Source organism: Trichomycterus rosablanca, chromosome 11, assembly GCF_030014385.1.
Source record: "Trichomycterus rosablanca isolate fTriRos1 chromosome 11, fTriRos1.hap1, whole genome shotgun sequence".
In the NCBI taxonomy this organism is placed as follows: Eukaryota; Metazoa; Chordata; class Actinopteri; order Siluriformes; family Trichomycteridae; genus Trichomycterus; species Trichomycterus rosablanca.
In genome coordinates, this window is record NC_085998.1 from 16518130 (window position 1) to 16662308 (window position 144179).

Below are 144179 nucleotides of genomic sequence, written 5' to 3' on the forward strand. Positions count from 1 at the left end.
ATATGACGTGCTAGAAAACTCGAGCGCCGAGTTGCTCCCGAGCCGGCAAATCATAGCGCCGACCAGTCGCCGAGCGAAAATCAGGGCAAAAATCGTGTAGTGTGAACCAGGCATCACGCAGCAACGTATCGGATGTTTAGTATCGGAGCCTCGTTTGCGAGTACGAGTACAAGTTAATGAGGGCGGTATCGGGCCAATACCCGATACCAGTATCGGTACTCATGCATCTCTAATTAAAACGTTGGTACGACGCTGGGAAAAATGCATCAGGTGACCATGTAGAAAAGTGATGTAATTTGTTTTTGAAATTCTTAATAGAGAGAAAAAAGTGTGGAAACTTTTTGAAGAACCCTCGTAAATGTTTTATGTCTTATGTTAATTAAGGAATTTGAGGATTATTTCATTATTATCTTGGGTGAAAGTTTATTTTAATGCATTGAGCCTATGTAGTCTTTGTCTTTCACTGTTAATAATAATAATAATACATTTAATTTGTAACGCACTTTACATTTGTGTACAAATCTGTTGTACTTTGGGCATTCGTTCAGGATGTGCTTTATGGTGATGGGTGTCTGCCATTCTTTGCAAAGTCTGGGGTCTTCTCCAAGTATTAAGTGTTGGTGTGTCAATCTGGAATGGTCTATTCTACATCTAGTGTAGATAACATTGGAATTCAAAAAAAATCTAACACCTCTTGCATTCATGCAATGTTTTGATAAGACGAGAGTCTCTTAGAAGTTTCCCGAATATATTCCCATTCAGAAATCCCTGGAAAGTCAGGGTCAAGTTGCTGGTAAGATATGAAGTGTTTCTAGCATCTATAATGGGTAAACATTGCTCTTTGAGTTTTGTTTTTCTTTCTCTAAAACAGACTGTCTCGCCAGGGGGGCCCATGAGACATGCAAAGCAATTAAACTTTCAGCCTGCAAATTCATCTGCTCTTCAGTGAGTTATCTAGTTTATTTTTGTGTCAGGTCCCAATAGACTGTATCTTGTGTTTAACATCCAAATCAGTATAGATGCAAGATAATAATCGTGAACCCTTTTAAATTACATGGATTTCTACATTAATTACTTGGAACATATGGTCTGAGCTTCCTCCAAGTAGTAATTTTCTGTCTAAACTAATTACACATTGGTTAATAAATATTTACATATTTTTCCATTTATTGATTTTTGGGATTTAATTATCGGCTTTAATATGTCTAAACCAAAACACATTTGCATGTGTTAAAATTACATTTTATGCAAAACATACTATGACCAATTGCAATTTAAACAATTCAGGTTTTGGACCATGCTAAAGGACCCAACTGTGGCAAATTGACAATGGTGGGGCTTGAACCAATAATCTTCCATATATTCGTCCAGTACCCTAACTATTAAGCTACCACTGCCCTACACAAACACACAATTTTTATTTGTTTTGTGTTTATTTGTTTTATTTGTGTCTTGAATCAACATCTTGTCATCCAATTTGAAATAAGCTTTGAGTGGTAATGAACTGCTACCCTAACTTTTTTAATTACAATTTTTACTGTAATTGTAAATTAATTGTTTTCCCAAAGCAGCTCTAAACAATGACACTCCCTCAGCCATGTTTAACAGTTGTTAAGCCAAGTTTTAGATTTTCTTCATTTCTCCCAAAGATGTAGGTCAGGGGTCGGCAACCTTTTTTGTACTCGGTGCCGAATTAAAAAAAATTCATTTAAGATGAAGTACTAAGTGTGCCATGGGATCAGTGATGGCATAGTTACCTTTAAAAAGTAACTTAGTTACTTTATTGATTACTTGATTTTAAAAGTAACTAAGTTAGATTACAAGTTACTTTATTAGTTACATTCAGCAGCTGCCGTAATGCAACTGGAGCTGCGTAGGCGATTGAAGCGGAATAAGAAACAAGAAAGACGCGGAAAACTGAGTCCTCTGTTCACAAGTGTAAGTAAGATAAATAAAATAAACTTTTTAGAGACAAATAAATAACAAAAAGACGATTTTGGCGAGTGGGGTTTGTAATGAGTCTGTAACTATGGTGTAGTACGTAGCGGTGTTGTGTGCATACTGCACACTTCTGTACTAAAAGTATGTACTTCTTTACCGGCCGAGTAGTGCATACTTCCTCCAATCTAGTGCATACTCTGTAAGTATGCAATTCCGGAAGCAGCTCGTGACTTAATTGTCGCATAGGCCAGACGTTACTCTCCGAGACGCAAAAATAGTAACGCACAGTAACTTGGATAAGTAACTTTAATCTGATTACTGGATTGGAAATAGTAACGCGTTAGATTACTTGTTACTGAAAAATGTGGTCAGATTAGAGTAAGTTACTGACATCAGTGCATGAGATACATCAGTCATATAACACAAACTGTAGCTATGTATGTGACACCAATCAATTAATCAGTTAATTAACACAGCCCGACTAACCTTTTGATTAACCTTAACTAGCATAAATTATTCAACCTTAATTGGCCATAGGTGGAGGTGGTGGAGGCAGTTTATGGTTAAAAAATGGGTAATTTATGGTTAAAGTTAATCAAGGTGTCGGGAGTGAGCATATGGTGTTAAGACGGATCCAACTAATGAGGCGCAGCCCTGAGCATTCAATATATTTTTTTACTCTTACCAATCAGCGTGCCAGGCAAGGTCAGGTCAGCTTGTAGTATTCAGTTTAGACAGAAGTATGGCATCCAATGCATATGTCATAAACGTACATGCTGTAAAAAGTGATTAGATATGTTTCCTTTGCAACACTGTCTATTTTAAAAAGTGTGACAAAGAATGCACCCTTGCGTGACTTTTTTTTGTGCATGGTCGTTCTATAGTGTGTTGTTTATTCTCACCTTAAAAGATCTGTTTGTTAAGAAGGCAGATATAAAATTTGAGTCGACCCCTAAGACCTAAGTCACCGAACTCTGTCATATGCTTTCTTCAATTAGAAAAACACGATTACTGCATGTTCATTTCTGAGAAAAGCATCTCGAATGAAGGTTTGAAGTCTGACCAGATTGTGTATTGTACTTCTGCCTTTTCAGAACCCGCTTTAGGTTTCCCAGAAAACATTAACATGACTCTGATCATTTTATTCTGTAGAATTTTGCATGTTTTGTATGTTCATGTGTGTTTTCTCCCACCTCCCAAAACATGCTAGTAGGTTGATTGTTTACTAATACGGTATGTGTGTGAGGGATACCTTGCGATGGATTGCTATTCTGTCCAGGGTGGTGACCAGTGTTCCTAACATGAGCTCTGGACCTACTGTGACTATTTTTATTATTACTAAAAATAATTATTAAATATATGCTAATAGACATTTAAATTAAAAAATATATTAGATATTTACATTTAAATTTAAACCTGTGTGTGTGTAATTAGTGCATTAACAGCTACTATAGTTCACTAAACTGGGCGGCACGATGGCTTAGTGTGTAGCACTGTTGCCTCACAGCAAGAAGGTCCTGAGTTCGATCCCCAGGTGGGGCGGTCCGGGTCCTTTCTGTGTGGAGTTTGCATGTTCTCCCCGTGTCCGCGTGGGTTTCCTCCGGGTGCTCTGGTTTCCTTCCACAAACAAAAAACAAAAAATGTTCCTCCAAAAACATGCCACCAGGCTAATTGGAAACACTGAATTGTCCTATAGATACCTACCCGCTAGATGCACAAACCAGTGCATTGTAGTGCCGGTTTCAAGCCCGGATAAAATAAGGAGGGTTGTGTCATGAAGGGCATCCGGCGTAAAAACTGTGCCAAACTGAGCCGACCCCGCAACCGAACGGGACAAAGGCCGAGGAAGAAGAATAGTTCACTAAACTCAAAACCACATATCACTATGCAGCATAATGTCTAATAAAGGCATCAGGAATTGTATTATTACTGTCTGACATGCAGTTCTACAGTAGAATGTAGGTTAAAAGATCTATACACAAGCAATGGTATGCACATGTAGTTATTGTTTAGCCATGACATTTATAATGTACTGAACACTTCTTTGTTATGTTGTCAGCATGTTATTTTTTCTGATTTAGGTAATCACTTTTTATCAAGCTCAGGGTCGAGGTGGATCTAAGACATACAATGTAAACACTGAGCACAATACAGAAATGCACATTCGGCATGATGCTAGTTCCTCACAGGAAATAAGCTAGACATGAATTCACCTATTGACACTTTTGGAATGTAAAAGGAAACCACAATACTATGATAAAACCCATATGGGTGCACACAGTAACCAAAGGTCAAGCCCCACACCCTATATCAAAAAACACCAATGCTACTTACAGAACCCCCATGCTGTCCCTCTTTTTGTTTTATCTGGAATGTCTTTGAAAGTTTTAGTCACATGCCAGATTACAGCCAGGCGCCTAGAGTAGATCTGCTGTCCCAGGGGAGTGATTTGCTCTTTGTGATGACCAGTGTTAACCAACACTGGCCTATTGACTGCAAGTCCACAGTAAAGCCATTGACAGCGTAGGTTTAGTGTGGCAGCTATTGGTAGATGGCTGACCCCTAGTGGACACTCTGGGGAATGCCAAAATACACTCACAAACCGAAAAGGTAGTAAATATGTATAAGAATCCAAGGTCACTGTCTAATATTAATTAATTAAATTACATATTATTTAAAGTGTAACTCATTTAGATGTAACTAAGTGATTTTGCTGGATTTAAAACAGAACAATTTAATGTCTAACATTTGTGTGTATTTGAGTGATAGATTTTATATATTTAAGCTGTTTATTGATTGTCTATTTTTCATAAAGTGTAAAGTATTCCTCATATTAGGTCAGCACTATATAGCATAGGGTGGCATTGTGACATACCAGGTAGTTGGTTGCCACACAGCAAAGGTCCTGGTGATCGGGGTTGAAATTGAGTATGTGATTCCCTGCAGTGGTTTGCCAGGCAGCCCAAGTTGTATTCCTACTAGGGATGCATCAATACCATTTTTTCCCAACCGAGTACGAGTACAAGTACATGTATTTTAGTACTCGCCGATACCGATACCGATACCTATTTAGAATGATGCAATCTGGAGCATTATGGAATAGTGTAGTATTTAGTGTAAAATAGTGCAGTGGAACTGTTGCTTGGGTTGCCATCACTAATTGTAAAAAAAAAAAAAAAACACCGCACAGACATCATTGAGAAAGCTTCTGACAAGCTCATTAATAAACGCACGTAATTAACGTTGTGCACATCATACATGCGATGCGATTCTGCTGATTGAAATATTTACTTTAAAAGGATAATACAGTCCGATCCCATCTGAGCCGATTCTATCAGCACATACATTCGTGGTTCACCTCGGTAAATCGTAAACGACTCTGAGTCGGCTCCCGCTCTGTGGTAATAACCAGTATAATTAAGCCTGAGCTTTATAATGTAAGCGAGTCACACACAATGTTCTGTAGTATTTGGTGTTTATTTACAACCGCAACATTCATTATAACAGTAAACACGGAGAGATGACTGAGAAAAGAAGCTTAAAATGAGTCGACTCCTGAATCACTTGTATCGACACTGTGAACAGAGTATTGAACCGGTTATCTTCGCTGTTAGCTCTATTTTGAAGGGTTTTTTTTTTTCAAACGGAACTAAATAACATTAAACGTGCGTGTGAGCGTGGTCAGTGAGAATAATTCAATCTGTCTCCCGTGGGTGAAAAATGAATTGCTTTAGTTTTAGAAGTAAAAAAATCTCGCAATGTCGCGCCCCCCGGTCAGGCACTCGCGCCCCACAGGTTGAAAATCCCTGCGTTAACGCAGCAACGTGCACTAGGTAGGCTACACGGTATCGGATGTTTAGTATCGGAACCTCGTTTGCGAGTACGAGTTAATGAGCGCGGTATCGGGAAAATACCCGATACTAGTATCGGCACTCATGCATCTCTAATTCCTACTATTATTATTGTGTGTGTGTGTGTGTGTGTGTTTAGACACAAAAGTCACAAATATAGAGATTTTAATCATATCAGTTAATACCCACATATGTGTAGTATGGCTTTTATCTGATGGTGTAGTAAATTTCTTTCTTTTCTTTTTTTTCATTTCAATCATTTCAAAAATTTAACCTTTTTGTTCCTTTGACCCCCTTTGTAACGACATGCGGTCGCTTTAACTTCAGTGGGCGTGGCTTTGGAGCTTGAGCAGGTGCTTCTGCCCCCCGTTGCCCCCCTTCGAGGCGAGTAGCCCCGCCCCTCAGTGGGACCGCAGCCGGCTGCGCTTTGAGTCGGAGCTGCTTCAGCCGTGTCAACAAAGTACCAGCTTGCCGCACCAACCTCTGTGTTTGTGTGTGTGAGAAAGGAACAATGGATACTTGTGCTTACCCCTGATCGGATTTATAAACTAGAACAGGACTTTTTCTTCCATTAGCGGTGAGTTCTGTGTGTATTTATGTTCAGCAGGAATGAGAATGAATGTAAGCGGAGCGCTCGGTGAAGGAGCGCTGTGTGTGTGTGAGCTCTGCGCTGAGTAGAGTGTGTTTAACGCGGACCACATCATGGGAAAATGTAAATCGGTGTACATAATATTTCTGATTTTTACAACTTTTCTGATAGAACGACTTGTTTATGGTAAATTTGCTTTGATTTCTTTGTATGAATCTAATGCAGAAATATTCTGGAGGCAGTCATTCTTAGAGTGCGCTCCGAATCGCATACTAACATACTACACAGTATGTATAGGCGCTATTGGTACTCTATTGGTATAGTGGACTACTTATACTACTTGGAAAAGTAGTATGCTGTGTAAGACGCATCCTCGGTTTCGTACCAGTTCGGTTTAAATGTGCCAGTCTGCAGTCACTACTGTCGATGTTAAACATTATAGAAACGTCTTGGTTTTGTTTAAGGTTTGACAAGTTGGTTTAAACCTGAATGACCTGCCAAAACAAACAAAGCAAAGCGCCCTGCTGTATACAATTAAGCATTGTATTCCTAACAACAAACAGGCTAACATATAGAAGCATTAATGAAGTAATAAAACTTAAAATAATATTTAAACGGCGCATGCGCTGATTATTTGCTCTTTAGCTATTTTGCTCTCTAAACCAGTTACCTGAGCTTTTTAAAACTTAGCCTAGGCTAATTCTCAAGCTCCTCACCTCACTGACTCGACCACTGAGAATCTTCAGTCGGTCTGACTCTCCTTTAAACGCTTAGCCCGGTCACTCAGGGTCATTGACCGCGATATAAAAATACTCCTTATGTTAACTTTACACACTTTGTACTCTTTTAAAAGAATAAAGTGAAATAAATCGTGTGCTACACGCGTTAAAGTTTTCTTTTTGCTCTGAGGTAAACTTGCTGTATAGCTGAATGCCGACAAACTTGTTCGTTTTGCCCGGTAACCCGCGAAATGAATCATCGCGAGATTTGATTGGCTCGCGCAAGCAGTATAGCACTCAAAGCTAAACGAGAAGATTTCATTCACTTGTATTATCTGTTAAAGCTCATTAAATTACTGTGATTACCAAGAAAAAAGAACAGAAACCTACATAGTCAAACTGAAAATGCAAAACTAAAGCAGTTATTAAGTAAACATTTGTTTGTGTAGCACCTTTCTTGTATAAAGTGCTTCACAACAATACAAATGTAAAATTCACTCACAAAACTGTACATTTACAAAGGCTGATATATACAGATGTGTCTTAAGTGTTCATTTATTTATTAAGATTTTAACGTCATGTTTTTCACACATTGGTTACATTCATAACAGAAACAGTCATACAATTTAGTATCTCCAATTCACCTCACTTGCATGTCTGTGGACTGTGGGAGGAAACCAGAGCTTCCGGAGGAAACCCACACAGACACGGGGAGAACATGCAAACTCCACACAAAGCCCCAACTAGGGATCGCACCCAGGACCTTCTTGCTCTGACGCGACAGTGCTACCCCACTGAGCCACCGTGTCGCCCGAAGTGTTTGTTTAAACAGTATTTTAGATCCAGTGAGTCTAAAATCTAAGGGGACAGTCTTGGTACAGTTAAGAAGCATTTAGGCCAAACATCTTTTTGCAGGGAATTACAAATGAACAGTTTCAAAGTACAGAGCTTGGGGTTCAAATCTAGACAAAGTGGTGCATTATGGGGCAGAGCTGCCATACTACATGTACAAACATCTTTGTTTACACTGGTCTGCACATTGTAGGAAAGTTAGCATTATGAACTCCTATTTAAAAGGGATCTTTCGTAATAATGGTTTATGGTTTAATGGTTTCATAATAATAAAGTTAAAACATCCTCTATCAGGGGGGGGGGGGGGGGGGGGCAGTGGGGGCCAGTGCCCCTGTGACAACCAGCTTGGCCCCCCCTACGGCCCCCCTAGGAATACAGTATATGTGACTCAAATTGAATATGAAAAAGAAAAGGACTGAATAAATGACATTTAAGCAGAGCAAATACCTTAAATGGTGATTCTTTGTTGATCTGTTTACATCAAACTCAAGAAAATGTTGAATTCTATTGAATATCGACTGTTTCCTCTTAATGCCCACAATGCACATTTGGGCAGGAAGTAATTGGCCCCTCTAACATAGCCTCTGGCCCCTGCCTGCCCCCCCACCTCACATGGTCTAGAACCGCCACTGTCCTCTATGTGGAAAACTTGCATATAGAGGGTTAAAACATGACAATTAAGTACACATAACACACTCAATGATTTCCATATAGCATAATTTATTTCTATTTAAATGCCTTAGCTAAACAGTAAATATAGATTAAAACATGCTAAAGTAAGTTCCCTGTAGAGCATGTGACTGTGACTTATTAAAAGACAATCAGCAAAACATTGAATTTGCAGGGATCATTACATTCTTAATTAATGACCAATTAACCTCCACTTCTGTATAATGAATCTTTTTAAACAGGAACATTTGAAAGGAAGAATTCTGTGGTTAAATATATTAGCAATGTAACTCTGTGTTATATGAAGCATGGATAGCACCAATCCTAGAGAAGGTGTAAAGAAACAGTGAATCCAAGACCATATAAAATGCCTCCATTGGATGCTAACATGGGTGCTTAATAAATGTCTTTATGTAAAACAGACACGATTATGTCTGTTCTTGTGTAGGTCTAAATGAATAAAATGTTGTCCTGGTTCATTACACTTTACTGACTTTACTGGTTTTGTGGCATCTGTTTATAATGAAACCAACCTAAATACTTCAGTGACACATAATTACAGATTCTTTCCTCTAGAAAAATAGTCTCTTCTCAGCTAGCAGTACAGGAACGTGTTAAAATTGTCTGTGATACTTATTCACTCACTACAGATGTGATAAAGAGATTATTTTGAATACAAAACCTGAAGTTTTTTTTAATAATGGATATGATCAATTGCTTAAAAGCAGTAAGCAAATATATACTCATGCATTCTGACATTCTGAAAAAAATTGGCATAACTATGACAACCCTGGTATACAAATTGTCAGGTTGAAAGAAAGTTGTCATTTAATCTTGATTGTTTACATTCTCCATCTAAAAAAACCATTTCTACACGTTCTTATCATAACCAAATGCTTGTAAAGACTTCTATTAGAGCCTTATTGCAAACACGCATACACAACCTTTGCTCTGCCCCGAGTTTGCATGTGTTTAAATAAGACATTTGCCTTTACAGCGACTGTATTTGACTAGTATTAAAAACAGTGGCTTCCTTTCTTATGTATGAAAGTGCAAAGATTAGCAGTTTAGTACAGGGTTTTGATCTAATGTTTACTCTTTAATCTTGGACTTTGGTGTCCAATCAAGCATCTCTTGCTCCTTACTTTTTGACTCTGGTAACAACTAAATCTGTGGCATTTTTCAGATGCTTTTGCTCTAGACAGGCATTCTGTTGAGGCTTCTACACCAGGTCTTTCCTGTCTGTTGACTGATGCCTGCCCATGATAAACAGGAAGTAGCAGAGCAGCTGTGCAAATGCATCATAAAGCCACCTGTCTGCAGACTGCAAATTGTGGACAGCGAAGTCCTTTAGTGCATCTCTCCCTTCTACCCCTTTTAGTGGCTTTTCTGCTGAAGATGGGGGAGGGTCTGGTATTCCCACTTCCTAATACCAATGCTAAGCTAATGTTAGCTAGAAATTCACACCTTAAGCATTGCTTGATAATTAGTCAGCACCACTGTGACAATTACATCAGTCAACACAAGATTAGTTTAGAAATTACCAAGAGGTGAGCCTGAACTTCCTCATGTCTTCTTTTGTGTTGTCTTCTGAAGCTCAACTGATAAAATCCCCCCCAGTGTACTCGTACACTGGTTTCCCATCCCCCTACTTTACCCCAGCTTTGTGTGTTTGTCTGTGTCCAGTTCATTGTGAGAGATAGTGCCCTCTCGGGGTGGTGTGTTTGGTGATACCTTACAACTCCTCTAGACACAGCCACCAACTGTGGCCACAAACTGGAAAGACAGGCAGAGGTAGCTCTTCCTCCAGCAACACGCACACACCCGCCCACACGAGTGTCGGTTACACATTGTGTTATCTCAAATTCACATCCTAAGCTATCACAGGAGAGACTCTGATTTGCCTACCCGCCCTCTCCTAAATACAGGGGCTCGGCACAATATGCAAATGACCTGGCAGAAGGGCAAACAACCAAAGCAAAGGGCGTGCAATGATCCTTACCATGAACCTAAATAGGTCTTAACGTGCAGGCGCATTCAGAGGCCAGAACCTGAAAACAAACTCTCCAATGCTGTATGGGTAAACCTTTGAAAACCTCTTGTTTTGCTACCACTAGGCTCTTCAACTGGTAACAGATCCATTTTGCTTGTAGCAGGAGCTAACTTTTGTAGTCACTGATCCTCACACACATAAACAGGAATTCTAATTTGCTACTACTGGACATTTAGACCACCAGGTTCACCAAAAATATTTGTATTTATCATACTATCGCAATAATAAATTAACAAACCCACAGCAGCAACTGCATCTGGAACTTGTCAGCAGGTTTATAGACAGAGGGCATATTTGCATGTTTTAGGCTTCTGTAAAATCAGTATTGCTAAAACCAATTTTGTGCTTCTGGTTAACTATAATAGGTGTCTGGTGATTGTGCGTGTAAACTGCTGGCCTAAAAAAGTGTGTAAGTGTGTGTGTGTGTTTATAAAGTGTGGTTCACAGTACGGCACCAGAGCCAGGCCTGAATGAGGGCATTGAGAAAGGCAACAAGAGTGTTTGACAGTTGCTCAGCCTAATCCCTCTGTAGCTGATAAGCAGTGGCTAAACAAACGTAGCTCGAGCAACACTGGAGTTGAAGATAAGAGGCACACACACACACTGCAACACACTCACCCATGATCGGTCTTATCACCCTCTAGTACGTAGGAACACAGCTGAGTCCACAAACTTTTGGCAGAAAACATTTGTTCATCGTGTATGTTTTTGTTTGTATATTGTGTGTTTTAGGTAGCACCTTAGCATGAGTGCAAGACACACGGTGTGTGAGAGTGAGAGAAAGAGAGAGAAAACTTGGGCCAGCTACCATTAAAGTCTAATGTATCAATTACAGCTCATTCAGCAGGAATGCCAGCACTTTTCAGTGCAGTTTGTCCTCGCTCTCTGCAGTGTTGTCCTGGTGCAAATTACACATTACATCCCGGTGTTTCATATGCCAATAGTATTTCACCGTCCTTACCATTTTTGCAAAGTATCAGAATGCTGAGGTTCTGTTAAAAGTGCTACATTTACTTAGTAAGGAAGTAAGAAAGAAGAGAAAAATCATGTTAGTTACCAGCACTAATTAAACCCACAGTATCCACACACTGTACACATGTATACACTGATCAGCCATAACATTAAAACCACCTCCTTGTTTCTACACTCACTGTCCATTGTATCAGCTCCACCTACCACATAGAAGCACTTTGTGGTTTCTCTACATACCTTTTTAGCCTGCTTTCACCCTGTTCTTCAATGGTCGGGACCCCCACAGGACCACCGCAGAGCAGGTATTATTTAGGTAGTGGATCATTCTCAGCACTGCAGTGACAATGACATGGTGGTGGTGTTTTAGTGTGTGTTGTGCTGGCATGAGTGGATCAGACACAGCAGCGCTGCTGGAGTTTTTAAATATTGTGTCCACTCACTGTCCACTCTATTAGACCACCTTGTAGATGTAAAGTCTGAGACGATCGCTCTTTTATTGCTTCATTAGTTGTCACAGGACGCTGCCCACAGGGTGCTGTTGGCTGGATAATTTTGGTTGGTGGACTATTCTCAGTCCAGCAGTGACAGTGAGGTGTTTAAAAACTCCATCAGCATTGCTGTGTCTTATCCACTCATACCAGCACAATACTCACTAACACACCACCACCATGTCAGTGTCACTGCAGTGCTGAAAATGACCCACCACCCAAATAATACCTGCTCTGTAGTGGTCCTGGGAGAGTCCTGACCATTGAAGAACAGCATGAAAGGGGGCTAACAAAGCATGCAGAGAAACAGATGGACAACAGTCAGTAATTGTAGAAGTACAAAGTGCTTCTATGTGGTAAGTGGAGCTGATTAAATGGACAGTGAGTGTAGAAATAAGGAGGTGGTTTTAATGTTATGGCTGATCGGTGTAATAGGGTCTTGAGTTTGCTAACAGTAACATGGGTGGGACAGATTGGTTTTGTTTCTTTGGTATTAATGAGATTGACACTAGCCAGTCTTGACGTTGATTAATGATGTTGATTGAGCTCCAGTTTGAAATGAAACGGTAGCAGGCTTTGCATGTCTCAGACTGACAGGCCTTCGGCTGATTAAGTGTATCTTGTTAGCTCTAGTGGTCAAACGGTTTAAAATCCAAACAGAATCAGTAGGGTTTAGAATTGTTTGTCTGTATGCTTTTCTTTTATTGTAGTCATTATTTTAATCATCCTTTCTTTTTTAGGATGAAAGTAAAATATTGATAACTGAACATTTTCTTTGTGACTATCACAGATCAATCCAAATTCCAGCACTTGGGTCATGAGCTTAAATGTATTTGAGCTAAACAAATTATTATGCCTGTTAAACAAAAATGCACCAGTCATAAACTGTACCTCTTGAGGTATATGGCACCACTGGGTAAACCCTATTAAAACAAACAGACATTACAACTAGAGATGTACCGATCGGGGGGGGGGGGTAGGTTTAGCAGTAAATAAAATAAATAAACTTAAAAAGAGCCTCACAGTGAAGATAAACCGGAGCAGCGCGCGCGCGTGTGTGTGCGTGTGTGTGTGTGTGTGTGTGTGTGTGTGTGTGTGTGTGTGTGTGTGTTTGTGCCTTTAGAAGAGACGCTTTGTTCACAGTATCGCTATAAGTGATTCATTGATTCATGAGTTGATTCGTTTTATGTGAAGCGTAAGTTTCTCTTCTCGGTTATCTCTCCGTGTTTACTGTTATTAATTAAATGTCGTGGGTTTTAAATAAACACCAACTACTTCAGAACTAACAACTACTACTTACATTAAAAAGCTTAATTAAACTGCTATTACCACAGATCTGTAACCGAGTCAGACTCGTTCCGTCTAAGGAGCTAAAAGTTTTCTGATCCTAAAAGTTCAGCAGATGATCCTGAACTAACGAATTTGCTAATGAATAAACTTTTGCCTCTGATTGGCTCTGTAACGTTTTCTGTTCTCATCTACATCACAAGTAAGAACCGGTTACGATTTACCAAAGTGAACCAGGAGTTTATATAACGTGCTGATAGAATCGACTCAGATGTGACCGGGTTGAATTATCTTTTTAAAGTAAATATTACGATCAGCAAAATTACATCGTATGTATGATGCACAACGTTAATGATGTTATTTTAGGTCATGAAGAGCTTTCACTGTGGTTTCTGTACGATGGTTGATGAATGGTGATGTGGCGCTTCGTAGCTCAAAGTCTGGATCAATCCACTGAGCTGTTAACTTAACATGGTCTTTATATATCACACGATCGGATCGGCTACTCTTAGGAAATATCGGCCGATCACCGATAGCATATTTTGATTAAAAATCGGCCGATACCGATTCGTAGCCGATCGATCGTCCCATCTCTACTTACAACCCCTCTTTCCTGTTTTCATAATTATACTTACATGCCTCACCATCACTCTTCCAGGTTGGTAGCTATTATGTAATAGAGCTTAGGAAACTAAGCTAGTTGGAAGGAATTGGCAGCAACCACACTGGGGGGAAATGGTTAAAAAGAGTATCCGAAAAGTGTTCTTCAAGAAGCTGGCCTTTGAGGGACCTACACACACTTCAGCTCAAATCAGCAGACTCAAACCAGTATGTATTACTCAACGATCACACCCTGATGTTTTTTTAAGCATTAACCACATAGACACACCAGCATTAACGCTCACGCAACCTCCCACACTCCCACACGTTGTCAGATGGTTAAAAGCAGGAATAAGCCTTTGTTATTTTGTGCACCAAAATGCTACAACCAGATGCCAAATGTCATAAGGTGTGTGTCTTTGTTTGCAAGGGAAAGTTTAATTGCTGACTTGTTTTGCTTGTTTGTTTAGATTCAGGACAGGCTGGCTTAGCAGATCTATATTTTAATGCAATTTTTTCTGTTGCTTTGAAGTTTTAACTGTTTAACGGTTCACTCGTTATACAAAGCAGCACAAAGGTGGCACTCAGCATGGATTAAATACTCATAAGACCCGTAGGTATGTGTGAGTAACTAAGTAAGCGATGCCTTGTTCTGTGATGGACTAGTACCATGTAGGGCAGTTGTAATCCAGCGGGTAAGGTACTGGACTATTAATTAAAATGGTCCTAGCCCCACTACTGCCAGGTTGCCACTGTTGGACCCTTGAGCAAGGCCCTTAACCCTTAATTTTTTAGACAAGTTACTGTCACAGTACTGTAAGTAACTTTGGATTAAAGCGTCTGCTAAATGCCAAAAATGTAAATGTCTTAGGAGTTTTCTCACTTTGCCCAGAGTTTTTTTTAATAGGATGGGCTCCAATCCCACCACAACCCTGATCTGGACGAAGGGCTATTAAAGAATTAGTAAATGAAAAGGTAGATTGGCTATGTTAAACTGCCACTAGTTGTTACTGTAAAAGAGTGCATACATACATACATTACGAGTTCCTTCCAGTGTGTTTCCAGCATGAGCTTTGGCGTCAGCTTTGGTTTTGACCCAAAACAAGATGATTCAGTTACTGAAAATAAAGAATTACTCCTCAATAATTGCACTACCCATAATGCCTCATATTGCCTTCTTACTTTATTGAGCTAACTTTAATTAGTGCACATTGCCAGGTCTTAACCATAAGCTCCTATCTTTTAGTCATGCCACTAGAGTGTGGTCATAGAGACGCTCAGCATGTGTGAACCACCAACAGCTATTTATCTCACACACACACACACACACACACACACACACACACTTTCCTCCAAAGTACATACTTCCCCCATTCATGATTCTTTTCCTCTTCTCTGTCTTAGGCAGACAGACTATTAGGTTGTAATTGGGGCATTTGAGTGTGTGTGTGTGTGTGTGTGTGTGGCAGGGACTACGTAAACCCCGGCTCTGGCAGAGTGCAGGGAGCGGCAATTAGCAAAATTAGCAAACCACAGGCAGCACCAGAGCTCTGATTAGCAATGGCTCTTGAACCGTTAATGCGAGAGACCACCATGTCATGTGCACCTCCAAGACTCGGGGAAGTAGAAGAGAGAGGGAGGAGGACGAGGATGAGGAGGAAAAAGCTATTACCAGCTATTACCTCTTTGTGAGGTATGCGGTTTCATTGGGCAGGTCAATGCTTACAGTCAGCCATGATTGGATGGCATTGCTTGTGTAATGGGGGGAGACAGGAATGCCATCTCTGCCACCTAGGTAGCTTTCAGGTGTTATTGGAGCTCAAACCCATGGTCAGCGGTTGATGAGGTGAGCTTTTTGGTGTTGTGTCAGTCAGAAGCATATTATCTTATGTAATGCTGATAGAACTCATTGCCATAAAGTCTGTTCCCTCTGTGTTTATCCAAAATGTATATACAATCGTCTTCACATTCACTCTCAAGACCCAACCCTCACCCACAAAGGCCAATATGCAGCTCTCAGTCATGTCTGGAGAGAGGAAGAGGGAGAAAGAACTATTCTGGAACAGACTGTAATTACCCGCGCATTAGTTAACTGTTCTGAAAGAGGCAGCTGGAGGCTGGCGGCATGCAGCTGAGGATGCTGTTAAACTTGAGGGGAGAAAGGAGCTTGCACATGGTGCACTCTCTCTCTCCGTCTTTCTCTCTCTCAGAGCAAATTCATCACCCGTTTACTGCCCGTTGGCACGGCCCACCTCACATCCTCCAGCTGGGCATGATCATAACTTATCGCCACCGCATGATAATAATACTAATACTTTAATTAAATACAGGATGTTTATAGAGCCCGATGATCTTTATATCAGACGTTCTTAATTTTAATTTTTATAAATGAGGTACAAAATTAAATAAATGTGAGTGTAAACAAATGGATAAATGTGTGCAAAGTGTTCTCACCTTGTACCCAGTGTTTCTTGGATAGACATTGGACCTACGATGACAAGACTAATGATCTAGTGATAGTGATCAGGCTGATTTAGCTACTGAAGATGAATAAATTCAAGTGACAATTTAATTTACCATTGATAGCTATAGTACTAAAATACTCCTCTAATACTGTACTAATTTAATAATTTACTGTATGGCCCAATTTATGTGGACATCTGACCTTGCACTTGTTGGACATCTATTAAAAACATTATTTAAAAGTTTTATGCTTTGGGTGTCTGGAAATTTGTGAGTAAAATATTTGTGAGGTCAGGCACTGACATTGGACCTTGCAAAGGCCTTGCTCGCGATCACCAAATTCATCCCAAGGAGTTCAGTAGGGTTGAAGTAAAAGCTCCTGCTCAAGGCACTTGGAGCTATTTAATTTCACTGATTTCAAACTATGTTTGATGGTAATTATCACCCCAACCATGTCAACACACATTTATGATGTACAGTTGGCTCAGCAGTTAAGGTACTGGACTGCTAATGAAAAAGTTGAGACCATTGGTGGACCCATAGCAATTCCCCTAACCTTCAGTTGCTTGGATTGTATCCTGGATCATTTGTGATACACTTTGAAAGAAAACATTTGCCGAGTGTCCTAATGTGAATGTATTTCTGGCTGTTGTACATTAGAGAGTTCGTTTTGGAATGCAGCAATTTAAGCCTATTACTAATCACCTAATGTAGAGGCCAAAAACATCATGTTATTTCACATGCAGCCTTTTGACTTTTCTTACAGATGCATACAGTGGTGGTTAAAAATGAAGCAACAAGATAGTATAATATTGATTACAGAAAAAGTTAAATCCACAATTCTGTTTCATTGTACTTTATGGTCATATGATGATGTGGCATTACTATTGGTAGCTAATTCATTTATTGATAACCTAATCATCGTCTACAGTTTAACCGTTAACGTAGCTTTATTTAATACTTTTAAAACCTCTACATGTAGCTAACATCAGCCCCGGTTCTGGACTGCTTTGCTTGGGGGGGCAGTAAAACCTAATGAGGGGGCATGTTGATAGTCATGTTTTTGAAGCCAGAAATATATTCAAGGCTTGATTTGTGCATGAATGATGACAGCCAAGCTATTGATACTGGCTTAAAGTGATGTATGAGGTACAGTGTATCACAAAAGTGAGTACACCCCTCACATTTCTGCAAATATTTCATTATATCTTTTCATGGGACAACACTATAGACATGAAACTTGGATATAACTTAGAGTAGTCAGTGTACAGCTTGTATAGCAGTGTAGATTTACTGTCTTCTGAAAATAACTCAACACACAGCCATTAATGTCTAAATGGCTGGCAACATAAGTGAGTACACCCCACAGTGAACATGTCCAAATTGTGCCCAAATGTGTCGTTGTCCCTCCCTGGTGTCATGTGTCAAGGTCCCAGGTGTAAATGGGGAGCAGGGCTGTTAAATTTGGTGTTTTGGGTACAATTCTCTCATACTGGCCACTGGATATTCAACATGGCACCTCATGGCAAAGAACTCTCTGAGGATGTAAGAAATAGAATTGTTGCTCTCCACAAAGATGGCCTGGGCTATAAGAAGATTGCTAACACCCTGAAACTGAGCTACAGCATGGTGGCCAAGGTCATACAGCGGTTTTCCAGGACAGGTTCCACTCGGAACAGGCTTCGCCAGGGTCGACCAAAGAAGTTGAGTCCACGTGTTCGGCGTCATATCCAGAGGTTGGCTTTAAAAAATAGACACATGAGTGCTGCCAGCATTGCTGCAGAGGTTGAAGACGTGGGAGGTCAGCCTGTCAGTGCTCAGACCATACGCCGCACACTGCATCAACTCGGTCTGCATGGTCGTCATCCCAGAAGGAAGCTGACGCACAAGAAAGCCCGCAAACAGTTTGCTGAAGACAAGCAGTCCAAGAACATGGATTACTGGAATGCCCTGTGGTCTGACGAGACCAAGATAAACTCGTTTGGCTCAGATGGTGTCCAGCATGTGTGGCGGCGCCCTGGTGAGAAGTACCAAGACAACTGTATCTTGCCTACAGTCAAGCATGGTGGTGGTAGCATCATGGTCTTGGGCTGCATGAGTGTTGCTGGCACTGGGGAGCTGCAGTTCATTGAGGGAAACATGAATTCCAACATGTACAGTGACATTCTGAAACAGAGCATGATCCCCTCCCTTCGAAAACTGGGCCTCGTGGCAGTTTTCCAACAGGATAACGACCCCAAACACAACCTCCAAGATGACAACTGCCTTGCTGAGGAAGCTGAAGGTAAAGGTGATGGACTAAACCCAATTGAGCACCTGTGGCGCATCCTCAAGTGGAAGGTGGAGGAGTTCAAGGTGTCTAACATCCACCAGCTCCGTGATGTCATCATGGAGGAGTGGAAGAGGATTCCAGTAGCAACCTGTGCAGCTCTGGTGAATTCCATGCCCAGGAGGGTTAAGGCAGTGCTGGATAATAATGGTGGTCACACAAAATATTGACACTTTGGGCACAATTTGGACATGTTCACTGTGGGGTGTACTCACTTATGTTGCCAGCCATTTAGACATGAATGGCTGTGTGTTGAGTTATTTTCAGAAGACAGTAAATCTACACTGCTATACAAGTTGTACACTGACTACTCTAAGTTATATCCAAGTTTTAGTTCTATAGTGTTGTCCCATGAAAAGATATAATACAATATTTGCAGAAATGTGAGGGGTGTACTCACTTTTGTGATACACTGTAAATAAATAAAAATGCATGTTTTCGAACTTAAACTTAAAACCCAATGATTAAAAAATACATGTTGATTATGTAAATGGAGAAAAAAGATTATCTAATTGTATTTCATTTTAATACGCCCCCTTAATTAAATTGCCATTACTAATAGAACAACTCTATTTCTTGAAAGGCTTTAATACAAATTTAAGTCAAAGCTGACAAATGTACCTACACACAGACTGAGAATATTCAAACGTGGAAATAGGAATGAGTGAGAATATTTATATTATTGGGAAATTAAAATATAAAGAAAACAAAAGAATACTAATTCTGTAAAAAAAAAGTGTTTACCAGTATACCTGCCTCTCGCTCACACTAACAGAACATATACTGCCGAACTGAACTGTTTGGGGCAGTCTGCCGATTTTTATATAACTCAAAGAGCCAATCAGGAATAAGCAAGGAAATATCTTCACACTGTAAAACAAAATGCATTTTTGTGATTGGTTCAGAGATCATTTTAAAAATAGCCGTTGCTTGCATTGTGCTTGGGGGGGCAAAGACACAATTTGGGGGGGCAATGCCCCCCTCAGCCCCCCCCCTAGCGCCGGCCCTGGCTAACATACAGTAAAGTAGCACATTAGTGTAAATTTAAATACCAGGATCAGTGGCTGTTTAACATTCAGTACCATTTAAATAGCATTTTATTGCACAGTACACTCGGGTACACATTCAAATCCAGAACCATCTCAGCTGTACCTAATGTGCTATACACGGGTTTTATTAAAATAGTTCACTTAAGGTGAGGCTATGATGACATTCTGCACCAGATGCTGAGAGCAAATAAACCACGGTAACTGTAAACTATGGTAGTAGCAACAACAGGACAATTTTCAGTTTGTCCCACTGCAGATCGTGCAGTGTGTAATTTTCTGTATTACTGTTTATGGTTCATGTTTTTTTTAACGAAACCACTTTAAAACATGTATTGTTGTTGGGTTTTGAATATGGCGCATATATTATCTCACTTCACTTGTGATTAGGAGTTTTAGATGTGATGTTTAAAGCTTTGCACATAGGTCATTGTGTTACCTTTATACGAGGGTTCTTCAAAAAGTTTCCACACTTTTTTTAAACTGTATTTATTAAGAATTTCAAAAACAAATGACACCACTTTTCTACATAGTCACCTTCCCATGCATTTTTCCCAGCGTCGTACCAATTTCTTAATGCCATCAGCAAAATGTTTTTGGTTGAGCGTGTAGCCACTGATGCACCGCTGCTTTCACATCATCATCACATGAAAATCTTCTTTCCCTTAAAGCTTCTTTGAGCGGTCCAAAAAGGTGGAAATCAGATGTTGCTAAATCCGGATTCTAAGCTCTCTCTCAGTCTCTCAGACACGACCAATTACTACTCCTCCCACCATCACCATTTCCAACCGAAAATATAAAAGTTGGAAACTTTTTCAAGATTTTTTGTATTAAACCTTATGACCAAAGTGATTCATATTATTTGTTGAAAAATGACAATACACACATCCACACATGCAGTGTTTGTTCTCCATCTGGTCAAAGTCAAGTCAAATCAAGTCCTGTTTATTTATAAAGCACCTTCAAAGACATCGAGTGTCATCCAAGGTGCTGTACGATAAAATCAGAATAATGATAAAATAAATTAATTACATAAAATAGTAATAAAAGACATACAGCAGAATAAATATACAGTGTATCACAAAAGTGAGTACACCCCTCACATTTCTGCAAATATTTCATTATATCTTTTCATGGGACAACACTATAGACATGAAACTTGGATATAACTTAGAGTAGTCAGTGTACAGCTTGTATAGCAGTGTAGATTTACTGTCTTCTGAAAATAACTCAACACACAGCCATTAATGTCTAAATAGCTGGCAACATAAGTGAGTACACCCCACAGTGAACATGTCCAAATTGTGCCCAAATGTGTCGTTGTCCCTCCCTGGTGTCATGTGTCAAGGTCCCAGGTGTAAATGGGGAGCAGGGCTGTTAAATTTGGTGTTTTGGGTACAATTCTCTCATACTGGCCACTGGATATTCAACATGGCACCTCATGGCAAAGAACTCTCTGAGGATGTGAGAAATAGAATTGTTGCTCTCCACAAAGATGGCCTGGGCTATAAGAAGATTGCTAACACCCTGAAACTGAGCTACAGCATGGTGGCCAAGGTCATACAGCGGTTTTCCAGGACAGGTTCCACTCGGAACAGGCTTCGCCATGGTCGACCAAAGAAGTTGAGTCCACGTGTTCGGCGTCATATCCAGAGGTTGGCTTTAAAAAATAGACACATGAATGCTGCCAGCATTGCTGCAGAGGTTGAAGACGTGGGAGGTCAGCCTGTCAGTGCTCAGACCATACGCCGCTCACTGCATCAACTCGGTCTGCATGGTCGTCATCCCAGAAGGAAGCTAACGCACAAGAAAGCCCGCAAACAGTTTGCTGAAGACAAGCAGTCCAAGAACATGGATTACGGGAATGCCCTGTGGTCTGACGAGACCAAGATAAACTTGTTTGGCTCAGATGGTGTCCAGCATGTGTGGCGGCGCCCTGATGAGAAGTACCAAGACAACTGTATCTTGCCTACAGTCAAGCATGGTGGTGGTAGCATCATGGTCTTGGGCTGCATGAGTGTTGCTGGCACTGGGGAGCTGCAGTTCATTGAGGGAAACATGAATTCCAACATGTACTGTGACATTCTGAAACAGAGCATGATCCCCTCCCTTCGAAAACTGGGCCTCATGGCAGTTTTCCAACAGGATAACGACCCCAAACACAACCTCCAAGATGACAACTGCCTTGCTGAGGAAGCTGAAGGTAAAGGTGATGGACTAAACCCAATTGAGCACCTGTGGCGCATCCTCAAGTGGAAGGTGGAGGAGTTCAAGGTGTCTAACATCCACCAGCTCCGTGATGTCATCATGGAGGAGTGGAAGAGGATTCCAGTAGCAACCTGTGTAGCTCTGGTGAATTCCATGCCCAGGAGGGTTAAGGCAGTGCTGGATAATAATGGTGGTCACACAAAATATTGACACTTTGGGCACAATTTGGACATGTTCACTGTGGGGTGTACTCACTTATGTTGCCAGCCATTTAGACATGAATGGCTGTGTGTTGAGTTATTTTCAGAAGACAGTAAATCTACACTGCTATACAAGCTGTACACTGACTACTCTAAGTTATATCCAAGTTTTATTTCTATAGTGTTGTCCCATGAAAAGATATAATAAAATATTTGCAGAAATGTGAGGGGTGTACTCACTTTTGTGATACACTGTATAAGTATATGAAAATTAACCTAGGCTAAAACCCAAACGCCTGTTAATAAATAGGTCTTTAGGTTGGATTTAAAACTGTCAGTTGTGGGGGGCATCTTAATAAAAAGTGGCAAGCTGTTCCATAACAAAGGTGTCATACTAATAATCATTCCCTGCTTATGAATTAAATGCATAATAGTTCCATATTCCACTCTAGTTCTATTTTTCTTGGATGCATCTGGTTGTAGAGGTGCATCCCCGGGTCATAAACATTTGCTGTGGTGCATGCGAAGTCAGCTTTCATCACAACACTGGCGCTCTGTATATGTCGCTAATCTCTGTGATGTCTGCAGCTCCACTATTTCAAATATGTACTGACATTTTGTCAGTCAGTGGTCATCTGGATGACATCAACATCCATAATTTGAAATCAGCGTTACTGTGTGTTGGTGTGCGCTGTCCGTCAGTGCATCGTCTTCGTTCGGATCCCCAGCAAGAGTCAATTCTTGTGGACAAAGAATTCTAAGATGTTCCTGATCTGAGGGAGAAACGTTGTTTTAGTGTAATATAGGAGGAAAGAACAAAACGGGACTGCAGAAAGAGCTGCTGGTGAATACGAACAACAAAAGGGATGGGAAAAAACAATAAGCAAGAGTAAAAGATGGATGATTGTGATCTGTGTGATTCAGGCTTTTTTGAAGAGTAGACCTCCCTACGTTTTGCTTTGTCCTCTGCCAGACAGGTACACGGGGTACGTGGGTTTCTCTTTTGGTCCTTTTGATTGTGGTTTTTGACCACTTTTGCCTGATTGTCTCTAAGGCTTTTTGCCATTTGTGTGCAATTTAGTCATTATGTGTAGTAATGTAATGCTAATCTTTAGCCAGTAGAGTGCATCAGGAGTGTGAAAGTCAAGCAACATCTGAGGTTTGTGTGTGTGTGTGGTGTGAAAAAAGCAAAATACTGTAGGTGGATGAGATGGGCTCTGGGCTGTAATGGTTCCCCTGCTGTCTGCTGTGGCTCTTTAATGGAGCTGGATTCAGGCCTAGGCTGTAATGATGAAGCACACACATCCTGCCTCTGAGCAACACACACACACACACACACACCACTATGATTTTTTTCCCATCCTTTAAGTGTAAACAATCTTTAAAGGAAATACTTTGATGTTTCCTAACTTAATGTCTGTTTACTGCATCTGTAGCATATGTGATTAACATAAACGATAATGAGGCTGGACGGTGACGCAGTGGGTAGTGCTGTCGCCTCACAGCAAGAAGAGCCTGGGTTCCATTCCCCACCCGTGCGGCCGGGATCCACACAGGCACAATTGTCTAAGTGGGATGTTTGAGCGGGTCCCTTATTGCTGCTGCATTTATATTTGAGGTTGGTAAATCAGACGGGATGTGTGATAGTCTGTGGGTCTTCATGGTCAGGGTGAGGGGTCTGTAGCAGCAAAGGAAGTTACAATAAGGGAAGTAATATGACTAAATTGTGCAAGGGAGCAAAATGCACAAATAGAATAAAGATATGTTATTAATCACTTGATGTTAACGTTCTAGAACGGATCTGCTATAAATTAGCTGCTGGAACATGGGTGCCACTGTTTACAATCAAGATGAACTGAAGTTCTTATTATAGCACGTCCATAAATAATAATAATAATTTTTCATTCAGGCAAAAGATCACTGTGTTTTTAAGGCCATGTGCTGTAATGCCATGTGAGGAATCACGCAGAGTTCAGCTGGTACTGCTGACTGGATGATCTGATCAGAATCAGAATCACATTTATTGGCAAGTATGTGGATACACATAAGGAAAATAAACACAAAAATATACAAACTGTGAGACTTCATACAGGCAATATATAGAAAATGTATGGACATGTGCATGTATGTATGTACAGTATTCAGTGACCAATGTATGTACAGTATGTACCAGTGGCGATTTCTCTAAGACTGCAAGGGAAGCTCAGCTTCCCCTAAAATGTCCAAAATTAAATGGTCAAATATGTACAGTTGTGTTAACATTTCATTGACTACAAATGCGTTAGAACACGTTCATCTCGAAGACGAGTTCGTTCAGAATCAGCTACTTATCACAAATCGACTCGATTTCCTTAACTTAACTCATACATTCCCGTAGCGTCAATGCATTTGCCCACAGAAGCCGAGCGTCTCTTCACTTCTGTGGGACTGCGTTGAGGTTTTTTTTTTAATGCTCCGAAACTCGCCGGTCATTGGATAAATGCCTCGATTTTGTCCCGCCCCCGGACGCTGAGCGTCTCTGGGCGTGAATGGGGCTGTGGGCGGGTCTGGACGCTGAGCTTCTGCAAGATGATTGGAGGATCAGTGGAAAGGCTGAATCCCGTTTTGATTGACAGCTCGTTTGAGCGCTACACCGTCACTTCTCAAACTCAAACTCAAAAGAAGCTTTATTGGCATGACAAATAGGGACATTCGTATTGCCAAAGCAATACACTTTATTAGTCACTTAATCACTAGGAGCTTCAGTCCCATCGCGGATTTTGCGAGTGAAGTCGAAAGACAAACTGCTGCAACCCATTTCAGGCCATTTTCTTTAAAAGGAACAGAGGGCAGCATTTATGTGTAAAGAAATTGACACATTTTATGATGTAAGCCGACAATGAGCTTCCCCTCTTTGAAAGACCAGCAGCCGCCACTGGTATGTACGTATAAGCAGAGGTACACAATATATGATGATCCCATTTAAAACACTAAAATGATTAGACTGACCTAAGTGAGGAGGTCATTTAGCTTTTTAAAATGTTTTTTTTTTTTTTAACAAGTGCCCATAGTCTACGATTGTAAGAAGTCGTTTTCAATCTGTGATATTGTTTTGAATTCCCGTTCCTTTTCCATCTTCAAATAAAATATCATACAGGGCATATTGATGGACGTAGATAGGAAAATGTGTGTGTGTGTGTGTGTGTGTGCACTTAATGTGCATATCTCCTCACATCTCACTAAACAAACCAGTCAGGCCGGGTCAACCATGTTCTTTACCCTACCATCCTCACAGGTGTGTGTAGTCCCGAGGCTCAAATACCTACCTCGCGGACTTACAGACGTCTCTAGTTCTGCGCAGTAATCATGCAGACATCCTCCCACACGGTCAGATATACACACACACACACACACACACACCAAGCGATTTCCAGGTAAGCACAGGCAGATAGATGAATTACGCTAGATAGCAGCCTTCACACCGCTCTGCTTCTTTTAACAAGCTGATAGGCAAATCTGTTTCTAGTTAAAGATTAACGGCTCTCTAGGGCACCCTGCCTGTTATCTGCTCAGCAGGCCAGGCCACACCGGAGCCACCAGGGATTACAGTGGCTCTCTCTCTGTGTGTGTGTGTGTGTGCATCTCACAAAACAGTCAAGACAGTGGATAGCTGTTGGAGTAGTAATATGTTATTTTTGGCTGTTGCGCCCTACTCATCTTTTGTTCTCTGACCTCTTGCTAATAAAGTTTAATAAAGTGCCTACTGTGGTTGGTAAAGGGTTCAGTTTCATCAAACACAGTAAAATAAAGTCTATGCTACAGGCCAATTTCCTGTAAAATGCAGACAGCGCCCTCTGCTGGAACAAAGGGTGTACTCAGAGACGAACACCTACTCTTTATTATGTAGTAGACATGTAAAATATATATACAGTATATACTGTATATCATTATGTTGCATATATAATAGCATTCACTGCTTGCACTCTTTTTTTTGTCATTTTTTGTCACATTTAACTTTAAATTGTTTTTATTTTTTACTTATATTTTAAGCTTCTATTTCAATTTTATATTTATATATATATATATATACATTTGTTTTATTTTTTTCCAGTTTCACTGCCAGTTATACTGTATATGACTATGTGATTTTATTTGGTTTACTGCATGGATTGGACCCACTTTCCTCTTTAGATTGGTTCTGAACCTTTTTGTCAGCTGCCCAACATTGCTGAAATACCATTGTGTAGTACTAATAGGACTCAAGTACATAAATGCCAGCAACGTCTCCATTGTTGACCACTGACCACAGTTTAAGAACCCCTGCCCTATAGAAAACATCACTGCCAGTAAACACAAAGTTAACCTGATCCTTTTGATGGAACATTTTATCCTGATTTTAGTGGTCTTGTTCAGGATTGCACTGCCTCCATTTACAGAGCAGGAAGGGTCACTAAATGGCTTAGGGCAGATATCCAAAGCCTCATATTACTACCAGTGGTGTTGTTACTATTTTAACATACCTTGAGCCCATTGATCCTTCTTTCAATTCTGTTTTTATTCTTCCTCTTTTGAGACTGTAGTTTTTAGGTTTATGTGATAAATACGGAAGAGACGACTGGACTGCTTAATCCAGCATATCTTATTAATAGCTATACGTTTTAATAGGGCCTTACAATCTGTTTGGTACATAGTACGTAAGGAGAGTCTGTTTTTGTTGATTGTGCTGTTGCTAGTGGAGTCAGTGTTGTTGTTTTTGAACAGTAACTTTAACCAATTAGAAATGAAGTACCTTGCCAGTTATAGTGTGATTATTTTATACACAAAACTTACATACAGACAAATGTATAACCTGTGGTCTAGGCATTCTGAATTTATTTCCGGTGGCTCGGCGAAGCAATTCTGAGGAACCGTAAACCAGGTTTTATTGAACAACAGAAAGGTTCCTGAATTCACCAGTGTGGTACAATTACAATGGATGCATTACTTGAGAGGATAAAAGAGGTGTTTTTTTCCCTGGTGATCACAGCAGCATGTAGTTTTATTGTTTTATTACTGTTTCTGCTCCAGCACCTTTATCTGGGCCAGGAACATCTTGGTATCTGAGTTAGATATGGTGTAGACAGATGATGATGTGAGCCTTGTGTTTTTAAACCATTCATTCATATAAAACAAAACCTTCAGATATATGTTGAAGATGTGATAAGTGATTATGGGAAATACACCATGGTCTGTAAGGATGTACAGTTTGAAAGCAGAAAGCCCATTGGTTTGTTGTGTTATATTTTACTTTGATTAATCAAATCATTCTATGATCCATACATATTTCTTACATCTCCAGTATCACTGCATACATCTGTGTCTTTCGAAGTTCCTATTGCTGGAAGATTTGCACTCTATGAATGACTGGACCACAGGACTTTCCTTAAAATAAAACTGCCTTTTTATGCAGTGAATCAGTTCTTAGCCTTATCTAAAATGTCAATATTCTCAGTGAACCTACTGCCGTTTGGTATAAAACACTAAGCCACTGCATCATGCCTCAACATGAGTCACTGTGATCTAGATTTAAAGGCCGTGTTATTGTTTTTATTGGCGGTGGTGTTCAGTAGTCGTTGATGAGAAGACAGTTTAAGTGTTGGTCTACCTGCTGGCAGCTGAAAAGGTGCTTTGTGTTTGTGTGTAGTAGATACAGGCCACAAAGCCCAGTGTTGTTCTCGAGATGGCCACCGCCTCGAGCTTTATCTCTGCGGGTGGTGAGTTGCTCCCCCTCGCTTCCTCTCGCTCGGTCTCTGACGGTTTCTGTCTCTTCATGCTTCGCTCCCTCGGTACGAGAGAAAGCTGTGAGCAGAGGATGAGGAAATGAGTAAAAGAAACAAGTCATTCTAGCCGGTGATGATGATAGCAGTGAGGGGGAGGAAAGACAAATACTTCAATTAAACTCATTTATTCCAGATTTTTTTTCCCTCTGCCACAATTACAAATTACATTTAATATTACCCAAAATAAAGTGATACTGTGGTATAGAGCTGGAAAAGAGAGTGCAGGGAGGGTGTAGAGTGACAGGAGTGATTTGCTGTAGAAGGATATCTAGAAAGTTTACAAGACAAGTACTGAAGCCTGCTATGTTTTATGGCTTGGAGACGGTGGCACTGACAAAAATACAGTAGAGGGAGCTGGAGGTGGCAGAGATGAAGACGCTGAGATACTCGTACAAGTGACAAGCATGGACAAGATTAGGAACACATTTATCAGAATGATGGCGAGACAAAGTTAGGGAGGCAAGATTGAGATGGTTTGGGCATTGACCGTGGAGGTGCTAGCTGAGTTGCCACTGTAGGCTTTTGAACAAGGTCATTAATCCTCATTGATTGGATCATTCCAATTGTAAGTCACGTTGGATGAAAGTGTCCGCTAATTGCTGTAAATGTAATTGACTGTGGACAGTGTTTTCAGTGTTCCATGAGAATCTAATTTCCTACAGATCTTTTTTTATCGAGGTGTTTCTTGGATTACACTTGACCATGCAGCAAATTACTAAGCATTAGGTGCCAGCTTGGATCTTTCTCCTAACCTTGGCACTGGTCTACAATCTTTTTTCTCACTCTCACATTTACTCCTCACATATGCAAAAGTAGTGGACTGTATTACTAAATGTTCTGTGTCTGAAGATTCCGCTACTCGAGCCAAATTTCAACCTAATGATCCTTAAAAGCTGAGGAAGTAGCTCTGTTTAATCAGAAGATAAAAACTACAGAAGTAAAAAAAGAAGTTAATATTGTGTCAGTGCTGTTTTTCAAAGCTACAAAAGGAGATTATTCTGATTAGAAACACTGACTGATGCCTGTTTCCACACAAACAGCAGTGTGATTTACAGCTTAGCTGACTGGTTAGCATTAGCAATAACTGGCTAGCATTAGCAATAATAAAAGAGAGTTTTTGATCCTTAATCCTCCACTTTGTATCTGTTAATGTCGCAGTAAAAGAATATACAGTCGACCCTTGAGTTACGAACGGTTTACCATACGAACATTTTGGGTTACGAACGATCTTTTTCAACTTAACGTACGAACAAATTTCCGATTACGAACCGAAATTCGCGAAACAAGTGACGTCACGAACAAGTTGACTCCGACCGTCTCTCTCTCTCTCTCTCTATATATATATATATATATATATATAGTTTTCTTTATATTTTGTAAAATTCAATAATAAAATGTCCCCAGAGAAGGTGCAGAGAAAGCGCAGTTTTTTGTTGTTGTATAATTACTCCTGCCAGTAGCTGTCACTGTGTATCAGACAGAGGGGACAATGAGTAAGAGAGAAGAAGGAAGTTTTTCTTTCGTGAAATTACACCTACAAAATACAACACTATTGAAATAAAGAAGGAAATAATAGAGAAATATGAGAGTTATTGTTGTTTCTGGTAGATACAAAGTATTATGGTGTATGGTACAGCACACGTACTGTACTGAAATGTGATGTGTGTTTATGTACAGTACTACTGTGTATTGTTGTTTATTATTGTTTATTACAGAAATGTCTATTCTATCATTTAAGATTTAATGGCAAATATACAAAAAAGAGCATTTAAGACATTAGAAGAGTTAGGTAAGGGGGGGGGTTTGGGAGGTCTGGCACAGATTAATTCTATTTACATTATTTGTTACGGGAAAAATAGGTTTAACTAACAAACATTTTGACTTAAGAACAGCCCTTCGGAACCAATTAAATTTGTAAGTCAAGGGTCCACTGCATCTTCCATCTATCCTTACTGTCCAACTTTGTTCTGGGTCTCGAGATTCCACTACTAGAGCCAAATTTTTTGCCTTATGCCCTTTAAAAGCTGCTAAAGTAACTCTGTTTAATCAGAAGATAAAATACTAAAAGTAAATAAAAAAAAGAAGTTAATATTGTGTCAGTGCTGTTTTTCAAAGCTACAAAAGGAGATTATTCTGATTAGAAACACTGACTGATGCCTGTTTCCACACAAACAGCAGTGTGATTTACAGCTCAGCTAAGCTCACTCAGCTAACTGGCTAGCATTAGCAATAATAAAAGAGAGTTTTTGATCCCTAATCCTCCACTTTGTACCTGTTAAAGTCACAGTAAAAGTAAATATGTTTATCTTAAATCTTCCATCTATCCTGTCAGTCCAACTATATTAAAAAATAACAGTATTTTAACTGAAGTTTCATTATATCCTGTATAACACACTCCCTAGTAATATATCTTTGGAGCTATGCTAACTCCCTTTATAGTTACAATCAAGCTTTTCTCCTTATTTTTAGTAATATGTTCTTATGTTTATTTTTAAGAAACGGAATGTGATTCAATTATTAGGTGTTGTATGATTGCTGTATGATTGTTATATTGTGTAGTGTAAGAGAAGGAATATGATTCAATGATTAGGTGTTGTATGATTGTATGATTGCTGTATGATTGTTATATTGTGTAGTGTAAGAGAAGGAATATGATTCAATGATTAGGTGTTGTATGATTGTATGATTGCTGTATGATTGTTATATTGTGTAGTGTAAGAGAAGGAATATGATTCAATGATTAGGTGTTGTATGATTGTATGATTGCTGTATGATTGTTATATTGTGTAGTGTAAGAGAAGCAATATGATTCAATGATTAGGTGTTGTACTATGATTGTATGATTGCTGTATGATTGTTATATTGTGTAGTGTAAGAGAAGGAATATGATTCAATGATTAGGTGTTGTACTATGATTGTATGATTGCTGTATGATTGTTATATTGTGTAGTGTAAGAGAAGGAATATGATTCAATGATTAGGTGTTGTATGATTGTATGATTGCTGTATGATAGTTAAATATATATATATATAATCAGAGGTCCAAATATTTTTAACGTTTTTGTCGTGTGTACCTCTCTGTGATCAGAGGAAGATTTGGGTAGGTGTGTATTTTAAGCTGTACAACTATTTTGGGGTGTAGTATTTTTATTCACTGTCCTATGATATGATATGATGTGATGCGGTGGTTCATTCCAGGTGGTGGAATGAACTTTTTCTGTCTGTTGCAACAGCTAAATCTCTTGCCTATATTTTCCTTTTTGCAGATTTTTGCTCTTATACTGTGGTCTACTTAAATTTATTGAGGAAGCACTTCTGTAAGTCGCTTCGGATAAGAACGTGTGAAGTGCTGTAAATTCAAATGTAAACAGGATCTATATGGTGGGGTTTATTTCAGAACTTTTCCTGTGTGTTTGAACAGTGGAGTCTCTCGCCTTCTTCAGAAGATGACTAAAGACCAACCACTTCTCTAAGTTCTTTGTTAATACTTTGGTTTTTTTTTATCAATCCAATTTTTACCCAACTGCATTATGCTTCTTCTCTACTGGTGCTGACCCCCGCTCCGAATGAGGAGAGCAAACTGACACATGCCCCCTTCGACACATCGATACGATGTATTAGAAATCCCAGCTCTGGTGTGCTAGTGTATTTTACTGCTGCGCCACCTGAGCAGCTTACCTATATTTTTCTAACAGTTTTAGAGAGTTGTGTGGAGTAGATGACTTGTACATCTACTTGTACTAGAATAAGAGATGTTTACTTAGAGGGAGCATTATGGATTAAATCATCTGCTCAGTAATCTATTAATGTAAATATATGATACTGTTGGCTTTAGGTTGGTAGATAATTGGGAAAGTATATAATTACATTTATGTACTGTAGTATGTGACCAGGCCCTGTTACTTATATTATTTTTCTACTATATTTTAATATTTTTTGTCATATTTGTTGTTAACGTTTTTCCCCTACTAGTATTTCTTTCTGCTTTATCACCTACACCCACAATAAATGTTTAGTTGCTTGTTTGTGCATAATTTATAGCCTGAGTCAGTTTTTATCTGTGTGTATGTTTTGGGGCGGGGGGGTGGATCTGGAACAGGGAACATACTGCTACTAGTGTAAAGAGAAGGAGGTTGTTGCAGGGCAAGGCCTTAATAGTGCAGGCCAGAACAAGCCTTTACCACTGCCTTGGGCTATATCTCTACACACACACACACACACACACACACACACACAAACACACAGATCTGAAGTGGAGGGGAAAATCCTGTGACCCTATCCCCCACTTCAAACAGTTGAAGAAAGAATGGGTCAGCCGGAATTACCATGGCTGTGAGGTAGAAGAGGCAGCTCTCCCTCACTTGCATACTGGTCCCCGCCTCCCCTCGGCTGCCCCTGGCAGTGGGAGCATGCCTCTGTTATCTCCGACAGGCTGAGGAATTATAGGTTGAGAGGGGAAGAGGAGGAGGGGGAGGAAGGGGAGGTCATGTGCCATTGCAGCAGCTGCTAGGTTGAGAGAATTTTGGTTTTCACTGGGCGAGAGAGAGAGAGAGAGAGAGAGTGAGAGAGAAGTGGGAGGGTGAGCGAGCAAGTGAGTGAGTAAGTGAGATAGGCAGTGTGTGGTGTGCTTTGTTAGATAAGCTCCGAACTGTCTTCGTGAGAGCAGCGTATTTGTGAGAGAGCGAGAAGGAAGAGAAAAAGACGGCAGGAGGAAGATGGTGATTCCCTCGGCCGCTCAGGCGAGCGAGGTATGCTGGAGGATGCAGCGATGGGTGACGGAGACAGTGCCGGTCCTTTGTGCAGTAAGCAGACGCCGCTTTTCTCTTCACAGTAGGGAGGGGGGGTAACTGAACAGCCGGTGTGTGTGTGTGTGTGTATGTGTGAATTCCGGTTTGGTGTGTGTGTGAGAGAAGTGGCAGGGAAATTGAGTGTAACTAGAGTAGTAGATTTTGCTGGTTCTGAAGTAAATTCTACCCAAGTTCCTCTTTTAGTTTGTCAAGCTAATTGTCCACTCTGTAAAAAGTTTGTTCACAGTCGTATGTGTGTGTATAATGATTCAAGAGGTTTCGGGTTATTTTCGTAAATTACCAGCATAGATGAGAGTGTGGTTTGGTTTTGTGTCATGTGATCACGTCAGTGGCTCTTCCCCAAGCTCCTGTGTGATGTGATTGAACCAGGGACATTTAAATGACTGTCTAATGTGTTGGGTTGTATTACGAGTCTTAGACTTATTTGAGAATGTGTGTTTGTTGTTCTGCACCCTGCTCCCACTATAGCTAAATTATATGACTAAAAGTATATAGACACCTAATCATGAGCGTGTTGGACATCCCAATACCAATACCATAGGCTTGAGTATAGATTACCCCCCTCATTCCCCAGCTTTCATTCCATCTGTCTGTGGGAATTTGTGTCTATTCGGTCAGAAGAGCTTTTGTGGGGCTAGGAACTGTTAATAAAAGGACTGGCGTCCGATCAACGTTCCAATTCATCCCTAAATTGTTGGGGTCGAGTTCAAGACTCTGAGCAGGCCACTGGATTCCATCCACATCAAATAGGCAAACGTTGTCTACATTCCTTGCTGTGTGCACTGGAGCAGTCATGCTAAAATAGGAAGGAGCTTTATAATTGGAACAGACCATATAATTGATTTCATATATTTATTTTCTATGGGTGTGGCTCTATAAAGAGGGGTGTACTTGATTAGGACTGGACATGTCTGTGTGACATGTTAACCTTGTATCAACATGGGCTTCTTCTGGGTTCTTAGGTTTCATTCAGCCTCCCAAAAGCATGCTGGTGGGTGGAATTGGCTACTCTGGCTGCCAAGTGTGTAGAATTGTCTACCTCTGGCGCTAGGAAAGTCAATGTGTTTGATGAACAAACAAAAGAGATGTTCACTTTTAATGTTTGACCTGTAAACAATGCTCTTTTGGGGCTTATAGTGGATGTGTTGTGGTCGCACTTTAGACTTTGCTGCTTGTTGGATCTCCAATATTATCAATAGCCATCAATCTGGGAGGATAAGTGCTATCATGTGCTTTTCTTAACACGTGTGTAGCCAGACAACTGCTTCTTTAAAAGCTGGGACAAACTGTGTCACAATAATAGATTTTATTATTTATCCAGCTGCTTATGATGTTACCTTAAACAGAAGTCGGGGTGTTCTGGAGAAACACTATCCATTTGGTCACCAGTGGTCAGAATTGAGTCAACAGCACTTAAATGATTTATTTCTTTTGGCTGCTCCAGTTAGGGGATTGGCACCAAGCGTGCACCGATATGTGTCCCCCAATGGCTGGTTCCTGTAAGACCATGTGCCTTCTGTATTATTGTAAAAAGGTATATTGTTATCATATTACTATATGCAGCGGTAACAGACGTCCGACTGTGTTCTGTTGCGTTACAGTAGTGCGCTGGTGACATTATTAATTTAATTAATATGCTATGAGTTTCAGCTGGAGTGCACTGGGTAGTAGAGGCTGTCCTGTCGAAATCACAAAAATGTGACATTTAGGTTGTGAACACACACACACTGCCTGAGTGACCTCACACCTTTCCGCCTGTTTCACCCTCTCAGGTTCCAGTCCTCGCTCTCGGCCCCCAGCTCGGCCTGGCTTCAGACCTGTCTGATTCAGTACTCGTACAGAGTCATGCATTACTATCTGGAAATTAAGCATCTCTCATCCAGGCTTCTTGACCAGACAGCAGAGGCTGCAATTACAGCAGTCTTGGTCAAGAGCAGAGCTGAGATTCTAACTCGAAAGCTCAAGATCTTAGTGGTGGTCGACTAGCACATTAGATCACTGCGCCACCCAAATGCACCCCTCTCATTACCTTTAAGCATTTATGCACTTCTCTCATTACTCTCTTTAAGCACATTTTTTGACAAGTCTGATGTGGCGTAGAGCCCTGACCTCAACCCCACTGAACACCTATGGGATGAATTGAAATGTCAATCAGGAGCTCAACAGTGTCTGACCTCAAAGCTATTTTGACTGAACCGAAATCTTGTGGAATGCCTTCTCAGGGTATGGAATGGAATTTCCAACAAGCTAATGTCCCGGTGTCCACATACTTTAAACCATAGAGTATTAAAGCATAAGTGCATGTTTGCCTGTATCATAGTGTATAAATGGGGATTCCACCGTCAGTGTCAGCATGGTGTCTCCTTTCACTGTGGGACACAGAGGACTCGTAAATCCCTCTAGCTAAAGTGAGGTGTACTGTAACTCAAATAATGCCAGCAAATAAATAGAAGTGGGTGTGTACATAAAAAATTAAAGGCCTTTAAACTCGTATAACCACTATTTTACATATACTGTATAATTGTCACATTCTAGGTTGTGTCAATCTGACTTGGAACTTTTCCAAATATGAAACGGTTTTCAATGCTCACAGGTATGACTAAATGCTGAATAAATAAAAAAAACTACACTTATTACACTTTACGGAAATACTAGAGATGTTTGATTGGGTCACAATCAGGACACTGACTGAGCCGCTTAAGTACATTAAAGTTTTTTACCAGTTTAAGTTTACTTGGTTTGTAACCAAGCAATGCAGTTTTCCTTGACTTGTGCTCAGCACCATTTATTTTCCGATAAATCATAACCAGATTATGTCCTGTCACTAAAATGCGTCCACATAACTTGATGCTACCACCACAAAAAATCACATACCATGTGGAATTCAAGCCAAAAGTCCTGCTTTAGCTACTTCATAACAAACTCTAGATGTATGAAAGTCTAGATTAGAAGGTTGGATGGATGGCCTGACCTAGGTATGTGACATTAGTTTCTTCATCTTTTTTAGGATGTACAAAAATTTTGAAGTAGGTCTGAGGTGGTCTTGTGTCCTTCAGATGTGAGTCTTTTTCTAATTGAGATTCCCGACTCATTTCCTTGTAAGTCTCTACCTGCATGAGCCATTTATCCTTGTAAAGTGTCCAGTGTCCCGTGTTGTTTGACATCCAATAGAGTGAGTTGGCAAGACGATGTGTTGCTTTAAATATTAGATAGTTGAACTGAGAAGATGATGATGCGTGCATTCATACACACTTGACAATCTCCCCTCACAGGATGGGCTATAACTGACCTTGGGCCTAACCTTTGAACTACTCCCTTCACCCCAGCTGTCAGTGGCATTTACTATGTGTGTGTCTATTCTGAAAAGCACAATTGGTTTGTGTGTGATTTTCACCCCGCGGGGCTATTAGTTTAAATACATGACTCAACAGCTGCCGAGTGACTGAATGTGTCACGGCCCACCGAAAAACCAACCTCGCTTCCAAGCCTGAAACCAAACTAAACAAACCCTTTCCTGTTTCTCATTGTCGCCTCATTTCTCTCTTGCAGGCATGAGCCATGAGCCAAAGTCGCCCTCGCTAGGCATGATCTCCACGGCGACACGCACCACGGCGACGGTCAACCCCCTCACGCCGTCGCCCCTCAATGGCTCTGTCGTAGCCAATGGCAGCCCCGCAGCCCAATCTGCTCACTCAGGATTTGCCGCAGCCCTTCGCAAGCTGGCCAAGCAGGCCGAAGAACCTCGAGGTAAGGGCCCGGTCTGTCTAAGTAAACTTTCATCTTCGGACTTGGTCTTTAGTTTGTCCAAAAATGATGGGGTGTTATGCTGCGTAGGTGTAACTGCTAATGGTCTTTAAATGGAATTGCGTCAAAAATGAATTAAGAGCCGTTCCCCTGGGAGGCCAGGCCACTGTCAGTGACCCACTTAAAGTAAAGCGCTGTGGAATTTACTGTGAAATATCGTCAGCTAAGGAATCGGCTTCTAATGTGGCATCTTGGCACCGCACATCACATTGTTGGCATGGTGCTTTGCCAGTGCAGCTATTATTAGGATATTAGGGATTAAAACAGAATGTACGTTCCAGTTTGTTTAATTCCTTCGGTGATGTTGCTTACATTCTAATAGATTCAGAACAAACCTCACAGTGTTAAGTGGTTTGTGTGTGTCCACATGTAGAAGAGACTATTGTTCTGTTATTGCTGCAGTAGAGGAAGGCTGCATGCTGGTGATAAATAAGGCTTTTGGGCTTATGAGTCGAACAATACAACAGCAAAGTATTCACCATGCCATCTGGGTGGCACGATGGCTCGGTGGGCAGCACTGTCGCCTCACAGCAAGAAGGTCCCGGGTTTAATTCCCAGGTGGAGCAGTCCGGGTCCGGGTTTTCCCTGTGTCTGCGTGGTTTTCCTTTGGAAGTTCTGGTTTCCTCCCACACTCCTAAGACATGCAATTGAGGAAAATTGGAGTGTTTGACATTAACGACTTGAACTGATTAATATTGTGTAACCAGTAACTACCTGTCCTATCATTAATGTAACCAAATTGTGTAAAACAGAGGTGCCCAACCACCGGGCGGTCTGCGGGTCATTTATTACCGGGCCACAGAAAGAATAAATAATTAGAGACTGCTACATCAGCCATGAAAACACTGCTTTTATTTCCAACACATGGGTGTTTATCGTCTCATATCAACCCCCAGGTGGAAGCAGCGTCTCGTTGCAGCAAAAAAAAAAAAGCTCATTTGTGAGTAGTATAGTCATTCTATTTTAAGTCCCTCTGTCCCCGCCGGTCCGCCGGTTGGGAAGCGCTGGTGTAAAACATTCTGTTAAAACCCTAATAAATAAATAACACTATCATCTGATCTTTATATATGCCATAGCTATTTGTAGCTGGGAGTCCAAGAGAGTATAACTGACCTTGTTGAGTGGGAGGGTCGAAATTCTTGCATTTGAATGGGGGAGCTAAAAACTGACCATTAATGTGACTGCTTTCCTTTATTTACAGCATTTAGCAGTTATTTTTATCCAAACTGTAATTACTAGGGATGTCCCGATCCGATCTTGGCCGATCAAGGCATTTTTTAACTGATCGGAATCGGCTTTACTAAACCCGATCGTAATCACGATCTTTAGTTTTACATCAGCATGTCCGCTGTGTGGAAATAGTTTGAATTGGAAAGTGAAACAAGTCCCACAGTGAAGTGTAATGTCTGCACTGTGAGCGTTTCACGAGGCGGTGGGAGCAGAGCTGCGTTCATTACTGTAGAATTTTACTGTTTATATGTTGTGTGAGTCAAGGATCATTTTTAGGTTATCACTGCATTAAACAGATTTTTTTTTTCTTCGAATGTAAAGTTTAAAGTAAAACTGTAATTATCTCACTCATTTTGATTGATTTTGTAAAAATACAAAACATTAAGCCAATAGCTTGGATGCAGCATTTTTCCCTTCAGCACTGCAGAGCTATTTAGTTAATAAACATATACACTGGATTATTTTTTTTATTTTTTATTTTTTTATTTTATTTTATTTTTTACCCCTTTTTCTCCCCTTTTTAGCGCATCCAATTGTTCAATTAGCATCGTGCTTCCTCTCTGTCTATGCCGAACCCTGCCCTGACGGAGGTGATTGAAGCTAACCCGTATCCCCTCCGAAACACGAGCAGCAGCCAGATGCATCTTTGCCACCCACACATCGACGAGTTTGGCGCCACCTAACGTTGCATGCGGAGAGACACACCCTAAGGGCACCCTCTCCCATCTCTGTGTAAGCGCCTCCAATCAGCCGGCAGAGAACGCAATCGCATTCTGACAGAGAGAGACCCACATCCGGTTCTTTGTCCCACCCCCCACATGAGCAACCGGCCAATCGTTGCTCATATAGCCACTCAGCTTCGAACCGGTAAAGCAAGGCTGGATTCGATACCACGCTTCTCAGAATCCAGCCCTGGTTGCAGCGCGTTTCTTTTTACCGCTGCGCCACCTGAGCGGCTACACTGGATTAATTTGAATAACTGTAATGTACTTGAAGTGTGCACTGTGTGAACAGTATTATCCAGTTCTTATCTACACAATATCTAGAAAATACAAGTATCGGTTTGAGACTCGGTATCGGATCGGGGTCAAAATTAAAGATCGGAATCGGTATCGGTATCGGTACAAAAAAACGTGATCGGGACATCCCTAGTAATTACATCCAATGCAAGCAATTAGGGGTTGAGGGCTTTGCTTAGAGGCACTACAGCTTGGCAGAGGTGGAGATTAAACCAGCGACCTACTGATCACTAGTCTAGTGTCTTAACCACTGAGCTACCACTGCCCTATGTGATGTTGGATGATCAAAAACGTACTTAAGGGTGATTAAGTATACATAAGTGATTGACTATGTTTGGGACAAAACAGGGTTTTATAATATTTCAGTAGAAATTTAAGACACTTAATATAAATACAAACACTTCAAAGCTGGTGGGCTTTTTGTGTTGCGGCACTTTTGTGAGATAAACAAAAAGGACGAAAAGGAGCCAGTCCCTGGCATCATTCCAGCTGCTCCTCACTACCATCACATAACATCAGGCGCAGTGAGAGAAGTCTGTTTGTTTTCATAAACACAAGACACACAACGTACCCAGGTATGCGCATAGACCTGCAGTAGGTGTTCCAGAGAAAGATACTGAGTGACGAATATGTGTGGATTACAGACTCGTCTATGGGTAGTCCTGCCGGCATCTCTGATGTACCGCAGACCTACCCCCATGCCTCCTAGAGTGCGTTCCCTTGAGTGAGCTCAGTCACAGCATGGCTCCAAAGACCCCCAGCGAGAGGAAGAAAGGGAGGGAGATCTGGCTCCGGCTCCCCGCCGAGCGAGGCTGGCGCTGGTGTGGTTGATTTTAGCCCAGGCCAGTCGGCTCCAGTCCCCACACAGAAGGACCAAGTGCCGCAGCCAGCCATCCGTGCAGCCTGATAGATTGCAGATTTGTTTATAACCACATAAGATACACTTGTCTGGTTTGGATGCGCATTCAAGTCCAACACAATTTTCTGTTCTCTAGTGATTCACCCTACTGAGCAGAGTTGAACCTCCTGCTCTAGCCAGCCACCCCTGAATCTCTGTGCTTAATCAGTCATTCTCTCTCTCCTCTCTCACTCCGTCTGGAGCCGGCTCTCACCGCTTTGATTTATTACTCCCTGAAGAGAGCGCACAACCTCAATCTTTTACAAATCCACCCTCGAAGACACTCGCACTCCCACTGTTCCTTTCCTCCTCTCTCGCTGCACGGTGTACGCGCTCGTACACACACTGCTCGAAACAAAACATACCCCTCTCTTTACGGAGCCTCTCCATCTTCCTTTCTCTTTCTTTTACATTCTCTGTGAGCGGCTCGTCTCGTTCTTCTTTCTTGCTATTTTGGCTTGCCACCTCTCTTACTCTGCTTTTCCGCGGGTGGGTGGTGTGTAAAAACAGACCGCAGGGGAAAGACACACACTATGATTAAGCTCTGTTAAAAAACACCGCGGGAAGTCTCCGGCCAGCACAGCGGCTGCTGAAATAACCTGACTTGCTGGCGTACGGGTGGGCGATAGGACTATATGATGTCATGATGGCGATAACTCATGTCACGAATCGCTAGCTCGAGTACCAGAATTACCTAAAACTAGCCTATTTGTGGCATGACAGTGGCTTATAGTGAATGATGTAACTGTTTCCATGACCTGAATATTTTACTTTATTATTTATTAGATGCAGTGTTCTCTAAATAAAAGCAATAGTAGCTTAGTGGTTAAGGTACTGGACCAGTAATCAAAAGGTTACCGGTTCAAGACCCACCACTGCCAGGTTGCCACTGTTGGGCCCTTGAGCAAGACCCTTAATCCTAAATTGCTTAGATTGTATACTGTCACAGCTGGAAGTCGCTTTGGATAAAAGCATCTGCCAAATGCCGAAAATGTAAATGCAGTGACATAATTATGGATGTTTTAGTGTATTGGTAAAAAATAAAGGTTAGTTTAGTTGCTATCTATTATTTAAGGTCTTAATAACCAAATGATTGGAGCTCATCATATTACAACAATTCACCTGTTTACATCAATGCTTGGCATCAGATCAGAATAAATCATATCCTGATAGAATAGATTGCCTGTATTTGTCATATATACATATACACGTGTACAGTACAATGGAATTCTTTTACCACATTTCCCAGCTTGTTTGGACGCTGGGGTCAGAGTGCAGGGTCAGCCATTGTATGACGCCCCTGGAACCTAGAGGGTTAAGGGTCTTGCTCAAGGCCCCAACAGTGGCTACATGGCAGAGCTGGGATTCAAACTCTCGATCTTACAATTGATAGTCCAAAGGTCTAACCACTAGGCTACCACAATATATAATACCACAATGGTATATATAATACCACAATGCCCCAAACACAAAAGAGAGACAAAGAGTATACATACCTGGAGCTGTTAAAGACACCCTCACCCAAGAAAACACAGTAGCAGTCCTAAACTTCTTGGCAGTAACAATATATATATATATATATATATGGACAAATAGAAACAAAAAATAATATAAAGAACTAAACATAACACAGATCATGCCATAAATGACACAATCATGTATATTAAGTGTGAATGTAATGTAAATAATGTTATTTCCTAGAGGCAAAATGAGGGATTTCTACTGTGATGCAATGTTACCCTTCCAAGTGTATTTATAACGAATGACAAGGGCTGGCCAGCCTCTACACCAGCTACATATTATCTGTAACATATTAAATGAACATACAGTGGATGTGTAATGTTATAAACATTTTTATCAATAGTTCCCACACCTCAGTTTGAGTAGAAATCAAATCAAGAAAGCACTAACGTTAAGAAGCTACAATTCTAAAGGTTGTCGGTTACAACCACACAGGCTCATACGTACCCAAACACACAGACGCACATAAGCAGGATCAGTACCGTAACCCCGCCCCCCACAGTGCCTGGCAGCCATTAGCCTTTTTAGCATACGCTGTTATCTCCCAGCATATGCAGTGCATCCTGGCCTTAGCGTGCCCTGGCCTCCTGCCGCGCATGTGTGTTTGCGTGCGGTGTAGTCTTAACACACTCCAGTCGATTCAAGCTCAGCAGCCTGCTTCACTCCCACACAGGCTCCCTACTGAGTGCTGAGACCTGAACACAAACAGAAGTTCAGGCTTTGATGAAATACTAAATCACTCCGCTGTGTGATAAAGGGATAATGAGCAATTATGAATTACGCGTAGCGAACTGGGCTGCGTTTCTATTCAGCTGGAAAGCTTTATGTGTCAGATTACATAAACTGTACTTTCACTGCTTTCGAGGGATTCGCGAAACCCCCTTTTTTAATTATTTTTAATCAGATTGATACGACTCGGGTACTGACCAAGGTCAGATTTTATCATCTTATGATTTTACACGTCGCTGTAATCCTGCTTATGTCCTTCAAAGCCCCAAAGGGTTCAGGGTTCAGCTTTGGCATATCTTGCTGATCTCTTAAAGCAATATAGCCCATACTGAGCAGTTTGTTTATCAGATTTAGGGTATCTGTGGATCCCATCAAACTCCTGCAAATAGTTTTTCTTATAATGTCAAAATTTGTGTTCAAAATGACTGTGTAAGTAAATATAACTGTGATTAGCTTTAGTCCTGCTTATGTCATTTAAAGCCCCAAAGGGTTCAGCTTTGGTGTATCTTGCTGATCTCGTAAAGCAATATAGCTCATATTAAGCACTCTGTTTATCAGATGCAACATATCTGTGAATCACATTAAATCAATTACAGATAAACTCCTGCAAATTGTTTTTCTTATATTGTCCTTAAACTTTGGAAAACTGTTCCAGTCAATGTTATTTTTTTTATTTTTTTATTTTTTTTTTTTAAGGCTCCAACATTTGTGTTGAAAATGACTGTGTAAGTGAGTATGACACTGTTTAGATTTAGTCCTGCTCATGTCTTTTAAAGTCCCAAAGGGTTTAGGGTTTAGCTTTGGCGTATCTTGCTGATCTCTTAAAGCAATATAGCCCATATTGAGCACTTTGTTCCTCAGATTCAACATATCTGTGAATCCCATTAAATCAATCACAGATGAACTCCTGAAAACTGTTCCAGTCAATGTTATTTTTTTATTTATTCATTTTTAAGGCCACAAAATTTGTGTTCAAAATGACTATGTAAGTGAATATAACACTAATTAGCTTTAGTCCTGCTTATGTCCTTTAAAGCCCCAAGGGTTCATCTTTGGCGTATCTTTCTGATCTTATAAAGCAATATAGCCCATATTAAGCACTCTGTTTATCAGATGCAATGTAACCGTGATTAGCTTGAGCATCAAAATGCAACCCGTACCTCTCCAGATATGCTGCTACACCAGAACTGATGTTGGACCTGTCGACTTGTATATTGCAAGTTCTGTCAGAATCGCAATATGAAGCAATATAATCGCAATACGCTATTTTTGCCCTCATCATGTCTCCTCAATGCAGTCCTGTCAACATTCGGCAGAAAGCCAACAACAGCAACACATCATTACTGACATGATTTATTTTTTATTAGCATGTATTAAGCAAATGCTCAAACCTCGAAGTTCCTTTAGCTAACAAAACTAAATGTGCCATTTAATTTTTGCACATGTAACACTGTGCATTCGAACGTGCAGACGTTTGTTTCCTGCCGAGCACGTCTTCAATCAACAAATCATGGGGTGTCTAAACTTTTGCATACTACTGTCTACATATTCCGTGATGTTGTTAGGTAGAGCTCCATAATTTAATTCATATCTGTTTCGGTAAGGAGGAGGTAATTAATGTTTTGGTGCCTTTTTCCAGAAGCTAGGTAAGAGAGGAGAGAAAGATGAGCTAGAACAGAGGGATGAGTGCAGGAGGAGGGTTGTGTTGCCCCGAGGGCAGCCTCGTTTTTGTGTGGCCACAGTAGACATGAGGAGTGCAGCCAAGTGGCACTGACCTCTTCCATCTGGAGCAGGAAAAGAACAGCCTGCGCTGAGCGAACACAAAAACCTTCTGCACGGTACACGCTGGGATTTTCTGAGCTAATTCAGTGATGAGAAATGATACAGATTTTTATAATATTTAAGTATTCAAAAGCATAATTACCTTAATGACGAGGAATTAGACAAGCCATCTATGTTTGATTCATGGCTAAGATGCAGGTTTGAAGCTCAAAGGCGCTATCAGCTGCCCGGGCGTCTACACAGACATGATTGGCAATGTTCTGGGTGTGTCTGGGCGAAGCCCTGCAATGGATTGGCTTCTTATCGTGGGTTTTCCTGTCTTGCGCCCAGTGTTTCCCACTGGAACCAGACCTGTGATGACCCTGACCAGGATGAAACAGTTAATTTAAATTAAATAAGAACATTTTACTTGAGGTAAAGTGTAACCTGAGCTACCTCAGCCTGCATGCTGAAGGGCTGTGTCTCAAACTGCCTTCTATTTACCAAGTAAGTGTGCTTAAGGTGGTAACCTTAGCATTATTAGAAACATAATTAAGCACGCTGTTAATAATTTTCTGGGACACAACAGGTCATGTCTGCTGTATCTGCAGACTAGTATAGCAAATAAGGATTTCTGCCGCGTTGGGTTTAACCTTATGGAACTTTGACCCAGTTTGCCACTGACCTTTTCAAAGCACCTCCAATGAGATGAACTGTTTGATATGACGCAGTAAAAGCGACTCAGGCAATACAAACAACTCAACGTGAACAAAGCTTAGCGTGACAACGACCGAGGAATTCCATTAGTGGAGAGAACATATGACCAGTAATAATTAAGAGAGCTTAAGTGTTCCAGTGTCATTCTTTTAGTACATTAGACCAAGTTAAGCTTTTTTTTTTAATAAGCGTTGTAGACTCTCTCGGAAAAGCTGTTTTCTCAGCATTCCGAGCTGTAACACAAGTTTAAAAGTGAAACAGTTAAAACAGGAAAATACACCTAAACATAGATGTCTGTGGAGCTTTCAGAGTGAATTTGACGGTTGTTCCACACAAATGCAGATTCGTCTCATATTTGCACTTGATGCTGGTTTACTGCACCGGTCAATCAAAGTGCTGAACAAAGTGGCAGTTTGCGCCGAGACCCGCGGTGAGCGAATTGCAAAACGCTTCTCATGTAAATGCACCCTAAGCTAATTGTGTAATACAAAAAAGAAAAGGAAGGCAGTTCCCCTCAGTGTCTCGAGGAACTGCCCACAAGGTGTGTGTCCATATCTAGCACTTTTGCTTGTGTTCTTTCTGCTGGTAAGAAGTTATGTGCTGTTTCACTTTGCAAAGCTCGACGACTGTAATGCAAACACAGATAAACTTCACAGGCTGACGTGAGTTTAGCAGACAGATAAAAAACACGGATATAGACGCAAATGAGGGCAAACATTGGTCTCTGATTCCGCAGAACACCCGCATTGTCTTCGGCTCCTCGTTTAAAAACATGCCGTCACACCTTTCAGTGTGGACTTTCCCAAAAGCAAACACATGACTCCATGTACACACAGTACATGTGCACATAGACACACACTGATTGTGTGTGCGTGTGTGTGTGAGTGATTCAGATTAGCAGGCCTTTGTGTGGCGTTGGCAGTCCATGACCAGAGAGAGCATATGGAAGCAGGCTTGTTCGAGAGCCGCTATGCACACCAGGTGTGAAATGGCCTGTTTAATTAAGTGCTGATGTTGTTCTAATGCAGGCCCGAGTTCTTAAAGAGCAGGAGGGGAGGGTGTGTGTGTGTGTGTGTGTGTGTGTGTGTGTGTGTGTGTGTGTGTGTGTGTGTGTGTGTGTGTGTGTGTGTGAGCGGGCAGAGGCTGGCCGGTCATGTGTGTAGGCAGTTTGAGAGAGAGGCTGGGTTAATGGGGGAGCTCACAGAGAGCAGAGCAACACATTAATCAAACCGGCGCGGACAGTCGGCTCCTTAAAATCTCTCTGGCCTCCTGTATGTGTCCACTTGCACTTTCACCTCACCGCATCTTTTTTCTTAGGGTTGCACTATCAGATTTAGATGTTTTTGCTTTTGTTTTTATTTTGGCTGATCTGCGTTATCATTCAGAATGATTATTGTTAGCCGGAATTTGGAAATGTTGCCAGGACGCATCATTTTAGCTTTGTGTTTGATGTCATTTGCAAATTAATTCGGTTTTTTTCTGCTTCTGTAACACAGTCTAATGTTCTAAAATGTAGGTGTTAGGTTACTATACATGTAAAAGAAGTGTAAGGAGTGGAAAGTACACTGACCAGGCATGACATTATGACCACTGACTGGTGAAGTGAATAACATTGATTATCTCTTCATCACGGCACCTGTTAGTGGGTGGGATATATTAGGCAGCAAGGGACATTTTATCCCCAAAGTTGATGTGTTAGAAGCAGGACAAATGGGCAAGCGTAAGGATTTGAGCGAGTTTGACAAGGGCCAAATTGTGATGGCTAGACGACTGGGTCAGAGCATCTCCAAAACTGCAGCTCTTGTGGGGTGTTCCCGGTCTGCAGTGGTCAGTATCTATCAAAAGTGGTCCAAGGAAGGAATGCTGGTTCTAATAGAAAGGTGTCAGAATACACAGTGCATCACAGTTTGTTGCGAATGGGGCAGCAAAAGGGGGACCAACACAATATTAGGAAGGTGGTCATAATGTTTTGCCTAATCAGTGTATATATTTAAATTTTTTATTTAACTTTGCCAAAATGTACAATTCCCTTAAGTATTTTATTTATATTTGATGTATTATTAAAATAGAAATGTTGACAACATGTAATGAAATGCTTCAATCAGTAGTCTAGTCGTGATTTTTTTATTTTTTATTTAATGATTAAAAAGTGTCTTAAAGCTGAGAAACCAAAGAAATTCTTACAGTTATTTATTTCTCTAGGGAATTTTTAGGATTTTTTTTCTCTAATATTATTTTTATAATTTTAAATAATAATAATAATAATTTCTATTATTATTTTATTTATAATAATAATAATAATAATAATATTATAATTAATTATAATTATAATAATTATATAATTATTACTATAATTATAATAATAATTATTAGATTTATGAACATTTAATAATAATAATAATGAAATTAAGTAAATAATCAGCCAATATCACCCTGGTCTTGGTCAGTTTTTATTAATCCCTTCTGTATATCTTACTGATCTCCTTAAGTAGTATAGCCCTTCATTTGAGCACTTTATTTAGCCCAGACCTGTTGTTTGTTAATACCTAGGATCACAATCAAGGTGCATTTCCACCTTACCCTTTTTTTTAAATAAAGGCTAAAATAATTTCATATACAGCCCTCTGGAGCTGTACAGCACCAATACTAGAGTCTTGTGTTTAAGTCTGAGCTTTGTTTCCTGTCTGTGAAGGCAGTACTTTGGTTTTTCTTCACATCTACAAAACATACCACTCTGTGTATTGTCTAGTCCAGTTTTGTTTTAAAGTAAGTGTGGGATGTTTTGTCCTGGATATGAGCCAGCTTTGCACCTACAGATCCCGGTATAGGATAGGATTATGAATGAATTAATGAATAATCACAATTATTATATGAGGTAATACAATGTATGTAATGAATTAATGTGTATGCTATGCCCTTTGATGGATTGGTACCCTATACAGAGTGTATTTCTGCCTGGTGTCCAGTTTTTACTGGTTAGATTCTAAACCATTCCACCCTTATCTGGATAAAGTGGTCAAATGGACAAAGTGAATCTTGAATTCTCAATATTCTCCTCTCTGTTCTCTGATCGTGCTCTGTTTTCCTTCCGAAACAAACACCATATTCGTGGCATTTCAAACCAGCCTTGGTGTCCTCGTACTGCAGGAAGCACAGACACCCAGTATGGGCAATGCTTCCTCAGTGAGCAGCTTGCAGGGACATGCCACAGCGAATAGATTTGAATCCTATTAGCATATCATAAACTGACACCAGTTTGCAGAGGTTCAGATGGCGTGCGTGTCATTGAGAGGCCCATCTGCCCGGATGACGTTCGGGACGACAGCCATTCAGGCGCGGACCTCCAGGAATTCGGCCCGGCTGTGGGCAGCGGGAGCTTTGTTTGCCACCGCGTGTATGCGTGGTACGGTTCAAAGCGAAGATGAGGAAATAAAAACCCCACTAGGGAGAGTGTTTACTCCCCTACCTTCCCCCCCTGCCAGGAGGGATGCTGTAACACAGGGTCTGGCTGCTGTACAATGGAGGGGGTGAGCGGCACTGCTTAAGGGAAACCAGAGCGAGAAATGAGATGAAGGAATAACAAAAGCAAAGGCATGGAGAATATTTCACATCTCACAAGTCTGCTCTCCTGATATTACTGAATTATTCACAAAGCTCTGCCCTGCTGCAGAAAAAACTGAGTGTCAGTGATGTAAATACAGAAGCTTGTGATAGAGGCTAGGTTCTTGACTCTCGGAGAGCCCGCTGGAAGCAGATTTGTTGTTGAAAATGAGTAGATCACGATCTCTCTCTGAAATAGCTGCATTGCATCATTAAAAGAAGAGAAAACTGGACTGAGCTTCTCTAGACCTGTTTTCATCGCACGGTATCCTTTAGTACACTGTGGTCCGCATCCAAATCCAGAACGATCCGTAACGTACCTGATGTGCTGCTGTCTGTATCCTATTGCACAAGCATACTTGTGAAAGTAGATGGAGTTTGCTCAAGGTGAGGCTGTGATCCATGGTTACCTTAGCAGTTGTGACAATAGGATGGTTTTTGGCTGTACTGTAGCCCTGCTAAAATTTGCAGCAAAAGTTTAGGTAAGGCCCTTCCCTGCTCCAGCATGACTAAGCCCCTAGTTTAAAGAAACTCCAGTGACCTGCACAGAGCCCTGACCTCAGCCCCATTGAACAGCTCTGGAATAAACTGGAATTTTAATCGAGTCTTTCTTGACCAACATCAGTGCCCAGCTATACAAATTCTCTTTTGACTGGATGAGCATGTTAATATAGATGAAAAGCTCACATAGAGGTCACTCTATTTTAATACCATGCGTTTTTGCATTGGGATGTCCAAGCTCATACTCAGGTGTCCAAATACTTTTGGCCATGTAGTGTATGCTTCCAACTTTACAACTTCATCTTCCAGCATGGTAAACAAGGTCCATAAACAAATGGATCAACAGGTCTGGCGTGAAGGAACTCCAGTGGTCTGCACAAAGCCCTGAGCTCAATCCCCAATGAACAACTTAGGGATGAATAAGAATGTTGACTGCTCTAGGACATCCAGCATCAGCGCCTGACTCTAGAAATGGAATTAAACGGGCACAAGGTCCCACAGCCAGGCTGGAAAATGTTTGTGGAAAGCCTCTCCAGACGTGTGGAGGCTGTTGTAACTGTTGAATAGTGCATGTGGATTTGAAATGGAATGTCCAGCAAGCTCATGGTCAGGTGACCAGGTTCTCCAGGCTCTTCACTCTTCGATCACACTACATGGGCGGCACAGTGGGTAGAACTGTTGCCTCACAGCAAGAAGGTCCTGGGTACCAATCCCAGGTGGGGCGGTCCAGGTCCTTTCTGTGTGAAGCTTGCAGGTTCTGACTGTGTCTGTGTGGGTTTCCTACGGGAGCTCCGGTTTCCTCCCACAGTCCAATGACATGCAAGTGAGGTGCCATTTATGGCTTGGTAAACAACATGAGATGCTTATTTTCCTATTTTGCTACGCCTAGTCTAGGTGTTGTAAATGATCTTGTTTAAACAAAGTCATGGTGCTTCGTATAGTCATTTTACATCATCCTCTGCCATCCCCCAACCGAAGGATTTTGGACTGACCCCTCCAACGCTTCTATCTTGACCGTCTTTGATCACAGCATCACCTAATAAGCCCCAAACCAAAATCCTTTACGATACACATATTTGTCCACATCAGCAAAATCAGGCCAAGTATCACACACTATAAAGCTAGCTTCAGCTGTCCCACCCCGCCTCAGTGTGATGGCTGTGTTAAACCCCTCTGTGCTCTGAGTGGGTATTGATTGCCTGAGAGAAGCAGGACAGACTAATGGCTGGCGGGGAGTATGCTACTAATTGCTGCTGTGCAGACACGACACACTTCCTTTCTGTCTCACTTTTCAACATGCTGTCACCACCTTTTACCCCCCTCACCCCCGTCTTTACTCGCTTCGTCTTCGGGCCAGTGGTGAGGCTGATTTGCTTGTTCCTAACAAGCAGAGTTCTCTAAAAATAAATTGAACACTAAATATGATTAAAATAATCAAACATTTTTCTGTTCTATATGAATCTTGTGGCCTTTTTGTGATTGTGGCTGATATTTTTTCTTAAAATGTTCTTGCAGGGCAGGAAATGTGTGATAGTGGCTCAGATTGTATTAGACTGTATTATTACAGTAGGCTTAGGGTGTTGAGGTAGGCAATTTAGGAATGGGGCTGAACTGCTGCTCCTTGCTGGTGACCGACATGTATTAGGTTCGCACAGACTATTCAGTTTTGGTTTTGGTTCAGATTTGGCAACAATAGTAGAAAGCATGATCAGGTTGCACACTTAGTCTATTACTTAAGCCCATCACCACTGAGATCCGGGTTCTAATCTCAGCAGGTGCTATTGGCCGATCAGTTACCTTCACAGATATAATTGATTGGATTGGTGCATTATCCAGATTATGTTTTCAGATACAGTATATGGACAGATGTATTGGGACACCCCTATTCTATTTATGCTAACGGGTGTAATAAATCAGTAATATAAAGGAAAATATATGCTTCCACTTTAGGACAGGCCTTGTACACAAAGCAAGCTCTAATAATACACGAAGAAAAGGTTGCTGTAAAGAGTCCTAACCTCAACCCCACTGAACAGCTTTGGAATGACCTGGAACATCAATTAAGGCTTTCTTGACCAAAATCAGTGCCAGTCATACAAATGCTCTTTTGACTGTATGGGCACAAATTCCCACTGACATTTTTTGGATGTCCAACAAGCTCATGGTTTGGTGTCCAAATACTTTTGGCCATGTAGTATAGTACCAGCTTACTTGCAACTATTAAACACTGACCAGTTCACCTAAAATGTTCAGTGGGTTTATGGCTACTGATAGTGGACAAGTGGTCAAATGATTGTTTTAGTATTGAGCCTGATGTGTTTGGCTCGGTGCCTTTAATGAATATCAGGTAAATTATACTTATATTATAATTATATTATAATTTTATGACGAATCAGCAGAACATCTAAGAATGTAAAGGTTCTATAATTGGGTCTTCGAATAAGGATTTATCCTGTTAAAGGATTTAAAAAGTCATTATATAATTGTAAAATTAAAGAAATGACCTGGATCAACGCCAAAGCCATTGTTGGCAAACAGAACATGAAGGTGTACGTCTGTGGTTCTCTACGTTCAGATTAGCAACAGGTTGAATTCCTCCCATACATCTTTAATGATGGCTTTTAGTCAGCAGCAGCTCTGTAATTACTGCATCCAGAAGCCTCGCAAATGCCACCTCTTTTCTCCCACCCCCTTTTCACCTCCCCTGTCTTTGACTGGCTTTGTCATTTACTTGGAAAGTCCTTCATCAGAAATGTCAGCTCTTAATGGCCTTCCAGATAGAGCACTTTTGTGTATTGTAATACTGCTCTCTACTGGAAAGCCATAAAGCTAGTCTAATGCATTACAGTCAGCAGATACGTGTGTGTGTGTGTGTGTGTGTGTAGAGGTGGGGGGGCTAAACTAGACTGACCTCTGTGTGATCTTTTCAGCTATAACAACAAGATGTTGAAGTATGTCTGTGGGAATTTGTGTTCGAAAGAGTATTTGTATTGTTGGACAAGATCAAGAAAGTCTCAACTGATGTTCCAGTTCATTCCAGAGCTGTTCAGTAGGGCTGAGGTTTGGGCTCTGTGCAGGCCACCAGAGTTTCTGTATGTCTTTATAGACCTTGCATTGTGTAGATGACCAGCCCCAAACTGATGCTGCAAATATACAAGGGAGGGCATGACTGGCACTGTAATCATTCTGTTAGGAATTTGGAGAAATTTAGTGAAATTAGAATAGAATGCTTTTATTTGTCATATATACATATACAGGTGTACAGTACAATGCAATTCTTACTTCATGTATCTCAGCTTGTTTGGAAGCTGGGGTCAGAGCGCAGGGTCCGCCATTGTATGACGCCCCTGGAGCAAACAGTGGCTGCATGGCAGAGCTGGGATTCAAACTCTCAACCTTTCAATTGATAGTTCAAAGCTCTACCCACTAGGCTACCACTGTCCCATGTAAATACTACCAGTGTTGAATTTATATAATTACAGACGTATTAGGGTGGCACAAACAGAGGAGTCTATACAAGGAAGAATAATGGACTTTATTGTTCAGTTCTCTGTTTGTTTGTGCTGTGGTTCACGCAACACTGACTGAATACATCTGTGCATGGATCTGTGCACAACTCCCCACACGATTGCAGGTACATGTTCACACAGTTATAATAGAGCCTTCAATTAGTGAGACCAATCTAATCCCATCTTGCTGTCCAATTCCATGTAGATGCCATAGATTCACATACTACGCTGGTAGGTTAAGACATGCAGGACATATGGGACTATTTCAAAGGATCGAGTCCAGTTTAGTCCTTTATCGGCCAAACGAAGCTAAGACTAATCACGCTTCACTGTTTGAGAACTTTAAAAGTAGAACCTTGCCGTCAGGGTGTAAAGAGTATCTTCTGTTTAATTTGTTTAATGTGTTCATTAACATAGATGAACCTATGCTGTGAGAATGCTGTGAGTTATACGATTGGTTATAAGCACTAATCCATTAGAGTTATTTTTTATTATCATTAATTGCATTTGGAAGATGGTAAAAGAAGTGCAAACGAGTGTCCCAGGTGTGTCGACATGTAGGGTTTAATAAAAATTCCTGTTTATTTAGATTATTTTACCAGTCAAAAGAACATGAAGAGCATTTACATTTAAAAACTCATAAATTTAAGTGTATGGAAGTTTGCACTGACCAGATTCTTTAAAACAGTCTGACGGCAGATGCCAATCTTGGCATCCGTTTAATGCCACCTGGGATGTTTTTTCTCTACAGCCTTGAAGATGTCTCCACATATGCTGAGCACTTGGTTGCTTATCATCTGTTCCAAGTGAAAGTGGCTTGTTGGTCAAATAGTGTACTAGCTTACCAACTTTTTTTGTATATTTGTGCTCAAAATACTTGAAAGTATGTTCAAAGAGCAGTCCACTGCGTGAGCACCTCTAGAAGGATCTGATAGCTGTTAAAATTCCAATTTTGCACCTCAGCAGTTTGTTGATTAGGAAACTCTGGGTCTGGATGAGTCAGTACCTAGTCTGAAATAGATTTAAGCCTCACAGCCCAAGTATTAAATTGCTAATAAGTTAATAAGGGAACACCAGGCATCAAACAATCCAATCAAATTCACTAGAGGGTCTGGAGTATGTGGATAACTGTGTACATTTATTTTTTTATTACTAACCTTCACTGATTTCAATTATTCTTAATTACTTACATCCTCGAGCGGCACAGTGGCTCGGTGGGTAGCACTGTCGCCTCACAGCAAGAAGGTCCTGGGTTTGATTCCCAGGTAGAGTGGTCTGGGTCCTGTATGCGTTGTTCGCCTGTGGACTGGCGACCTGTCTAAGGTGTTTTCTACCTTTCGTCCAGTGAATTGGACCCACTGTAACCCTATATACAGTAGAATGAAGCGGTGATAAAACACACAATGAATAAATGTATAACTCAACAATGCCTCAGCTTCAGTTCATATAGTTGATGATCCCTCGTATGATTCATCTAATAAAAGCAGATTGTCTAGGTTTTGTTGCAGCAATGCTCTCCCACACCAGCACACTACCACCACCACCACCACAATGATAATCGTAAAGAAATGGTTTTTGCTTTTTTCCAGACACAATATATCAATACATCAATAAAAGAACATACAATTCTTATTTACTTGTCCATAAAGCATCATCTTTAAAATTTCTGGAATCATCCAGGTGCTTTGGTGAAAATCAGATGAGTTTGTCTTGGTTAATAAGACTTTCCTTTTTGATCGAAAAGCAGAGGTAGCTCAGCGGTTAAGATACTGGACTAGTAATCCCAAGGTTGTTGGTTCAAGCCCCACCACAGCAAAGTTTCCACTGGCCCCTAAACAAGGCTCTTAACCTTCAATTGTTTAAAAGTCATAACATCCTAGTCTAGTCTAGTCTCTCAGGGCAGTTGTAGCCTAGCAGGTAAGGTACTGGACTAGTAATCGAAAGGTTGCTGGTTCAAGCCCCACCAATGCCAGGTTGCCACTGTTGGGCCCTTAAGCAAGGACCTTAATCCTCAATTGCTGCTTTGACAATATACTGTCACAGTACTGAAAAAGTGTCTGCTTAATGGCAAAAATGTAAATGTTTTGTATTATGGAGTTATAACCAAAACAATCTATTGCAGCCCCCCCTACCCCCCCAAACAAAACCAATCATGCCCGCTGACATTCTAACTCTGATCTCAGCTGTGGTTGGCTAGACTAATACCCTCAGCACCATCTGAGCGCTATTTCATTATGTGTCATGTCATGTTTCCTTAATGATCTAAAGGGGCAATTACTTTCTCACACCACTGTATGTTTGTTTCTTGAAATCTGATTTGGATAATGAATCAAGGGCAGATGTGTTGATACACATTCTTCTTTAGGTGTTGAAACTTTTTCAGGGTTGATCTTATGTGTGTGTGTGTGTGTCAGTGTACAAAAGCTGTGTGTAGGTGTGCATATGGCAGCATTGTGAATATGTGGTTTCCTGTGTGTTTTATCACTTTTCCAAGCTGCAGTGATCACATGCCACAGACCTTCACAAATATCAGTGCTTGTTTTTCATTAACTCTCTTGATCTGACTACATTGTTAAATATATCTATGAAAAACGCATTTACTCATCAAATTTTCTTACCCATCTTTACTGTTCTCTTCGCAGGTTCATCTATCAGTAGCGAATCCTCCCCTGTCTCATCTCCAGCCACCAACCAGAGTTCTCCAGTGAGCACGCCCAAGCGGGGACCGCTGGGCCAAGTGATAGTGCCACCTGGAGGTCATAGTGTTCCCAGCACCCCACCTGTAGTAACCATTGCCCCCACTAAAACGGTCAACGGTCTGTGGAGGAGTGAGAGCCGCCCAGTGAGAGAGGTAATTTTTTTTGTTTCATATGGCACATATGTTGTAGATGGGGCCCTTACAGCATAAAATTATCCCCAATAATCCAGAGGTATAAGCACATACTTCCAGCCTGATAGCTAACATGGTAACAGTGCTACTAATTCTTCCTATTCCATGACACATACACAGGCATAGCAGTCTAAAGCACTAGCTTACCGCTGCTGAGGTCCCAAGCTCTCCTGTTTGAATCTCATCTCTGCTATCAGCCAGCTACACAGACATGATTGGCTATGTCTGAGGGTGAGAGAGTCAAAGGGATTTCTCTCCATACGCAATACTGATCCCTATCCCTGATCCCACCTACTTCAGGTATGTGTGTCAGAGAGGGGTCAAGAGTTTGGTACAGTCCACCTCGGTCAGGGTAGAGGGTTGCAAAAGTAGAGACAAAATAAAACTGGGAATTGGATACGACCAGATTGGGAGATAAAAGATAAAAATACATAAATAGATTTTTAGCCAGTGTTATTGTTAAGTGATAATTAACATCTGGATTATTTAGTTTATTATTATCTAGCATTATTTAGAAGGAGATGTAGGGCTATAGGCAGAATAGGAGGTCCAGATGTTTTACTGTATCCAGTGATTAAATGTCTTCACATTTACACACAGTGCACATTTGTTGGGGAATTGGGAGCTCTAACATCATGCCAGGGTAAAGTGTATGTGACATATGGACATGTGCCAAAAGGCCACAGAGTAGACGGCTTTTACAACAGCCAACATCTGTGCCCTCTTTCCGTGCCCAGCAGTCAAGTTCATCCCTATTTTCTTTTTCCTCTCTCACACCATGTAAGAAAGGTGTGCTCACTTTGATAAAGGATTATTGCTATCTGTTAATCCTTCTTATCTTCATCCGCTGGCTAGCAGGAGCTTACTGGTTGTGATGGCCACAGCCATGGCCATTGGGCTTCCCTCAGCTTGTCTTGTTTGTGACCTTTGGCCTCTCTGACCAGGGCTTTTAGCTTTGTTTCAGGATGTCAGAGGGCAGCTGAACTCTTCTCACTGCTGGGAAATAAAAGGCAAGTTAAAAGGTAGAGATTTTTTCAAACAGGCTACATGAAGCCACCTACTGAGTGGACGAAGCCTGCACACCACGATACTTTTGTAGTTTAGGGTTTTTACTTGCTTGTTATCAAGCCAATCTAACCTAGTTGAAGGGGGCGGCTAGCATGTGCTTCCTCTGAGACCTGTAATGCCAGACGACTGCTTACAAATTGTCATGGAACATGAGTGCACCTAGAACTGTGCTAGAAAGTGGCCTGTTCATTTTTAAATGATAGACTTATTGATGAAGAACAAATGCAATCCCTTCTACTCGGACACCAGAGACAAGCATCTAGATCAGGGGTGTCAAACTCACAGCTCGCGGGCCAGATCCGGCCCGCCACGTCATTTTATGTGGCCCGCGAGAGCTTAAACGACGATTGTTGTGATGGTTCGAGTCACACTTACAATTTAATGGGACACCTGCGCCTTTAAGCGGCAACCAGTGGCATCGTAGTCATGGCAACTAACTTTGACCTTCGCTAAGAAGCCATGTGACTTTTACGGCAAAAGAACGCGGGTAGTGATGTAAACAATAATAATAAATATAAATAATTATCTTGCAATATAATACCAAAGCATCGTCTGTAAGTAGTGGCGTTTATATTCTCAGTTGTTTGTAAATGTTTAGTGAGTATATCACAGCGTTTTAGTTACAAATTTACCGTAATTAAATACAATTGTTACCGTTACTATAGCAATTAGTATCTTTACACAAAATGCTAACTCGTTAGCGCTATTTTACGTTTGGTTAAATCTCATATTGTACCAGATGTAACACTTGACTACAGCTGTGTGCTTTTACTGTATTAAGTTCTTTATTGTTTTTATTGCTTGTATTTTTACTTCATTCTGGTGCACACAGCTAGGAAGCAAATAAAACTGACTGTATTCTGAAGAGAGCTGTCTGTCTGTCTGTCTGTCTGTCCAGCTGAGCAAGGGGGATAAACTATTAGTGAGGGCAGAACAATTGTCTTAAAATACACTGTAAAATCCTACATTAACTGCATCTCTCAAAATGCATGCTGATTTTGTGACCTGCAAAGTGACACATCCCGCCAGTAGATGATGTTAAGAAATATTTATACATGATCCTAAAATGAAGATAAGTACGAAAATTAAGCAGAAGGAGGAAATTTAATGAAAATGAAAACAAATTTGTGCTTCAGGAAAAGAAAACGGTGCGTCTCTTGTGTTATGAGGCTGTGTCTGTGGTAAAGGAGGACAATATAAATGCAGAATTTAGCCTCCAAGAAAAACAACAGACTGCAATCACAGCAGAATACGTTACAATCGGCCCTTTGAGGGCCACAATAATGCAGATGTGGCCCTCGGTGAAAATGAGTTTGACACCCCTGATCTAGATGCTCTCTGACTCCCGGGAGGAAATGGCTTTGGTATCGCTGGGGCTCGAACAAAAGGGGAAAACTTTACTGCTGTAACCCTTACAAACAAGTTTTATTTGTTAATTATACCAGCATTTTGGCCATAATTGAATATATTGTGGCTACATTGCTATGGTCCAGTTTGTGTGCACATAGGTAGTGGTTTTGCTGTTATACAGTATACCCTACTGCTATATAATCTGTATGCACTTTAACACTGCCAAGCTTTAACCAGAAGTAGCGCTCAGTCTTTAAGGCTCTGGCTGAATACACATACATTAGTGTTTTACTTCTTGTGGCTTATGGCTAATATCTATTGTCAGTAACACTTGCACACTCTGAAGCCCCTGGGGTCCAGGGTCAGCCAGGTTGACGCAGCAGTGCCAGTTTAGGTCAGTGCCTGTGTATCAGCCCCAGCAGACCTTCATTCAGCCAAGCCCCCGCCCCCTTTCCATCCTGAACAAAAAGAGCTCTGTTCGCTCTTCACTCTTAATCAGCTCAGAGTGAGAAGGTTACGCCATCGTTTTGAGATGGAACCCCTCTCCACGCCTCCCCCCGGCGAATGTCCTATTCCCCCCGAAGCTGTCAATCCAATTAAAGCCTAAGCTGGGGCGGCTGGACTCTGACCTGTCTTGCATAAGCAGACGAAGAAAAAAAAAAAATAGAAGCTGGAGGCTGGACCCATCGCTATTTTGTTGCATTGATAGCAGCAGACAGTGTGTCTGACGGGCTAACTGTGCCTGCCTTCCACCCGATAATTCAATTGCATTCTGGGTAGATCTGTACGTTATTGTTTTTTCAGCAGTGCCAGAATTGCTCTGTGAGTATTTTAGAAATAATAGAAGATACTGAATCTGCACTGGTGAGAAGATTTGCTTTCAACAAGAGGGCGTCGCTCTGTCGCCACAGCTTGTAATTGCTTCCTAATTGGCAATTCGGATTTATCGCTCCATCTGAGTGACGCCAGCGAATGCCATTCTGATGCATGGAGTTCCCCGACCCCCGCCGCATAGGGAGGGCAAAGGAGCGGGCGTTCACTTAGCATATAATGCACTGTGTGTGTCTGGAGTATGCAGATGCTTCTTTGTAAATGGAGAGCGCATTCTACTGTGAGTTTATAGGTCAGGGAAAGGTAAGGGTCACAGACACCACTTGTTTTTCCTACAGCAGGAAGAACGCCACACGCACACACACACAGTCGATTATCATTCATTCATTATTAAAGAATTGGTATGTTGTTAAGCAATCGAGATTTCTTGCAAATTGCTGTTGCTTCAAAAGTCCTTCATCAGACCCTCAACAAAGCCTGGGAATTCAACGACATGCTAATTTTCTCAAAAGTATTTGAACCATCTGAAGTGTGTTGCGTTCAAAATGCATTTCAGCACATAAATAAACCATCAGGTTCTCTAGCAGACTGGCAGAATAAAAAAGACACCTGCCTTGCCCACCCCTGCTTAATGATAAAAATGTATCTTAATTATAAAATGTATTCAACCAGTAAATCAGTAAATATATGAGTGGGTTTTACCATTTGCCAGTGAATTTCAGTGGCTACGGTGGGGGTTGTACCTTCGCTGAAAAGTCGTCTCTTGTTTTGCCCGAGTGGCTGGCAGACAAAAGACACAAAAGCTGAACAGAGCCAGGCAGCAGGCAGGCCGCAGGCCCTGAAAACAACACACTCCTCTTTCATTTTTAATGTGGGTAGACCCACCTCACACCTGCCACCCCTGTGAGAAACACACAAACCACATTGTGATGTTGCATTGTAACTGAATAGCCAGCAGAGGGCACAAAGGTCAATGTGCCAGTCTCAGAAAACGATCTCATCAGCAAATTCAAAAAGGAATTCACTTTTAGATAAGTCTGCAGGTTTAAAGCTGCAGTGTGTAATGAAATATGGATATACAGTGGTTTAGTCAGATGTTGGGCAACATTTAGCCTGCCAGAATAGCTTGGGCATGGATTCTGAATGTCTCTGGAATATTACTGGATGGATGGAACACCATTTTTTCAAAAGACATTCTCTTAACTGGTGTTTTGATGATGGTGGTGGCAAGCACTTAATTGGGTTAGGATCTTTAGACTGTAAAGACAAGAGCACATCATTTTTTATATACATTAAACCATTCAATAAGCCCTAATGTCCTGTCCTTTGTCAAAGGGTCTTTGTTAGTTTAGAAGTAACCAACTCCATCAGGATGCAAAGGTTGTGTTATATTAATAAAAAGGTCAGTCAGAAGGAAAACGGGACAGGAGTAAATGATCCAACAGCATAACACTGATGACCCCCTTGTTGTAGGGGTTAAGCATTCAGGCCTGTATTTTTTTGGTGTACACACATGGACAGAAGCTCCTGCCATCTATGCTACAATACTACACCAATACTGACCTATATTTCACTGTATTTTCACAAGTGACTAAAGGCAGCTTTCATTTATTTATTTATTAGGATTGTAACGTCATGGTTTACACACTTGGGTTACATTCATGACAGAAACGGTAGATACTCGTTACAGAAGATTCATTAGTTGACAGGTTTAATGTCAAACACAGTCATGGACAAGTTGGTATCTCCAATTTACCTACTTGCATGTCTTTGGACTGCGGGAGGAAACCAGAGCTCCCGGAGAAAACCCACACAGACACGGGGAGAGCATGCAAACTCTGGAGCCTGGACCGCCCCACCTAGGGATCAAACCCTCTAAATGACTGTCAACAAGGCAGGAACACCATTGTAGTTTATTTTCCCTTTTTTTCCCACTGCTTTATCCTGGTCAGGATGGGGTGGGTCCGGCTTCCCTGGAATCACTAGGTGCAGTGCTATCAGAGGCCCTGGACAGGATGCAAATCTGTCATGAGCCTTGACCACCTCCGCTCCAGACATAGTCAATCATGTCTGTATGTAGACGCCTGTTCGGCTGGGTATGTAAAGCCTGGATTCCACTGTACCACATAGATACCCTGCAATGACACAATGTTAAACATTTTCAAGTCAATTTTTATTAAGTTACATCTTGCAGCTTTTGCAATTTGCGCTTGCAATTTTTTCTGTCTACATATTTTATATTTCTGCTTGGAGACAGAAGTTCTGAGGTCTTTACAATCTCCGAACAACAGACAATTGCCTCGCAGCACAGAATCAAGCATGGCCATCTTAATGAGGCAAATTAAAAAGCCATTAAGACTTTATTCACTGTTAACTTTTCGCAACAGGAAGTGATCGAACGCAGAGCATCGAATCATCATCTTCCCTCGACCGTGCGCAGAACAGCTGTCATGTGAAAATAGAAACAGACACCCTGTCATTGTTCATGGTGTGAGAACACCCAGACCGATGATCCAAACTGGCCCTGAGGAGAGCCGTCCATTTAACTCACATCAACATTTAGAAAAGAAGCACAGATCCCCCCCCCCCCTTCCTCCTCAGAGCTCCCGTAATTCTGCTTTATGGCCTTCATAGAGCCGAGACCGCTGCGGCTAAATGTCAGCAGCCGAGCCACAAATAAAGAAAAGCAGTGGTGCTAATGTACGGGTGTGTGCCCCTCCAGACTGTCTGATCCCTACAGTCAATAATTCCAGTTAGGAGGGTGTTCGGGAGGCGGGTTGGGATACGTTGGAGGGCTCGGAGATGCCGCCCGCTCTGTGATTTTGACTCCTTTTCACATATCTGAAGCACTTTTCTGCCTGGCTACACATTGCCAAATGGCTCCCTCCCTCCCATCCCCACGAGCGCTTACAAAGCCATTAGCAGAATGGGGTGCTCATGAGAGGCAGGGGGAGGTCAGGGGGCACATGTGGGAGACGTACAGAGGCGGTCGTGCTGCTAAGTGGAGTGTGGTAAACAACACGGAGCAAGGGGGTGTTAGAAAGAAAAAGAGACTGACAGGAAGGAAGTATGAGCACTGGAGGCATTTAATATTACATGCGACCGGGGTTGAGTGCTGACGGGTCATTGGCTGGGACAGGAGCGCAGAGGTAATGGTGCTCTAAATGCGCTTTTCTCCAGAGAGAGGCTGCCTGATGACGTCTACAGATTCCCTGAGGGATTAAGAGGCTGGATATTTGCTCATCGGCTCTGAAATCGGCCGTCCTTTCAACTTACAGTCTGTGGATCCTTACTTGGCACGCCCTGATTTTACCAAGCGAAGGGCGTCTCTCTGTCAACAAGAATACTGCTTAAGAGAAATGCGATCAACCGAATGCAAAACTTGATGTAGCTTAGGCTAGGTGGCCAAAGCGTGATGCATGTGGGGAGCGAAGGCTGCCCCGTGAGGTCCAATCCAACAGATGAGCTTCTGCAGCTCAAATTGCTAAAGACATTAATGCTGGTTCTGATAGAAAGGTGTCAGAATACACAGTGCATCACAGTTTGTTGCGTATGGGGCTGCATAGCCGCAGACCAGTCAGGGTGCCCATGCTGACCCCTGTCCACCGCCGAAAGCACCAACAATGGGCACGTGAGCATCAGAACTGGACCAAGGAGCAATAGGTTCAGGAACGGTTTGAGGAGCACAACAACGAGTTTGAGGTGTTGATTTGGCCTCCAAATTCCCGAGATCTCAATCCAATCGAGCATCTGTGGGATGTGCTGGACGAACAAGTCCGATCCATAGAGGCCCCACCTCGGAACTTACAGGAGTTAAAGGATCTGCTGCTAACATCTTGGTGCCAGACACCACAGCACACCTTCAGGGGTCTAGTGGAGTCCATGCTTCGTCGGGTCAGGGCTGTTTTACATTTACATTTAAATTTTCAGCATTTAGCAGATGCTTTTATCCAAAGCGCCTTACAGTAATGTGACAGTATACAGTCTAAGTAATTGAGGGTTAAGGGCCTTGCTCAAGGGCCCAACAGTGGCAACCTAGCAGTGGTGGGGCTTGAACCAGTGACCTTTCGAGTACTAGTCCTGTACCTTAAATACAAGGCTACAACTGCCCTTTGGCAACAAAAGGGGGACCAACACAATATTAGAAATGTGGTCATAATGTTATGCATGATTGGCGTATGTTCAAACTTACTTGCTACGTTTGCTATCAAGCAAACATTGCCTAAAATTTGTCTTAATATTTATTAATCTATGCAGTTTTAGTAGCCACTTAATCCTGGACTGCGTCACAGTACGTCTGGAGCTTATCCTTTAACCATTGAATTCACTTGTATCCTGACCAGCACAAGCAGCACTCCTTGTTCATTTTAGTTGATTACAGGTATTGAATCTCTTTAAAAGTCTTAACCAAATAAAAGCATTGTTAGTAGAGCTAGAACTGCATGCTGCACTGATGTGCTCTATCAGAAACATGATGACTCTTGGAAAATGACGTCAGCCGTCCAAGAGAGAACCACATAAGCCTTAAATCCCCTTTTTAAAGGATTTAGGCAGTGACTTTATCTGGTGGCCCTTATGTTCAGTTAAGGTTCATCCATTGTGATTCTCATTAAATTCTCATCACTGTTGTGTATATAAATATCTTTATCTTGAAGAGTGCCAGTCATAATATTTTTCACAAGGTGCCAGTCAGGAAAGTGCCTTGGGAGAACATGTTCTTGCAGTGTGTGTTTGTGTACACTTGTATTATTCCCAACAGTAACTTAATTCCTCTCTCTCTCTCCTCCACAGTCGGAGTCGGGCCCTCGTGGGGTCAGTAGAGAACGATTGGGTCCTGAGGCTCAGGAAAAGGGTGGGCCCTCAATTCCACCCCACCTTCTAGGCAATCCGTACGCATTTGGCCTGACCCCTGGATCTGTCATGCAGGACTCACGCTTTCAGGCTCTAAAGTGAGTATGATTGTCTCTTAGAGTGACCACTTGGAAAATTCCCACTGTAACAAACTAACTCCCCATCAGACGTTTTCTTTTGTGGATCTGGACACTTACATCCTCCCTTGATTTATGGTGTTATGTATGAGATACAGATGTGATAAAGGATTATGTATTAATTGTCTATGTGTGTTTTATATGTATACTTTAAAATTGCTACTCTTACATGTACAGAACCCCCCTCGATTTACGATAAACCCAGGAGGAGTCAAATGTATTTGCATAGCGCTTTTTACTATAGACAGTCTCAAAGCAACTTCACAGAATCCAGGACCGACAGACCAAAAACCCCTGTTGAGCAAGCCGAGGGCTATTTATACTGTATATATCGATTTATACTGTATATATCGTAGGCAGCACGGTGGCTCGGTGGATAGCACTGTCACCTCACAGCTCCAACAAAAGGTCCCGGGTTCAGTTCCCAGCTCAGGTCTGTGTGGAGTTTGCATGTTCTCCCTGTGTCTTACTCATGTTTCCTCACACAGTTCAAAGACATGCAGTCAGCTTAATTGGAGTTACTAAAATTCCCCCTAGGTAAGAGACTGTGTGTGTGCCCTGTGATGAACTGGCAACCCTTCCAGGGTGTTTCCTGATTTTCGCCCAGTGATAGGATCAAGCGGTGGTAAAACAGACACAGAATGAATAAATGAATGTATAAATCATAGCCTAGTGTATCCTAACATGCTTAAAACACGTCCATTAACCTACAGTCAGGCAAAATCGTACACACACCTTCTATTTTATAATAAAGTGTTGAATATCTTATGTAATTTATTAAATATTGACAATGCAAGACAGAACAGTACAGTATAGCTTGTCAGTTGTAATGTCTACATTAAGTTGCCGGGTCCAGAAAAAATATCCAGCCTAAAGTCTAAAACCCACCCTAAAACCCAGAAGCTGAAACTAGCACAATTTGGTGGAAAAACCGCAACTTGGCAACTCTGCATGGCAGACCAAAGGTGCTCAGCTCAGCTCAGTCAGGAGGAAAAATTCTGTATATTTACATGTACTGTACAGTCTGATTCACATTGTAAAGTCGAGACATCGTAATCTGAGGAGCGTCTGTACTTCCTTAATTAGATCTTATATTGTGTCTGCACTGGCATTTGTTGGCATTATAGCTGAATGTAAAGCATGTAATGATATTATCATACTTTGTCTATATATAGCAGCCTGCCCCGACAAATGCCACACGGAGTACCACCTGGCAGCATACCAGAGGAGTATCTGCGCAGTTTTCGGCCCTATGCCACGGCTGAGGACCTGCGGATGCCCTCACTGCCGCTGGGCCTGGACCCAGCCACTGCTGCAGCCGCTGCAGCTGCCTACTACCACCCGGGCTACCTGCCCCACCCTTCCTTTCCCCATTACAGGTAACAGAACTTTACATGCTTGTTGGAATCTAAAAATATTTTAGATCTATTGTACAGGCTTACAAACACCCTCTTCCCTTTCGTTTCCAAGGATGGATGACCATTTTCTTTCGGCTCTGAGGTCTCCATTTTATCCGCTGCCTGGAGGGGGCGCTTTGCCCCAGCTGCACCCATCTGCTGTTCCCATGCATCTCACAGGGGTGCGTTACCCAGCCGACCTCAGCCATGCCTCACTGTCCAGCCTTCAGTCTGAGAGGTACACACACACACCCTTAAACACATCTGAACAACCTTTAACATTTAGAAGTATTAATGAAGCTGCTTCATGTTCTTTCCCTCTCTTTTTGTCCATGTGTGTCATCTCTTCAGGCTCCAGATGGAGGACGAGCTCCGTCAGAGAGAAAGGGAGCGTGAGCGCGAGAGAGAGCGCGAGCGAGAAAAGGAGCGAGAGCGTGAGGCTGAGCGAGAAAAGGAGCGAGAGAGGGAAAGGGAGCGTGAAAGAGAGAGAGAAAAAGAGCTGGAAAGAGAGCGGGAGAGGGAGCGCGAGAGGGAACGTGAGAGAGAGAAGGAGAAAGAGCGGGAGAGGGAAAGAGAGAGGGAGCTGGAGAGACAGAAGGAAAGAACAGCGCGAGAGAAGGAGCTGCAGGTGTCCAAGGCCATGGAAGGTCATTACCTGGCTGAACTGCACGCTCTGAGAGGCCACGCTGAGGAACGAGCCAAGGCGGCTGAGAGACTCACTCCCAACAGAGCAGGTAACGCTCGGGGTGGATGAACACACCCGGACACCAAGTAGAAATGCACGCTTTAGTGTTTAGGGACCTGCTTAGAGGCTGCCTCACTCTGGATTCTAGAGCTGGGCCTTCCCTAACCCCATGACGACTACTACACTGACTCTTTTTAGACTCTTTATATCAGTGGTTTATTGACAATCACACTCAGTTATTGCCTGGTGGTTAAAGTACTGGACTAGCAGTTAAAGTACTGGACTAGTAAGCAGAAGGTTGCTGGTTCAAACCCCACCACTGCCAGGTTCCCACTGTTGGGCCCTTGAGCAAGACCCTTTACATTTACATTTTCGGCATTTAGCAGACGCTTTTATCCAAAGCGACTTACATTATAGTTACAGTGTACAGTCTGAGCAATTGAGGGTTAAGGGCCTTGCTCAAGGGCCCAACAGCAGCAACCTGGCAGTTGTGAGGCTTGAACCAGCGACCTTCCGATTACTAGTCCAGTACCTTAACCACTAGACTGTACACTGTAAGTAGTTTTGGGTAAAAGTGTCCACTTAATGCCGAAAATGTAAATAAATATTTTCTTTTAATAACATCCACCTGTTCCTCTTGACGTGTTTGACAAGTACCTATTTCAGTCACATGATACCATTTAAAAAATTTAGCACACAAGCTAGCTAAAATGCTAAAAGGTGGGAGCAGCTTGTTGCAGCGAAAAAAGGTCAGGGTTCCTACTGATTTTCCATCACTGGTGAGTCGTATCGTTACGCACTTTGTGTTTTTTATTATGCTCGTCATGTAATTTTATTTTAAATCCTCCTGCCCCCGTCGTTCTGTGAAATTATATCTTATATGAAACCGGTCGGTGGTGCAAAAAAGGTTGGGGACGGCTGCATTTAAAATTCGTTTTAAACATCGTTCCTTCCTTCTTTTTTAGATAAAACCAAAGAGCCCACCCTCGCCGCTCCTAAACCCATCCAGCCCGGCCTTCACCCCTCAATGAGCTCCACCCACCACCCTGTGCCCACCCTGGTCTCCGCACACGGCATGTACCTTGGACCAGGAGGTGCAGGCCCCGGGCCCTTGACTCCGGCCATGATTCTGCAACGCAACAATGAGGAGGAGCGGTGGCTGGCCCGACAGAGGAAGATACGGCAAGAGAAAGAGGACAGACAATACCAAGTGTCGGAGTTTCGACAACAGGTCCTGGAACAGCATCTGGATATTAATCGGCCAGGAGAGGCAGCCGAGCTACGAAACGAGGGACAAAGGTACGAATGCTCACCTCATTATAGAAGAAGTTTTTTGGTTAGGTTCTTGGGGTGGAGAACCTATGTGGGCAAATTATTGGCCAACTACAAAACATATTACGGTATATATGTAAAAAAAAAAAATAATATGGAAGGACTAAGTTACTGGAGAATTTTGAAAACTTAACCACTACCATTAAAAGAACTAATGATAGAGGTCATGTACCTCAAACCAGTTTAGCAGATTGGTGGTCAATCATATCCAACCCTTCATTAAGCTTTTGGAATTACCATGTGTGTAGCAATTTGATAGGGATTGACCAATTATCAAGCCAGGCGCTGGGTGGTACAACGGTACAACACGCTAGCCCACTACCCACTGTGTCGGCTCATCAGGCTTGTACACATACATGATTGGCACTGCGTTCTCAATGACGGTCCAAAGCCTGGTTAAAAATAGGAGGGTTGCGGCAGGAAAGGCATCCGGATTGGAGCACAATTTGAATATCATGACTTGTTTCATGAATACTATTTGGAAACAGTTTACTAGTCTTATGTCTCGCTTACATTACCCAGCAGTACCTACAACTATCACTACCCTGAAGTAGTGTGTTTTCATGCCATCTCTAGTGTGGCTGTATCACCACAGATTTTTCTGGTGACACTCCTCTCCATGCCTGACATTTCCTCAGTGCTCTGTATGAGCTGACAAGTGTTAGGGAAGTCTTGCTACTCTCAAAGACTCTTACTCATCTACTGTCAGGGCTGTAGGCAGCTTGTATAAAGAGTATGCAGCGAGATGGAGAGATTGTCTCAGAGTTTGATGCGCTGAGGAGGTGACTGAGCTGTCAGATTGTAAAATGCTTTGTGTCATGTTTTCAGAGAGATTTAGGGCTGGATATATAGTCTCTGGAACACACACACAAACTAGGCTGATATACGCTTAGATGCTGATTGCTGTCTCGAAAGGGTTCAACCCCAGCATTGGTCTGTTAAGGATGCAAGTGCCTTTTTCATTTCCTAATTTTTTCTCCCAGTTTGGTCTATCCACTTTCCTGTTACAGTAACTCTGCCGCTTTCACCACCTCCACGATGGCAGGGTGGGCCACAGACTAGCACCTGTAAAGTCATGGGCCAGTTCTTTACACCAGCCGGTTATGGACTCTCACAGAGAGGATTGTGCTATGGAGGATCACACTATACCTTATGTGTACCTCCACTACTCATTCTGGTGCCTCAACCAGACAACAGGAGAAGTTGAAACTCCATTTTACCATACCTACTTCCGGCAAGCTATATGTGTCTGTTGAGTTGTTGCACCACTGAGAACACTAGACCAGTGTTCCCTAACCACCGGGCCACGGACTGGTACCGGTCCGTGCGTCATTTATAACCGGGCTGCACAGAAAGAATAAATAATTAGAGATCGCTAAGAGCAATAAAAACACTGCTTCCATTTCCAGCACACTTTGGGCGTCATTGTCTCCTATCACCCCTAGGTGGGGGGGTCTCGTTGCAGCTCAGGGTTCCCACTGATTTTCCATCATTTGTACATAGTATTGTTATTCTATTTTAAACCCCCCTTCCCCCCGGTCTGTGAAATTATATCTTATATGAAACTGGTCCATGGTGCAAAAAAGGTGTGGGACTGCTGCACTAGACTGCTGTGTTGCATAAGTTAGCACTAAGCTACCACCCATACTATGGGTCATATAGACATGTAATATAGGGTTAAGGCCCTGATTAGGGGCAACTTGGCACTGCTGGGGCTTAAACCAGTGACCTTCTGATCACTAGTCCAGTAACTTAACCACTAAGCCACTACAGCCCTGTGTATGGAGGGCTTTACTGACTAGACAAGACTAGACTTTGCTGACCTCCAACAAAAAATACACATAATTGTGGGTGGATTAAATATAGTGTACAGTTGTAAGCATCACCAGGATGTGACACCAGGAAATCAAGCTTCAACACTTTAAACAATGCTTCTCGTGCCATGCCAAATCACGCCATGGTATTACAAACATTCCCATATTTCAATATACTTTTTCTAGTTTGGTATACTGTTTAGAACCCTATTTCAAAGCTCTCATCAAGCTGAAGCTACTCTCACACCTCTATACACACATACACTTATCAATCACTCTGAAAGTGGGTGGAGATTTCAGGTGCTCCCGATTTGAAAAGTGACTTTTCTGAGCAGCCCTAACATACAGAGCGTCTTAACCACCTGAAGGCATCGGACACCTGCACCAACGGTCACTTACCAGTGATTTATGACTCGGCCTGTGCACTTTGTTTACAGTCATCCTTTGTACCTGGGTAACAGGAGCCGCTTGGCCTATGAATTTGTTGCATTCAAGAGGTCAAATCCAGTGAGGGCTTTGGAGGTGTGTGTGTAAGAGAAATCCAGACTGCTAATTACAGTGCTTATGTTATCAGATGTCTAATAGCCAGCTAAGCCAGGATGGAGCACGCTCGGAATATATGCTTGGAGTATTTTTTTCTAAAGACTGTGAGAATTCTAAGCATTTTTCCTTTGCTTCTGCAGTTCTAGATCAAGAAAAGTCGTGTTCTAATAGCAGTCAGTTGAGATTTTAAGATGAGCACCATTAAAGCCCTCCACCTTGAGCAAATCCTTCTCTTTTAGCAAAGCCCCAACCGCCCGGTGATTAGCCTCCTTTTTAAATGCACTTATTAGTGCATGAGTGTTGCAACTCAAGTGTAATGGCAAAAAATGTCCCACTACATTTAATATTTCAATATTTTTGCAGACAAGAACAGACAGATGGACAGAAAAAAGATGTGGTTAAAAGATGAACAAATAGCTTAATGGATGTGTAGACAGACAGATTAATTGATGAACAGATGGATGGATTGAGAGATGGATACATATAAAGGCCGGTTAATAGATAGATTGAAAGACGGACAGACAGACAGATGGATAGACGGATAGACAGATTAATAGAGGCCAAACACACTGACAAGCTAATAGACAGATAGAATGACAGCCAGACTGACTGATAGACAGACAGTTTGACAGACAGATAGACAGACGACCGGACAGAATTATAACCTCATGTGCTTTTTTCTTTCTCCTATTTAGAGCTGTTCCAAACCACCATGAACCCAACAGCAGAGAGCGTGACCGAGACCGAGACCTTCACTCTCACCTGGGAGCTCCACCGCCTCTCATCTCCCCAAAACCCCAGCCCAGAGACCACGCCCCTGCTCCACCCACCACCCTCTGGAACCCAGCCTCGCTAATAGAAACCTCCTCTGAGCCACGACGCACTCTTCACGAGCTACATCCAGGCCACTACGACATTGCTCGTCTCCCCCCGCCTCCGGCCAAAGCCGAGCGCCATTACGGCTCGGAAAAGCCCAAGGAATTAATGGAGAAGTTTCCGCTCATCCGGCCCACGGGCTTCTCCGAGCCCCGGCCTTTCCTAGCTGAGCTGGAGAAATCCACACAGTCCTTCCTGAACCAACAGAGGGCGACGCTGAGCTTAACCAGCCAATACGGAGAGCTGAGCGGCGCTCTGAAGAACAGCACGCACAAGAGTTTCCAGGGGCCACCGATGAGACCAGGAGCCGAGACCATGCTCGTGTATGATGAATTCCTGCAGCAGCACAGACGGCCAATCAGCAAACTGGATTTGGAGGAGAGGAGGAGGAGAGAGGCTAGAGAGAAAGGTGGGTTACAGGTTTTTGTTTTGAATGTAATTGGTTATAGGCAATCAAACCAGGATCTTAATGGTGCTATCAGCCTGTTGGGCATCTACAAGACATGGTTGGCTGTGTCTGAGGAGGAAGGATAACCAAAGCCCTGGATGGATTGGCACCCTGTACAGGGTGTGTTTTGCATCAAGTGTTTACCTGCTTTAACCCTAACCGGGATTAAGCACAAATTTCCTTTGCAAATGAGAGCCTGTTTGGAAGCTGGGCTTAGATCAGTTATTATATGGCAACCGGCAGCTGAAATCCTGAAGAGTAAAGTCAAGTCAAATTTATTTGTATAGCACTTTTTACAACAGACATGGTCTCAAAGCAACTTTACAGAATCCAGCACCAACAGACCAAAAACCCCTGTTAAGCAAGTAGAGGGCGACAGTGGCAGGAAAAACCTCCACAAAATTGCAGGAAGAAACCTTGAGAAGAACCAGGCTCAGCAGGGACCAAGGGACAGTCCAAGCTCTAAAAACTAAGCTACCGCTGGCCCAAAGGGAGATACCGGAAGTGATGGGATTCGAACTGGTGTGGTAGACCACCAAAGTGAAACAGGGACAGGATAGTGCTAAAAATAATTGGATTTTTTGTCTTTGCATTTGCGTAAGCTGCGTAAGCACCATATTACCAGTCGATGTCTGCACCTTACAAGATGGTATAATTTTCTCCCCTAATCCAGTCGTATCCAATTACCCTGATTGCATTACACTGCACCTCTACCAATACAACCCTCCACTGCTGACTGAGAAGCTTCACAACTGACACACGCCCCCTCCGACACGTGCAGTACCGACTGCCTCTTTTCACCTGCACGAGACGAGTTCATATGTGGATCAGCTTTGTGTACGGAGAGCCACATCCTGATAAGCATTATTTCTCAACTCTGCGCAGGCGCCATCAATCAGCCAGCAGAGGTCGTAATTGCACCAGTTATGAGGAACCCGGTCAGGCTTTTCCCACCCTATGAACAACAGCCTATCATTGTTCATTGTTCATGTAGCCGCCCAGCCCAGATGGGTGGCAGAGCTGAGATTCGATATGTGTATTCGAACCCCAGCTCTGGTGTGCTAGTGTGTTTTACCGCTGGGCCACCTGAGCGGCCAGGGTCAGCATTCTTCATGAAGGCTGAAAAGGCTAACCACTCTCTACAGTTCTTATATTAATTCCCAACCACCCCCCTCTTCCTAAACTAGGTTTCCTAAACTGCCCCAAAACAATCCTCAAGAAAGAAGCCATTGCAAAGAACAAGCTGTGTTTAAAGTGTGAAGGTACCAGTTTTGGAGTAGTTGTCTAATGGAGGACACTCTGAGACCATGGCAATAAAAATCTTGCTTGACTGTGGACAGTGTCAGGTTTCTTCTTCTGGCAACATCTGACCATTGACAGTTTGGGTTTTCTTCCTGAGCTTGGCGAGAGAATTAAATTACCAGCTGTGGTCAAATCAGAATCACCAGTGTTAAGTACTGAAATCTACTCCTTGGTCTAAAGGATGTAGACACCAGTTAAATTATGTAAAATAAGTCATGTGCTGAAAAAGGCATTTCCTGTTCCAGCATGATTATGCCCCTGAGCACAAAACAAGGTCTATAAGACACGGTTTGACTGGTTTGTGTGGAGGAACTCCAGTGAACCCATTGGGATGAAATGGAATATTGATTGCAAGTCAGGGCTTCTCGTCTAGTGCCGTCAAGTCGATTCCGTCTCCTGGCAGCCGCGTGGATAGTGTTTCAACAGAACATCCTGTCTTCTGTTAGGGCTTTTAGGCCTTCTAATGGATCAGTCGCTGTTCCTCTAATTGTTTACATCAATCTTGTTGCTGCCTGTCCTCTTCCTCTTATACCCTCTATTAGTTTATGCATATATGTCCTTTTCAATGAATTGGCTTTTCTCATAATGTGCCCAGAATAATGGAGCTTGAGTTTTGCTATCTGGTCCAGTTTTCACATTTACAAAGACCCACACTGTGTATTAAAGTTCAATTGTATTCAATCTCAACAAACTGCACCAATGTAGTGTCCAGTTATTTTGAATGTAGTGACCGATTTTTCAAGCTCTGCATCAGAGCTTGTGCAGAACCATGAAGATGATGCCGTGATGTGACTCAGGTGTGTTGTCGTGCAGGCTATTACTACGAGCTGGATGACTCGTACGATGAGAGCGATGAAGAGGAAGTAAGAGCTCATCTGAGAAGAGTGGCAGAACAGCCACCACTCAAACTGGATGACTCCACTGAGGTAGCGCACCACTCCAAAACACTTGACACACAAGCTGGCTAGCCACGCTGTTATAAACGATTAGCTCTGAATGGGATTTATACTATAAGAGACTGATGTTTGGATTTTCCTGCTTGTCGTCCTTCCTGCAGAAGTTGGATTTTCTGCGGCGGTTCGGTTTGACCACCGTGTCTCGGCGGGACGAGCTGCTGGAGCATAAAAGAAGAAAGAGGAGGAGGATGTTGAGGGAACGAAGCCCTTCCCCTCCGGCCGTGGCCAACAAGCGCCCCTTTCCTCCCCTGAGTACTCGCTTTACGCCGGAGGAGATGGACATCGGTCCGGAGCTGGAGGCCAAGAAACGCTTCCTCACAATGTTCAGCCTTAACCACCTCACCACACAGCAGAGGAAAGGTACTATCTACACACACACACACACACACACACTTTTCTCTCAGTACCTTAAAACAGGGTTTCTTAGAAACACAAATGAGCTGTGAAGCGCCCTCTAGTGGTTGCTGTATCTATTCTCAGGAGAAGCTTTACCGGGACTTGTTGTGCCTTGTCTCCTATTGTCTCCTTGCCCCCTAGGTTGAGTGCTTCTCAACCTAGGGGCAATGCCCATCAGGGGGCCTCAGTGAGCATTTTATTGAAAACAGTAAAAAATAATCACACATGATGGGACGGGAAAATCCATAGGCTATTAGTATAGGGGAGATCTCTTGTGATGTCATAATGTGATCTGATTTAAACTACCTATAGCTTCATGTTGGGTCTTTAAGAATAGACAAATGTTTGTTTTGCCCACCTCTAAAGTGCAAAGGTCAATAGATGGAGACTATGAATGATTCTGATTCAGTTGTAGATGTACTGTAGATCCCACTGAGGTAGCTCCCACCACCAAACAATGCATCAAAACAAAACACTTTGGCCGCTCAGGTGGCGCAGCTGTAAAAAGACACGCTGCTGGATTCTGAGTACATCGTATCGAATCAAGCTTTGCTTTACCGGTTTGAGGCCGAGTGGCTGTATGAGCAACGATTGGCCGGTTGCTCAGTTGGGGGGGTGGGACAAAGAACCGGATGTGGGTCTCTCTCTGTCAGAATGCGATTACGACCTCTGCCGGCTGATTAGAGGAGTCTGCACAGAGATGAGGAAGAGCGCCCTTAGGGTGTGTCTCTCCGCATGCAACGCTAGGTTGTGCCACACTCATCAATGTGTGGGTGGCAAAAATGCATCCGGCTGCTCTCCATGTTTCGGAGGGGATATGGGTTAGCTTCGATCTCCTCGGTCAGGGCAGGGTTCGGCATAGACAGAGAGGAAGCACGATGCAAATTGAACAATTGGATGCGCTAAAGGGGGGAGAAAAAGGGGGGGAAAAAATAAAAAAATTAAAAAAAAACACTTTGAATGAAAATGGTGGCAATCTGGTCCCACTGTGGTTTACAAGATTAAATGTAAAGCCTCCAGAAGGGGGCGTTAATGTAAAAGCTCATTTTGTGTCTATGTGCTTGTTAGGGCAGCACGGTAGCTCAGTGGGTAGCACTGTCACTTCACAGCAAGAAGGTCCTGGGTTCTATCCCCAGGTCCTTTCTGATACCCCTTTTCCACCAAAAAAAACGTGGTTCTTGAACCGGTTCTGTTCAGGTTTCTCTGAACCTTGGTGTTCTGTAGAGAACCGACGCACGTTTCCACCAGTTTTTGAGAACCAAGCAGCGTCATCATCAGTGGGTGTTACTAAGAGTTAAGAGAAGTAATATCATGGCGGAGTGTGTAGATTATGTGCGAGCATTTGTGTTGCTGTTACAGATGTTTGTTTTTATGTAAAAAGCAGCGATCTAACTATCGGTGATAAGAAGACGTAGACGTGTTTGTCTCAGTTGTTGTTTTCTTTAGTTTATTGACGTGAGAGGAGTTTTGCGCTTCGCTTTCACCGCGACCCTCGGCACATATAGCCGGTTTGCTCAGCGCTCGACTCGAGCGGTGAAACATCACTAAAGTTCCACAACACGAACAAACATCTGTGTGAAATAAACATCAAATTCACTCTAAAATACCACATGTATCTGTGTTTAACTGGATTTACTTCACGTGTGTTTATGCAGCTCGGGGAGTTGAAAAAGCTTCATGCTTTATTTTTCACGTTAAGCGTTTTTCGTTCTGTCCGGGTCACTTTTATCTCGTAATATCACACAATTCACCTTTTTAAAGGCGCTTTGAAAATATCACCGGCAAACTGGTTCAAAATGTAATCAGGTGAACTTTAAAAGATAAAAATGCAGCATTAAGCTCCATATGAGACTCCAGCAGACGCCATTGTTGCTAACACGCTATGCTGTACAACACGACACGCCCACTGATGGACGTCACGGTTCGGGCTGAAAAACCAAGTATTCTGTGGTGCCAGATTGGCCCGCTAGTTCACTGTCTGGAACCTCTTTTTTCCGGTGGAAACACGCAGAACCGGTTCAAAATCAAGTTCGGGAACCGGAACGGGCTCCGTGCCGCGTCGGTGGAAAAGGGGTATGTGTGGAGTTTGCATGTTCTCCCCGTGTCTAAGTGGGTTTCCTCCAGGAGCTCCAGTTTCCTCACACAATCCAAAGACATGCAAGTGAGGTGAATTGGAGATACAAAATTGTCCATGACTCTGTTTGACATTAAACTTGTGAACTTGTAAAACATGACGTTAAAATCCTGCTAGATAAATAAATGTGCTTGTTAAAATTCTTTTATTTATTATTATTTCTTTCTGCAACCTATTTTTTCGGGTCACGTCCCAGGGTTTGAAAAACATAATCAATCAAAATCAGAAAATGCCAAAATGTATACCTTATATATCATGGATTCATCGAGTTTCCCATGAACAAGAAGACAATACCTTTTGTCATCGGTGCTGAAAGCATAAGAATAATATCATAACCTGTGTCAATGGGGACTTTTTTTAACACAAGGGGGTCTAAAAAGGTTGAGAACTGCTGGTTTACACAATGGTGGCTGAAGTCCTGCTATGGATTGGCGTGCCTTGTGCCGGGCGTTTTCCCTGACCAGGATAAAACAGTTGATGAAAATGAAATGAAATGAAATGATTATTATTATCTTTGGGATGGACACGGCTCTTTATGCATAGCAATGAAAAATAAGTGAACCTTGGCATAAAAAAACAGTTGGCTCAAAGCATTTGTCCTGTAGCTCATCCGTGGACGTCTGCACAGTGGGACTCTCAGGAGACGTCCCGTCTGTGTGTATGATATTCTTAGATTTTTTTTGGGCTGTCAGAATGCTGTGCAGCTCTTGAAAGTCTCAACTCTTTCCACTGACACTGGTGTCTGTTCTTTTTCCGGACAGAAAATGAAAGAGTGGTGGAATTGCTACAAGCCATTAAACAGAAGAGCATGACTCTAGACACTATCAGACATAACCCTTTCTCACTGTGCAAGAGCCCGTCAGTCCATCAGTCTGGTAAGGGCTTCACACACACACAATTATCCTGCCATTTTCTGAGAGTATCACATTCATAGTAGATACTTCTGTTTCATTCATTTATTCAGTTCATCTTTTTGATAAGATGTTTTACACTGGTCAGGGTTGCAGTGGGTCCAGTGCAGAGCAAGACACAAATTTACTTACCCATATCTAAAATATAGTCAGCCCAGTCCACATTCTGTAAGCATAAAACCCAAGTCCCCAGGACCCCTGTTGAGTACTTCTACAATCCTTACGTTATGACTTGTTACTAAAATTACATTTTCATTGACTTAATTTGTAGCCTAGTGGTTAAGGTACTGGACTAGTAATCGAGCGGTTGCTGGTTCAAGCCCCACCACTGTATGGTTGCCACTGCTGGGCCCTTGAGCAAGGCCCTTAACCCTCAATTACTTAAACAAAATACTATCACAGTACTGTAAGTCGCTTTGGATAAAAGTGTCTGCTAAATGCTGAAAATGTACATCTAAATTTAAGTAATATTGTTAGTACTTTATACAAATATGTCTAGTGTGTTTCTGGACTTTCGCCCAATGAATCAGACCCACCGCATCCCTGACCAGGATAAAGCGGTGGTAAAACAGACAATGAATGAAAGAATAAATGATTATTGCACTATCATTAGGGCGCTCAGGAGGCGCAAAGATACATTACGCTTGCCCACCACCACTGGGTTCCAGGGTTTGAATCCCTATTGGTGCTCTTGGCTGGTAGCACGTCTAGGTGCAGACATGATTGGCTGTTCGGGCTGTGTTACTGCATCAAACAAACCATTTCTTTATGGACCCATGGCACAGTCATGCAGGAATAGAATAAAGAGCCTTCCCCAAACTGTTGCCACTACTGTTGGCTATGTAATGTTTACATTTATTTCATTTCCATCAACTGCTACATTCTGGTCAAGAATGCGGCTAGTCCGGCTCCACCGAGAAACAAAGCAGGAACAACCTGGACAGGGTGCCAAACCAATCGTAGGGTTGGCTGATAGCACCGCTGAGATGTCAACCTGGATTCCAGTGTACATATTGGAGCACATGCTAGCTTTCTTTGTGACCAACTGGTCTATAGACATTGTGGTAGCAGTGATTCATACAGATCTATATGTGCCAATGTGCTACAGATCCAAAAAGTCTATAGATGCGGTGGTATTATTGCCAAAGTGCGCCAATACTCACTGGTACACAGTACCGGCATGTGTACTCTTTTACTCTTTGTCATACCATAACTTTTTCTTGCATGATGACACTTCTCTAAAAATGCCATTACTCTTTTGTGCCCTGTTCATATCAAGTTATGAGCGATTCTTAATGATTGTATATAAACTGCATTACCCAGGGGCACTATGTGACGGTGACTTACAAGCACATTTGAGGCATTTAGCAGACGGTCCTATCCAGATCTACTTACAGAAGTATTTCCACAGTAAACATTTCCCTACTCTAGTTTAAGTAAACAGCAGTCCAAAATTCCAAGGATTCCAAGTCCAAGGATACAAATCTGCTGCAACCCTGTTAATAAGATTCTATAGAAGGTTAATAAGTGCACGTTAGTTTTCAGCCTAAGTGCTTAGTAATGAGGTGGGTCTTCAATCATCTTTTGAAAATGGTAGGAGACTCAGATGTTCGAACAGACAGGGGAAGTTTGTTCCACCACCTGGGTGCCAGGACAGAACGGAGCCTTGATGCATGTCTTCCTCGAGTTCTGGGTGGAGGATCAAGACGAGTGAGGCAGTGGAGGGTTTTATGAGTTCTCTAAAGTAGCTTGGGGCTGATCCGTTTTTGGCTTTGTCACTTGTTCCCGTTCTCTCGACAAGTATAGTACAAGACATGTAACGTTAATTGAGAATGTAATACTTAATGATTTGCTGATAACGGCATGAGCCAATATGTTAATAAGGGAAGTAACGGCACTGTTTTTTCCTCACTTTAGGCGCTGGGTGGTATTAGAAGCATGAATTTTCTAGTTAGTCTGGTTTTGTTCTTGTTTTTTAGCCTACAGTAGATCACATTCGGGAATTTAAAATCCAGTGGAATATATATGTTGTGTAATTACAGTACGGAAAATGCTGCAGACGTACTCAGCTGCAGTCAACAATCGTGTCAAGGCAGATGGCAGCTGACAGCTCCAGATGTTTTTTTTTCAAGATTCTTTCCCCTTTATCTCCCAATTTAGTCATTTCCAATTCCCGATTGTGAATCCGCTGCCACACAATCCCTGATTCTGATTGAGGAGAGCCAGATCTCCAGGCGGACGTCACATGTTCTATCAGCACCAATTCTCATCCCACAAGGCCCCCGTATCACGTACCATGGAGACTTGCTTAACTTCATGTGACTCCCCCCATTATATATGCAGGTACCCGTACCAGTCCCGGAGATCACATATCACAGCGGGAGTGGGAGGAAACCCAGTCTGACCTTTCCTCCCTTAAACACATAAACTTGTGTTTATGTGGACGCCTGGCCAGGTCGGTGGCTACTGAGATTTGAACTAGTATGTTAGATCGCTGTGCCTCCCAAGCACCCAGCTCCAGATGTTAGTACTGTACACTGTATGCAGTTAATATTTCTCAAATGATACAACACTTCATGCACAGACCTATTTATTTGTTTGATTTCCCCTACTTTTCACCCAATTTGGATATACCCCATTTCCTTGTGCACTCTGGCAACCTCTGCCTCACACACAATGCCCCTGTTAACCAAGAAAGAGATGCAGATTTACCCACACCACCTCTCATAGGCATGAAACTGGCAGCTCCATCTTTGCACGGGCCGGCTGTGGATTTTTACGGAATCTCAGCATTTCTTAGGACCACATTCTTCTTTCTGTATTCTTTGACTGTCTGTTGTTTATTTTTGTTGTTTAATTTGTGTCTATCTTGTTTTTCCTAGATCCTTCCTTATCTCAGTCTCCTGGCCGATCGGGCGAGTTACTCAGCATCAGACCCCCAAGTCCACACCCTTCCACCGGACCTCCACTGCCAGTTGAGCCAACTGTTCCAGCTGCTCCTATCGAGCAGCTCAGACCTGCCTCCGATCCCCCCAGACTGAAGGAAGCTCCACTTTCCCTTTCATATTCAGATAAAAACAAAGGAAGCGACACCATCATGGTCAAAAAGCCCCCCAGCCTGCTGAACAGCGCCCGACCTGCCCTGCTCTCTAAAGAGGGCACCGGTACCCTGAATGGCAGGACCAAGCCTTGGGAAAGCTTCACCGCCGAGGAGTTCGCCCAGCAGTTCCACGAGTCGGTGCTGCAGTCCACCCAGAAAGCACTGCAGAAGCACAAAGGTGGGCAGCTCGAATTTACTATTTGTTTATCAGCGACTCATTCAGGGCAAAATGATTAAAGTCCTATTTATGACAAAACTAATTAATATACACCATGTGGTCAAAAGTATGTGGACACATCTTTAACTCTTATAACTATTATATATAATAAATTATATGCCTTTAAATTTTGCCAATAGTTCAGGGAAAGCCATTTACTGGTCAAGAATTACTCACTCACTCACTTTCTTAACCACTTATCCAATCGGGGATGGGGGGGGGGGTGTTGGTGCTGGAGCCTATCCCAGCTTTTCAATGGGCGCAAGGCACACAGTAACACCCGGGACGGGGCACCAGTCCATCGCAGGTCAGACACACATACACACACACACCCATTCAGTGTTTCCAATTAACCTGACTGCATGATTTTGGACTGTGGGAGGAAACCGGAGCTCCCAGAGGAAACCCACGCAGACACGGGGAGAACATGCAAACTCCACACAGAAAGGACCCGGACCACCCCGCCTGGGGATCGAACCCAGGACCTTCTTGCTGTAAGGCGACAGTGCTACCCACCGAGCCACCGTGCCGCCCTGGTCAAGAATTATTGTACCCCAATTCCTTAAAGACTAACAGTTTGGGTTTGGTGTGGCCTGCACAGACTCCTGACCTCAAGCCCTTTAATCATCTATGGGATGAATCAGGACTTCTCATCCAACACCAGTGTCTAACCTTACAAATGATCTTTGGTCAGAATGGGTACAAATTCAGACACAGACACGCTCCAAAATCCTAGAGATAGCATTTTCTGAAGAGTGAAGGCTGTTAAGCTGAAAAGATGGAATTAGTCAGGCGTCTTTATACTTTTAGCCAGCAATGTATTTTCTTTTTTAAATAATGTTACAAACATGTTTTACTTTGTTCTGGCTGCTGTAATCACAAATGTATCAGGTTCACCCAGTTCATTGTGTATGATCTTTTCCTTTGTTTATCTTTTACTTGCATAATTCTCTAAAATGTTGCATTTAAAATAGGTTATGCACTTAATGAGAGTCTATTGTACCAACATTTTACTGATGTCACATTTAGCCATGGCCCATCATACCCTATTTGTTTTGTTCCCCTTTTAAAATAAAAAGGGTATCCTGACCTAAAAAGAGCACAAGAGCACATACCTTTTTTTCTCTTTACCAGGTAGCACCTCGGCCATCTCTGAGCCCAAACACACCATGGACTCCACAGTGCATTACAACATTCCTGAGCTGCAGAGCGGCGCAGGACGCAGTTCACACCCTAGCCAACACCCTAGCCAACACCCACCACATCAGCCCAATGGCCTGCACTGCACGCCCGGATCCCGGCGCGATGAAGCAACCCGACTGGAGTCTGACTCTGATGAAGGGGAAGAGGACGAGGATGAGGAAGAGGCTCAGGGGCCTCGGTGGCACGGGATTGAGTCTATCTTTGAAGCATACCAGGAATACGTAGAGGGTGAGTTGCTTTTTACAAGTACTGTGAGAAATGTTAGTTGTGGGTCCTAACAGCAGATGGCGCTGTTCACCATGTATTGGGAAAATCTTTGCCTGTATAGAATATGGAACCATTTTAAAGGAAAACTGATATATATGGGTGCTCTGGTGGGATCGCTCTCACAGCTGCTGAGATCTCTAACTCGAGCTCTCGATTTAGATTTCCAATCTCAGGTGGTGCTCTCGACGTTCATACAGGCATGATTGGCTTTGCCTGAGGCAGGAACTAGGTCAGATTTATTGGCGTTGTACGTTAGCGCCCTCTGCTGGCTGATCAAGGCAACTGCACTAGTCATGGATGATCTGGACGACTTAAGGGTGTCTTTCTTTGAGATTCCACTATTTAAGGAAGAGCCAGTTAGTTCTGTTTCAACTCAAAACAAACCACCTTGGGAGCCACAACATTTATGTCATTTTTATCTGGAAATAAGCAGTTCATTCATTTCAGCGTTTAGAACCATTTCTTGTTACGGTTAATCTTCCTTTACAGTTAATAATATACTTACATTTTCAGCAGAAGCTTTTACCCAAAGCGACTTATATTATACAGTCTAAGCAACTGAGAGTTAAGGATCTTGCTCAAGAGTCCAACAGTGGCATCCTGACAGTGGTGTGGTTTGAACCAGCGACCTTCTGCTTATTAGTCCAGTACCTTAATCGCTAGGCCACAACTGCCCTACAATGCTCTGCTTAGCATACGGCTGGTGGGTGCACACATCAAACTGGACGTGTGATAGTCTTATCCCATCCTAGTCAGCACTGGGAGAGCAGTACTAGCAGCAAGACTCCAGTGGTGAGATTGGAGGCAGCTTTATTTGAAGTAATACATTTTGGGAACCTGTTGTATTATTGACAAAACAAGCAGCATTACTTGAAATGCTTTGTAAGCCTCCATGTAACATCTCTGACTGAAAAACAAAAGCATGTGGACACTCTACATCATTGTTAAGTTTAGATGTTTCCGCCACTTCAGTTGGTAACAGTTGCATACAAGACTTATTAAAGACAAATTGAGGAGTGTGGTATGGAGGAACTCCATTGGCCAGCACAGAGCCCTAACCTCAACCCCCACTGAACCACTTTACGATGACCTGTAACATTAATTGTGAGTCTTCTCATCAAGGATTAGTGCCTGACTTCACCAAGTTAATTTGGAAAGCCTTTCCAGAAGAGTGGAGGCTGTTGTAACTGGAAATGGAGAAAGGGATGTCAAACTAGCTCATGGTCTGGTGTCTACATATTTTTGACCATACAGTGTACCATTGAGAAAAAAGGTTTCCTTACAAATGAAGTCATGTTATTCAGTCAGGCTTTTTTTTTAATATCCAAAAAAAGCCTGAATCAGCTGATAGCCAAACAGCCCAACCTTTGGTAGGTGCACTTGTCAGCGTGCGCTCAGTGCCAGTCTCAAGCCTGGATAAAAAATAAAAATGGTTGCGTCAAGAAGGGCAAACAACATAAAAAGGTGCCAAATCTGGTATGTGGACCAGAATGATCATTAATGAACATTACTTAATTACTTAGTGCTTAGTATGTGCAAATGGAAGTATGTGCCTTACTTCACCTTTTCTATCTCCTTTTGTTCATGTCTCAGAGCAAACTATTGAGCGGGATGTGCTGCACAGTCAATGCAGGAAGCTGGAAGCCCAACACTACAGCCTCAGTCTTACTGCTAAGCAGGTCACTCACTCCATGGGGGTAAGTGTCACACATTCACACAGTTTTTTCTCAATTTTCCTCCCATTCTAGTCATATTCAATTACTCGATTGCATCTCACAATTTAAGGAAAGTTGTAACTAACACATACACCCTGCGACATGAGTGCGGTAGCCGACTGCATCTCTTCATATAGGGCTCGGAATTGTGTACGGAGGGTCAGGCACAGATCCTTACTATTCCTCACCTCTGATGCAATTGCAGCCTTTGCCACAGTTATGAGGAATCCCCTGGCAATCCAACCCAATCGTTGTGTGTGTAGGCACCCAGCCTGGTAGCAGAGCTGAGATATTTATACAAAGTTGCCTTTGTTTATTTTGCTTATCCTACTATGATTTTTCAGCTCTGGCCATTTATATTTAGTACTAGTTAGTTAACTAATGCCAGTTACCACTGAAAGATGCCCTACAGTACAGTATGCTTTTAAATTCATGATCCCACATTTAGTGGTTGTTTTCATTGCCGAATGACCTGTACTGTACCCAATGCCTGTACTAAATTTGCTTATATGGGTGGGTTAAGAAGCAGTGCAGACCGTTGATTGGACAATACAAGCACCATTTTTTAAACCCAACCTTAATGGATTTTATTTTAAAAGGGGGGCACAGAAATGATGCCCTGATGGCCTATGGCCAAATGTGACATCAGTCAAATGTTGGCACAATTTATTCAAGCGTGATAAAATTTAGATCATTGTAAACAGGACGGCTGAAAATCCAACACCACAACAACTATTGTTTATAATTACTGCCGTGTATTTGGTCTCAGCGTCCGGAGAAGAACGGAATCACAACCTGACCTGCAGCAAACCCGTCCGAATTTCATGAGTATCCTTGTACAATTAAAAATAGACAATATTACAATAGGTATAATACCAGTAAGTGTGGATTTAGACCGTAGTGCACTATAAGGTACTGTGCAAAGTAAACAATAACCAAGAAACACTATTGTATATATGAGCTTGTTGGACATCCTATTTCCAAAACTTTGGGTATTAATACTGAGCCCCCTCCCCTTTACACAAGTTTCTGGAATATGTCTGTGGAAATTAATTCTTAGTTCAATCAAAAGAACGTGTGATTGATCTAAAAAAGTCATATGAAAAGTCACTACTTCAATCCAATTTGAGATTCAGCCTTTTCGTCTCCTTGGCAACACAGTTTAGTCAGTGTGAATTCCAGTTGTTCATAACATCTCTTTCATCTCGCTGTAGGAGCTGAAGGCCCAGAAGCAGAAGCTAGCCGCTGAAAGGGAGAAGCTGCAGGCCGAGCTGGAGCACTTCAGAAAGTGCCTGACCCTACCACATTCAACCTGGAGCAGGGCTCACTTCAAGGGCTATCCTCCCAGGTGACACCTCCAGTGTGCCACTGAACTTCCTCCAACCCCCTTTCCCCTGTAAAGCCCAGACTTCTGCCCCCTCAGGTCCCCCAGAAGGAGGCCGGAGGCTCCTGGCTCCCCTGCCTAGAGAGATGATGCACCGTAGGCACACCGAGAAGGACCGAAAACTTCAAGGCCAAGCCTGTAATCAAATAATCAAATCAATGTGCCATGAGTGAGGGACTGATGCCACTCGGCACAGCTGGAATACTTTGGAACACACTGTCCAAAACGTGTACAAAGGAAAGGTACACGGCGAATTATCATCACAGTCAAATAAAGCAAGGAAACCAATCTGAAATCATCAGTATGTGGCATCTCGCCTGGAGATCCAAGGAGCTTTCAACTGGAAATGCACTTAAGAGACAAAGAAAAACCAGAACTACTTGGAGGTACTGTGTTAAAATGAGGAACTCCTTTCGAATTAGGGAAGAACTTTAAAAGAAATGCACATTTTTGTGTAAAAGAAAAAAAACTAAAGGAAAATGTTTTATTCAAGAAAGTTTTAAAAAAAAGGTGCTTTAGCCTTGTATTGTAAATATTGAAATGAAACGGGGGGATAAAAAGAAAAATTTTGTATGTTTTTATTACTTACGGTAATTGTTCTTTGGAAAAAAAAAAGAAGCCTGCCATTTTTTTTAATATGCACATGCTTTTTAGGGTGTGAAGCAGAAGCCTCGCTTTTAGTGTTTGTATTGCTGCTGGTCAGGATCAAGGGTGTGTGTGTGTGCGCGTATGTGTGTGTGAGCGTTAGTCCGTTTGCTATGTAAACTAGCATTAATCCCCAAATGCAGTAACAGATCAGCGCCGCCTCTAGTTGTCAACACCATACCCAGAACTACAGTCACACGCAGTCTTACGTTAGTGTAACCATTCCACCTGTCTCATTACACATGGTATATCTGGGAGGTCAGAGTGCAGCAACTGGCATGCCCAATGGGACTGCCCTTAATTCAAATGTGCACCAGTCAATAGTTCAATAGAATTATTTTAAATAGAATATAGAAATGAAAATATCTGGGATGCATGAATAAACTAAATTATTCAAGGAATGCGATCGATATAATTTGTAGCCTTAGAAAATGCCGCCTGATTAAAAAAAACAGACAGAATCGTGTCAGACGTGTAACTGAAATGCCACAAGGGCTCTAACACTGTCCCTATCTGGACTGCTCACAAGCTCCAACATGGCAGACTACCTTGCTAAATAGCTACCATTTAATTTTTAGTCATGAGCAAAATACTATTTTTGTATAAAGAGTATAATGGTAATGTCAAACAAGTAAAACAAGTATAAGCGAGCTTTTTAAGCTCTAGAAACCTTCTGTGTGTTAGGGAAATAAAGTTAGAAGGGTGGGGCTTTGTATACATGGATACGCATGTGGGACGTGGGGCTAAAAAAGTAATTTTTAATTTATCGTGGAACTGCTAGAGCCAAAATTCTACCCTGTGCACCTTTACTGAAGAAAATCATCCTTTAATTTCTAAATCAATCCAATTTAGCTTCTCCTGTTTGTTTTATATGTAAAATTTACACTTTCCTTCCTCCTTTTCACTGTGCTGTCCTGTAAATCAAGAGATCTGAACATGCTAAACTGTCACATCAGTTTTTCGGCAATTTTTATTTCAGAATTTATTTCAGTTTCCCAGTAGAATTTTGTTTGCAAACCAAAAGCCCCATTAGGCATGACTTTCACTACTACAAAGCAGTTCATGTGAAATTCGAGGGTGCCTTTGAGGTTGGTGCAGTTTCAGTCCATATAATACACATATCTTTATTCAGCATGTACAGTGCCAAAGGTCCCCACCAAACCACAAATCTAAAGACGTCATGCCATTTCTGGTGGAACTGGAATTGGAGTAATAACAGAAATATCACTGCATTACTTGATGGCCAAAGGTTCTCTAATATCTCAAACAAATTTCATGCCTAATATTTAATTGTTTGTTTATAAGAATTTTAATGTCATATTTTACACTTTGGTTCCTACAGGAACGGTAGTTACTCATCACACAAGGTTCATCAGTTCACAAGGTTATATCAAACACAGTCATGGACAATTTAGTATCTCCAATTCACCTCACTTGCATGTCTTTGGACTGTGGGAGGAAACCGGAGCAACACACGGATAACATGTAAACTCCGCACAGAAAGGACCCAGACCGCCCCACCTGGGGATCGAACCCAGGACCTTCTTGCTGTGAGGCGACCCATTTAGTGTTATCTGTACTACTCTATTGTAATTAAATTAGCTGATTCACCTCCAGATATTTATTTAAACATATAATAATTGGATTTATTATGTTTTTGCTGACACTGCTTTGCTAGTTCAGTGTTAGTGGCCGACATATTTGCCTTACAGTGCATTGAAACATCAAGTGAAGCAGTGATATGTAACAAAGATCCAGCAAATACAAATAAGCTTTCATACCAGTGCCATGATTTATGATTTATTTCAATTCACATGAACCCCACCTGGAACTGCAAGAGTTCTACAATATCATATAGCAACTGTGAACAAAATAATAAATCATATGATCGATTTTTTAAAGTCTCACCCACCCCTAATAATCACTAAATTCATCTGATCGTACCCATAAAGTTGTTGATTCCTAACTGTTCCATTGAGCCAAATAAATGAAATAGCTTAAGTAAAAGTGTAAATGAAATGTACGTCAAGGCAGGACTTTCTCGTGGTAGCCTCTAATATACGTCAAATCAGTTTTTAAGTCAGTTTTGGATGGCATCTGACCATTGGAACACATTTCCTCCCAACTTAAGGTGGCAATTTGGATTTTTGGCTGTTTGAGGAACGTTTTAATGGGTGTAGTTAAACTAGTTCTATTTATCTGCCTCATTATGTACATAAAGAATAATAAGGTCATGCCATAAAGTGCTGTTATGTATGATTTGTTGCAGCCAATTTTTTTAAATCCACAAATCCAGAACTTAATATGAACAGCTCCAATCATTCAGTCACAGAAAAATAAGAAATCATTTGAATCCCAGGACTGCCATGACCAACATGCCACTTTACTAGTTCATGTAATAGTTCGACTTCAACTGTAACGGTCTAACAGTGATCCAAAACTTTTGAGTCACATTTTTTATTTCATTGTTGTTTTCAAACCATGTCCCTCCCCAGTAGTTCCAGATGTTCTTATATCCACATACAAACCAACCCAACGCTCTCATGCCCAGTGAGTGCCATGCCCCCCTAGCCTTGAACAATCTGTCCAGTCAGCAGTAGCCAAAGCAGCAGCAGTATCATTAGAGCCAAGAATTAAATTGGCAAAAGCTTTGAAATAGCATGCGGTGCAGTTGGCTGTTAGCATTACTCCAAACCAGGCTACGTTCTAGCAGGCTGTGCTTTATGATCAGACCCCTCACCTAATCATGTCATTAGCTCAGACGCCTACAGGATAGGCACGTTCTCGAGGTGGTTCTATGTTTACAGACCCAAGGCTGGCCCTGCTGAGCATCTATCATGTCCAAGTGTGTGTGTGTGCGCACGAACAGGAACGAGATCTCTCCTTTACGCCCGACCCTGGCACGCACACACAAGACCACCCCCGGAAGTCTAGATGCTGTGAAATCCTGTTTTTAAGAGAAAATGTACTTGTTTGAATTCAATGTAATGTAATATATTCTTTGTTGAATGTAGTAAGTAGGTATTTATGAATATATTGCTGTTATTTCAGACAAAAAATAAAATGCTTCTGAACTGAATTTTACTCTCTGGTGTGTTTACTTTTTTATTTTTATCATGGTTATGGTCAAGGAAGGTACAGTTACACTATGAAACACTGAACTCCAGACAGGAACACCCTGGACATGGTGCCAATCCATCACAGGGCTTCCACCACCCCCTCTGCCTCAGACACATCCCGCCGGCAGACAGCATCGCTATGATTCAAACACGGACCTCAGCAGTGGTGGGTTAGCATTATCTAAGTTATATTAATGATTTAAGTCTGTAACAACCACTTAAACATGAGCTATACAATTAATACTGCATTGTGATTGTGTATCACGAAAAGTCAGGGGCAGAGAGACAGAGACGTTTAAGTTTTAGGTTTGGGTTTCAGACCCTGGCATTCCACCAACCTGTAAATGCCAAGCTTGTTTGTTTGGGGCTGGGTTGCCAGCACCCATCCTTCCTCCTTCCACATCCAGGCTTGGACCTGCCAAGCTACAATCAATCATAATAAATCTTTCTTTACCAGCAAATTAACAATCCAAGTTGCCAAACATAGATTTTTAACCAAACATATGGGTGCACAAGCATGCACATCAGTTTGCAGATGTAGAAAATGTGCTCAAACTTGAACAAGAAACCTTTACTATGCATTTGTATCACATAACCATAAATGCAGTCAGACTGCATGTTGTGGGGCCGTTATAGCCTAGCGATTAAGGTACTGGACTAGTAATCAAAAGGTCACTGGTTCAAGCCCCACCCCTGCCAGGTTGCTGCTGTCGGGCCCCTGAGCAAGGCCCTTAACCCTCAATTGCTTAGACAATATAGTGTCACAGTACTGTAAGTCGCTTTGGATAAAAGTGTCTGCTAAATGCTGAAAATGTAAACTCTGCACATGTGAATGTGTAATGTCTTTTTTTCAAATATGATGTGGGTATTTTGCATCATGGGTAGCACTGTCGCCTCACAGCAAGAAGGTCCTGGGTTCGATTCCCAGGCGGGGCGGTCTGGGTCCTTTCTGTGCAGAGTTTGCATGTTCTCCCCGTGTCTGCGAGCTCTGGTTTCCTCCCAGTCAAAAAACATGCAGTCAGGTTAATTGGAGACACTGAATTGCCCTATAGGTGAAAGGGTGCATGTGTGTGCCCGCCCTGCGATGGACTGCAGCCCTGTCCAGGGTGTTACTGTGTGCCTTGAAAAGCTGGAATAGGCTCCAGCACAACCAGCGCCAACCCCCCCCCCAAAGACCATAATTGAATAAGCGGTTAAGAAAGTGAGTGAGTATTTTGCATCATGACACACTAAAAAGTCAGAACTTGCTTATCCTATATAGACTGGACTAATGTCACCATAAAAAACGTTTATTAGCCCTTGCAATAGTGTTCACTACTGCCACATTTCCTGTTAGGCAGCTTATACATGATAAGCATATTGTGCTTCATTCACAACGAGGCTGGGATCATACTGCTGCTTACTACAGTGTTTAAGCCTTTCACATAATACACTGCACAACCATTTTCTGTTGGCCATGCCACCGACTACCAAGTTAGTATTGAGAGATAGTCACATGCATTTTTGGATGAAAGATATTTTATTTTATACAAAAACGTTCTGGCAATGGTCGTCATGAAGACGTGAGAAGATGAAAACCCAGCAAAAGAATAAAGTGGGTTCATAAAACTTTATTGTTTCATTAATTTCAGGGTAAATTCAATTATATTGAAGAGCTACGAAGCCAGATCAAGCCATTCCAGGATGAGGAAACTTACCATCTTTAATGTAGCATGCCATTGTGAAAAAATATATGGCATGGAGAGTAGTGAGCTGTGACATGTGAAGACTGGGTTTGCATTTAAGGTGGAATTAAACAGTTTAAGATTTTTGTAAAACGGTTCAAGCCCCACCACTGCCAGGTTGCCACTGTTGAGCCCTTGAGCAAGGCCCTTAACCCTGAATTGCTTAAAATATACACTGATCACACTCACTGTCCATTTTATCAGCTCCACTTACCATATAGGAGCACTTTGTAGTTTTACAATTACTGACTGTAGTCCATCTGTTTCTTTACGACAGAGCGGGTATTATTTAGATGGTGGATGATCTTAGCACTGCAGTGACACTGACATGGTGGTGGTGTGTTAGTGCGTGTTGTGCTGATATGAGTGGATCAGACACAGCAGCGCTGCTGGAGTTCTTAAAAACCGTGTCCACTCACTGTCCACTCTGTTAGACACTCATACCTAGTTGGTCCACCTTGTAGATGTAAAGTCAGAGACGATCTCTCATCTATTGCTGCTGTTTGATACTGTTCTAGACCTTCATCAGTGGTCACAAAACGCTGCCCACGGGGCGCTGTTGGCTGGATATTTTTGGTTGATGGACTATTCTTAGTCCAGCAGTGACAGTGAGGTGTTTAAAAACTTCATCAGCACTGCTGTGTCTTACCCACTGTGTGCAATGCTCATGGTAGAGCAGCGACGAAGTAAAGGGCACCACCCAACTCCAAAAGAAACAATGGCATGGTCAATGCAAATGGCCAGTGGTTTTGCTGCATATTATGTAAATGCAGCCTTACAATGTTTTCCATCAAATGAAGCTCAAAGCCTAGTTAGACATAGTCATAACATTTCTGCACTTACTATTTGATAAAAAAATCTGGCCAACAGATTTGTGAAGCCTTTTTTAACAAAAAAATTATTTTATAGTCCTTTTTTTTCCAGATGCACGGCTGAACAATTCACATAAGCGCTTATACCCAAGCAGCAACGTGCAACTCTGTATCCACGTGTCCCACAGCACAATAAACATTTAATTCAGCTTTCCACTTTGTGAAAGGCTTTATGCAGAAATCTCACCACCGCTCAGACGAAACAGTTCGAGGCAGTACAGAAGCACTAGTAGATGAAAACAGTCTTTTTCTGCTCAGTAATCCTGTGATTTCCCAGCGCCTGAGCCGGGCTGGAGGTTGGAGCGCAGCTTGTACATGTAATTTAAAGAGTCGAGCAGAAAGCTGCGTGTGGTGTTGATCTCCATCAGTGTGAGGTTATCTAGCTACAGAAGAAGAAAAATAAAAACATTTTAATTGTCTGTATTTACAGTCAGCACCAAGGCCATTGAAATATCAGTGGTTAATTAGCTTAATCAAACACTCATGAGAAAATGTGGGGTCCTCCAGGGTTATAGCTAATGGATGCTCATTTTTACCTGACTCACAGCTTTCTAACTGTGTTTACATTAGGAAACTGGAATAGCCATGTCAAAAGCTTGATTTGGCAGTAATTTGGCAGTTTGTGTATGCAACTGGATGTAGGTTTTGGGTACGTGTCCTGCTGTATAAGCCAACCATGACCCACTTATTGGCAGAGGTAACCAGATTTTTATTTATAATCTCCTGGTACTTCATGAAGTCCAGGATATCCTAACAAAGTTCTTATGACAAATCCCCATTCTAAACAGTGGGAACTGGCTATTTTAATATATTTGTTTATTTCTTTACACCAAACCAATCACAAGGGTTGCCAAGTTGGGGTTTGTCTCATCGCACTATTAAACTCAATTTAGTTCAATAGCATCTAGCAATAGCCAAACACTTACATTAGTGGATAAATACTTTAATAGCAAGTCATTTTACTGTAGAACTTAACTGATTCTGTTTGGCAAATATGCAACTGCAATCCTTACCTTACCTCTAACACTTTACTGCAACACACACTTTAGTGCCACTCTTTTGCCACTCCAACTGACTTAAACCAATTCACTAGTAACTGACCTCCCCACTATGCACTTCTGTTTTAATACACAGGTAAGTTTTATGGGTTAGCGTGTATTGTAAATATACAATATATGGGGAGAAACATATGGACACCTGACCATGAGCTTGTTGGACAACCAATTTTAGGAGCTTTGGACTATTAATTAAAAGGTTGAGAGTTTGAATCCCAGCTCTGCCATGCAGCCACTGTTGGGCCCTTGAGCAAGGCCCTAACCCTCTCTGCTCCAGGGGCACCGTACAGTGGCTGACCATGCACTCTGACCCCAGCTTCCAAACAAGCTGGGATATGTGAAGAAAGAATTTTATTGTACTGTACATGTGTATGTGTATGTGTATATATGACAAAAATACATTCTATTCTATTTAAAATCATGGGTCTTACAACGGAGTCCACTCTTCCACAAGATTTGAAGTTGGTGTCCATTTATATGTGAGGTCAGAATGAGAAGACATGGCTTACATTCACCATTCAATTTTATGCCAAAGGTGTTCAATGAAATTAAGGTCATGGCTCTGTGCAGGACACTGGTGTTCCACACCCATCAAACTTGGGCTTTTTAAAACACAGGGCCCAAACATGCTGGAACAGAAAGGATCCTCGCTTAACTATTGTCAATGTTGAATGCACATAACTGATTTCATACAGATAAACAATAGGTGTGGGTTAAGTACCTGAATCTACAGTAGTTGTCTACATACTTTTGGTCAGACTGTATATATTTAGTGTATATTAATACCTAACATACAATGATAAGAACCAAACGAAAGACAAAAATCAAATAAAATCCAATTAAGATAAACTGAAGAAACTGAAAAAGGGGTGAAATAAAAAAAGTATTTACGCCGGCGTGAGCTTCCTGTCGGCTGATGAAGCTGTCAGCTGACAGGCGCAGTTTTGCAATGCGTGTGTCCCATATGTCCTTAACCAGAGTCCGGATTTCATCAGCTCTCGGGATGTTGTCCGCAGCACTAGAGGAGAATGAACATGGATTTATGTGCTTAGCACAGTGAGTGAATTTGCATGTTTCAACCTTTAATAGCCTTAGTAGCCAAGAATTTTATTAAAATTAACAGTTTAATGTTATTTGAGCCCTCCAGGGTGTTAATGCAAATAAATAAAGTATATTCTCACTGGTTCAGAAGTAACTTGGTCAGTTCCATGTAATATGGGCTTGGAATTGGAGTAAAGGCTTCTTCTCGTCTTTCCTGCTCTCTGATCTCCTCTAGTTTATCTAGAAAAATCCAGAAACATTAAACAGTGTATTTAGCAACAGAAGGGCCATGTGAGACTGAGAAGCTTGTGAAATGCTCAACAACATCCATATTGAAAGTTTTTCACAGGTAAACAGATAATCAGTCATGCTGACATGATTGGGTTTTAAAATGAGCGTTAAATTAAGGCTTATTTTGTTACAAGCAGAACACAAACTAAGTGAGCAAACAGTTAAACAGGCTGCAAGGAATTTGGAGATTTAACCATCTACAGTCCATAACATCATTGAAAGCTGTAAAGAGCAAGGCTGAAAACCAATAATTAATGCTGCGACAATCAATGCATTACATTTGGAAATGCTTCTGTAATGAATATAACCACGAGCTCGCCAGTACACAGTTCGTCACTGCATCTACAAACGTAAGTTACAACTCTACCATGTAAAAAAATAAGCCACACATCAACATTCAGAAATGCCACGACTTCTCTGAGATGAACTGACACAAAGTGGAAACATGCTATTATCTAACAAGATCCCAACTGTTACTAGCGTCAAGTTTACAACACCAGAATCTGTCATAGTATGACAGGTGCGCCAGTGAAGTTGCATGAAAAACTTGCACATCTATGAAAGCACCATTGATTCTGAAAGATACATATGCATTTTGGACATTACAACAGACATCAATTGTTGTTTCAGCAAAAAAAATGCCAAGCCCCAATCTGTCTGTAATAACAGCTTGACTTTATAGTAGAGAGAGCAGGTGCTAAACAAACTCCAGAGTGGTTCCCAAATGATTACAAAACAATGCTGAATAAAAAGATGATTTAAAACAGTGGTCAATGTACCTCTGTCCCAACTAGTCAAAATAATTGTCTCTGAACTGCTTTAACTTAATTTCAAGATTTGCGAATCATTGCCATCTGGTTTTATTTACATTTTTTTCTACTGTCCCAATTCTTTTTTTTTTTTTAATTACCTAAAGACAGACACCATCTTAACAGTTGACTGTTTGTAACTCTTCCTCAGAGGTATAGCTTTGGAGCTACTTTAAATACTGTGTTGTAGCTCGCTCAGAACTGGTTAAATGTGTGAAAATAAAGCTTATAAAAGAGAAGTAAAAGTGAAGCTTACCTGCATCCATCCACTCTGGAGGAACTATTCTGCATTTCTGTCTCTGTTTGAGATTCAGAGCCAGCCACACTGGCACCTCCACTGGCAAACCTGGGTTGAATGGACCCAGGTCACCCTGCAAAAACAGGTGAACAGGATTAAAAGGCACCCCAATTCAAAAGGCCCTAAGAACTGTACTAATTAGCAAAGGGATGTATAACATAAACCGGATCATTCCGGTTTACACACCTGCAGTTTTTTATGATGCAATCCTCCTTATTTTATCTAGGCCTGGGATCTGCACTGAGAGCACATTGACAAGTGCACCCCCCAATAAACAGGCTGTTCGGCCTTCCCACAATCACACACATAGCCAAAAATGTCTGTGTAGATGCCCAACCAGCAAATAGCAATAGTGGGCTAGCATATTTTATTCCAGTGCCTGGAATCTAAGTACCCAATTAAATAAAATATAGGACTTTTCTACATCATTTATACTGTTGTATAGCAAGATTATTAATGCTGGGCTGTCAACGGTCACAAAATGATTTTGATAATACAAAACTCCAAATGAAAATGACTGGATTTAACAATTTATGGGTGCAACATATGCAATAATTTCAATACTAAGCCAATAATGTGATGCACAAAAAAGTCTATGAAGTAATAGCATAACTGCCACCAGTGGCCAAGTAAGCACACACACTAATAAGTGCAGCAGTACCCTGCTTTTCAAAAGTTTACTCAGTGAGCATGAGCCAGGTATATTTAAACTCATTTAGAGAAAGAACGCTACTGATCTAATCTAAACAGAATGACTTTCTCATACTTTATTATTTAACTCCTGAACACCAGAACTATAGCTATTAAGTTACGAACAGGGAGGCATCTGCACAATGAGTAATGTTATTTACAGTAACAAAAACATCTCAATCACTCATGAATATTTTGCAGCAGAAAGTCAAAATTGAGATATATCTGCTGCAAATATTAAATGCCACACAAATAATTGGTAAAAATACATTTTACCAGAATCACCGGGTGCAAAGCAGTAACATTGTCCAAACAGGATGCCAATCCATCACAGGGCCTCAACCACCAGTAATCCATGCAGCACTGGGTAAACTTTCACTGTTTGTTTACATCATTTACATTAGGTCTGCTGTATTCAGAGGCACCTTATGGACGATTCTAAAGTCCTGTGACTGACAGGGACCCTAAAAGAGGACTTTTAGGCATTTTTTCCAATATTAAATTAACTTAATATTGTATTATTAACTTAATATTGTAACTACAACTATCTCTTCTCAGCAAAGAGTAAACATCCAGAGAACCTGTCCACCCCCTTAGAGCCTCTGTTTTGCCCCCTTAGAGGGTTTCAGTCCCACTGTAGGTGTAACATTGTGTTTAAAGGACTTGCATGGCCTGAAGTGGTAGGGTCCAATATACTCATATCATTAAGCACAGTGGTTTGATAGACAAGAAACAAAAACGAAAAAACAGTTTGCAGTAATATTTTATTTATTTACCTGAATTAATTAATACTGTTGTTGTTGTTTTAAACATACGTAATACAAGTCATATGTACGGAACACCGTGAGCTCAAACTTGTACTTAAACAAAGCAAGTTCGTGAACTTGACTTAAATTAAGTTTACGCTTTATGGAGAATAAACCGTTATGAGTTTGTACTGGAATAAACTTAATTATTCTATATATAATGAAAATAAAACTTGATATTAAAGTGTAAATGTACGGAACACTGATATACAATCTGCTACCCAGTACAGTAGAATACAGTTCAGAATAACCCGCATATGTACTTCACTCACCCCGATTAAATAAATCTTATCCAAACTGAAGTTCGGGATAATCTTCACCAGTTCCTTTTCGGCAAGAAACTCGACTTCAGAAGGATCCATTGTTTACAAAAAAATTACAAAAGAATTTTAATAAAATGCTGACTGACTGCTCGTGCTGTTTTTCCCGCGTGTTATTCGGACATATTAGATGACGTCCTGTCACGTGATTAGGATGAACAGAAGTAATGCAGGATTCAACCAGCAGAGGGACTCAGAGATACAACAATCCAAGAACCATTCAGCTCTCGATATTTAATAAACAAATACCATATATAATGTGAGTTAAACATGGCAAATCCACCTTCTGCATGTTTAGAAAGGTAAAAAGGAACGCGACTATCTAGAGGACACCCAATGCACACCAGAAGAACACCCAAAACTCACAGACATTAACGAAAATTTGAAACTAGCTTTAAAGCTAAGCCATGGCCTGACTACCTGAACTTAAAGAAGTAAATTAACACATGGAGTGGTGTTTTCTAGGCAAATTAGGAGAGGCAAGGCAAGGCAAGGCAAGGCAAGTTTATTTGTATAGCACCTTTCATACACAGTGGCAATTCAAAGTGCTTTACATAAGGAAAAAAAATTAATTAAAAGCATTAAAACATTCCAGAGATCTAAAACCTCAGAAAGACTTCTTGCAAACATTTAGTTACAATTAAGAACATGAAATTCAAACAAGAGAGATAAAAAAAAAATTAAGGACATGAAAAATTAAAAGAAATTATTGTAAAGTATAACCTACAATTTAGGGAATATGAAATTAAAACAAGAGAGATAAAAAATTAAGAACATGAAAACTAAAAGAAAATATAGTAAAATATACACTACAATTTAGAAGAGCATGAAAAACTAAAAGAAATATGGTAAAATGAGGGTAATGGCAAAAATTTCGAGCTCAATCATAGGCACAAGAAAAAAGAAATGTTTTTAACCTGGATTTAAAGATTTCTACATTTGAGGAACATCTAATATCTCCTGGCAGTCTGTTCCAGTTATATGCAGCCCAACAGCTAAATGCTGCTTCACCATGTTTAGTTTGGTTGTACAAATATTTAATTAGGAGCGCAAATAATGGCAGCACATTTGTCATTTATCTGACAATTTATCCTGGTCAGGGTAGGTACAGGTATGAATCCATTAGAAAACACTGCCCACCAGGCAGGAATACCCTGGACAGGGCACCAGTCCATCAAAGGGCCTCTCCTTGTCCCAATCACTGAAAAGGGTCTAATACTTTTGTGACGGAGATTGATGGGTAACAATGGCAGTTATATACATTCAAAATCAATCCACAACACTATAGTGAGCAAAAAGTCTCTGGGTCTGAACACTTTCTAAAGCTGTTATTTTATTTACTTAATACATTTTAACACTAAATGACAATATGTGGTAACACTGACACAGCTGGTTGAGTGGCTGCCACCCTGATACATTGATTTTAGGAAACAGGGCTCAATCCTCACCTATGACAGCTGTATGTCACCGGGTACCGTGGTTTCTTCACACCTTTGCTGTATACACAAATTTTTTTCTTAGTTGGTGTTGTCATGGAATGAACTGACTATGACAAGGGTAAATGGTTACTGAAAAAATAAATGATATTTATTTTAAACCTTGCATTTTGAAAACAACAAAATGATTTTGAGCTATAAACTCTTGTTTCTCAGAAGGTACCTCAAGGGCACATCAATTCTTCCCTTAATGAAGAGAACATAATTATAGAGCAGCATCATTAGGGTGTGTAATTGGCCCTTATGGACTACAGTGGTACCTTTGAGGGTATGTGAACTGTTTGTGGGTTTCCCACAGGAAGAAAAATGTAGCTGTACAGTAACTGTAGGTGAAGACAGAGGTTTTCCTGTGGTAATTTGTACATACACTCTTGAAATAAAAAGACATTAGCTAAATTTCAAATGTTTTAATTTGACATACAGCCCAATACAATATCATCTTATATATGGAGTGGAGAGTCATTTAGGATTTAATCAAAATGTGAGGCAAGATGAGTATTAAACCCTTTATGGTTTAATTTTAAAGACATTTGAATGATATTAAGCTAAATGAAGTCTATTTAATGAGATAAAAAACAAAATTCATGTCAGCAACATTTCACCTTGCATGTTTAAGGAGCATTTATTTTATGATAGCCCTTACATTTTAACAATTTTTCTTTTTGTGACAGAATAATTAGAACATTTGTCCAAAAAAAAACCACACATAAGAAGCTTTAAATCTTTAAAATGTTAATTGTAAACTTCAAACATATTCTGCATTAAAGTATTCATAAAGCAACTTAAATTATTAATATGGCTGTGTCTAACCATAGCATTTAATTGTTAGTAATCATGACTGACTATAGCTGGTGACTTCTCTGTGCCCATAAAATAAGGCTAGTTTGACTAAACTAATTGCAAACTGCATGAAACACTGGTCTCTTGCCAGAGTAGGAACGAAATTCCAAACTATCATCCTATGCTAAGAGGAAATGTCCAATTCAAGAACATCCACAAATTGCTGGAACCCAGAAAACAATGTTCGCATTCAAGTGAGCTTTACATTGTCATGAGCTTAAATGCTGCTGAAAAAGAGAGAAGCCTCTGTTTAAACTTTTTTCATGGGATCACCATTCAACCTTAAACAAAACATAATCTGAAAGGTTGGTAAATTGGCTTCACTTAATCATCTTCTGTACTCACTGGTAACTTCAGATGTTCCTTGATCTTTCTGGAGGTGATCATTGGCTGAACCTTTGCCATTTTGGCTATTCTTTGATCAAATCGAACAGTAGTTCCACGCTTCCTTCCGCGTCTTTCAGGTTTTGGTTGTCACTTCAAGACATTGGAGATCATTTTAGCTGAGCAGCCTATCATTTTCTGCACTTTTCTGTATGTTTTTTCCCTCTGCAATCAACTTTTTAATCAAAGTACGCTGTTTATCAGAACAACCCATTTTACCCAGTATTTCAAAAGGAAATGCACTATGACCAACCTGTGCAACATTTGCCACCCTCTTACCTTAAATAAGGGCCAAAATTGACACCTGTTCTTCTGCAGAATGAATGGCTTCACCAATTGAACTCCTCACTGCTATTATTTTGAACAAGCCCCTTTCAATCAATGCTTTGATTACTCAGAATGAGTGGCATGCATGTCCTAATTGTTGGGTTTGTTTTGTTTTCATTACTCTACTACACTTTCAAGTAAAATTTTTGCTATGTAGAAATAGCATTTCTACTAAAAACAGTGATTTATCAGGTCAATGGTGTTGGACTGTTATTTTTTTGAACACCACTGTAAATGAAGTGATAAAAACCAGCTTCCTTATTTGATGGATATTACCACATTGGCTTGGTAATACTTTGAAGTATCCTTGTCAAATATAAGTTAAGACAGCAATGTCCAGAAACGCTTCCTTTCTCTATGGACTTTGGCTCAAAGTGGAAAGCTGTAGTGTCTGACAGGTTGACCATCTACTTATGGAAATAACTGACTGTGTTCTATGACAAAAAAAGGTCTAGATTGTAAGTAGGGTAAAGTACAAAGAATCTGCCATAGAACAAGGAACTTGGCATCTGTATAGGTATCATTAACACTGAAGATAACCACACATTTTGGAGCAATATGCTGCCTTCTAGGCTACATCTTCTTCGGGGCCATGTCCATACTTATTTTAGCATATCCTTTTTGGACCAGCTGCCATCCTTGTAACAAGATTGGCATCTGGGGAAAGACATTTACAATAGTGCTAGATGAAAATTTTTTACAACCCATGGCAAAACCAGAAATGTTTTTCACTTCACATGCAAAACACTTAATCTTCCATAAACAGCCCACTCTTTAAAATGAATAGCTTAGAAATAGACTTCCCATGTGTGTTTGCCCATAGACTGGCACCCCATCCAGGGCGTTAATGTGTGTCTTGCCCATTGAAAAGCTGGGATAGGCTCCCCCCCCCCAACCCTAATTGGATAAGCGGATAAGGAAGTGAGTAAGTTTGTTTCAGGTGTTTCTATGTGCTTTTTTCCCCACAACCCAACCTATGGGTAAAAACACAGCACTTAACTCCAGTGCAGTTATTCCTTTACCTAATACCTATACCTTTACATAATCCTCTCTCAATATCATTGTTTCAAATGTACTGCAAGCATTAAAATAAATAAATGAATAGGTGAACAATGAAAGTCACTCTGTTAAACAATAAAAAGGTGTTTTTGTACCGTTTTTAATTTAATACAGGTAGGTTTTCTGTTTTTATTGGCCTGTGACAGTTACATTTCTGAAATTGAGGTCTATATTTTAACCAAGGAAATGCAAGTAAAAAAGCTAATCAGTAGTTCTTAAAAACAGTTTATTCTTAAATTTAGTTTTACAAAAGCTTATTTTAATCATGATTTTAAACTAAATTAATATAAAGAAATTACATGGCGCTCCTCTTAGTCATTAAAGAATATTACTACACTATGGCATTGTAAAACCATTTTTAAAATCCTCATATAATTTTTATATAATTACTTCAAATTTTACATATTAAAATGATTATATTAACGTTTTTTTTTTTTTAATCACTGGCATTGCCTCTAAGGGACTACTTATTAATTCTATAAATTCTACAATAACTTAAAGTAATGAAATCTTTGCTTGTTATGTGAAATAAAACATTGTGTGTTGTCACTTAAAAATACTTTCTAAGCAAAAAGCCCTATTCCAGTATTTAAATATAAGTGATGGGCTTGCTTATAAATAAACAACTGGCCGACAACCAAACGGTTTAGTTGCTGAAATCATAATTCTCAAGTCAAAATGCTGTTTTTAATCTGGGCATACTATAAATCAACATGTTTCCAAGCAGCTTCTGCAACATGATGTGATGAATGCTGACTGAATGCATACAAATTCTTGACATCTTGACAGTAAACAGGTTAAGAAAAATGACTTCTGTGCTAGAAAGGTCAAAATGACTTAAAACCTTTATAGCATGTGATGTTCTAATAACCTGTTTAAGAAATGATTTTATCTCTGGAAGTTGTTCCCAGTAAAAGAAGCTTTTCTCTGGGACTGCATACAGTAACAATATAAACCCATTGTGGCTTTGATGGCTTGGTCAGGTGAAACTCGGACAGCTTCAGCATAGATGCAGGACGGATTTGTTGATTTCAGGGTTCGTCCAGTCGTTCCTGAGATCATCCAGGTGGTTGTCAAAGTCTACGAGGTTTTCATAGGACCTGTTCTCAAGCAGAGCTGATGCAATCTTCTGAGCCTCCTTCCAGTCTTCAAATGAGTCTCTGAAACGTAATGTAAAAAAAAGACATCATATAATTTTGCCAACTTGCCAGACCCATTGTCCTGTTACTGTTGTAATGATAAATGTTATTTCTAAAACAATTATAACATGTCAACCCAGTGAGCCTGCTATGTCAGGATTAGTATTTTTAAAACGTTACCATTGTAGCTCTAGTGCTAAACTCCACTGGCATACACTTTTGAGGTTAGGTATATGACCCCAATCTTTTTGGAATTAAGTTTTGTGGACAGATAAGCACAAACTTTTTGAAGATATGATTTTCATTTCATATGGTGTAGAGCTAAGACAGTATGGTAACACATGGTGCTACTAGTATGGTATGGGGTGATTTGCAAAATGTGTTATGCTCTGATCTGACCATGGTTGAACTTTTTGGCTTTTAGTGAAAGCTAGTGATCGCAGCATTATGCTTTGAAGCTATTTTTCTTTAGTCAAGGTGAAATTATTAACAATTCCAAATATCAGTCTGTTTGGCACAAAACCTTCAGGCATTTGCTAAAAATCTGAAGTTGAAGAGGAATTTCACCTTTCAGCATGACAGTGACCCAAAGCATACATCCACATCAACAAAAAAATTTGAAAATCTCTGCATTAACCTGAAGAGGGCTGTGTACAAAAGATGCCCTCACAATCTGACAGATTTGGTGCACTTATTTGAGAAAGAGTGGGCAAAGATTGCCAAGTTAAAATATGCTATTTTAATAGACTTCTACTCAAAAAGACTGAATGATGTCATAAAATCAAAGAAGATGATTTGACAAAGTATTAGAGGGGGCAACAAATGTATACACATTTTAATAGATGTTATATATGAAGATTTTTGAAGATGAATTGAATTACAGTAGTGATGTGTAGTGTGATGTTTAGAGGTGTCTATATAAATTTAGCATTACAACAAACCTTTATACAAACTGGCCAAGTGCAGAGTATACATTATTACATGGTGTATAAAATGAAAACAAAAAAAATAGTGCTTGGGTGGCACAGTGATCTTGGCAGTTTTCCACTGCAGTGGAAACCTGGGGTCAAGTCTCAGTGAAGCCATCAGCCTGTTTAGGTGGCCTAAGGACAGACACCATTTGCATGTCTAATGGAGCAAAGATAAGAAGGACTGCTTCTTCCTACTCATTTGTTTAAGGCACTGAAACAAGTGCCACTGTAATAGAGAGTGGGAAATGTCATCTTCTGTATATGTTTGTGCTTTTTGTAGGAATCTGCCACTGACTGGTAAAAGAAAGTGGTTGGCAGCTGTATCTGTGGAAGTAGACCTGCGACCCCAGGTGTCAGTTAATACCCTATAGCATTTTGGACCTCCACTGCATGACTATGTCTGAACTAGAAACAAAGCAGGTGAATGGGGAAAGTGGAAAAGTGAATAATAATAATAATAATAATAATAGGACGTACATGTTTGGGTCTCTGCACTTCCACTTATTGTCAAGGTGATCGTAGATGCAAAGGGCCGGTGTAAAGCACCCCATGGTAAATCTGCTGTTATCCACCTGTAAAAAAATCAACAAAACATGAGTAGTAATGGACCTCTTTTCAGTGTTATTCATTTGGTTTAAAAGACTTTTAACAACTTACAATTATCAAGCCGGCTTCACTGAAGTTTTCTAAAATTCTTGCAGCGACCTTTTCAGCTACTTGATTCGGCCTAAAAAGAGAAATCAAGTTGACTAGTTTACATCTCTTGTTTTATACACGTCACCCCTACATTCTGATCTCGAGATTAACCTCTTAACTCTGGTTGGGCATCTACATAAATACATGGTTGTTCAGTACATTAACAGCAGCATTTTGTATGTAAATAATCTGTATTTGGGTTCAGTTCTGACACTCAAATCCACATAAAATGACCAAGTGTCAGAACTAATTGTAATAATGACGTCAGATTACAAAATCAGTCTACAATCTTACCTTGTGTCCTTTATGCGTTCATTGGCATGATAGTAACCAGCTATGACATATTTGTTTTCTTTACACCAAGTATCAATCTGAAAACACACATACACACATCATTCAGGCACTTGTTACAATCAACATGACGTTAAAATCCTAATAAACAAACAAACCAACTTGTTACAATCATTAGATGCATCTACACAATAATTGCATCCTAATGCTTCCTTTTTAACCGAATGATTGTTTTATGCCTATCCCCTAATAGCAGCTCATGAGAGATAACATATTGATTTGTTTGTTTGTTTATTAGGATTTTAACGTCATGTTTTACACTTTGGTTACATTCATGACAGGAACGGTAGTTACTCATTACACAAGATTCATCAGTTTACAAGGTTATATCGAACACAGTCATGGACAATTTAGTGTCTCCAATTCACCTCACTTGCATGTCTTTGGACTGTGGGAGGAAACCGGAGCACCCGGAGGAAACCCACGCAGACACGGGGAGAACATGCAAACACCACACAGAAAGGACCCGGACCGCCCCACCTGGGGATCGAACCCAGGACCTTCTTGCTGTGAGGCAACAGTGCTATCCACTTAGCCACCGTGCCGCCCAGATAACATATTGAAGGTCCTTACAGACAGTGACTGATGGCAAGCCTTAAACCCAGATTACCAAGATCCAAAAGTTGGCTGCACTACCCATACCTGCTGTGCCACTGTGCTGCCCAGTTTCTTATTATATAAAATTAAATTTACTAGACAAATAGACATCAGGAGCAACAGTTAGAAAAATATAATCTCAAGAGTATAAAAATAATATAATAAAATAAAAATATACTGTCAAAAATTTAGTTCCTCACGTATGAGGAAAGAAACTAATGATCCCAAAAACACCACAACCACCGTATAAAATATAAACAACATATAGTTGTGGGCACTGATGGGCACTTGGGTAGCACAGCGGTTAATTACGCTAGCCCACTACAGACGAAATCCAGTGTTTTTACTTGCTGTAAAACTTTGCTCCCTATAATTGTTACATTCGTGAACTAACTTTAACTAAAATATCTGAAGGGTTTTTAACACAATCCTTAAAATCTGAGTTTATTTGATGTAGACAAAAATACCAGGTTACTTAAAAAATGTATTGGGAAAAAGTTTAATGCCAGAAGTTAAATAAAATAATGTATTATTTTCCTTTTGTGATTACCAAAGGAAAGAAAGGCTGAGGACCAATAACAGGAACTTCCATTAAACAATATCATGGCATTTACATTTTCAGCATTTAGCAGACGCTCTTATCCAGACCGACTTACAGAAGTGCTTCCAAAGTGAACATTTCATTTCTCAAGTTTAGGTAAACAACAGTCGAAGAACACAAATCTGCTAAAACATGTTGGTGTTTTTTTTGGGTTTTTTTTGGAAATGGAAAAGGATGGAACAAGATGTTAGTAAATAAGTACAAGTCAGCTTAAGTGCTTTATAAAAAGGTGGGTTTTTAATCGTTTTTTAAAGACAGCAAGAGACTCAGATGTTCGGACAGACAGAGGAAGTTCATTCCACCGCATAAAGTAGGTGGTCCAAGATTTTGTTTATTAGTGAAAAGTCAGTTTAGAGAACATGAATGATCTTTTGTACTATGCTCAATTAAGACAAGTTTTCTCTGGCTTTTCCTCTCTCATTAATTCCTCTCGCATTTCTAAAAGCTCTGACAATACAAAGCTTTCTGCTAGTAAAAAATTCCCAGCGTTACCCTTCCATGTTTTAAAAGAACTACAAATAAAGCATTTATACTAATTTAACTATTTTTCTTTGTATTTTCTGTCAGTTCTAGACGCAGATAGATGGAACAAACATGAAAGAAGACAAGTTGGCAGTCTCACCAGTGTCAGTGCCAAGTAGTGTTCATACTGATAGATAGATATTTTTGTACTTGTGCCAGCTCTAGACACAATTAGACAGAACGATTAAGGAAGAAGACAAGTTGATAGTGTCACCAGTGTCAGGGCCAGACAGTGTTGACACTGGGGGGGAGGTAGGGAGGGAGGTAGGTAGGTAGGTAGGTAGGTAGGTAGGTAGGTAGACGTGTGCCAGCTGATAGGCTCACCAGTGTCAGTGCCAAGTAGTGTTGACACTGAGGATGTAGATGGATGGATGGATGGATAGATAGATAGACAGATAGGTAGATAGCTAGACGGATAGATAGATAGATAGATAGATAGATAGATAGATAGATAGATAGATAGATTAGATAGATAGATAGACAGACGGATAGACGGATAGACGGATAGATAGATAGATAGATAGATAGATAGATAGATAGATAGATAGATAGATAGATAGATAGATAGATTAGACGGATAGATAGATAGATAGATAGATAGATAGAGAGATAGAGAGATAGAGAGATGATAGATAGAGAGATGATAGATAGACAGACGGACGGATAGATAGATAGATAGACCGACAGATAGATAGACGGATAGATAGATAGATAGATAGATAGATAGATAGATAGATAGATAGATTAGACGGACGGACGGACAGACAGACAGACAGACAGACAGACAGACAGACAGACAGATAGACCGACAGATAGATAGATAGATAGATAGATAGATAGATAGATAGATAGATAGAGAGATGATAGATAGAGAGATGATAGATAGACAGACGGACGGATAGATAGATAGATAGACCGACAGATAGATAGACGGATAGATAGATAGATAGATAGATAGATAGATAGATAGATTAGACGGACGGACGGACGGACAGACAGACAGACAGACAGACAGACAGACAGACAGACAGACAGACAGACAGACAGACAGACAGACAGACAGACAGACAGACAGACAGACAGACAGACAGACAGACAGACAGACAGATAGATAGATAGATAGAGAGATGATAGATAGAGAGATGATAGATAGACAGACGGACGGATAGATAGATAGATAGATAGACCGACAGATAGATAGATAGATAGATAGACAGATAGATAGAGACAGACAGACAGATAGATAGACCGACAGATAGATAGATAGACAGACAGACAGACAGACAGACAGACAGACAGACAGACAGACAGACAGACAGACAGACAGACAGACAGATAGATAGATAGATAGACCGATAGATAGATAGATAGATAGATAGATAGATAGATAGATAGATAGATAGATAGATAGATAGATAGAGAGATGATAGATAGAGAGATGATAGATAGACAGACGGACGGATAGATAGATAGATAGATAGACCGACAGATAGATAGACGGATAGATAGATAGATAGATAGATAGATAGATAGATAGATAGATAGATAGACCGACAGATAGACCGACAGATAGATAGATAGATAGATAGATAGATAGATAGACCGACAGATAGACAGATAGATAGATAGATAGATAGATAGATAGATAGATAGATAGACAGATAGATAGATAGATAGATAGATAGACCGACAGATAGATAGATAGATAGATAGATAGATAGATAGATAGATAGATAGATAGACGGATAAATAGACAGACAGACAGACCGACAGATAGATAGATAGATAGACAGATAGATAGATTGTACTTGTGCCAGCTCTAAACACAACTAAACAGAACACTTAAGAAAGAAGACAAGTTGTCAGTCTCACCAGTGTCAGTGCCACCTCTAACATGGGTGCCAGGGCTAGTGTACCATGAAAGAGGGGCACACAGTCCACACAGAGGATCTGGTTACTGTGTCCCTCTTTCTTCTTGTCTTTCTGCTTTTCAGCCACCAGCAGTCCATTCACCGCGCAGTGAGGGTATTTAGCTGCGTGCAGTAACATCTTGCAGTAAGCCTGAGTGGTCAGCTTGATAGGCATTGTTGCTGGTACAGAGCCAGGTGTTTGGCATATATAAAGAATAACGTTTACAGAATGACTGATATAAAGCAAACGTTCTTCACCAAACCAGCACACACAGACGGATAGGTTAGTGCTAGCTCACCGGCTATCTTCTCAATATCTTCATACCGACTGTACTGTACTGAACTAGCGGCGAGCTATATTTTCAAAAAGTTAAATTCAGAGTTTAAGTGTTTTTTCTTAGTTAATTTGACAGTCGGACTATTTATAATGGTAATACGAAAAGCTGTTACAACCTGCTGGTTCAACGCCGTCTACCGAATCATTAGCTGCCTTAAGTGGTTGCTTTAGGAGATGTTTTTAACCTACCCATATCTGAGTATCTCGGCCACACGCGACATGATTGGCTAAGAATTCGCACTTTCAAACCAGCCGTCAGAAAACACTCCATTGTCATTAATGTTAGCGAATCATGTCACAGAAAGTGTAATAAACTGACCAATCATATCCAATGAGGCGGGATTTGTACAAATACTGGTGGGAAACAAACAGTGTTCCTGAGGGTGCTGTCAAGGTAGACCGGTACCGTAAAGCATTGACGTTTTGCGACATGTACAGAGACCGACATTTTGGCTCATTTTATGCTAATTTTAAATGACATATTTCTTCTTTTTTTTTTTTGCTTAAAGGACATTTTCGTTATCCTAATGTTACGTTGTATTTAGATCTTAATATTTATATTAAAGGGATTAATATAATGGATACATTAGTAACCGATATATTAGAAATATCCTTATCCCACAGAATTTTGGTTCAAGGACACATTTCTTACATACACAGATTACATACACAGATATCATGAGATATCATGTAACTATAAGGCAACAATAGGCTTTTCTTTTTCTCTATCTATCTATCCGTCTAGCTATCTACCTATCTGTCTATCTATCTATCCATCCATCCATCCATCTACATCCTCAGTGTCAACACTACTTGGCACTGACACTGGTGAGCCTATCAGCTGGCACACGTCTACCTACCTACCTACCTACCTACCTACCTCCCTCCCTACCTCCCCCCCAGTGTCAACACTGTCTGGCCCTGACACTGGTGACACTATCAAAAGCCAAAAACTTACCAACTTTTATAAAAATAAATACACTATATTGCCAAAAGTATTTGCTCATCTGCCTTCACACACATATGAACTTGAGTGAAGTCCCATTCTTAATCCATAGGGTTTAATATGATGTCGGCTTCAACTCTTCTGGGAGGGCTTTCCACAAGGTTTAGGAGTGTGTTTATGGGAAGCATAAAATTGTCCAAAATCTCTTGGTATGCTGAAGTATCAAAAGTCCCTTTCACTGGAACTAAGTTGCCGAGCCCAACTCCTGATAAACAACCCCACACCATAATCCCTCCTCCACCAAACTTTACACTTGGCACAATGCAGTCAGACAAGTACCGTTCTCCTCGTGCAGACTCATCCAACGCATTGCCAGACAGAGAAGCGTGATTCATCACTCCAGAGAACACGTCTCCACTGCTCTAGAGTCCAGTGGCGGCGTGCTTTACACCACTGCATCCGACGCTTTGCATTGCGCTTGTTGATGTAAGGCTTAGATGCAGCTGCTCGGCCATGGAAACCCATTCCATGAAGCTCTCATGCACTGTTCTTGAGCTGATATGAAGGTCACATGAAGTTTGAAGGTCTGTAGCGATTGACTCTGCAGAAAGTCGGCGACCTCTGCGTGCTATGCGCCTCAGCATCTGCTGACCCCGCTCTGTCATTTTACGTGGCCTACCACTTTGTGGCTGAGTTGCTGTCATTCCCAATCGCTTCCACTTTGTTATAATACCACTGACAGTTGACAGTGGAATATTTAGTAGTGAGGAAATTTCATGACTGGACTAGGTCTGCATGCCTAGGTGCTTGGTTTTATACATCTGTGGCCATAGAAGTGATTGGAACACCTGAATTCAATGATTTGGATGGGTGAGTGAATACTTTTGGCAATATAGTGTATATTTGCAGATGATAAATCCCTTGAGCCCCTCTTTAAACAAGAAATTGTGTAAATTAATAACTTAAAACACAGTCTTAAAACACATTCGTTTTATATAAAAAGAGCACATCTTCTAAAGAGGTTTCTTCTTGTTTCCTGTTTATATGTTTTTTATAGGGTGACTATATTTTGGGTGTTAAAAAAGAGGACACTTGGCAGGATGGCAGCATGGGCCAGACGGACACCTGCACGAGGGTGTTTGTGTATAGATGGGTTGGATTGGTAATTTCATGTAATTGGAGGGACCATGGCAATATTAAGTAGTGGTTTAAATATTTGACAAATGCGTCAATAACCATGCAACTATGTTACTAATCTTAAAAAAAATAAACAGCTACTTTTTAACAATACAACTAACAAATACATGTATGGTCAAAAAACCTTTCAATTCAGCGTTTTACCCTAAATAATAAAATAGTCCATCAGTAGAGCTATTTTGACAGAATGCATCTTTTGTGTTATCTGGTCTTACCTGGTAAACTGGCACCTTTATCTGACATTGACAGATTGACAGACATCAGCTTTGCAGGTCATGCATTCTGCTTTCCAAAGATCCCAACCGAGACAAAGACACAGATTTTTTTCTGTAATTCGTCTGTGAATTGTGAAGTGCGAGAAAGCAGGATCTAAAGAGAAATTAGTGCAAAACATGCTAAGAGTAGCACACACAGACTACAAAAGCCGAATCCCGGATATTTTTGTGTGAATTATAAATCCCGGTTTGATGCATTTTTTAGGTCCAAAAAGAGGACATGTCCAGGAAAAAGAGGACGTATGGTCACCCTGTGTTTTATATGTTATGCTACTTGGAGTAAGGTTTCTTGAATGATTAACAATTCCATTTTTTTGTTGTTGTTGTACAAATAGTGTTTATCATTGTATTGTTTATCATGATTAATCATTTTTGGTTGTTCAAATATTTACATTTTCGACATTTAGTAGATGCTCTTATCCAGAGCGACGTACAGAAGTGCTTCCATAGTAAACATTACCTTACTCTAGTTTAAGTAGACAACAGTCCAAGAATACAAATCTGCTAAAACTCTGTTAGAATCTAATTATTTATTTATTTTTTTTGCAAGAAATGAATTAGTATTAGTAAGTGTTAGTAAGTAAGTACAAGTCAGCTTAAGTGCTTAGTACAGAGGTAATGAAGGTTTTTAATCGTTTTTTTTTTAAAGACAGCGAGAGACTCAGAAGTTCGGACAGACAGAGGAAGTTCGTTCCACCACTTGTGTGCCAGTACGGAGAAGAGCCTTGATGCTTGTCTTCCTCGAGTTCTGGGTGGAGAAACAAGTCGAGCGAGACTAGTGGCTCGGAGGTTGCGTAAAAGAAGGTCAGCTGGTTATCCAGGACATTATCAGATGGTCTGATCTGGGCGTCATCAAGAGAGATGACTAGGTCCTGGGTTGGAGACTGATCTCCAGGAATAAGTAACAGCTCTGTCTTGCTGGGATTGAGTTTTAGATGATGAGCCGACATCCATTGTGAGATATCTCGCAGACATGCTGAGATGCGAGCTGAGACTTGTGTGTCTGAAGGAGAAAATGACAGAATGAGCCGAGTATCATCTGCATAGGAGTGGTAAGAGAAGCCATGGGAGGCTATGACCTTACCCAGAGAGCGGGTGTGGACAGATAATAGAAGTGGGCCAGGTACAGAGCCCAGTATACATAGTATACATTTTACAGTTATTTTTACAGTTTCTTTAAAGATAAATTAAATTATTAAATTATCAAATTAATTGAAATAAATGACACATTTATAGTTGTAAATTAATTGCACAGGTTTTAATATGTTACCTTTACAGCATTTAGCAGCTGGTTTCCAAAGCAGCTTATCTTGTCATTTGTTACCTGTAAGGGCCTTACCTGAGAGCCCGAGAGCAGAAACCAGGCAGTGGTGGGTTCTGTTAAATATGTAAATCAGAAGTGGTTTGACACTTGTTTTACTCTACTGTGTATACAAATGGTCTGCCCAAGGTAAAAAGTCATTGTTAAGTCAAATGTAACGAATGTAACTTTTTTATTACAATTAGGATAATGATAAAAAAAAGTCTGTTGTTGGTATATATATGAAATGAAATGTAAATTTTTAATGTTACCAAATTATTATTATGAATATTATTATTATTATTATTTTATTATTATTATTATTATTATTTACCCGTGTCTAGTGAACTGAACGTTAATTAGTTACGACTTTTTTATAGATAGAGCCAAAATGGCGGGGCCCTCAGTGTACAGTTTCTCTGTCGTAATTGAAATGTAACTAGTGAGTCGTTATATAAATGCACATTTATAATATTCTTATATAAAATAGATGTATTATTTTCTTATATTATAAATGACTTGGGAATACAGTACTAACTATTAATATTTTCGTTTGGTTGTATTTTTACAGTTGAACTTTACCCATAATGCTCAGCTGAATCGTATTTCCGGTACGTGTTTCTTCCTTTATCCTTGCGGTAAGCTACAGCAAGAGGAGAGGTAGGAGACTCGAATACATATTGAGTTCTTATGTTTTGCTTCATTGTTTTATTATAATTTAAGCATAATTGTAATTTTAATATTATTTAAACGTCTGTTTGATTTTGTTGGTTCCGTTTATTTAAAGAGAAATAATATATATATTTTGAAAAACGGACTGTGACATTGAGCCGGGCGGTGAATGACTGCCGCGTTAGGTTCCTGTTATGGCCGAATATCGAATCATTCCTTGCTTTCTCTTTAAGTTCACTACATAGTGTATTATAAGTCACAGCTGTATTATAGTCCAATGCACTAGTTATTTGGTATTGAGCCCGGTTATTTCTCTTTAGAGCTGTAGAGGAACGGCTTAGTGTTACCTACCTGCTTATATATATATATATATATATATATATATATTAAATTCTAGAACATAATAGCCTTTAAGCTAACTGTACAGTGTAATTTTCGCACCTAGTTTTAAACATATACATGAAATAAGACAGACTTTTGTTTTTGTGCTCGACCCAGTTGTGACCTTGTGACAGTTCCGAAAGCTACATGCCAGCTAGTTGTTTTGCTGCTAGTGCTGAAACTGTAACGATACAATAGAAAATGATGCCCTGCAAAATGTATAGTATTTCAAGTATTTGCATATGTACGTTTTCTTTAAAAATAGAAAAAGTCCGCATTTTTAAAAAACAGAGCTTACTTTCACAGTAAATAAATAGTTTGGTATATACCGTGTAATTTAATTGGTATATAATCAGTAATCAAATTTCTATATTTTTTTTATTATGCAGATATGCTTACACCCATCAGATCATAATTTATTTGTTTGAAAACGTTGAGTTAAGCATACACGGTGTATTTAAATTTCTATACACACGCTACTCTTATGAAGTGATGAATCAATTAAGGGATGGCATGGTGGCTCCTGGGTAGCAATGTCGCCTCACGGCAAGAGGGTCCTGGGTTTGATTCCCAGGAGGAGCGTTCTGGGTCCCTTCTGTGTGCAGTTTGCATATTTTATGTATGTCTGTATGAGTTTCCTTCAGCTGAGCTGGCTTCCTCCCAGTCTAAAGTCATGCAGAGTTAACTGGAGAAACAAAATTGTGTGTGTGTGTGTTTGCCCTGTGATGGACTGTTGACCTGTCCAGGGTGTTTCCTGCCTTTCGACTAGTGAATCGGACCCACTGCGACCCTGAATAGGACAAAGCGGTGGTAAAACAGTAAATGTATGAATCGATGTTTCACTTTTGGAAATGTTTTTTTTTTTTACTCAATAATGTTGTCATTATAGTAAGCTAAACAATATAGTTTTTATAGTTACAATTAGCATAAAATTGTTTCCTCATATTTAGGAGAAAACAGCTTGCAGTGGTATTTATTTGTTTTATTGATATATTTTGGCATGGGCATATTAAATAGTCATGAAGAACTGTAGGCGCTGCCTTTGGCATCCAGAATTCAATCCCCAGTGGTGCTATCGGCTGGTGATGTATTTACATAATTATGTACTATGTTTGAAGGAGGGGACTGGCCTTGATGGATTGGCATCCTGTAAATCTTTGCTTTGGTATTAATATGTTAAATCTTTGGGTTGGTATTATAAATCTTTGCTTTGGTATTGATATGTTCTAAACAGTAGTGTTTTTACTTCCCCTCTTTAGACAAAATGCTGGCAACCAGAGCACTTCGTCTTCTTGGACAACGAGCCCTGTCAACTTCAGCCTGCCTGCGTGGGCACGGTAAGATTTTTTTTTTTGCTTCGCAAAAACAAAAAGGATAGCACCTGGTATCATTCACCTGGTTAAATACTTTAGTTGTCATACATTTAGCAATTGTTGTTAGAAAATATTGTGTAAACACAAAAGGTAAAAACTTGCTTTATTAGCTGAGAGCATATCAACGGGAAGTATCCTACAGACTTTTATTATTATATTGTCATCATGCTATTATTGTAATGTTTTGAAATCATTCGGGTGGCGCATCAGTTTATTACGCTAGCTTGACTCTTCTGGGATCTGCGTTTGAGCCCTATGAGGGATTGGCGCCCTGTCCTTCGTCTTATTACCTTACATTCAGTGTTACCAGTTGGAACTGGACCGCAGCCTTGATCAAGATAAAGCAATTAATGAAAATGAAATCATATCATTAAAAGGAACACATCATGTACTAGTGTGTAAATGAGTGGCTGTTTTAAAAGGTGAGCAGCAAACTGGATGGTAGTGTTGCAACATCCCACAACGTGAAGTATGACTGTGCTTTTCTTAGATAAGGCAGAAGTAGTTAACTGTAGCAACTTTAGCTGTAAATGTAAACAGTACAGAGACATTTGGTGCACTAATCCGGTGGAAAATTACACATTGCAATTGTCCCACAATACACTGAAACTGAGACACTACTTCCAACTACTTGTATATGTTCAATAACCTTTAACTCTAATGAAGTGTTAAGCATATTTGGGTTATTTTTATCATGGAATGCTGGAACATCATCAAAAAATCGTTTGCATCAAAGGGCATGCCTGTTCCTGTAAGATTGCCACATGGCTGTATAGAAGCCATGCAAAGCAATTTTTGTACCTAATGATTTGCCCATAGCAGACACTGTGGGTTAAGAACTAAACATGGATCCATTCAGATTTTCAAGATATTCTGAATCTTGGCTCAACAAATTATATTTTATTGGGTCCCTGAGCAAGGCCCTTAACTCTGAAGGACTTGCATTGATTTCAGTCACAATTGTAAATTGCTTTTAATAAGTGTCTGCTAAATGCTTCTAAATGTTATCCATTTTTTGTTGTTGTTTTCAGGAGTTGCCAAGGTTGAGGACTACACCCTGCCAGCTTATTTTGACCGTCGTGAGTCCCCCTTGCCTGAGATTAAGTATGTCCAGCATCTGAGTACAGAGCAGAAGTCTCTCCAAGAGAAGGAGAAGGGGTCATGGGCTGCTTTGTCCAACGAGGAGAAAATTGCATGTAGGTTTACAGAAATATGTAACTTGCATACCAAAGATGTTATACAGTGGTGTTCAAAAAATATCAGTGATTTTAAAAAAAGCGAATAAATCACAATCATTATAATAACTTTTATTTCCATAAATGCAAATGCTCTGAACATGCTCACAACATTAACAACATTTAGCCAGTTTGTGTTAAAAACTCAAAATGTATGTATAAACTGAAAATGTTTGAGGTTTCACTTTACTTTAAATTACTGAATTAATATTTAGTGGCATAACAATTGTTTCCGAGATCTGTGTTGCATGGAGTAGAACAACTTCTGGCACCTCTGAACAGGTATTCCAGTACAGGATGATTAGACTACATTCCACAGTTCTTCTGCAATTTTGGGTTTTGCCTCAAAAAAACGTGTTTCAGATATCAGAACACAAGTTCTCTGTGGGATTGAAGTCAGGGGATTGGGCTGGCCTCTATTACCTCAATCTTGTTTGTCTGCAACCAAGATGTTTTGGGTCACTGTCATGTTGAAACACCCATTTTAAGGACATTTCTTCTTCGACATAGGGCAACATGATCTCCTCAAGTATTCTGATATATTTAAACTGATCCATGATCCCTCGTATGTGATAAATAGACGTAACACCATGGTATGAAAAACATCCCCATATTATCATTTTGTACCACCATGCTTTACTTTCTTTACAGTGAACTTTGGCTTGAATTCAGTGCTCTGGGGACGTCTGACATACTGTCTATGTCCACTAGACCCAAAAAGAACAATTTTTCTTTCATCAGTTCACAAAATGTTGAGCCATTTCTCTTTGGACCAGTCAATGTGTTCAACGGGACTTTGCAAGGAGTTCTTGCTGGTAAATTGGCTTCACTTAATCAACTTCTGTACTCACTGGTAACTTCAGATGTTCCTTGATCTTTCTGGAGGTGATCACTGGCTGAGTATTTGCCATTTTGGCTGTTCTTTGATCCATTCGAACAGTAGTTCCACGCTTCCTTCTGCATCTTTCAGGTGTTGGTTGTCACTTCAAGGCATTTGAGATCATTTTAGCTGAGCAGCCAATAATTTGCTGCACTTCTCTGTATGTTTTTTCCCTCTACAATCAACTTTTTAATAAAAGTACGCTGTTCATCAGAACAATGTCTGGAACAACCCATTTTACCCAGTATTTCAGAAGGAAATGCGCTATGACCAACCTGTGCAACATTTGCCACCCTCCTACCTTAAATAAGGGCCAAACTTGACACCCGTTCTTCTGTAGAATTAATGACTTCACCAATTGAACTCCTCACTGCTATTATTTTGAACAACCGCCTTTCAATCAATGCTTCAATTACTCAGAATGAGTGGCATGCATGTCCTAATTGTTGGGTTTGTTTTGTTTTCATTACTCGACTACACTTTCAAGTGAATTTTTTGCTATGTAGAAATAGCATTTCTGCTGAAAACAGTGATTTATCAGGTTAATAGTGTTGGACTGCTATTTTTTTGAACACCACTGTATATGTACAGGTGCTGGTCATAAAATTAGAATATGAAAAAGTTGATTTATTTCAGTAATTCCATTCAAAAAGTGAAACTTGTATATTATATTCATTCATTACACAGACTGATATATTTCAAATGTTTATTTCTTTCAATGTTGATGATTATAACTGACAACTTATGAAAACCCCAAATTCAGTATCTCAGAAAATTAGAATATTACTTAAGACCAATACAAAAAAAGGATTTTTAGAAATGTTGGCCAACTGAAAAGTATGAACATGAAAAGTATGAGCATGTACAGCACTCAATACTTAGTTGGGGCTCCTTTTGCCTGGATTACTGCAGCAATGCGGCATGGTATGGAGTCCATCAGTCTGTGGCACTGCTCGGGTGTTATGAGAGCCCAGGTTGCTCTGATAGTGGCCTTCAGCTCTTCTGAATTGTTGGGTCTGGCGTATCGCATTTTCCTCTTCACAATACCCCATAGATTTTCTATGGGGTTAAGGTCAGGCGAGTTTGCTGGCCAATTAAGAACACGGATACCATGGTCCTTAAACCAGGTACTGGTAGCTTTGGCACGGTGTGCAGGTGCCAAGTTCTGTAGGAAAATGAAATCTGCATCTCCATAAAGTTGGTCAGCAGCAGGAAGTATGAAGTGCTCTAAAACTTCCTGGTAGATGGCTGCGTTGACCTTGGACCTCAGAAAACACAGTGGACCAACACCAGCAGATGACATGGCACTCCAAACCATCACTGACTGTGGAAACTTTACACTGGACCTCAAGCAATGTGGATACTGTGCCTCTCCTCTCTTCCTCCAGACTCTGGGACCTTGATTTCCAAAGGTAATGCAAAATTTACTTTCATCAGAGAACATAACTTTGGACCACTCAGCAGTCCTTTTTGTCTTTAGCCCAGGCGAGACGCTTCTGACGCTGTCTCTTGTTCAAGAGTGGCTTGACACGAGGAATGCGACAGCTAAAACCCATGTCTTGCATACGTCTATGCGTGGTGGTTCTTGAAGCACTGACTCCAGCTGCAGTCCACTCTTTGTGAATCTCCCCCACATTTTTGAATGGGTTTTGTTTCACAATCCTCTCCAGGGTGCGGTTATCCCTATTGCTTGTACACTTTTTTCTACCACATCTTTTCCTTCCCTTCGCCTCTCTATTAATGTGCTTGGACACAGAGCTCTGTGAACAGCCAGCCTCATTAGCAATGACCTTTTGTGTCTTGCCCTCCTTGTGCAAGGTGTCAGTGGTCGTCTTTTGGACAACTGTCAAGTCAGCAGTCTTCCCCATGATTGTGTAGCCTACAGAACTAGACTGAGAGACCATTTAAAGGCCTTTGCAGGTGTTTTGAGTTAATTAGCTGATTAGAGTGTGGCACAAGGTGTCTTCAATATTGTACCTTGTCACAATATTCTAATTTTCTGAGATACTGAATTTGGGGTTTTCATTAGTTGTCAGTTATAATCATCAACATTAAAAGAAATAAACATTTGAACTATATCAGTCTGTGTGTAATGAATGAATATAATATACAAGTTTCACTTTTTGAATGGAATTACTGAAATAAATCAACTTTTTCATGATATTCTAATTTTATGACCAGCACCTGTATATGAACACACATGTAATATATGGCATGTTATATGGCCAGTGGTAGCTCAGTGGTTAAGGTACTGGACTAATAATCAGAGCGTTGCTGGTTCTGCCTAGCTGCCACTGTTGGGCCTTTCAGCTAGGCCCCTTAACCTGTTATTGCTAAGATTGTTATTGCTAATGCACCTGGTTTGGAATCGTCTAACAAACTTATGGCCAGGTATCCATATACTTTTGGCAGTATTGTGTGTGTGTGTGTTTGGAAGGGTTTTCTTTGGTACTTGTTTCTTATAGCTGTGTATTTTGCTACAGTGTACCGTATCAGCTTTAAGGACAGCTTTGCTGAGATGGGTAAGGGTACAGGAGAGTGGAAGACCGTGATTGCTGGACTGCTGTTCTTCCTAGGCTTTACTGGCTTTGTTGTGCTGTGGCAGAGGAAATACGGTAAAAAAATTGGTTGCTAACCTTTTTAGCATTAGCAAATTTGTTGCTTCATTTTATTCATGTTAGTTTTAACTTTTTCAGTTTACGGGGATGTTCCTCCCACCTTTGACCCCGAGTACAAGGAGAAGGAGCTTCAGAGGATGCTGGACATGCGGATGGACCCGGTCCAGGGCTTTTCTGCCAAATGGGACTATGAGAACAAAAGTTGGAAGTAATAAATTTGTCAGGGGACCACATGAGAACTTCTTTTTAGCTTACAATGTGCAAATCTGTAAAAACAAAAAAGTCTGTTAGACTTTGTCTCAGTACCTCAGTAAATGTTGTGGAAGACCACTTCCTCCTAAGGTTAATTGTGTACAATAAAGAAAAAGTTCTTAATCAACACTGCCATGGTGTCTTTATTTTGTTTAGAACTGTTTGGCTGAAAGCTTGGTGTTTTTGACACCACTTTTTGGTGACTACATGTGGAAAAAATACTACTAAAATATTGTAGTACACATGATCTCATAAGAGAATCCACTATTTGAGATAATTGGAGCTTCATTGTTGTGTCTGTTGGATTTGATTTGGATTATTTTGTTTACTCAGACCTTCACAGCCTGTATATTCTGCTTCCTACACACCCAAATTTGGGATAGTATGGAAATGCTAATTACTTTTGCTTATTTAATTGCAGACAGTGTAAACCCAAGATATTTTATGTTTTGTCTGGTCAACTTTTAGGCCTGCAACACTTTCCCAAAAATTGGGATGGTAAAGCATTTACCACTTTGTAATGTTTCCATTTTTTCTCACAACACTTAAAACATTTTAGAACCGGGGATACAAATCAGTAAGGTGTTTCAGGTGTTGTCCCATTCTTCCTGCAAACATGTATTAAGGTTTGCAAAAGTACAGGGTTGTCGTCACAGTTTGTTTTTAAATTCTCCACACATTCTCTACTGGAGCCAGTTCAGGACTGTAGGCAGGTCAGTCCAGTACCCGTACCATGTAATGTGTGCAGCATGTGGTTTTGCATTGTCTTGTTGAAAAATGCATGGACGTCCTTGGATAAGATGTCATGAAGGCATAATTTCATTTTTCTCTAAGATCTCAATGTACTTTTCTGCATTAATGCTGCATCACAGAAGTATAAATTACTTTTGCCAAAGGCCCTGACACAACCACACACCATGACATACCCTGGCTTTTGGACTTGTTGCTGATAACAGTCTGGATGGTCCTTTCATCTTCGGTCCAGAGCACATGACATCAATTTCTTCTAAAAAAGATTTGAAACACTGATCTGTCTGACCAGATTACATGTTTTCACTGTGTCACAGTCCATCCCAGACACCTCTGAACTCAGAGAACTGGACACCGCTTCTGGACATTGTTATATATATATTTTATTTATGCTTTTTCTCCCTTTTAGTGTGTCCAATTGCCCTATTGCGTCATGCTTCCTCTCCACCAACACCGATCCCTGCATTGATTGAGAACAACGAAGCTAACCCACGCCCCCTCCAACATGTGGGCAGCATGCCGTATGCATCTTATCACCTGCACTTTGATGAGTGCAGTGCAGCTCAGCACTGTGTACAGAGAGACACACCCATCAATCAGCCAGCAGAGAGACCCTATCCGGCTTAATTCTACCCATATCTGAACAACAGGCCAATCGTTGTTCATGTGGCTGCTCAGCCTAGCCAGCAGACAGAGCTGAGATTCGATACGATGTATTCGAGATCCCAGCTCTGGTTCCAGCGTGTGTTTTTACCGCTGCACCACCTGAGCGGCCCTCTTCTGGACATTGTTAACACAAGGTGTTAAAATGGTGCCAAATAAGGTATGCAGACCAGAATGATCGACTGTGGTGCCCATAAATACTGCCGTATCTGTAAGTAAAAAACCCTACTATTTGTTTTACAATTTTGGCAGCTATTTTTTATGATTATTTACTGATTATAATGTGGAATCTACTAGTATCTATTACTTATATCTACTTACTTAAGGAGCATGCTTCTCTAACCAACTACTGGAATTTCAATGCTGCTGTTTGCAAAGGTTCAGATGGCAACTTTGCTGTAAAACAGTTAAAAATTTGTTGTCGTTAAGCCTATACAATTAAACCACATCATTAAAAAAGTTAACTCGGCTACACTTGGTTGTTTAACATGGTTACATTCATTTGGCAGACTCCTTATTTAAAGCATCTTGTCAGTACCAGCATCACACAGAACTATGTTCCCAAGAGTGGTCCACCACCCAAACAGTCTTTGGTCATTAGTGGTCCCATGGAGGTCCCTGTTACTAAAGGATGAAGTAAATGGGGCTGACAAATATGATTAACAGTTCATGTAATGTATAAATACAGAACAGCAGTGGGTATAAAGAGTTAAATCGATGCCCTGGTGTGATGTCACTCAGTTCATGGTGCAGTGATATCCGCTCAATGAAATCATTTCAGTAAAAGTCCGGAAGCGTTTTAATGCAGCCGTCTAAAATTAGACTAAACCAGTTTAACTCAAAATTAAGACTTTTCAGTTCCAGTGGAGCGCCGGGAAGTACAGTTTATACCCGCAGTTATGCTCTTCCCCTCACAGTTGTGTCCTCTAATCAAATGTCCGAAGTGTTAAGTGTGTGTCCTCTGAGCTAGCCTTCATGGGAACCAGAGTAGAGCTGCAACACCAGAAATAGTTCTTGATGTAAATAAGTCCTTCTACTCCTCCAAAAATCATGGGGAACGGAATGAACAAGGTAACTTTAACAACATCTTTTAAAAGCAGTTACTAATATTTACTAAACTGTCTGTAGCCACCTCGTCTTAACATTTGTTAGCGGGTTGTTTAGGGGTAACGGTTGTGGAAGACACTGTAAATAGGCTAAGGGTGAATTCCAAATGACAAACTGAAGACTATATAGGCGCACTACAGAGGGAAAAAAATGAACAGCTTTCTGAGCCTAAGTAGTGCACTCTTTGACCTAACAAGTAGCTATTTGGGATTGTGCGCAGCTGTATCATGATTCAGGGGGGAGAGGGCATAGTACAGAAAAGAGTTGTAGGCTAAATGTGATGTTAAAACGATTTGACACGTTTTGCTTAATATTTTATATTGCTATATTATATGGTTTAAGTTGCTTTTTGAGTAATGATTTCTTATGATCATAAAAGTAATAATAAAAAACAATATAAATAAAAATACAACGTTGTTTTTCTTGTTATTGTTCTTTACTAATTGGAATGATAACAGTCTCATAAGAACCATAATATATAATTATAACTACAATAAGAACAACAGCTTTTTAATTTTCATGTTTTACCACCGCTTCATACTGGTCAGCTTCCTGGAACTAACAGGCACGTTGCAGCAACACCCCTGACAGAACACCAGTTCCTCACTTCATACCCCCAGACATAGCATCATGTCTGCATGAGGATGCCCAACCAGCTGATAGCACCTCTGGGGCTTAGAACCGTAGATTCCATCAATAGTGGGCTAGCGTAATTTACTGTTGTACCAGGGCCCGGAATTATTATTATTATCATCATCATCAATTATTATTATTATAAGAACAAAAAAAAATAACATCAACAATAATAATAGCAAACATAATTATTAGTTTGACTCTGGATAATTAAAAAGGAATAAAAGCTGTAGTGACCTAATGTCTTCTTTTTACAGGTTATTGATGGTCTCTATTTAGGAAATATAAGAGGTAAGGTTAATCACTTTTTATCTCTATTATCTCTACTATTATATTATTTCTATTATTTTGTTCTAATAATCATTCATGAAAAAAATGATTTCCATATTAAATGATCTTCTTAGTTTGTGGATCATTGAAATGACAATGATTTCTTGTGTTCAAGTCCATACTTTTATTTAATTTCATTTTATTTTTAGTAGGTAGTGGTTGCTCAGCAGCTAAGGTACTGGACTAGTCATTGCACAAGTCACTAGTTCAAGTCTAACCACTGCCAAAAGGCTCCTGTTGGACCCTTGAGCAAGACCTTTACCCCTTAACTGCTTGGATTGTATTCAGTCCAGGGATGTTAATGATTAACCCAACATCCTTAGCTTTGCCAGCTGGTTAAAGGCGTGTGCACAGAGACAGAGAATAATGGAAATCACTGTGTGACTCTCTGTGTGCAATACTAATCCCTGTGTGAACTAATGCCATGCAGGTGAAAAGAAGTGGATGGCTACCAGACAAGTGTCGGAATGGGCATTAGTTAGTTTCAGCCCATCAAGCTCAGGTTAGGGGCTGCAGAAGTAAGGAAAGGAGGAGAAATAAAACTGGGTAATTTAATAGGATTAGGAGAAAAAGGACAATTTATTTCCACTGGCGCTTAATGTGAACTTAAAGAAGAGCTCATGAGAATTGTCAACAGGATGTCAACCCATCACAGGGCCTCAGGCATCACCCCCTTGCTCACACCCCCACCAGACATACCAAATCATGTCTGTATGTAGATGCCCGGGCCAGGTGATAGCACCACTGCGCCTTAGTATATAATGTATTTTCTATAATTGTACAATACTTGTATAACAGTTAACAATGGGTGTGGCTTAAACCAAGCTAAAACTGAAGTGTCCCCACTTTGGGCCATATAGTGCATGTTTGGTTTCTGCTATTACATGGACAGTGCTGGTCAGAATGCACTGTCGGTGACTACATTCTATGGCTAACAGCGTGCTATTTATAGCTGTGCCTCAGCTGTCCTGCAGGATTCCCTGGTGTTGCTCAATATCTAAAATAGACCAGAGCCCACAGACGTACTAGAGCACTCAACATTCGGACTGTGACTTTGTACTCGGTTACTGGGGTGAAATATTTAAGCAGTATTTATGATCAGAATCATTATCAATAACCCTAAAGCAGTGGTTGCTCTGTGTCAAAGAACTAGTGATCAGAGGGTTCACAACAGCCAAGTTGCCTCTGTTAGGCCCCTGAGCAATTCCCCTAGACCTCAGATGCTTGGTCATAAAGTCTTTTTGGATATGAGTATCTGCTAAAATTTTTAGAATGTAATTTTCATGTTTTACCACCTTGTTATCCTGGTCAGGGTCGCAGTGGGTCCGGCTCCCCCAGAATGCAACACACCCTGGACAGGATCCCGACCCATCACAGGGCCTTGGCCACATAGCCAATCATGTCTGTATGTAGCACCACTGGGGATTGGAACTCTGGATCCCAGCGATAGTGGGCTAGCTCAGTGTACCACTGCGCCACCCACGTGCCTTGCTTTAGAATTGAAGTGATAAAATTAGGGCTGTCAAACGATTAATTTTTTTAATCGCGATTAATCTCAGAATTTCATATAGTTAATCGCGATTAATCGCATTTAAAAAAAATCTGTGTAAATGTTATAGAAAACAAGGATTTTTAAGTGAAATGTTACAATTAAAATGGTGAACACATTTTATGCTAAATGTACTGATGTTAAAAACTGCTGGGACAAGAGAAAACTGTAAGGGAGTTTATTCACTCACATATTAGGCAGTAAATGTCAGATTGTAGGTTAGAATTTCTCCATCAGCAAACACTGTAGATCAGCGGTGCTTTAGATGGGATAAGGCGTAGTTATTGTAACAGACTTTTCTGTGGTTGTATCGTGACAATGGTTTGATGGACGTTTCTACACGAAGTGAGTGTGTTTTGACCCTTTGGGGCTTCCATAGTTCATGAACTAACGTGCTCGACTCAGCTTTCCGGTATTCGGTACAGAAGAAGTTAATTAAGTGTAATAAAGTGTTCTGCTCCCGACAACTTGTGAATATAGCGTGTATTTATTTATTTATTAAGCAAGTACATCACTACGACGATCGGTAACATTATGTTAACAAACCGCAAATGAAAAACGGTGGCAATTCCGACATTAAAATGTTTGTTCTACCAGTCAAGTCTCAACATGAACTAGAATCTGCGTTAACGGCACTATTTTTTTAAATCGCGTTAAATTGAGGTCGCGTTAATGCGTTATTATCGCGTTAACTTCGACAGCCCTAGATAAAATACAAGCGCACTCAGGTTGCTGTGACTGATCTTGATACATTGATTTCATATTCTAAACAAGAATGGGGAAAATTACATTTATTTATATAAAGCCAACAACTTTTAATAAATTAATTCAATTAATCATATATTTATTGGGTACATACACTATATGGCCATTAGTATGTGGACACCCCCTCAATTAGTGAAAAGTCATTCAGCCACATCCATTGCTTACAGGTGTAAAAATCAATTTAAATAAAATTGACAAATTTCTTTTAATCAATAACTGACTGTTATTAATCGAAGGTTAACCTCTAGTTGACAACCTTATATCAGTTTCATGTCAACAAGTAGCGTAATGGACATTACTAGTACATACTAGTAAAGTAGAACAGCAAAATAAACAAAACCACCCAGCAGAGCCAGTTCAATATTCAGAATGTAGAATTGACACAGAGGTCAGTAGCGAAGTGCTAACTAAACGTTCTAATCATAATGAATAAAGGTTATGATTATATTCATAACAAGTCATGATCATTAATGTTATGCAGTTGCTATAATAAAGCTCTTTTTGATTATAGGATGATTATGTCCAAATATGCAGGCACAGATTTGCTCATGTGAAATATAACGCTACACATATCCACATGTGCAGAGTAATATTATATACTGATATATTTGTAAAGCATGTCAGTTAGTATTTTTTTATTTAGTAGACACTTAATTAAAGTGCAGTGGTGTCTTTGTAACTTTTTTGTCAAAGTCCACCAATCCATGAATACATACAGTGTATCACGAAAGTGAGTACACCCCTCACATTTCTGCAAATATTTCATTATATATTTTCATGGGACAACACTATAGACATGAAACTTGGATATAACTTAGAGTAGTCAGTGTACAACTTGTATAGCAGTGTAGATTTACTGTCTTCTGAAAATAACTCAACACACAGCCATTAATGTCTAAATAGCTGGCAACATAAGTGAGTACACCCCACAGTGAACATGTCCAAATTGTGCCCAAATGTGTCGTTGTCCCTCCCTGGTGTCATGTGTCAAGGTCCCAGGTGTAAATGGGGAGCAGGGCTGTTAAATTTGGTGTTTTGGGTACAATTCTCTCATACTGGCCACTGGATATTCAACATGGCACCTCATGGCAAAGAACTCTCTGAGGATGTGAGAAATAGAATTGTTGCTCTCCACAAAGATGGCCTGGGCTATAAGAAGATTGCTAACACCCTGAAACTGAGCTACAGCATGATGCCCAAGGTCATACAGCGGTTTTCCAGGACAGGTTCCACTCGGAACAGGCTTCGCCAGGGTCGACCAAAGAAGTTGAGTCCCCGTGTTCGGCGTCATATCCAGAGGTTGGCTTTAAAAAATAGACACATGAGTGCTGCCAGCATTGCTACAGAGGTTGAAGACGTGGGAGGTCAGCCTGTCAGTGCTCAGACCATACGCCGCACACTGCATCAACTCGGTCTGCATGGTCGTCATCCCAGAAGGAAGCTGACGCACAAGAAAGCCAGCAAACAGTTTGCTGAAGACAAGCAGTCCAAGAACATGGATTACTGGAATGCCCTGTGGTCTGACGAGACCAAGATAAACTTGTTTGGCTCAGATGGTGTCCAGCATGTGTGGCGGCACCCTGGTGAGAAGTACCAAGACAACTGTATCTTGCCTACAGTCAAGCATGGTGGTGGTAGCATCATGGTCTTGGGCTGCATGAGTGTTGCTGGCACTGGGGAGCTGCAGTTCATTGAGGGAAACATGAATTCCAACATGTACTGTGACATTCTGAAACAGAGCATGATCCCCTCCCTTCGAAAACTGGGCCTCATTGCAGTTTTCCAACAGGATAATGACCCCAAACACAACCTCCAAGATGACAACTGCCTTGCTGAGGAAGCTGAAGGTAAAGGTGATGGACTAAACCCAATTGAGCACCTGTGGCGCATCCTCAAGTGGAAGGTGGATGAGTTCAAGGTGTCTAACATCCACCAGCTCCGTGATGTCATCATGGAGGAGTGGAAGAGGATTCCAGTAGCAACCTGTGCAGCTCTGGTGAATTCCATGCCCAGGAGGGTTAAGGCAGTGATAATAATGGTGGTCACACAAAATATTGACACTTTAGGCACAATTTGGACATGTTCACTGTGGGGTGTACTCACTTATGTTGCCAGCCATTTAGACATTAATGGCTGTGTGTTGAGTTATTTTCAGAAGACAGTAAATCTACACTGCTATACAAGTTGTACACTGACTACTCTAAGTTATATCCAAGTTTCATGTCTATAGTGTCGTCCCATGAAAAGATATAATAAAATATTTGCAGAAATGTGAGGGGTGTACTCACTTTTGTGATACACTGTACATATGAATTGCTTATTTTTCAATTAAAAACGTAATCTAAATTGTCGATTCATTATACTATATTGACCCCACAGCTAATTACAGAAAGCGCATTAAACATACACACCAAGGGTTTTAAACTCCTCACTTTGTAACACAAAAGCTGAGGAGCAGCCCCACGCTCACCAAACTAAGACTGACAGGAGAAGAACTGGCTTTTACATAACAGGTACAAGAAGATTTTTGGAATATATCAGACAGAGATACCGCTGTCATATGTAATAATCTCACATCAATATTAGTAGTGAAAAAAATATATATTGTATTTTTGCTTGTCATGCACTGTTTTCAATCCACAGACTCGGAGAACAGGGAAAGTCTGTCCCAGAATGGCATTACCCACATCCTCTCTGTGTACAACAATGCCAAGCCTGTGTTGGAGGTAAAAAATACCAGCTTTTCTCAAGCTTTCTTTTAGTAGATAGTGTAGGAGGTTCATAGTAAGTAAAGTATTTATGTGTTCAGCTTTTGTAATTCAATTTTCATGATTACTCAGGGTGGCATAGCTGTTTTTCACACTAGCTACGATTTGGGCTCAAATCTCGGCGGTGCTGTTGGCAAGCCAGGAGTCTACACAGACTTTATTGGCTATGTGAAGGCAGGGATGGCCAAAGCCTTTGATTTATTGGTGCCCTGTCCTGGGTATCCCTGTCTCTCAGTGTTTGGGGGAAAAACTGACCGGCCGCAACAGGATAAAGCAGTGGTAAAACATGAAAATGAATAAATGAATGAATAGTTACTGGTAATTATCTAGTATGCCAATCGTAAACTGGGCAATTATTTCCACAGCACTGCAGTGTTGTCTGTGACTAAAAATATTTATTTAATCATACAATTATTTAACAATTACTAAATATATACCAAAATAGCCAAACTTAGAAACATGACAATTGAATTATTAGCATTTAAAGTGATCTTTTAATGGTGTTTTTTTGGTGTTTGTAGGGCAGTTGTAGCGTAGCGGTTAAGATATAGGACTAGTAATCGAAAGGTTGCTGGTTCAAGCCTCACCACTGCCAGGTTGCCACTGTTGGGCCCTTGAGCAAGGCCCCTAACCCTCAAGTGCTTAGAAAATATACTGTCACAGTGTTTGCTTTGGATAAAAACGTGTGCTAAATGCTGAAAGTGTAAATCTGGATGCCAGACCAACTGAATCAGACCAACCAATATTGGGATGCAGCAAAAAGCATGTAAACAGGAGGGTGACCACATGAGGGCAGTCACGTCAAACACTGAAGTTACTTAGATTTTTGCCAGTTTTGACATGACAGATTAAACTAATAAACTAAACTTTGCACCTGTTGACTTTGTACACCTTGTCATCCCCTCATCCCCCGTTTATAAATCAAAACCAATCAAATTATTCTAGGCTTTTCTAGTGCGAAATTATAGCTAGAGGTTGTTTGCTCTATTCTTCAGGAACATGCTACACCCTTTGATCTGGATCTTTGTGAAAATGAGTCACACTGCAGCACAAAAGTTGCCTTTTCACTTGCTTTATCCTTGCAAAATTTTCACTAGAGTCTCATCCTCACTCACTGTCTTTCTTAACCGCTTATCCAATTAGGGTCGCGGGGGGTGCTGGAGCTTATCCCAGCTTTTCAATGGGCGCAAGGCACACAGTAACACCCTGGACTGGGCGCCAGTTTATCGCAGGGCAGACACACATACACACACCCATTCACCTATAGGGCAAGTCAGTGTTTCCAATAGGCCTGAATGCATGTTTTTGGACTGTGGGAGAAAACTGGAGCTCCCGTAGGAAAACCACGCAGACACTGGGAGAACATGCAAACTCCGCACAGAAAGGACCCAGGACCTTCTTGCTGTGAGGCGACAGTGCCACCGTGCCGCTCACAGAAAACCATCTATGCAAATGCAAGCTTTTTTTTTTTTTTTACATTTTGGCACCTTAGTAGGATGACTGCACACTTTGTTAATCCCCAACCCCATTTATCATTTAAATGGGACCCCGATTGGACCTCACTGACCAGTTGATGTCTTATCAGTGCAATGTTGTGGGTGTATCAAGTGAAGCAATGTAGTGATATTAAATACAGGTATGCGAAAGATTTCTGGTTCAACCACATCACTGATATGTTTACATTGTTGGGCCTTTGAGTCCATTAAATCCTGAAGATGTGAATGTAAATATGGAGCTCATATTTCTGAGGTTCTGACAAAACAAAATGATCATAATTTAGATTTTAGATTTTGTTAAATCTGCATCCAAAATATCCATGTTTTATGTACTCCTTATGTTTTTACTTAATTGTTTTCTATTGTATTTCTCTCTTGTAGGACATGACTTACCTTTGCATCCATGCAGCAGATGCCTCTAATCAGAACTTGTAAGTTAAACCAGCACTTGTTCTCATATCAGCATGCTTACAGACTGACAAGGCTTTGCTCAACGTCATATCAGCAGTAACATATGTCCATGTGACCATGAAATCCAGAGATAGCCCTCAAGATGATCACTGCAACAGACATGCCATTATGTATTACAAAACAATGTCAGCAAGGACAACTTACTGCAAAGATGTCTTATCATAATCGTAACAGAGCAAGTGGCTGCAGGTTTTCAAATCAAGCAAGGACAAGCACAGCAAAATCCATTTGCTTTATCAGTTTATCAGTCTTTATCTTCAAATGACTGATGAGATGTATCAGTTGTTTAATATACTGTCTGATCGGGATAAAACCTGCAGCCACACTACAAACCCCTTCAAATCACAAACACAAAATCTAGGAATGAAAAAAATGGTGGGTATAAATGACATATATAGGTATTTTCTGAAGTAGATTCATTCATCCGGGAGCATTAAGAAGTTTGGAGGATCTGCTTAGTTTGCCATGTTACACCATATCTGTACCTGGCAATACTGACTATTTGGCCTATGACTTAACAATTTAAGTCAAAATACTTTAAAACTGCTGAGTTTAAATACCTGTCGCTCAACTGTTTTGTTTACCATCAACGCACTTCTCAATGACATTACTTATTTCAACAAATTTGCTGGTTTTCTAGCACAGACTTGACTTTACAGTACAGTCCACATATTCCCAAATGGGATAATGCCAGTTCTTTCTCCAAAAGCCTAAACTGAGTCTGCTTTGACCATTTCAAAATGTATTTTGGGTCACTTTCACCAAACTGTGTCCAATATTCAGGAATTTGGAGGTGAGCTTTCTTTATGATTTTGTCTTTCCTTTTTATTCTGCAGTTTTGAGAGCAAAACAGCCCCACGACACATCATACATCATAGTTGTACATTGTTGTTGGGTTTGAAGGCTTCACCATTTTTCCTCTAAACACTTCCTCTGGTAATTGTGGCAAAATAACTCAATCTTTGTTTTATCTGAACTGCTAAGGCAGTTCTCCTTCATGGCAGCCACTCGCTTAATTCCAGTCACAATGCTAGTGGCTCAATCCAGAGGGTGCAGTCAAACTATCCTTGTTTATATGGGCACATTTGTATGGTATAATTGGTGTAAGATTGCAAGGTGTGTACGAATCAGGTCAATTTATGAATAAATTGAATTAATAAACTTGTCTAGTCATCTTTAGAATTATTGGCACCTTTTGTTTTGGAAAAATAGTTGGAAATGCATTTCAAAGAAAGTATAATTAGAGAAACTCTAAACCAGACTAAACCAGATCAATTGCTGACAAAACATTTGAATTGCTGCCCTCTAAAATAAATAAAAAGTCATAAGAAAATAAGTTTGGGGTTACCTAGCCTAATCTCATCCTAAAATATGAGAGAATGTTTTATCAAAATAAATGTAAACTCCAACGAGGCTAACAACTTTTGCTGTCGCCTCAGCAAAGAGGAAGCACCAAACGGCGCAGCGTTATTATAGTGGAACTGCACTGCACTGCGCTCATCATTGAGAATTGGTCTCACCTGTACTCGGCACTATTTTAGCATGAGCGTGCGATACTTAGTTTTTGACACTTGCTGACTGAGCTGGTATGCTAAACGCTATTTGAATAAAAAGTAATAATAATAATAATAATAATAATAGTAATAATAATAAAGAAAAATAATAAAAAGATATAAAAAAGTATTTCACCACTGAGCTAAAAAGAGTTACGTAATTAATTTTGAACATGAGCAGCGTTGCCGAGTAGATTCGGGGGCTGTTCACATTCACTTAGAGTTAGGTAAAACTATAATTAGATTTACTAACCAAACACGCTCACACAGACGTGTTTGCGATCAGTTTTATCGGGTTTTTCCGAAATCTAATAACGTATTTAGTATCAGAAAAAAACCCTAATCACTTTTGTGTATCTGACTTCTTATAGCTGCTGCATTTAGTCTAAAACATTGCTTGCATACAAAGCCAAAAATAGACCAGTTCTACGTTGCTTTAAAGAGCTCGTAAAACCCCATTTTGTACCATGTGACCTCCAAACCACAAGTCTTGCTTGTCTTGCTTGTCTTGCTTGTCTTGATCCTCCACTCAGAACTCAACGAAGGCTGGCATGAAGACTATTCTCTGTACTAGAGCCCAAGTGGTGGTACAAACTTCTGCTTACTGTCTTCAAAAGATGAATGAAGGCCCACCTATTCACTAAGTACTTAGGCTGAGAACTAACATGCACTTACAGTTGTTTCCTTGGACTGTTGTCTACTTGAACTAGACTAAGAACATTTACTGTGAAAGCACTTTTGTAAGTTGCTTTGGACAACTTGGAGTGTCTGCTAAATATTGAAAATACAAATGTACTTGTCTGGATGAAGAGGTTTTTTTTTTTAATTGGCCCAAGGATTATTGTTGTACATTACCAGAAGTTTGTAAGTATCTTGCGGTCACCAAGTCTTGTAATTTAGAAGTAAATGTCCCCGCTTTGCCAACAAACTGTTTGGAAGGCATGCAAAAAGAAACATTTTTTTTTATCTAACCACAAATGTGAAAGCCCTTGTACATGAAAACATCCAGCAGACATTAGTGTCACATGTAGATCCGGTGAGGGTGATGAAACAGGGTATTTCTGTATTTTAGACTTGGACCTCTCAACTTTTTTGTGGATGGTGAGAGAGTATATGGTTGTTTTTTTTTCTTCAGATTTGACCCTATATGCAGGAAAGAATACAGGGCAGTAAGCTGGTTTATGCTGGTGTGGTGCTGATTTAGCTAAACAGCTAGCACGTTGTTGTGGCTTTGTAATTCTGCCTGCGTTAGCATATTTTATAGTGTTTTTACTCATTTTTTCCTCTCTGTTGACTTTTTGTAGCTTGCCCTGTGTCATATCGACATGTTGTGTACTAAAAGTAAAATAGAAAAGACACTTAGAATTAAACCTATCCAAGTATACAGCTGAGCGTTTGAGCGTTAAGCCCAAGGGCAAAAGGGAATTTTGAATTTCTGGAATTTGAGCCCATAAACTGTCAATCACTGGTCTCAGAAAAATATCTCAGAACTAGCAAACAAGAATAGAAAGACTCCTAGTTGTCTACAAAAAGCATCTGCCAAAGATTGTTACCAAGTACTAACCTAGCAGGGTGTTTAAACACAGTTGGCCATGTCTTGTGTGGCAGGACACTCTCAGTGTCACTCTGTCGGGCATCTGCACTTGTGGTAGGGTTTTCTATGAGTTTATCGTGAGGCTCTTCCTGTGCAGTAACCAGTGGCGGCTCCTGCCAAATCTCTCAGGGGGGCAATTGTTGCGATGATGGCCAAGGTGACCCGTTCAGTGGTTAAATTAAAGCTTAAATAATTAACATCTTAAGTCATCTGTCAGTTTGCCCTCACAAATAACTTTGAACATGGAGAGAGACCAGATTTACCATTAATCATAAAATTAAGTAAAGCCTTCACACTAACAATTTAATTCAGTCTTCATCAGATAGCATTTTATTTTAGGTGCAGCAGATCCAGAATAAAGATTGGCATCGGGGCTGATGTGCAATGAATAAAGAAGTACAATTAAACAATTGGGGAGATACAATAAGTGCAATCACAATTCACAATTTAAAAATTACATTACTTATTTGTAATTTACATAAAACCTATATGAATTCCCCCTTTGTAGATACTTAATGTTTAAATTTGGTCTGGGTGGCCTTAATTTCTAAGTTGCTAATTTATCCTGATTACACGATGGAGTTGCTCCGAACTGAGGTAATGGTAGTCATGGTGATCGCGACACCAGGTTACGCGTGACGTAAGTGCGTGCACTCCCGGAACCCATTCAGATTGTATTGCAGCGACTGCAGTGCGAAAAAACGAGCCTTAACATCAGATTCTATGAGAGCAATCTGGGTCGATTTTCAGTTAGACTGAAATCGCCCCGAAAGGGGCGGTACTGTACGGAACACAACTCGACGCTGATTGAACTACAATATTCAGAGGCAAGACAGACTCCAGAACAGTCACAGCTGTGATAGAAAAATTTCTTCCCTTTCGCCCTTTGGTGGTGCGTCACCCGATCGCCCTAAGGAACGAGCCGCCCCTGGCAGTAACTAAAAGAAAAAAATGCAACAAAAGGTTTTACGCAATGGTTGTGTGTATGTTTCTAATTTCTTACTCAAAAATCACTAAAATATGAAATTTGTCATACAACTGTATGAATAAAAACAGATTCTTGTCCTGGTACTCTGCCAGTCCCTTTATACAGCAATTTCAAAAGCAGGGTCTGTGCCTAATTAATGCTTGTTAAGACTGCTATCCAGCACCCTTCTTCTTGGCAATTGCTGGCAATTTTAGATTTTTTTTTTTTTTTTTTTTTTTTACTGGCAATCACATTCTGTTGTATTCTCATATACCAATTTGAGCTGCAGCCTATGTTTTCTGAATGTCTGTAGTTACACTACTTTTTTTTGACAATTTTAAAGTTTTTTTTTTATTATTGTTCTTTTTATTATTATTATTAGCCACAGTATTGTTTTGCCTTGGGTAAATGTTGATGTTGCAATCATCATGCAGAAGATATAAAGGATCCAAGCACACACTCCAGTATTAGTCTTGCTTACACATCCTGACACAGCTTTACGCAACAGCCCATTACTCAACAGTTGATGCTTATACATTGTTTAGCTGTTTTGTGTTTTGTTCTCACAGTTGCATCAGCATCAGCGATTTAAGTTGTACTTTGATGCTGAATTCCAAGCTGTTGGTCCCAAAGCAGCTTTTTAATAAAAAGAAGACAGAACATTTAGCAAAAACGTTTTGCATCTCTGTCTTGGTGACACCCCCTTTTCCTCTTCATTTACTATCAATGCTTTACGACACACCGGATACCTTTAGAGGACCCTGTCTGACTCACACTGGAGCAGTAGCCTACTGCATCGTTTCACCTGCATGAGGCGAGTATATATGACGATCAGCCTTGTGCACGGAGGGACACACTCTGATCGGCATTATTCCTCTACTCTGTGCAGACGTCATCAATCAGAGGTCGTAATTGCATCAGTTTTGAGATCACTATCCGGCTCCCACCCTGGATGAACAACAGCCAAACGTTGTTCATATAGCCGCTCAGCCCAGCCGGATGGCGGAGCTGAGATTCGATACTGTGTATTCGAAATCCCAGCTCTAGTGTGCTAGCGTATTTTACCGCTGCACCACCTGAGCGGCCTGGGGTTGAGGTTAGAGTTTGGTGCAGGCCAGTAAAGTTCCTGCACCAAATTCATCAAATCAAGTCTTTATGGACTGTGTTTTGTACTCGGGGGCACAGTCATGCTGGAACAGGAAAGGACCTCAAACTGTTGCCCAAATTTGGAAGTATTAATTTTATTGTGTTAGCAATAGATGTGGTTAAAAAACATTAAATCCAAAATTAATCATTAGAAGTGCTGTCCACATGCGTCTTGCTGTTTTTGAAACAGTATAACACTCCTGTCATTAAATAACAACTGCACTGTTTGCACCGTGCTAAGCCTTTATTGGCCTGTCTCTGGGCATGTTTAGTTTGAGAACATAATATGGTTGTTGTATGTCCATAGGTAGTGTAGATACAAATATGAGGTCAGATTTAAGTAATGACTGTATGGATGAGTGCTGAGTGACTGTTGGAAGAAGTTCTGGAAGCCTTTGGCTCTGTTGCAATCCAGCACGAGGAAGGAAACCAGCAGTAGCCACCAAACCTATTATAAACCTTTCTGTCACAATCCCACAGCTTTAAAAAATAGGATAACGGTCAGTCATCTTGTTTCATCACCTCCTCGTGGACTGCTTTAGTTATGGACCATGCATTAGACATCTCGTCTGGATTCTCTCTTAGAATACACTTCTAGCTGACCTGTAATATAAATTCTTTTACCAGGAAAAGTGGGATAGACTCGTTGGTAACTTATGTTGTTGCTGACCAACTTGATTTTAGGTGTAAAATAATACTTGATGCCTGCAACACAAAAGTTGCTTGGAACTGGGTTATTTATTTATTTTTTTAATACATTTTCTTTATGCATTTTCCCCCCTTTTTCTCCCTTTCAGCGCATCCAATTGTCCGATTGCATCATGCTTCCTCTCTGATTGAGGAGAACGAAGCTAACCCACACCCCCTCCGACACGTTGGCAGCAGCCGTATGCATTTTGTCACCTACATTTTGACGAGTGCTATGCGGATCAGCACTGTGTATGGAGAGACACACCCTGACAGCACTCTTTTCCCATCATTGTGCAGGCGGCATCAATCAGCCAGCAGAGGTCATAATTGCATTAGTTATGAGAGAGACTCTATCCGGCTTTTTAATATCCCACCCCTATCTAAACAACAGGCCAATCGCTGTTCATGTGGCTGTTAAGCCCAGCCGGCAGGCAGAGCTGAGATTCAATACGATGTATTCGATGTATTCTGTGATAAATATAACTGCTTAGGCTCTGGAGTGCTTTGGAAAACCGTTGTCACTTAACACAGCCCACCATCGCATCAAGAAAAGCAACCTGAAGCTCTATTACACAAAAAAACATACGCCAAATCTATGCATAATCTCCGCTGATTTATCTGGGCCCAAGCTAATCAACAGGGAATTTTTTATTGAGAAAATGTGTGTCAGTTTTCCTTGGAAGTTTTTTTAAACAAATCTTTAGTTTGTGACAGTCGTATTTATTCCGGTGCCATTATTTTTTTTTTTTTGAATAGATATTCCATTTGGACTGTTTGGCTGTGGTTGCCTAGATTTGCTTTCGTTTTTGATTTATTGACCACAGAGGATAAAAAGTGCACATCGTTCCTGAATGCCGGAAGTGAGATTGTGCTGAATGTGTCAGTTGAAGTAGAAAAATGGCAGACTTGTTGTTCTGCAGTCGTTGATTGTGAAATCACCCTTGTAAAGCAAAATTCTCTACATGTGAGTTCTGCAATATTGACACATTTCTCAACAAGTCTAAAATCACTGTTAGCTTGGTATTTCATGCCATAAATATATGGTACAGCTACAATCTATGACCACAAGTATTTGAACATCCCTATTAATTATTGAGTTTAGGGGTTTTGTAGCTAAAGCCATTGAAATGACCACTGTTGAACCCATGAGCAAACACCAGCTGCTCGGATCACATCCTTTCTGAACAGATGTATTGCCTTTCGCTACAAGGACTGCGATTTCTCCAGATTCCCTGAATCTTTTTATAATATTATGTACGGTAGGTGGTAAAAGATCTAATTATTTGCAATACTGTGTTATTGCATGTTCACCTTGAAATGATTTGGACCAATGTCCAGATGAAGTCATGAGCCAAGACCCATCTTTGCCAACAAAGACTGACCCTTTGGTGGATCCTCCTTTTATACCCAATCATGATATTCTCACCAGTTACCAATTCATCTGTTTATTGTGGAATGTTTCAAAACTGTTACTTTCCTCTGTCACAACTTTTTTCTGGAAATGGGGCTTGTAAATGTAAAAATGTGTGGAGGAACTCCAGGGGCCTACATAGAGACCTGATCTCAACCCCACTGAAAACCTTAGGGATGAATCTGAATGTTGATTGCAAGCCAAGCTTTCACTTCCATCACGACTGACCTTACGATGCTCTATTGACTTAATAGGCACATTTTCCCACAGACACAATCCCAGAAGGGTAAAGGATGTTACAGGTGGGTGGGGGTTCCATATGAATACCTGTTGGTTTTGAATGTTATATCCAACAAGCTCAAAGTCGGGTGTATATACTGTTTAGCCATATATGTACAGTGTATCACAAAAGTGAGTACACCCCTCACATTTCTGCAGATATTTAAGTATATCTTTTCATGGGACAACACTGACAAAATGACACTTTGACACAATGAAAAGTAGTCTGTGTGCAGCTTATATAACAGTGTAAATTTATTCTTCCCTCAAAATAACTCAATATACAGCCATTAATGTCTAAACCACCGGCAACAAAAGTGAGTACCCCCCTAAGAGACTACACCCCTAAATGTCCAAATTGAGCACTGCTTGTCATTTCCCCTCCAAAATGTCATGTGATTTGTTAGTGTTACTAGGTCTCAGGTGTGCATAGGGAGCAGGTGTGTTCAATTTAGTAGTACAGCTCTCACACTCTCTCATACTGGTCACTGAAAGTTCCAACATGGCACCTCATGGCAAAGAACTCTCTGAGGATCTTAAAAGACGAATTTTTGCGCTACATGAAGATGGCCAAGGCTACAAGAAGATTGCCAACATCCTGAAACTGAGCTGCAGCACAGTGGCCAAGATCATCCAGCGTTTTAAAAGAGCAGAGTCCACTCAGAACAGACCTCGCGTTGGTCGTCCAAAGAAGCTGAGTGCACGTGCTCAGCGTCACATCCAACTGCTGTCTTTGAAAGATAGGCGCAGGAGTGCTGTCAGCATTGCTGCAGAGATTGAAAAGGTGGGGGGTCAGCCTGTCAGTGCTCAGACCATACGCCGCACACTACATCAAATTGGTCTGCATGGCTGTCACCCCAGAAGGAAGCCTCTTCTGAAGTCTCTACACAAGAAAGCCCGCAAACAGTTTGCTGAAGACATGTCAACAAAGGACATGGATTACTGGAACCATGTCCTATGCTCTGATGAGACCAAGATTAATTTGTTCAGATGGTTCAGATGGTCTCAAGCATGTGTGGCGGCAATCAGGTGAGGAGTACAAAGATAAGTGTGTCATGCCTACAGTCAAGCATGGTGGTGGGAATGCCATGGTCTGGGGCTGCATGAGTGCAGCAGGTGTTGGGGAGTTACATTTCATTGAGGGACACATGAACTCCAATATGTACTGTGAAATACCGAAGCAGAGCATGATCCCCTCCCTCCGGAAACTGGGTCGCAGGGCAGTGTTCCAGCATGATAATGACCCCAAACACACCTCTAAGACGACCACTGCTTTATTGAAGAGGCTGAGGGTAAAGGTGATGGACTGGCCAAGCATGTCTCCAGACCTAAACCCAATGGAACATCTTTGGGGCATCCTCAAGCGGAAGGTGGAGGAGCGCAAAGTCTCAAATATCCGCCAGCTCCGTGATGTCGTCATGGAGGAGTGGAAAAGCATTCCAGTGGCAACCTGTGAAGCTCTGGTAAACTCCATGCCCAGGAGAGTTAAGGCAGTTCTGGGAAATAATGGTGGCCACACAAAATATTGACACTTCAGGAACTTTCACTTAGGGGTGTACTCACTTTTGTTGCCGGTGGTTTAGACATTAATGGCTGTATATTGAGTTATTTTGAGGGAAGAATAAATTTACACTGTTATATAAGCTGCACACAGACTACTTTTCATTGTGTCAAAGTGTCATTTTGTCAGTGTTGTCCCATGAAAAGATATACTTAAATATCTGCAGAAATGTGAGGGGTGTACTCACTTTTGTGATACACTGTATGTCAAGTAATATTTTATGGGTAATAAAAAGCTTGCTTGTTCATGAGGAATATTTAGTTAATGGGTACATAATATGCTTGTTTCTGACTGGGTTAAGTTATTAATAATCCACAAGGAAGTATCTCAATATCAGAAAAAAAATCTAGTCTAGCTATGATCTTTATCTCACAAATCATAAATGTAACTAAGCGCCGAGTGTGTGACCTCATTATTTAATAACAAAACAAAAGTAATTGGTTGTTTTTACAGGTTGCAGCATTTTAAGGAGTGTATCAGCTTTATTCATGAGTGTCGACTGAATGGAGGGGCCTGTCTGGTTCACTGGTGAGTAATCTTTTGGGACTTTGAGTCTACTGTAAAAACAAAGTATTAAATGACTAGTATTATATGACTTATATGATTTATACTGATAATTAATTTAGGCGAGAAATATTCAGTATGCTTATTATATGCATGTGCATGTGAACAGTGGAATCAGAAAGCGTTTAGACTCCTTGAATCTCTGTGCAATTCGTTGTGTTGTGGATTTGATTTTGAATCCACAACACAAGTGTAACCCATCAGCCTACACTTAATCACCCATAATCAAAAACTGAAACCTCTTATACTTTGTAGAAGCTTCTTTGGTGGCAATAATAGGAGAGTTGTAGTCTAGTGGTTAAGGTACTGGACTAATAATTAAAAGGTCACTGGTTCAAGCCCCACCACTGCCAGATTATCACTGCAGGGCCCCTGAGCAAGGCCCTTAACCCTCAATTGCTTAGACCGTATACTGTCACAGTACTGTAAGCAGCTTTGGATAAAGGTGTCTGCAAAATGCTGACAATGTAAATGCAATAACAGTCTTCTTGTATATGCCTCAAAAAGCTTTGCACACCTGGATTTGGACATTTTGTCCCATTCATAATGGCACATTACTTTTCCAGCTCTTTTAGAGTAACCAAGGTTCTTCTTGCCCAGATGCTTCGTGTGGCCGGACGGGCAACTGGAGGAAGGTTCAAGGTTGTGCCAAGCAAAAGGTCACAGGGTCTGAATATGTACTATATCTGACTAATGTATTACCTTAGTTATGATTTGCACTTAATGAAGTGTTCCAAACAAATCATCCCAAATAAACTTTGTTTGTCTCCTCAGTGCAGCAAAGAGGATAAGTAGCTTCTTTTACCTCTTGTTATTGAAAACAAACAATAAATAATTTACTAAGTAAGGAAGGTGAACATTTGTAGAAGTAGCAATTTGCTTTTGAAAATGTAGTGAAGTGAAAGGTACATTTGCCAAAGATTATACTTATTTTATTTAGATCAAAAAACATAACACAGGAACTGTCTGTAAATTACATTAGCCCACAACCGCTGGGATACAGGGTTCAAATCTCCAGCAGTTCTATCAGCTGGTTGGGTGTCTGCATTCAGACATATTTAGATATTTCAAAGGTGTCTGTACATTTGTAGAAGTAGCTAATCACTTTTAAAAATGTAATGAAGTAAAAGGTACATTCGCCACAGATTATTTTCTTACTTAGATCAAATATTCAAAATATTTATCTTAATACAAACAATGAGATAATATGTAGTTTTACTTTATTACCATACATCTGTACTAAAAAAACAATGACAAAATGGTCTGCGAGTTTGAGCTACTAGCGATGTTTGAAGACGTTTTTTCACAGACGAATAATGGGATCAACTGCCTAAATCCTGGCATGTAAAGCTTGTCGAGATGTAGTCAAAAGACTTGCAGCTGTTATTGCTGTAAAAAGGGGCTTTTATAAAGTGTTGAATAAAGAGCCTGAATACCTTTATGAAGAAACTTGTGAATGTTTTTATGTGAATTTGTAATTAATTGTTGAAAAACTGTAAAAACATGTTTTCACTTTACCATCATGGGTGATTGAGTGTAGATGGGTAAAATAGCAATTATATAGATTCAAAATCAATTCCACAACACAGTTTTTTTTAGTACGGCTGTGCTCTTTTGCAAACCTTAGTGGCACACAGCAGCACACCTTTGCTTGGAAGTTCCCTTTAAAAGCAGGTTACTGGAAGCATGACTTAGTCTTTTTATTTATTTTGCTTGCATGCATCTTGGTCAGCACCTGTCCAATTACACTGCTCAATAAAATTAATTAATCATCACAGTATAACACAAAGTCAGTTAAACTTCAGGGATATCAATCTGCCCAGTTAGGAAGCATAAGCGATTGTGAATCCAGTTCACCTGCTTTGGTACAAATGAAAGTGACAACAGGTGCACCGGCGACAACCCCCAAAAAGGGAATGTTTTTGCAGGTGGTGCAGGACAATGCCCGGCCTCATGTGGCCAGAGTGTGTAGGCAGTTTCTGGACTATGAAGGCATTGATGCCATTGACTGGCCCTCACGTTTCCCAGACCTAAATCCAATTGAGAACCTCTGGGACTTTATGTATAAGTGCATCCGATGCCACCAAGTCACCCCACAGACTGTCCAGGAGCTCACTGATGCCCTGATCTGTAGGTCTGGGAGAACATCCTTCAAGACACCATCCGCTGTCTCATCAGGAGCATGCCCCAGACGTTGCTGGGAGTGCATACAAGCACGAGGGGGCCATACACACTACTGAGTAACATTATGAGTTGTAGTGATGAAATTCACGGAAATTGGATGAACCTATGATTTCAATGTTTTACTTTGATTTTCGGTATGAATTTGAGTCCAGCCCTCCATGGGTTGATGATTTTGGTTTCCATTGATTGTTATGTCATTTTGTTCTTAACTAATTACACAATTTATATCAGTAAAGATTTTTTTTATTTGAATCTTTCGTTCATTGAGAGCCAATGCGTTATTTTAAGTGTTCCCTTAATTTCTTTGAGCAGTGTATGAAGATGGGAGCTTAAAAATACAATATACAAACAATGAATGTATTCAACCTGTTTTAGCCTAGCTGGAGTGTCTCGCAGTACCACTATTGTGGTGGCCTACCTGATGACTGTCACCAACTATGGCTGGGAAGAGTGTTTATCTGCAGTAAAGGCGGTGCGCTCCTTTGTGGGACCGAACTGTGGATTCCAGCAGCAGCTCCAGCAGTTCCAAAGGACCCAGATCTCAGAGGTATGTACTTTTTCTGAAAACACACTAATTCAGGGCAGTGCAGTGATTAGTGGATAAGGTACTGTATTAGTAAGCAGAAGGTCTCTTACTTGTTCAAGCCCCTTCACCACCAGGTTGCTACTGTTGGGTTTCTGAGCAAGGCCCTTGACCCTAAATTGCATCCTGTCGGAGAGGGTTACTGCACCGTGCCAAGTCATTCCAGAACAACTGGACCCACTGTGACTCTAACCAGGATACAGCAGTGGTTAAACATGAACATGAAATAAAAATGTGTGCATCAGGACTTATTCTAAACTACCAGTAATGATTTATAGAAACTGTTGCATCACTAATGTTTCAATACGGGAGGGTGTAACATTACTCATAATCTTTTCATTAGAGGAACCACAGTAAGAATGATTCATTCATTTACTTAAATATTACATGTTTATGTCTACAGTATCATCACCTTAAACTAGAAACTAACCTGAGGCAAAAAAAAAATCAAGGCAGAGCTTTGCCTGGTTTCCTGCCAGACTGTCTGTCGCCTTTGACATAGACGCAATGATGCAATGCTGCAAACAGATCTGAAACAAGTTAGTACTGGGAGCTGGGTTTGGCTTTTTCTGTTTATAGCAGTATGGATTTTTATGACAACATGGATTTTATTATTTTGTTAATAGTTCATATTCTGTCAATTATGTTAGCCCTCAACCGCTGGGATCCAGGGTTCAAATTTACACTAGTTGGGTGTCTGCATTCAGACATATCTGTATACTTCTGGCTTTGAAAAAATAAAAACACAGGACTTCAATGTTGTTCAGAGTTTTGAAAGCAAGAATATTTGCTTCCTTTCTACCAAAGTAAACACGATGACATACCTTTAGTCCAATGTATTTCTTTAACAACATTTTCACTGGTATAAAAAGTGCGTTCTCTTCACTGGCTTCCTGTAGCTGCACACATTCAGTTTAAAACACTGATTCTTGCCTACAAAGCCAAAAATGGACCAGCCCCAAGCTACCTTCAAGGTCTAATAAAACCCTGCTCTGTACCATGCAACCTCTGAGCCACTCATCTTGCTCGACTTGATCATCTTGACCCAGAACTCGAGGACGCAAGCATTAAGGCTTTTCTCTGTACTTACACCCAAGTGGTGGAACGAGCTTCCCTTGTCTGTCCGAACATCTGAGTCTCTCGCTGTCTTCAAAAGACGATTAAAAACCTTCATCACCTTGCAAAAATAAAGAATACAAATTTGGTTTTAGCAGGGTTTCAGCAGATTTATATTCTTGGACTGTTGTCTACTTAAACAAGAGTACGGTAATTTCTACTATGAAAGCACTTCTGTAAGTCGCTCTGGATTAGAGCCCCTGCTAAATGCCGAAAACGTAAAATGTAAAATTTTACTTACATAAATGTTGTAGTATTTGACGTATATGAACGTTAATTATATGAGACTATAATTTTAGACTGGCACAGAATACTGAGCAAACATGAGTAGAAATGCTAGAGTACTGGGATTACATAAAGCACAGAGGGTGAAATAGGTTTCTATAAAAAAAATTGTAGCATCAACAAACAAAGCTTCAACATGCCTGCGGTGAGTACCATATTAAATCACACAGGCCAAATTCCAAATAAAGAATTTTAGAAGTAGAATTAAGTCACATGTTACCATGGGTTTTTAAGAGGTATACTTGTGCCTGTTTGTATGTGAGTTCACACATTCATTTTGTAAAGGTGAAAGAGGGGTTTCCTGTTTTTGGGCCTCTGTTAGTTTTTTGCAGACGCTGTCACGCTGTGACTCCTGCTGTATTGCAGTGTGATAGGTGCCCTTGCTGAGTGCTTTGCGAAAGGAACCTCATGCTGCACAGAGGGTGGGGGGTGGATGTACAAAAGTGAACAAGGGAAACTCAAGGGGACTTGCTAAAATTGCATTAGATCAGTGTTGCTTATCACGTGAAAGCTTGAAGCTTGCACCATTACTATTTCTGAAGTACAGTCTAAGGCATTGTTTTATTACATGCCTGTGATTTTAGGAACTGATAGCATTTTTTAGGGGATTTACTTTATTTTTACAGCTTTCCCTACATTCTGTATTTTATTACAAACATACTATCTGACATAATCAGGTTCATAAAAATTGGACACTGATTACATTATTTAAATTGTAGCTGTCAGTTTGGATATAAAATATAAAAGCTTTAATTTAAACCATGTAGCAATAAGTTGTTTTTTTTGTACATAGAGGGCTCAGAGCTCCAAAGTAACAGAGCTCCTGGACAGACTAACAGTCATAAATAAAAGTATCATTATTAATACTTGGTTGAAAATCCTTTTCATTCAGTTACTGCCTGAAGTCTGGAACCCATAGACTGTTACCAGACGTTGGGTTTCTTCCCTGCTGTTGCTATGCCAGCCTTTACTGCTGCCATATTTAATTCCTGCATGTTTTGTCTTTAATAGGTAAAATAGATTTTAGCTGGATTCAGGTCAAAAGATTGGCTAGGCTATTGTAGAAGATTCCATTTCTTCGCCTTCCAAAATTTGGACCATTATCCATCTACATTGTGAAGCACCATCCAATAAGTTGAAGCATTTGGCTGGATGTGAATTGGTAAAATTGTATTATATACTTCAGAGTTCATCTTGTTGCTTTTATCAGTTGTCATTTTGTTAATAAATACAAGGGAACCAGTTCTATTTAAAGCCATACAGGCCCATGTCTTAACTTTACCTCCACTATATTTCAATGGTGATTAAGTGTTTTTTTTTTAAATCATGACCAGTCCTTTTCTTTTTTTGATACTTTTCTCTTTTCATCACATTAGTAAAAGTTAATTTTAATCTCAGTTGTCAAAAGTATATTGTTCCAGAACTGCTTTTTTGCAAACTCCAATCTGACTTTCCTTCTTTGTGGCTCACCAGTGGCTTACATCTAGTTTTAAACCCTTTATATTTATTTGGTAAAGTCATCTCTTAATTGTTGATCTTCACACAAAGACACCTACCTACTCATGAATGCTTTTGATCTGTCCAATCTTGTGTATCCAGTAACTACCAAAGTGTAAAACATGACATTAAAACCCTAATAAATAAACCAGGTTAACCAGGTTACCAGGTTAATATGCCTTGTTGGATTTTTGCCACATATATTGTCCAAAGTGAAGG

At 40.7% G+C, this 144179-nt stretch overlaps 5 protein-coding genes across 6 annotated transcripts in view; 3 read left to right on the plus strand and 2 right to left on the minus strand.

The window, feature by feature from the left end:
- The first annotated feature begins 6297 nt into the window (after positions 1-6297).
- gse1b (Gse1 coiled-coil protein b) lies at positions 6298-84474 on the plus strand. Its single transcript, XM_063005203.1, has 15 exons — positions 6298-6369; positions 36423-36620; positions 54805-55013; positions 63093-63250; positions 64465-64668; positions 64760-64924; positions 65038-65420; positions 66337-66670; positions 69756-70345; positions 72500-72612; positions 72744-73002; positions 78966-79361; positions 80535-80831; positions 82464-82567; positions 83800-84474. Exons 2-15 carry the CDS (start codon positions 36425-36427, stop codon positions 83935-83937), a joined length of 3546 nt encoding a protein of 1181 aa, XP_062861273.1. The 5' UTR covers positions 6298-6369; positions 36423-36424; the 3' UTR covers positions 83938-84474.
- Positions 84475-90287: 5813 nt separating this feature from the next.
- On the minus strand, positions 90288-95756 carry gins2 (GINS complex subunit 2). Of its 2 annotated transcripts, none has more exons than XM_063004602.1 (5): positions 95592-95756; positions 93782-93896; positions 92566-92665; positions 92276-92402; positions 90288-90712 (listed from the first exon to the last, which is right to left on the minus strand). In XM_063004602.1, exons 1-5 carry the CDS (start codon positions 95679-95681, stop codon positions 90584-90586), a joined length of 561 nt encoding a protein of 186 aa, XP_062860672.1. In that variant the 5' UTR covers positions 95682-95756; the 3' UTR covers positions 90288-90583. The 2 variants fall into 2 exon arrangements, with proteins under 2 accessions (XP_062860672.1, XP_062860673.1); XM_063004603.1 differs by lacking the exon at positions 90288-90712 and adding an exon at positions 91858-92013.
- A 4087-nt stretch (positions 95757-99843) lies between these two features.
- Positions 99844-106975, minus strand: emc8 (ER membrane protein complex subunit 8). The gene is made up of 5 exons (XM_063004482.1): positions 106495-106975; positions 102846-102922; positions 102513-102582; positions 102333-102427; positions 99844-100905 (listed from the first exon to the last, which is right to left on the minus strand). Exons 1-5 carry the CDS (start codon positions 106705-106707, stop codon positions 100746-100748), a joined length of 615 nt encoding a protein of 204 aa, XP_062860552.1. The 5' UTR covers positions 106708-106975; the 3' UTR covers positions 99844-100745.
- Positions 106976-111160: 4185 nt separating this feature from the next.
- On the plus strand, positions 111161-118125 carry LOC134323065 (cytochrome c oxidase subunit 4 isoform 1, mitochondrial). Its single transcript, XM_063004483.1, has 5 exons — positions 111161-111247; positions 112900-112977; positions 114045-114209; positions 117612-117743; positions 117825-118125. The coding sequence occupies exons 2-5, from the start codon at positions 112905-112907 to the stop codon at positions 117956-117958; spliced, it is 504 nt and encodes a 167-aa protein (XP_062860553.1). The 5' UTR covers positions 111161-111247; positions 112900-112904; the 3' UTR covers positions 117959-118125.
- A 2043-nt stretch (positions 118126-120168) lies between these two features.
- Positions 120169-144179, plus strand: part of dusp22a (dual specificity phosphatase 22a) — a 30483-nt gene continuing 6472 nt past the window's right edge. The window contains exons 1-6 of the mRNA XM_063005205.1: positions 120169-120482; positions 121409-121442; positions 126439-126521; positions 128441-128490; positions 138185-138259; positions 140855-141026. Coding sequence (XP_062861275.1) covers positions 120462-120482; positions 121409-121442; positions 126439-126521; positions 128441-128490; positions 138185-138259; positions 140855-141026 — 435 coding nt within the window. The 5' untranslated portion in view covers positions 120169-120461. The remainder of the gene's footprint in view (positions 120483-121408; positions 121443-126438; positions 126522-128440; positions 128491-138184; positions 138260-140854; positions 141027-144179) is intronic.

Excerpts from the sequence above, each read along its gene's own strand:
- gins2 (XM_063004602.1), bottom strand. The coding sequence starts at position 95,681 with ATGGATCCTTCTGAAGTCGAGTTTCTTGCCGAAAAGGAACTGGTGAAG. Across the intron at positions 92,666-93,781 it reads TCCAGAGTGGATGGATGCAG|ATAAACTAGAGGAGATCAGA; the intron begins GTAAGCTTCACT and ends GGATTTTTCTAG. Across the intron at positions 90,713-92,275 it reads GACAGGAAGCTCACGCCGGC|CTAGATAACCTCACACTGAT; the intron begins GTAAATACTTTT and ends CTTCTTCTGTAG.
- gse1b (XM_063005203.1), top strand. The coding sequence starts at position 36,425 with ATGAGCCATGAGCCAAAGTCGCCCTCGCTAGGCATGATCTCCACGGCG. Across the intron at positions 64,925-65,037 it reads TCCAGCCTTCAGTCTGAGAG|GCTCCAGATGGAGGACGAGC; the intron begins GTACACACACAC and ends TCATCTCTTCAG. Across the intron at positions 80,832-82,463 it reads ATACCAGGAATACGTAGAGG|AGCAAACTATTGAGCGGGAT; the intron begins GTGAGTTGCTTT and ends TTCATGTCTCAG.
- LOC134323065 (XM_063004483.1), top strand. The coding sequence starts at position 112,905 with ATGCTGGCAACCAGAGCACTTCGTCTTCTTGGACAACGAGCCCTGTCA. Across the intron at positions 114,210-117,611 it reads CAACGAGGAGAAAATTGCAT|TGTACCGTATCAGCTTTAAG; the intron begins GTAGGTTTACAG and ends ATTTTGCTACAG. Across the intron at positions 117,744-117,824 it reads GCTGTGGCAGAGGAAATACG|TTTACGGGGATGTTCCTCCC; the intron begins GTAAAAAAATTG and ends TAACTTTTTCAG.
- emc8 (XM_063004482.1), bottom strand. The coding sequence starts at position 106,707 with ATGCCTATCAAGCTGACCACTCAGGCTTACTGCAAGATGTTACTGCAC. Across the intron at positions 102,923-106,494 it reads TAGAGGTGGCACTGACACTG|ATTGATACTTGGTGTAAAGA; the intron begins GTGAGACTGACA and ends GTGTGTTTTCAG. Across the intron at positions 100,906-102,332 it reads AAGTGCAGAGACCCAAACAT|AGACTCATTTGAAGACTGGA; the intron begins GTACGTCCTATT and ends ATTACGTTTCAG.